Here is a 116,714-nt window from a genome sequence, read left to right as displayed (position 1 = left end):
TAGCTGTCAGAGTGGAAATTGAAATAATTGATGCCTTTATTGCTAGCTTGTCTCATGCTACTGAGTTCATTCCAGTCCTAAATAGTGGCAGACTTTTCTTCCACAATTGAAACTAGCTGTTTTTGTTGTTCTATCCAACTAGGATTCTATAGAAGCATTGAATGGTTATTTAAAATGGTTGTTTAAATAACCTTGCTAGGTTATTTAAAAGTCCCACATAGAATTAACTCAAATCCGCATAAACCTATTAATTATCGAATTTAAAGATTTTGGTCGGCCATGCTAGGCCCAGGCAAGAACACCCTCTGTGCTTGAATGGAACAGATATAAGCTGGAATCCCAATTCCGAATCTACCTTGTCATCAGAAGATGTTCTCAGAGATTTCATAATACTACAAATTATGGGCAATAGTTACACAGTAATAGTATAAACATACAGTAAAAGTGTCCAACTTACAACTGAGCATAGTGAGTAGTCTTCACTATAAGGATACTATTAGCTTACTTCAACACCCATGTAAAGTTTACTTAATTAATACTTTGTCCTCAGTAATTGACGTTTGAAAGTATGGAAAAATTTGCTACGTTAGCCTTATGAAGCTTTGGTTTTACGCATATATATATATTTTTACTATGAAACAGGTACAGGAACTCTTTATTTCAAGAAATATTGCTTCTAGACTTCACCGAAGTCAGAATTGTTCTATAAAAGTATTGCAGAATATATATATATATATATATTTTACAAGAACACAGTTTAAAGTCTAATAATGGACACTCTATATACAAACAGCATCATTCATGCCCATAAATACGTTTGTTCGGTCATTCCGCTCATGACATACACATGATTAAACACCTAGTTAATGTCAACAACTATACAGAGTCCATCACAAGTTTTTCCTGAAAATTATTTAAAAAGCCTACTGAGCACCGGGGACACGCAATTGTCAGTTTTAACCTGTGTTATTTAAAACAAATAGTTTTTAAACCCTATTTCCATTACCACACATAATGACATGTACTCTCCTATAGATCAAATAACCCAGAAATACCACTTTGCTCTATTTTATAATTCAAATGTTGTGGTTCAAAAGAACCTCTAAAAATGTTTGGCAAAATCAAGCAATGGACTTAAACTCAAGAGTTTGTCTGCAGTTACGTACCTTCCGCGTCTTCTAAATCTATGGTTACCAACTTTTTCATTCAACTGTTTTGTTCTAAAGCAGTCCAATCCATCTGCATGTACAAGCGTCACTATTCCCATTAAGTAATGAGGGTCGTATGGGAGGTGGTGCCTTTCCGTCTTTTTGAAGTCACTGGAGAAGCCCTTGTCTATTCCACATGCACCTTGGAGATTTCCTGTGTTTGAGAAGCCTCTGCATTAAGATGTATGGCTATAATCCAGCATTCATATGACTACATAGAGAGAAGGCCTCACAATTGTGTAGTCTCCCATTGGGATGAGTAAAAATCTGAATGACTCTCCACTATACCCTTCATAAAAAATGCTTACTGGACATGCTGGTATGAAACACTGCTAATGGCATATTTGTATAGGCACATACACCAGACCCCTTCTTTGGATGAGAGTTCAGTTACAAACAGAGGTAGCTTGACCCATGGCCCTCCAGATTCGGACATCCCCACACAACATCTCTGACCCTTGGCCATGTTGGCTGGGACTGATGAGAGTTGGAGTCCAGTAACATATGACAGACCACAGATTAGCCTCCCCTGTTCTAAACTCTAAAACTTATCTGAGTAGTTTCCGAGCACATCAAGGCTTGTCTTTGCCTAATGAAAATTAAGTTTCCTTTCAAGCAAAAGAAATCGAAAATTTGAAAACGGTAATTACTTATTAGTTTCCTTATACAGTGGAACCTCGGTTTATGAACACCTCGGTTTATGAATTTTCGGTTTATGAACGCCGCGGACCCATCTGGAACGGATTAATTCACTTTCCATTACTTTTAATGGGAAAGTTCGCTTCAGTTTATGAACGCTTCAGTTTATGAACAGACTTCCGGAACCAATTACACCCATGTTTCAGTTTATGAACGCTTCAGTTTAAGTACTTCGCGGACCCGTCTGGAACGGATTAATCCACTTTCCATTACTTTCAATGGAAAAGTTCGCTTCAGTTTATGAACGGTTACTCCGCGGACCGTATGGAACGGATTAATCCACTTTCCATTACTTTCAATGGGAAAGTTCGCTTCAGTTTATGAACGCTTCAGTTTATGAACAGACTTCCGGAACCAATTGTGTTCATAAACCGAGGTACCACTGTACATTGAAATCTGAAAATATAACACCTTCTCTATTACATCTTTTGTTAGCTGCATCTTTCTGAGAAAAATTACCATAAAATCAATTTGAGCATAGAGGCTTAAAAGCAAACATTGCTTTCTGCTCAATGTTCAGATAATTGGTTTTCATAATCCATGCTGCATATTGCTTTTGCTACCAGCCTACTTTATTTTGTTGCAATTACACACTATTTAGCAAAACTAAGAGCATGTACCAGATTAATAAAGGCTATGGCACACAGATTATAAAAGTGCAATATAATTTTACTCTTATCAGTATGAAATTTCAGTGGTTAATTTAAAAAAATGATTCAGGGAGCTTAAGTGGACAGAAACATTCATTTGTGGTGAGCCATTTGGGGAACAAGAAGACAAATGACTCAAAAGACTAATTTGCAGATGCCTTTATACTGCATAAAATCAGGGTATCACTGCAATGTGACTTTCTTTTTAACACTGGAACTCTGGCTCCTTCAGTTACACTTTTAAGAGTTCGTGTATGTGTATGCAGAGCACATATCATGGTTCATTTTGCTAAAAAAAGTTAACAGTAGCAAAATTTGGAATGTCAGTTATCATAACTACTACTATTTGCCAACTAATTAATAAAGAAGAAAGAATGTGTGGTTTACCACAATCTAATCTGAGGAGAGTGGAGATGAGGCACTGCCTTCTACACTTAGACGCTGTGCAGAATTTGGAAAATGTTCCCTTTTTTTCAACGCCCTCTCAGTTTTATGCTCCATGATGAACTGGTGGATTGCCCCTGCATTCATGGGAAGATAGATCTGCTCTTCAAAAATATCTTCTGCAGAGTCACTGTCTTGGGCTGAGTCTTTCTGAAGAATGTTACTGGGTTGTAAGGTGAAGCTATGGCTAGACTCAAGCTCTGTCAAGTCATTCCCACTGAAATCCATTTCAATACGAACTGGTTCTTTGGTCTCCAGCCACACGTTGGCTTGGTGACTATTCCAGTGTGGTAGGTTTGGACTCACGTTTGCAGGAATATCATTGCTTAATTCAGGTTTGCTCTCCTGGCTTAACATAATAGCGCTCAAAGGCAGTGCCCCCAAATCTGTTGGCATAATAGGCTGGGCCTCTTGGGCTGTCAACCAACTTGAACCTTCATCTGATTCAGCAGAGCTCATTTCTAGCAAGGCAAATGGTGTGGATGATTCATCCAAGTACCCACTGGCATAAGTAGCCTGAGTCTTTGCTCTTCCATTTTGCTCAGAGTAACTGTTCAGCAGTGCAAAGATTCTATCTACATCCTTCAAGTAATTTGTCCAGTCGTTAGGACTAAGTCTGTAGTCATTTCTGGCTTCATATAAACTTTCATTCACACTGTACAAATCTTCCAGTCCTTGCCAGTTGACATTTTCCATGAAGATTGGCAACTTAGCCTTCCCATCCATGCCATAACTGTCCTCTGCTAAAAGAGAAGAAATGAAACTGTTGTTAGACTAAAGTTCAGTATCGATTGTGTTTGCTACCACTGCCCTGTCTCAGTTCAGTAGCTCCTTTTTTTCATAATTGCAGCATGTCGATTGGTTATGGAAAAAGATAAAGATCACACATTTTTTTCTTTTAAAGGAAGTGTGGGGACACCCACAGTGAAATATCCCATTATTTACTTATAGATGGGGAAAAGGCACTTTGATCCAAGTAGCAATAACTGAGAAAAGGAGTCAGAAGCAGTCCACGATCAAAGCAGGAGTGGTATTCAGCTAAGTTCTATGGACAGCAGACTCACTGAAATTAATGAATTCAAGTTATGTTTACTATCTTCAGTGGGTCTACTCTGAGTAGGACCAGCATTGAATACCATCCAATGTGTGCATATGGGATCAGTGAACCTTGCTTGTTTTCCAAGTCTATCAATAATAATAATGAAAGCAATGAAGTAAAATACTTATGACGACATTGTGGTTCCAATAAGATGCTTCATGACCTACTACCGGTACTGTTACTAAACTGCTGTGCATAGCCAAGTTACTGTACATTTTCATCTTTAAAAAGGTAGCATCGATGTGGTATCAGAAAAGGGGGGGGGTGCTATAATGCAATATAAGAAAACACTGGTGCTTCTAGTATATCACAAGTAGAAATATTACTGAGAACACTTCATTGAGGATACCCAGGGAATCAACATAAACATAACAAAAGGGAAACAAATGTTTGTCCTATACAATAATGGCAAAGTCAACTACAGAATTATGAGGGCTATGCAGCCAATGAGAGGCTACTGAAGAACAAGAGTAAGGTATCCATGCACCAAAGGTCTCTTCTGTTGCCATCTTTTACTCTACCCCATACATATTAAGATGCACACTTTTGACCTGAACTACCTGCCCTTAATTCTAAACACATGGGGATTTGGTATATATAGCTACCTACTACATTATGAGAAAAAATGGTACAGGATTTGACCAAATGTGGTGTAATGGTTAAGAGTCAGGCCAGGGCTGGGGAGATCCAGGTTCAACAACCCCCCACTCAGCTCATTGGATGACTGTGGGCCAGTCACTACGGTATCTTGCACTCTAATTCAGAGTTGTCAGTAGGGTCGGGGTGGGGGCAATGTACACTACCAGAGGAAAAATGGGGTACAAGGTGGGAATTTGTTGTAGTCCAGCAACTTCTGCAGAGTCACAGGTTCCTAACCTCTGACTTTGATGCTCTGAGTGGCATTTAAGCTGTAGAAATTTAGACAAATTCTTGTACAAGTGGATCACTCCAAGTAGCACAGAAAATAATTGTTCAAGTTTACTGATTTGGTTCAAATGTAATAAGGCCCAATGTCTCCCTGAAGTTTTTCTAACAGTCTTGAGTATTCTCAAGGTTCCTCATCTCTGAAGATTCACTCAAGTACATATTGCCCAATAGGTCTTCTAGCCAGGCTCTGATCATGTCCAAATCTCCATGGCTTCAACAATGCTACGGTATGAGGTGCTTTCAGATTACATACGTGACAATGCAACTTGGGTTACAGATTCAGGAAATGCAAAAACACATTTTTCATGTCACTTGTGAAAATGCCCTAAGTGTCTGAACATCCTGATCGAGGTCCAAATCTTGAAAGCCAGTACCTACATACTCATAACTTTACAAAAGACCAATTCATATGGTGAGTTAAAAGTCAACAATTATGCAATTGTATGGGATATGACATGCAGAGCTAAGTATTTTTAATTGCCGTATCAGCTTCGTTGCTGCTGACGATAGCAAGAAGATAAGCGTATTTATAATGAAACATTCTGAAAAGACCAACCTATAACAGCAACAAAAATGCTTCCATCATTGAAAAAGGCATCAGAAATGGGAACCTCAAGAAAGAATGGCAAGTAGAAGCAAAAAGTAACGGGCATAATCGAAAGAGATAAAATATTGATCCAATGTATTTAGACCATATTGTCTTCATGGAAATTTAGAGAAGCAAAGATTCAACATTTAGATGTCCTTCTTCTTTTCTTACCCTATGATATCCAAAACTTGTTGGATCAACAAACATCGCTTTTGAATCCCACTTTGCTTTTTCTCTTCTACTTCCAGTTCAGTCATTATAAGCAATCAAGATTTGAATGGCATAGATAAAAAAGTGACAAAAGATTTGAATGAACTCCCCTTTGTATAAACTGAATGACTTGAGAGGGAGCAAGATTGCACCCACTGGCTGTGCCCTTGGTGTCCATGTGTTCAACATTCATGCACAAGGCTGATGACAGGTAGGAGGAAGGGCAAGGGGTCCTCTAGGCCAGGGCCCTTGAAATATTCTGGTGGTCACTGACCTCCATACCACCCTGGGGTGTCCTCCAGTAAGTGTGCCAGGCAGCAGAGAGGGGTTCCTTTTTATTTTATATATATATATATACTCAAGTGCCGTATTCTTGGGACAAAAGTGGTGAGTGGCTGTATGCAATTTGCTTAATGATGTAAAGTGACGCCAGCAACTTCTGCCATCGCTGGTGGCCCCAGCATTTACCTGACCATGCCAACTCTGGGCCTGACACTTATGCTTAGGTGAGACTCCCTTGTCCCAAGGTTCCTCATTGCACGAAGAAGCCTTCTGCACATACGGCTGTGCATGCATGAAATGCCTTCCATACATTTGCTGAACATGTAGATGTTGTGGGGCCAGTGGGTGCAGTCTCATTTCCCCCATGTGCATCAATGAACACAAGTGATGCTATTGTCACATGAAACAACATACAATACTTCCAGAGAACTATGCCTTGCCTTCCACTCCCCCCCATACAAGGATGATGAGTGAATTTCCTAAAGGAGGACTAATGTAAAATGTGCCGCATGAAGTCTCAATGTGAGCAAAGTTAAATGTAAAATGGAAGATGTAAAAACCAGTAGCCAGGTGCAGAACATCATTAGCGCTTGCATGCAGCAAAAGCTACGCAATGTGCAGGATACAGGCATTAGTCGGAATGGACCAGGTCATGCAATTATTTGGAAAGAAGCTGCTGAGGAGAATAATAAAGTGTGGATACCTGTGTGGATCATAGCTTCCTCCATCTTTATTTCCTGATATAGGAAAATACAAGAGTAACTTTTGTTAGTGTTTAGATTTGGTAAAAATCATTCATAATGTAGCTATCCATGCACAGCAACTACCTCCTAAAAAGAAATTTATAGTGTTATAATTAGGTAAAGCGACAGTCCAACAAAGATACCTGGTAAGGAGTGTACTAAATAAATCGAAAAAGTGATCAAATTGTAAGAAAAGGGAAATGTTACATATTATTAATTTATTAATTAAATTTTTATATCGTCATTCTTCTGAAGATAAAAGGGGGTTCACAAAAAAAAATACAAAATGAGAACACAAAATGCATAATAAAACAATAACAAAGCAATAACCCACTCCCACAAACACCTTTAAAAGGCCATAGAATGTTAATCAGCCAAAGGCCTGGTTATAGAGAAACATGTATCCTTGGGGAGAGCATTCCACAAATGGGAAGCCACCGAAGAAAACCCATTCTCATGTTGCCACCCTCCAGACCTCTTGTGGAGGAGGCACACAAAGAAGTGTCTCAGGTGATAATTGCAGAGTCTGGGTGGGTTCATATGGAGAGCGGTATTGCGATCCTGAGCCATTTAATGTTTTATTTGTTCAAAACCAATATTTTGAATTGGGCTTGGAAACTAATTGGCAGCCAGTGCAGTTAGGTCAGGATTGGTGCAATATGTTCATAGAATCATAGAGTTGGAAGAGACCACAAGGGCCATCCAGTCCAACCCCCTGCCAAGCAGGAAACACCATCAAAGCTTAAAGACCTCCAAAGAAGGAGACTCCACCACACTCCTTGGGAGCAAATTCCACTGTCAAGTTCAAACTATCTTGCCCCGGTGAGCAACGTAGCTGCTTAATTCTGTACCATCGGAAGTGTCTGAACTGTCTTCAGAAGCAACCCTGCATATAACGTAACCCAGAGGTTACCAGTGTATAGATGACATAAGCTATCCCTGTCCAGATAGGGGCACAGCTGAGCTGACGGAAGGCATTCTGTGCCACTGAGGCCACCTGAGCCTCAAAGTGACAGCAAAGGATCCAGGAGTATCCCCAAGCTACATACCTGCTCATTCAGAGGGAGTGTAACCCCATCAAGGGCAGGCAACCTCTCATCCACCCAGCCTAGAAAACTGCCCACTTAACTGTGCCTTAGTAACTGGATGAGCTTCAGTTTGTTGGCTCTCATCCAGCCCACTACTGAGGCAAGACAACGGTCCAGCACGTCCACTGCCTTACCTGCAGGTGTAAAGGAGAAGTAGAGCTGTGTGTCATTGGGATATTGCTGACAACATACTCCAAAACTCCAGATAACCGCACTCAGCTGTTTCATGTAGATGTTAAACAGCATAGAGGATTAAACTGAACCCCGAGGAACCGCATATTGGTAACAGGAATTATTATTATTATTGCAAAATTTTACAGGAAGATTTCCCTGGAACACGGCCCACAACCCCTAATCACTGTACAGGCTTCAGATTACAAAAGAGTAATCGAATTCCTTATTTTTCCAGGGAAATTGGAGAGCTAAACACAGGGGACACAGCTATGTACTTTCTCAGTGGGCTCAATCCCAGGACAAATTCTCATTTGTTCTATTGTCAACCCAATATATGTACTGGACAAATACATATAAAAGCAGATGCTGACCTCAGGCCTTCTCCCAGGCCCAAGGGAATACCTGGTGAAGAGAGGGCTGTAAGATTGGTTTCTACTAATATTTTGAGTGACAACAGAGAAGATGCATAAAATGAACACACACACACCCTTTAAGGACTCAAAACTTCATGTCCTAATAGAGCAGTTAGTTGGCACAGTGAAAAGAAGAATCTGAGCACAAGGCTGCATAGAATAAACCTTTCCAGAGGGAGTAAGTTTGCAATGTTTGCAATGTTCAAAGGCAATGCCTTTCTCATTATTGCTTCACATTTCCCAGGCGGACTCCTTGCATTGAGGGGGCAGGGGAGATGTCAGGCTAACAAAAAGAAGAAATCATATATACATGCAGCATGGTAAATAATGCAATTAACTCTGCCTGCTTTTGTACTTAATTATGCAGTTTTCCTGTAATATCTGTGTACAGTGAGGTGTCATATATTCTTCAGCTGCAAATCACGTCTAAGTGGCTAAACGCATTGTAAATACCCCATTCCGATTATGCTTAAAATCATTATTTCTCTAGATGTTTCACAGGCCACTTTAACCATTCCTTGTAGTCATTAAGGGTGCAGAGACAAAAACAACATTAACAACCCAGAGTTAAGCATCATTTGTTATTACCTGTGTCAAGCCCCTTAGGTCTTGGATTGCACTGCTTATAACCTTGACAGCTTCGTAGCTCCATTAGCTGTATGTGTAGCTGGTTCAAGGTGCCTCTTTCTACAGTGTGTACTGTATTTGTCAGCTAGACAAGGGGGGATAGAAATTGTATGAGTGTCTGCAACTGCAAAGGGTGCAATACTGAAATGACCGAAGTCTATACGCTTACATGTAAGCCAAGCTTTAGGGAACAACCATAGCTCAGTGATAAAAACATGCAGCTTTGCATGCAGCAGGTCCCAGGCTCAATCCCCAGCATCTCTAGGTAGGGCTGGGAGAGTTTCACTTTCCCATGAAACATCCCAAAGTAATTAACAATAAAAACAATTTTTTAATCCACTACAGATGGAAACTGGGAGAAGGATCTCCATTTAAAAGGCTTGTTGAAAATTGAAGGCCTTTAAAGAGGTGTCGAAAAGACAACAAAGATGGAGCTTAAATGAAGTGTAATGGGAAGGGCAGACATTAAACACAGATTTACCTGGTAGGGGTCTGTGTTCATGTCAAAATACTCCAGGAATCCTGTAGCAAACTCACAGAAGAGGAAGTTGTGTGTTTCATTTAGTGTTCGTAAGCACCAGTAGGTGTTATTGTTTGAGCTTGTACAAGCACAAAATGATCCCACTGTTGGGGAAAGAAAAAAAAACCTAATCAACATCAAGGAAGCACATATTCAATCCAGGAAAGGCAATTAGCAGTGACCAGAGGAGGAATGACTGCTGGGAGGAGCGCAGAGAGAAGAAAATGCCATGGTACGTCTGAAGCAACCCAACCAGACGCCTTTATCTGCCCCAGCTGCAACAAAACACATCTCTCCCGTATTGGTCTCTACAACCACAGCAGGCGCTGCAACCTTCCAACAGCTTGACTTCACCCCCAAAGGCGCACTCCTCCCATTTCTCCCGAGACAGATAGATGCCAACAACAAAATTATGCATAGTGCAAGGTGCATACCATCTCTCTGGATGCCGTCTCTCATGCGTTAAAGGAAAATGTTTTAGGAAACGAGTTGACTGCATCCAGCACCTGGAAGTGCACACATACAGTTCTGTATTTCAGCACCTCATTTGCCCTGGGTAGCCAATGGTAATTCCAGCAGCACTGCTCATCTGTGTGGGAGGCACAGATTCCAAGCATCTCCCACTTAACTTTTACACTTAACATACTAACCATCTGCTTCATAGGGAGCACTCTGCACTGCTGCTGCTGCTGCTGCACACAAGATCTCTGGTTCAGGACCATGAATTTAAAATTCATTTTCACCATTTTCTTTCAAAAAACAACAACTGCACCACACCACCATAAATGTAAGTTCTGAAGTTGAAGGTTTGAAGAAATGCTTTTTGCGCAAGAAAAAATATATGACAGAATGCCTCTGCAGTTTACAGACGACCCCACCCACATTAAGCATTTTTAAGGGCCACTGGTTTCAAGGAGAATGGGAGAAACACTTTGCTTAAATATCTCCCATTATAATCAAAGGGACTAAAAAGTGCTTCATTGGATCACATCTTTTAACCCTGAATAAAAAATTGCGGTTAGAAAATATCCCACATTTAAAGTAATTTTAAAAACTTTTCATGGATTATATCCTCTTTCATAAATATTCAGGATTCAGGAATAAATAAATCGCTTGTCTGGCATCCCCAAACTGCGGCCCTCCAGATGTTTTGGCCTACAACTCCCATGATCCCTAGCTAACAGGACCAGTGGTTGGGGAAGATGGGAATTGTAGTCCGAAACATCTGGAGGGCCGAAGTTTGGGGATGCCTGGCTTAAGTGATCCTGGCACTCCAATAAAAAGCTTATTTTAACAATAAGAAATGTTGGCTGTATGTAACATAGTGAACAACCCAGTTATACATGTGTTTACGGTTGATGGTGGGAAGGCAACATTGACACCGACACAAACATTAAATTGTATCCAATGAAGTCAACCTCTTAGTGCAAGGACCTATGCCTATGCAATGGGACTTTCTTTCCCCCAGAAGAGAGATGGGGCAGGACATGGTGATGTGTGGAGAGAGGAAGTCCCATCGCAGAGCAGGCGGAAGACTTGTGTTAACAGGATGTTTTTCAGTGGCTACAGCCCAAATTCTTACTCTTGAATATTTACAACCTCAAAGGCAATGCTTTCTTTAGAGGAAATTGCCACCATAATCTATTGCCCCTGTGGAAGATTTTAGATCAAAGCACACTGCATTTTATGCTTTCAGTTTAAGAATATGGTTTCCATTCTTCAACAGTTGGAGACTTCCCTTCTTCCCCCACACCCCCAACCTGGTGTTGCTTCTCCTTTTTAATACTGCTCTCTCTTTATCAATACATGTGTGGGAAGACCATGTACTTGAAGACTACGACTGCAATTCCATGCACAATTATTTGAGAACAAGCACCACTGTCCTCCGTGGGACATCTGAGTAAGTTAGCAGAGAATTGGTCTGGCTACACCTAGAACCATTCAGGAACGATTCTACTGGGCAGGTTCATAATGTGTGAACAGGTCAAATTACGGAACGCAAACAGGTAAGGTAAACAACTGAAAAGAGGAGTAAGCTATCACCCAGGTGGGCTCAATGAATGATTCAGATAAGACAGAAAGTGGTATCTATTCTCCAGGCCACCAGAATCCTATAATAACAACTATAGTGTTATCCCTGTTGTCCCATAACCTCATCAGAAATTTTAATGTGCCTGTATTCCAATTTCTATTTCATTTTTGGCATTAATTTTAGAAAAAAACCTTTAAAAAATATTAAACTCGTTAAAATCCAATTTTAAATACAATTTAAATACAATTCCAGTTGTATTTAAAATAAATAATTCAAAAAACACAAGAGTATATATAAATCTCCCAACTCTGCAAGAGCTCAAACCGACCCCAAACCCCAGAAACGAAAGTGGTTCTCACAGTTCCAGAATGGTGCAGTCTGCCAGTGGTTGTTATCATGCGTAAAACAAGTGAGTCCAGGAAGGCTGCATTCGTCTCCTTTTTTCTGTCGCTTTTTCCCTTTCCTTTCTTTCCTCCTCCTCCGGTTTTCTTTGAAGGGCTGAAGTTTACCATCTACTTCTTGGGCAGCTTCCCTAGTCAGATGCAAGAATATTTCATAAACCAAGGCTTAATCCTAATAAGCACCTACAATGGATTGGAGTTCTCATATAAGCAAATCAACATGCTTAGCAGCTGCAGGGAAAAAGTGGATTGTTACAGGACTGATTTTAAAGGTCACCTCCCACCTGTGCTTGCTGCTGAAATCCTCTTCCCTGAGCTGTGACTCATATGGCAGAGAGTAATGCTTAAAACTTTTTTGCTACATGCACTAATTTACAGGCAGATGGCACACACCAGAGTTATTTGTATCAGGGATGTGCAAAGTGGGAGTTCATATGCAATGTACTCAAGAAATTACATATCTGTACCACATGGCTAAAAATGACTTTGCACAGGCAATCTTATAGCCAAACAGCTATGTACACCAGGCATGTCCAACAGGTAGATCGTGATCTACTGGTAGATCACTGGATGTCTGCAGTACATCACTCATAGATCATTGAACAACTGTGGCTCCCCTAAAAAAAGCTCAACAATTTACCTCCTCTCTGAAAAAACTCAACAACTTTGACCTGAACCCCCAAAAGGGGGGTAGATCATTGCCACTTTTTAACTCTGTGAGTAGATCGCAGTCTCTTGGGAGTTGGCCACCCCTGATGTACACAAATATAAATAATATTAACAAACAAAAAAACATAGCTTCTTCGAAAGAAAGAGGGGCTTACTTGAATGGATGAAGATGACTTGTCTTAAGCTTTTCTTGACCTTTAACCCCCTTTTCTTTATTGTAATAGCTGTAAGGAAATATTATGGCAAAATTAGGTTTCGCGGAAAACCAGCACTTAAAAATGGGAGTTTGGCTATTCATTTCATTCCTTAAATATTTGTACAGAGATTACACCACTAGCTTGTAAATAAATATAACTGTTGGTAAAAATGTTCAAACTCTTTATATCTTTATATATAATGTAAAAGATTTCAGTGTATTCTTTACCCAAAGGCCATGAAACAATCTTAATCTTAACCAAACAAAATACTCAGATATGATATAGTCCAAAATTTTGCTCCAATAACTCCAGTAGGATCACTTATTTAAAATTTATTTCAGAAATGCAAATTACTGTTCTGTGTGGCACTCCATAGCAGCAGCATTTCAAGCAGAACCAGATGAAAACATACTTGAAGTTTTGCAAAAATGTATGACTGCTGTCTTTATGCTTTATCCCATTTTAACCAGAAAATCAAACCTTGGGAGTTATTTATCTGTTCCCCCATATACATTGATTTTCCACCTGGAATTATGCAGATGAGAAAAAGAAATGCCCTTACCTTTTTTTGCTACAGTCACAGTCCTCAGGTTTTCGTCTTTTTAGATGTCCTCTCACTTCTCTTAAATTCTTAATTTTATCTTGGAGAGCCTCAATCTGCAAAGTTAGTTGCAGGTTTAATAAGAATTTCATTCAATACTTATCAGTGCAGCAAAATATTGCTACTAACAGACACTGAGTATTGTCAATGGTCATTTTACTATTTTTTTATTCATCTTTTGATAAATCTCACACATTGCATCTACAATGATAGCCGCTTTTTACCACTTTACTACTTGGTGAACTGACACCAAGAAATAATTATTTGTTCAAGTCCACATAGTGATATTATTCAAGTATCATACTAAACTAGGGTTTAGTTTTCTGAGCCCAAGTCAACCTCACACACATTCCTCTCCCCATTCCCCTGAAGGAGTCACAAAGCTTGCTGCTGTGTGCAAACCTAGAATTAGAATCATAGAATCATAGAATCATAGAATCATAGAGTTGGAAGAGACCACAAGGGCCATCCAGTCCAACCCCCTGCCAAGCAGGAAACACCATCAAAGCATTCCTGACAGATGGCTGTCAAGCCTCTGCTTAAAGACCTCCAAAGAAGGAGACTCCACCACACTCCTTGGCAGCAAATTCCACTGCCGAACAGCTCTTACTGTCAGGAAGTTCTTCCTAATGTTTAGGTGGAATTTTCTTTCTTGTAGTTTGAATCCGTTGCTCCGTGTCCGCTTCTCTGAAGCAGCAGAAAACATTGTGGCTCATCTTAACTGTGGTTTAGAGACATGAGCCAGAATCATATACCATGGTTTAAAGATGGCTTGTTTCTCTAAACCAGGGGGAGTCAACATGCTACTTTCCATAATTTGTTGGCTCACTCCTCCCATCAGTCCCAGCCAGCATGGCTAATGGTCAGGGATGATGGGAGTTGTAATCCAACATCTGGAGGGCATCACACCAGCTATTTCTGCCTTAAAACCACAGGTGAGACTAACCACAGTTTGTCCAGGTTCACATTAACCATGGTTATTTGAAAACAGAAGCACTTGCTTCTGATTTTCTCATGGTTGCCGGCCATGGGGGCGAAGATTTCAGAAGAGCAAGGCTCATTCATGTAATGCTAAACTGTGGTTTAGCACTAAACTGTGGTTCAGCATTATATCCAAACACAGCCACCCCATGTTTATGGCCAAGCAGAGATTTGAACCTAAATCACCCAGTTCTGATTGTGATCCTTCACCCACTGATACGTTTTGTGAGATTTGTGTTTTGGTAAGATACCAGCACAGACGGTTAATGAAGGAAAATGACTTCAAACCTCTTTGTCAATGTAGGCTTTGTGGTCTTTCCAGGCTCTGGCTGATTGGTATAGTTCCCTCTCACAGTGAATAGAGTCATTCGGAAGAATAAAACACCTTTAAGTGGAAAAATGGATAAAAGAAAATAGGGGTGATGTTTGGGGGAGAGAGATCTTGGGTAAATGCAGCCTAAATCCTCTGAATCCACAGAGTAAAGAAAACACTATAAATTACTTTTACTACGGTAGTTCCAGCATCTCGTAAGAATCAAGGTGGGCAAGTACTTGCTCTGCTTCCTCTCTAGGGCAGAAGGACACAACTTGGTTGGAGCCTCCTCAATGGCTACAGGCACATTATGGAACAACTTCCCCTGTGAAGTGTAGCTGGCTCCTTCCTTCATGGCTTTGTTTGCCAGTTACTAAAGACCTTTTTCTTCCTGCAGGTTTTAATCCCGCCCCCCTCCTTGAGAGGTTTGGAGTGTGGCAACAGGTTTGGAGAATGGGCCTATTCTGTGTTGGCTCACTGTCTGAGGAATGCTCTCCTCAATGATCCTTGAATGAAGGGTAGTATAGGATTTAATAAATAATAATTAGACTAGTTTCCACATTAATCACAACTTCCTTGCCCTTACCTTTATAATGATGATGATGATGATTTATACCCCACCCATCTGGCTGGGTTTCCCCAGCCACTTTGGGCAGCTCCCAACAGAATATTAAAAACATGTTAAAACATCAAACATTAAAAACTTCCCTAAACAGGGCTGCCTTCAGATATCTTCTAAAAGTTTATTTCCTTGACATCTGATGGGAGGGCATTCCACAGTACAGGCGCCACTATCAAGAAGGCCCTCTGCCTGGTTCCCTGCAAACTCACTTCTCACAATGAGGGAACTGCCAGAAGGCCCTCGGAGCTGGACCTCAGTGTCTGGGCTGAATGCTGGGGGTGGAGACGCTCCTTCAGGTATACTGGACTGAGGCAGTTTAGGGCTTTAAAGGTCAGCACCAACACTTTGAATTGTGCTCAGAAAGGTACTGGGAGCCAATGTAGGTCTTTCAGGACCATTGTTATATGGTCTCAGCGGCCACTCCCAGTCACCAGTCTAGTGGCTGCTGCTAGCCTCACTACCCTTAATCCACTACCTCCCTTATCCATCCATCAATCCCAATGCGTATCTGCTCATCTACTTGGCTCCTCTGACTTCACCATAGTCAGCTGTGGCAAAAGCATTCTTACTTATGAGTCACTCGGACAGAGTCTGGCTGGCCGACTGCGTTGGTTCCATCGGCTAACATCGCTTTGTCTCCACCAGCGGTATCTTCTGATTGGCCCTCCTCCTCTTCACTGTAACCTCCATGCCGCTTAACGATGCTTTTGGGCTGGAGGATGTGCAGCTCCTCCTCCTCCAGGTTTATATCATATATTTCCCCTTCGAATTCCACAGACAGGGAACGAGTCTGGCGCGTGTGAACAAACCGCGGTTTGTATTCTACATTGGTAAAAGAACACAGAAGTGTCAATTAGATAACTACTCACGGTGCATTCTTTCTAAAGAGGGGAAGGAACCAGGACCCGGGGACTGATGCAGAGTAACTGGGGAGAGGGGAATAGTACATTCATGATGATTTTCACTACAAAGCTCTTTGGTCCAAACAATCAATGTAACAGACACGACCCTACCTAGCCCTGCACTGAACACTTCATTTCTTTAAATAAAATGGGACCTAACTTTCCAGGGCAAAACAAAAACAAAAACAAAAAAACACCAAAAAAAACCCCTCCCAAGGCAATTTTCAAAAATTCCTGTGCCCAGGCCTGCTCTACACAGTACAATGGACTGTGACAGTATTCTTGGAGAGATTTTAATTTCAATAGAGAAGCATTAGGGTGATGTTATTTTCTCTACCCAAAATCTGAACTGCTACAGCCTAATTTACATTCTCATTCTGTTCCATTTGTCAGAGTCAGACAAAAGAAATGCAAGTCCCTAGGAGCGGGGAGGATATGAAATGCAACTTTACTAGCATGATCTCGCACAAAAATTGTCCTTTTAAGACAGCGATGGGAAACCTGAAACCCCACCAGATGTTGCTGGACTCCAACTCCCATTAGCTGCAGCCAGCATGGCCAATGGTTAGGGATGATGGGAGGGGGGGGGCGGTAGAGCTCAACAACACTCAGAGGACAACAGGTTATCTTTCTCTGATTTATGAGACGTTCACAGGGATGTCACTAATTGTGAGCAAGGCCTGTGATGTTCTGGTCAGGTGAGGTTTTTATTTTACCACCCCTCTGCCGCTTCCTTGCCCGCCCCCCCCCAATCAAGTCTAGCTATGTTGCAAAATGCTCTACTCCACCTGGTAGGAAAATACAGGTTTTCTGGTTGGTTACATAGTGAATTGCCACTTTGTAGATTACTGGAAATAGTACCTTGTCCGTCTGTCTCCCTAATATAAGAAATGTGCACTTGATTCAATTTGATAAGTAGTTCACATTGGAGTCCACTGGAGGGCACTGCAGAAACATGTGTTGGAAACTAGCTAGCTGGGAATTTCGCTTTAACAGAAATCTGGATGCATTAAAGTGCAACAGGGACAAATAATTTGCGTACAGATGGCTGAACAATTTAAACTGCATTTAGGGCTGGGAAAAAGTGATGAGCTGAGTGATAATATTGCCATCGCCAGGTTGATCTAAATAGTTTGTTCTAGATGTTTTCTGCCCAGCAGAAAGCCATTCACAAGCATAGCTTTTTATCCTGTAAAAGTGTCAGACAGCAGGCAGTTTGCATTAAGGATGCATTCATTAAATAGATACATCTAGATGAGAAATAGCTGCTCAGTAGGACAAGAATACAGAAATCTACTTGGGTATACTTTACTAGATCATCTACCCTTTATAAAAATGTACAGTGGGGGGGGAAGTATTTGATCCCCTGCTAAATTTGCCCATTTGCCCTCTGACGAAGAAATGACCAGTCCATAATTTTAATGGTAGGTTTATGGTAGCTGTGAGAGACAGAATAACAACAGGAAAACCCCCAGAAACCCAGAAGACAAAAGTCAGAGATTGATGTGCATTATAATGAGTGAAATAAGTATTTGATCCCCTATCAACCAGCCAGATGTCAGGCTACCTGGTATCTTCACTGTATGTAATGAGCTGAGATTAGAAGCGCCTGCTGTAAGGGAGAGGTCTTGCTTGTAATCCCAGCTCGTTACAGTACCTGTACAAAAAAGACACCTGTCGACAGAAGCAATCAATCCAGCAGATTTCAAAGTAGCCACCATGACCAAGACCAAAGAACTGTCCAAGGATGTCAGGGACAAGATTGTAGACCTGCACAAGGCTGGACTGGGCTACAAGACTATTGCCAAGCAGCTTGGAGAGAAGGTGACAACAGTTGGTGCAATAATTCGCAAATGGAAGAAACACAAAACTGTCAACCTCCCTCGGTCTGGGGCTCCATGTAAGATCTCATCTTGTGGAGTTGCAATGAACAGGAGAACAGTGATGAAGCAGCCCAGAACTACATGGGGGGAACTTCAGGGCAGCTAGGACCATAGTCACCATGAAAACAGTTGGTGGCATATATTATTTTCAGTCCACAGTGAACTTGCAGGATTTGTTTCCCCAGGTGTGTGGTGCCTAAACCTGCAGCAAAGTAAAGTCTCTGACCTTTCTGAAAGCCTTCAATATAATGTCACCTACTTTGTATTCCGGGGTTTCTCATAAAAGCTCTTTTTCTTTGAGTCCTACTGCTTTGAGTCCTACTGCTCCGGTAATCAGCTTCTCCACAGTCGCAGTCATTTTCTTTGCTGCTGTATCCCCGGGAGTGAATGCTTCGCGTTCTCTTTCTGATAGCAAGGATGTCACTAGATGCTTTACATTTGTGAATGCGGAGTTTGCCAGACGCGTCTTCGATGCACTGCCACTTCTGCGGGGGGAAGACAAGGAACAGGCTGCTCAAATTTATCTCTCTGAACCTCCATTTTTATTATGAGAAGCACAACAGGCAATGCCTTCCTTGTGGTCCATAGTTTCTTTTTGCATTCTTGCAAACTATTACCTTACACTCTAGGTAAATCTGTGAAAATGCAAATGAATCACACCATTGCTGCAATGGGAAATATATAAACCATACAGATAAACTATACTAGGAATAGCTGGGCAAAAAAGCCGCCTCTGTTTCTCACTTGGATGGTGTGGTGACGGGGAAGAATGGGAGTCAATGGTGGTCACTGGTATGCCCCTGCAGCCTCAACCTCTCTGCTGCCCTACCCCACACCATCCCAATTAACTGATCCCACCATAGGATGGTGGCTCCATATACCACACCCCACCATGCTAGCTGTGTCCAAACTGTTCCATCCAGTGTCTCCCATTACACTCAACTCGTATTTCCACTCACTGCTGTTTAGTCATTTAGTCATGTCCGACTCTTCGTGACCCCATGGACCAGAGCACGCCAGGCACTCCTGTCTTCCACTCACTGACCACCCTCAATAACACAGCCAAGAAACCCTCAGAAGACTCCCTTTCAGAAACACACTGGTGCAGGGCAACAAGAAGTTGCACTAAGATTTCTCTCTGCAATCCCATGCACTGTGCAACCAATCGCAGCACATCCTTGCAACTTCTCCTCTAGTCAGAGTCTGCATAGCTTCTCAAGGGCAGGCACAAGCCCCTTCTTTTCTTTATTTATATGTTCTCTCTTTGCCTATTACTTACTGCACTATGTGGACAGGTTAAATGGAAATTGCATATGACTGAAGCCCTTAGAAAAACTGACCTTTGGGCTCACACTCTGCAAATTATTACTGCTTTTAATTTTTTATGAATGTGCAGGCTTTAAAACATCCCAGCTAATCTACCACAAACTACAAGTTTCCCAATGGGCTAATGAAGAGAGATAATGCAGTCCTCGAGAAGGAAGTTTTCCAAAAAGCCACAAAGAAGTAGTTAAGCTTGATCTGCTGTTGCATAAAACAGCACTTTTCATGCACTGAAAACAATGATTTGTGAGTGGAAATAGATCTGGAGCACTTCCATGTCTGCTGAAGTCCAGCTTTCCTTGCTAGATCACAGAATATCAAGAACAGCTGCTAATTGCTCCTAATGGAAGTTAAAAGCCCATTCAGGTGACCTGCAATATCAGGGTCCTCCATTTGATCCCATATGCAGCTGGAGCAAAGCCATACACACATCACATACAGACCTGGGGTGGTGACAGAGGAAGACAAGAAGAGTCCTAGGCATGCAATCTGTCGGATTGGCTACTGCTGGACAAGCATATGCTTGGTCTACAGAGATCAGTTAACTACAACAGACAGTTTGCTATGTTTAGAACTGACCACCTATCTATGTAGCCCAGCCAACTGCAGAGGGTTTCACTTAAACATGGGTGTGCTAGATGCCAAACAGATTAAACCGTGCAGTGCTTTCCATGTCTACTCAGACGTTATGTCCCTCTGCATCCCACAGGGTAGACTTTCAAATAAGGGAGTATAGGACTGCAGTCTAAATGGATATAACCAGAAACGGAAAATTACTAAAAGCAAGGGATGATATGGTTTACCCTAGACTCAAGGCAAAAGATTCCAGCACTAACAAGCACTAACGAGATCTGGTTAAAAACAAGGTACTGTGTGGCTGATCGCACACTTTATCATCATTGATGGGACAGGGCGGGATTTGTATTAGAGGGTAATGCCTAACCATGTCTCTTTGAGCCACCATTTTTTCTCAAGTTAGGAAGCTTCCCCAAATGATAGCCGCATCAGTCACCAGTGCTTCCTGCCGTCATTGCTGTGTGCTTCTCCTTTAGGTGATTCTACAGATCAGCTTCGCTTCCTGCCTTTACTGCTGTGGGTTATTTGATCACTAACCCTGATGGCTCTTCTTCACAGACACAGCTAGCCAGTCACCTGTTGCCCACTGGCAGCCAGCTGAGAGAAATCCTTGACCATCCTCATTTCTTTGACCCAGTCATAGCTTTCAGGATTATGAAAAAACCCTCCCACTTGTTTAACATCTGTTATGCCCTAAGCTTCAAAACACAGTCCTGAAGCAGGAAAAATGCTTGGAATGTTTTGGAAGGGAAATGTAATGATGTCCACCTAGGGAACCTTTGGCCCACCAGATGTTGCTGAACTACCATTCCAATAATCTCTGCCACTGGCCATGGGCTTGCTGGAGCTGATGGGAATTGTAAGTCAACAACATATGGAGGGCCACAAGTTCCCCACACCTGACCCAGGGAAACAGATTTCACCTGAGAAAATTGCCACTGATTTCTCTCCTGTTACCCAAAGGGGTGATGCAGATCTTTGGCCACAATTTAATTCCTTGATATTTATACAAGTCCACTCTTCTGCTCAGCACTGATGTGGTTGCACTTACTGGTGTAAAAAAAAATTCGCCCTCTGCCACAGTAATGTCCACATCCACCAGACAGCGATCCTAGCCTGACTGCACTGGCTGCCAATTAGTTTCCAGGCCCAATTCAAAGTGCTGGTTTTGAAGACTTAAATGGCCCAGGACCTGAAGGACTGCCTCACCCCATATAAACCGTCCTGGACACTGCGTTCATCATCTGAGGCACTTCTTTGTGAGGCCCGGAGGGAGATAACATGAGAATGGGCCTTCTCTGTAGTGGCTCCCCATTTGTGAGATGCTCTCCCCAGGGAGATTTGCCTGGCGCCTTCATTATATATTTCTGGGGCCAGGCAAAAAATGTTCCTCTTCAATCAGGCCTTGGGCTGATTTATATTCTGCTGCCTTTTAAATGTGTCTGTGGAAATGGGAGTTATTGTTTTGCTGTTTTGTTTTACTTATTTTCATGTTTCTATCCTCTATTTTACTCTGGGAACTGCCCTGAGATCTTATGATGAAGGGTGGTATATGAATCTAATAAACAACAACAACCAGTCCATGATAATAATCAATATATGCCTCACCCACAGGTAGGTAGGTTCACCTACTGCCTATTTGTTACAGAATACCAAATCTGCCTTGGCACATCCTGGGCCTGTTGCATATTAAGATAGCCCAATGGTTGTCATGGTGACTACAAAGCTCTGAGCTGTTTCCAAGTCTGAGACCGCTTCCATCAGCTCAGACAGGGATTGGCTAGGCAAAGGGATGATTGGTACTGAGGAAATCTCCGAAGTCTCTCCGTGGCCCAACACCAGGCAAAAGTATTTAATATATGTTGTCTGCCATACAAGCTACCTGCTGATAGAGACTGAATATAATTTAAGCTCCTTGGAGGATTTTCCAGTATCGATTATGAATCACAGCACAGTAACAGCTCAATCCAGCTTAATAAGTGTTGAGATGAGCTGAACGGAAAACTCTGGCATATCCAAAAGTAGCCCCTCTTACAGATTTGACATAGTCTTGGCAATGAAGTAAAAGGGCAAATACGTACACATTACTGGTGGTTTTCTAAAGGTTACAGTAGAAAGTACCCATTCACTGGTTTGGGTCTTATCCTCTGGGGCAGCATAAATAAAGCTTGCTCCATCTTCCATGTGACAACCCTTCAGATATTTGAAGACAGCAGTTCAAGAAATAGAATAGGAGACTAGCTCTAGTCACAGAGATTTGCATGACTGCAGTTTATTTTTATGGGGATGCACACACATTACCTTAGCACTTGTTGGACTGGATCTAGGGTAAACAATTGCAATCTCAGATTACTATTTTTTGCAGGCTAGCATTTTTTCTCTTACTTCAATTATTTTACTAATTTAGCATGAATTATTCTAGTGTTTTGTTCTTTTAAAAAAATACAAATAGCATCAGCTGGGTGTGTCAGATAATTATTAGGACTGTAGCACCAGTTAACACCTTTTATCCCCTGCAGTCCTGACAAAAAACCCCTCTCAGCATCCTGGTCATGTAGACCAATTTTTGCAACCATGATACAACCCAAGGTTTGTGCCACTAGAGCTATAGCAGCATATACATGACTCAGCCAGTAAAACCAAAGCAGCTTGTCATCAGGGAACATCAAAGCCTTTGATCCGAGATGACTCCACAACTGAAGGGATTAGAATAGTAGCCTTTGGAAACAAGACTTGATGCTGGGTACAGTTTCATCCTCAATGTATTCCTAACAGTGGAGCCAACATCACAGTCTTTCCTTTTCCTTCTGCAAACCGATCTAGTTCCCCACAATCCTCTAGGAAGGAATTTAAGCCAGGAGCCTCAGTTCCTGCTCTGCCTTACTCCTTACTGCTTTCATTGTGGAAAGTCCATTCCATGTGGGCAAATATAAGTCCCCAACTTGAAGTTCCTGGAGCAAGAAATTAAAAAGTCCCTGTCCCAGGTCCTTACTTCCATTTGCTGCCTCCTCCATTCATGCCTGAAAAGTTATTCCCACAAATCTAGTCACCTGAAAGGAATCTGGACAGTCTTTTCAAGGAACTGCCAAGAAAATTGGCAGTGATACACACCATTCTGGAAAGACTTTTCAATAAATCCCAAGAGGCAGATTATGGCGCCCTCCACTTATTGGTTTTATAAGTGTATTAATATAGATTTACATTCAACATTGTTAAAGTGCAATAAATGCCCCACTTAAGTATTTTAAATGAACACTGTTTACTTAATATGCTGTGACAGCTTTAGACAGCCATTAAAGCCTTTCATGTAATGAGGAAATTAATTACAGAGTCTACAAAAGATGCCTCAACGGTAGGCATGCTTAGAGGTTATGGAAACTCTGGCAGCTGACAATTTAGGCTTTAAGAATGTTGGAAAGGTTGATCACCAAGGCATTAAAAATACAGTCCAGAGTGAAGAACTCATTCATTGGATTTCAGGGGAAATTTAAGTTTGCAAAGCTTTGGCTTCATTGCACCCTAAGTCTTGAAAAACTAAGTTTTAGTGCCGCAATAGCTCAGAGACTATAAGCCAGGTTCCTTTGGCTTTCTGGTTGCTGTGAATGACAACTCTCATCAGCCCCAGCAAGCATGGCCAATGGCCAGGAAAGATGGGAGTTGTAGTTCAGCAACATCTGGAGGGTGAAATGTTCCTCACAGCTGTTATAAGTTTCTATCCAATTTTTGAGTGAATGGTGTGTGTGTGTGTGTGAGAGAAAGGAAATGGGAGATGCTATTCATATTGATCTTGATCAATGACAGCTTAGTACCGTGTTTCCCACATTTTAAGACATTTAAGACATTTTAAGACAGCGTTGCTGCTGCTGGGTCCCGGAGGCGGCCTGCTGGGTCGGCGCCCAACTGCGCCGGTGCTGGACACGGGAGAGAGCAGGAGACTGAGTACCTCCTCAATCCAGCGCCACGCTGCTGGGCGCTAACTCTGCAGATCGGCTCCTCGATCCAGCACTCTGCGCAGTGCTGAGCGGCGCCGACTCGGCAGGCCACCTCCTTGATCCGGCGCTCTGCAGGACACCTTTCTTTTGGGCAAGGAGTTTGCAAGCAGTTTAACGGCGCAGCCCTGTCCCTGTGCATTTGGAAGCGAGCCCTGGACCGCTCGGGGGGCCTTACTCCATCTCGCGTGAGGAGTAGGGGGCCCTAAGCACTGCCATTTCCGGCGGGCGGCGCGCAGGATCCGCGAGCGGGGGGGCACCTCCGCTCTGGCGTCTCTCCCCCGGGCCGTTTCCTTGGCAACGGGGATGGAAGCCGCATCTCCCCTGGGAGCGGGAGAAAGGGCGGCAAGGCGAGAGCTGCCCGCAAGCCCCAGCACCGCGAGCTCCTCAGTGGTTGCGAGTCTCTGGCAGCACGATGCCACAGTGGCTGCTCAGTCTCCTCTCTCCCATGCCCAGCGCCGGCGCTGCTGGGCGCCGACCCTGCAGGCATGGCTTATTTTCGAGGTATGTCTTATATTTTACAAAGGCTTTAAAATCCTGCCATGGCTTATATTATGACTTCGTCTTAAAAAATTACCTAACCCTAACCCTAACGCTACTAAGGAACCCAGTACAAAGGACATTCTGCATACAGATCACGGGGTGGGTGGGGTTGGAACAGAAGTGTAAATGGCCATTCATTAATTTACAGGGAGGGACAAACTTTCTTCAAGCTTGGGTATGAAACCTACTTTTTCTAAACATTCTTGAATGAGGTCTTATTGCTTTATATAGCTGGTTGTTGCTGTTTTGAGCAACAATATTCTTTCATTGTGTTTTTAATTATTGTTGCGAGCTGCCTTGATAACGGGGGTGGAGGTGGTTTAAAACAAGAACTGTGTGGTGGTTTAAAACAAGAACTGTAATAATAATAATAATAATAATAATAATAATAATAATAATAGGCAAATCAAATCTTAATTCGGCCTAGTGGAAATAAACAAAATGCAAAGATTTATCTGCTAAAGGAAGCATAAAGCTCAAGTTTAGCATCACCGATTTAGGTGCTCTTTTCAGAATTATAGCACATAATAGAAAGATGAAATGTAACAAACAATAAAGAAGCAAACCAGCTTCTAGCTTAATCACCAATTTACAATGAAGGGGTAAATAAAATATCTTGTGTGCAAAAATGGTCTGCAAATGCTACCACTGTAAAACATATCCTTGATTCAATGGCTACATTTAAAAATAATTTCCCTAACAATGGTTTGTTTTGTGTGTTCTTGCTTTGGGAAGCAATTTATTTTCACTGAATGTCCCCCAAATATCCCTAATGACCCCTGCAGAACACTGGACAAATGCCCAGATGGCATGGTTGAAAGAGTTTACCTTTAGCTAATTAAGTCACATTAAAGGTAACTGGAATGCATCAACTTACAAGGTAGTGTAAAATAACTGAGAACAAGGTAGAAGGCATAACATTTACATGCCAGTTTCCCCATTAAATTTTCTATTTCCTAGTCAATTGAGGGGGGGGGACACAGTTACAGGGAGGAAATTCTTCATAGAAACTGCTTGGGGCAAGTGTTATTCTGAACTCATTAATGGAGTATATATTCTTTCATATCTATAAGAGCTTTGGCTATCCTTGCCAGCATACTGTACTTATCAGTGCAAACATTATTGAAAATTTCAATGACATCTATAAGGAAAGTGTAGTTTCATGCTGAAAGACATTAATATTATTATCCATATACAGGCATACATAGTACTGCACATAACCACATACAAATATAATCTTAAATACACATTAAAATCTAATGGTGGAGGAAGGTGATGGTGGGGTAGATGCCAAACTGATTCTGCAGGATTGAAGCCACTCCTATTGAGAATAGGGCATGGTTGAGTCACATTGAAGATCAGTGTTTCAATAATTTTAAAAGCTGCCATAAAATGAGTCTGAAATACCCAGAACAAAGGGCCAGAAGAAGCAGAATAACTGCAGTCTGGCAAATGTGTTGCAATTTGAAAGCAAGCTCAGTTGGTTAGAGTGTGGTGCTGATAGTGCCAAGGTAGCATGTTTGATCCCCATATGGGACAGCTGCATATTTCTGAATTGCAGGGGCCTGGACTAAATGATCCACAGGGTCTGTTTCAACTCTAAAGTTCTATGATTCTAAGCAAGCAACAGACTCAAGTGTGCGCACACATAAAGTCTAATGTATACTGGACTAAAGATAACCCAAAGCCAACACCAATTTTGGATATGCACAACTCTTTGAACTGAATTTCAGCCTTGGTGAGGCAATTAAGGACAAATGGGTGACTGTCAAATTCCTCATTTTTCCAATCTTAATTCTCCACATTTTCACATCAGTTTGGAATTTTTTAAAAAGCTGAAAATGTGTTGGCATTTTTATGTGAATTTCTCCTACTATTCAGATTTCTGTATGCAATTTCTCCTAATAGACACAGTTTTGTAAAGCAATTTTAACTAACAGAATGCATCTTTATGTTATTTTTGTACACATCACTTGGATGGAGAACCACACTACAAAATTTGGAGAAGTGTGAATTTTGAAGAATGACTGTGTTTTGGTTCATATATTGTTTTGCGTAGTGCAAGTTAGATAATTTCACCTTTAAATGTGTTCTGAACTAAATTTCTTCCCAATCCCTAGGAGAAACCCAGTTGTTCCCCAAGGCTCAAAATGATGTGCAAGCACGAGAGGGTTTTTTTCACTCTTAAATTTGCCTCTCATTCTATGGACAACTTACCTGTGTCCTGTGAATGATAGTGGAAGAATCTGCTACCTTGTACCCAAACACTGTCCCTTACATTTACACACACACACACACACACACACACACACACTAGCTAGCTAGAGTCTGGGCTTTTGTTTGATGATCCTACTTAAACCAAAGTTTCTTGTGCACCATAAATGCTACAATAATGTCAGCAAAGTCATGTTTATACTCAGTGTCATAATATGAAACGCTTTTAGTGGATTCTTGGGACTGTCTGGCTAACCACTTGATACTTCAACCCAACTTTTACCTGCTGAAGTGTTTCAACTGTACTCTATTGCTACCCATAAAGATGACATTTACCAGTATATGAATGGATACTTATTTATTTTGGGAGCACAGAGATAACACCAAATGAGACGCTGCATTAAACGGCATCCTAAACTTCCTTTGAAGTATTAAATGCTCCTTGAGTAAAAGCAGCAATCTTTACAAAACTGTACAACTCATGGGTCTCTGAGCAACTTCTAGGACAAAGCAACAAAATAAGACATGAAATCTGTCATTAACATAAAAGCTGCTTTGAGAAACAGTAAATGCGTTAACAAAAGTGACATAAAAACTATTGCCAGCTTTTTCCAAAGCTAATGCCAAACATCTAGGGGGGAGGGGGAGCTGTTCTAAGGGTGGACTCAGGCAATCCTCCTCTTTAGACCACACAGTGATACTTTCCATAGCTTGGAATTCACATAAAACTGAAAAGGACTGGCATACATTTGATTTCTATAGCCTTCCTGTATTTAGCAATGACAGAGGAGAGAGAGAGGAGGCCTTGTCCAGTTGATTATAGAGAATGGAACCCATCTAATCTAACACCCTGTTTCCAGCATCAACTTACCAGGTATCTCCAAAACATTCACAAGCTGAGCCTAAAGGCAGCACCAGTGTTACATCTGGCAGGGCCCTTGACACCACCCCAAATTTCCCTTCCTTTCTCCCCATGGCAGCAGTTGGTCTTTTAACTATCAGCACCTCAGCAGCGGCAATGGCAGCAGAAAGGTGTAGCAGCAGCAAAAGCAGCAATCTAGACAGCCAATGCTACTGTTGGCAACTACCACTGAAAAGAAATCCTCCCACAATCCCTCCGAGGAGCTGATGTAGAGTTGTTCTGGGTGGATGCCAGCCAAGCCAAAAGCCAGCAAGTGTCTGGCACTGAGAGAAGCCTCAGGCCCAGGAAGCTTTAGGTAGCAGTCTGTTTGTTGACAGGCCCTCCTGAGGGCTTAGGCCATTGGCAACTGCCCACTGGTGCCAACTTCTGGTGCCAGATCTACATGAAGACACCAGTCCTCTCCCACTTGTTTTAACTGTTTGGCAGAGGAACGGACTACCTCAGAAAATGGTGGGCTCTCCTTCACTGGAGGTTTTTAAACAGAGGTTGGATGGCCATCTGTCAGGGATTCTAGCTGTGATTTCTAGATGACTCTATGAAGTCCCTACCAACTCTACAATATTTGCAATATGATTTGCTTCCCAGGAGCTAGTGTCTAAGAGGCCAGAACCTGGAAGTTTCATTTGGTTTGTATGGAAAAGAAGAACCATATGTGCACTACCTTGAGCTCTTTGGGAGAAAGGTAGGATATAAAAGTAATTTCAAAAAATTAATAAATTGAGTGCTCACCTAATCTCTCAAGAAGGCACACACAGTAGAGACATAATGAAAAACGGAAGGGTAGTCTCTTGCTTACCTGACCAGGCTGCTCACAAGCTGTTTGGTATCTTGCTTGCTGACACAACTCCTTTACTCTCTCATATTTGGGCAAGTGATTCGATTGCTGGGCATTTTTGCTCGCTTCTTCCTTCTTGCGCAGAAATTTACTTTTTTATAAAAAGAAAAGAAAAGAAGCAGCACTCTCAGGCATTTATAAGTAGCACACATGGATAAATTGCTTACAGGTATCCTGACGATCAAGCAATATAGAAAATGTCGTGAAATAAGGCAAGCTTTCCCTGCAGCAGTAGCAAATAGCAAGAAGACAAGAAAAAGCCAACATGGTAGCTTTCCAGATATTGTTGTACTGCAACTCCCACCAGCTCCACCCAGCATGGGAAATGTTCAGGGATGACGAGAATGGTAGTCCGATAACCATTGAGAACTATGTGAGCTATGTGCCTTGAGATGAACGATGTTCTTCGGGCCCAGGGTATCTTTGGGGATTTCTCTGTTTCAGCCAAAGTTATTCCCCCTCATAAGACCTTCTACTCTTAAGAAGACATGTGGAAGCCCCGGGCAAGCCCTTTCCAGATATAACACACCCCAAAAGAATGTAAGTAGGGAGGGCAGCAATGAAGATGTCACCCCTGAAATGATGCATGTTCATTAGAACACCTGAGCAGAGTCCCTACACAGACTGCCATGCACACCAGCCCTTTTCCTGTGAAAGATTCTGCGTCACGGGAGATGGGAGATACTTGCACAGTTGAAACTCCCTTCTTCAGACTCCTCCCCAACACCACACTCACTGTGGGAATGGGAGAGCAAAGGGGATACAAAGAGTTCAGGAAGCAGAACCACACTCTGGCCATGACACAACTAAGGGGAGGATGCCTGACCAGAGTTATGAAGGCACCTTCATGCATTCTAATAAATGTACATAGGTCAAGGGCTGCAGCCTATTGCTCCCATGTACGTATTAATGTCCAAAAAGGAACAATTTATGTGCGCGCACACACACACACACACTGCAGATGCTCTTCTCCCTACTCCCAAGAAGAGCAGGCTGCTTATGGCAACTCATCAGTGAGAGGGAGGTTCCCTGGATGAGCTCAGACGCACAACTGTCTTATTACTGCTTCATATTATTTTGGGGTTGACCTCAGGCATCAAAAATGCCAAGTCTCAACCTCCGACACATGAAACCATGAGTCAGAGGCTGTTGCTACAGGACTATGGATCTTGCAAAGACCTCTTGGCATTGGACAAACAGCTAAGAGCAGCAATTAACAGACAAGCTGAAGGAAAGAAAAACAATGGGATCTGGAAAATCGCTGGATGAAGCTGCTTTGAGGTAAGGAATGAGCTTCATAGATTGCAGTGTCAATGGCAGCAAACAAATGGGCCAAGCTACTAGAAAGAAGGAAGCTAGATCTGTGCGTTTGCACGTAACATTCATTGCTTTGCTGCCCATTAAAAAAAAGTGCAGTTGCCCACCAGGAAGATTTTCCCAGAACTCTCTCAGCCCCAATAATTACCCTCTTTCCACTAGGAATGTATCACGCCAAACTTTGGTTTTCTTGTTTGTTCGAAACCTGAAATCAAAATAATAATATTTACTGTTGGCCTCTATGACTATGTTTGTCTAGGCAATTAAAGGTGAACTATTTATTTTCCCTCCAAACCAACTAGCTGCCCACATGTTCCCACAGCTTTAGAGATGTGTTCTTTAAAATAGTTTTAAGCTGGGAAAGCAAGGGCCGACTCCACTAGTTTTACCACAGTTTGTTTTCTATCTGCTTATTGATTTACTCAGGCATTCACTACCAGACAGCCTTCAAGAAAGAGCTTTAACTCACCTGTTTCCTGCTTTTTCAAGGTCCAGCAGTTTTAGAATAGATTTGCCATCCATATCGGGAGGCGTGTCAAGTCCTGCAATATCCAAAACTGTTGGAGCAAGGTCAATATTCAGTACTAACTGAGATATTCTGCAAAATTACAAAAAAGGTCAGAGTTATATTAGGCACGTTGGAAGCAAACTTTCACATCCTTGTAGAATTTGAACGGCAATTACTTCCAGTGTAGTACTTTGATGTAAAACTGTTTATAATAGGAGTGAAATCTAAAAGTTCCCCTTCCAGAACTGTGCAGTTAGCAGGAACATGCTAATATCAAGACATTTTCTTCATATGAGTCTAAGTTAAACAGAAGTGATATGAAGCAGACATTCTTCTCGTGCTAGTAAGACTCATCACAAAATCTATATTTATGTAGCCTGCTATGCCACAATGAGTACAATATATCTTCACATGACCCTAATAACTCTTTAGCAGCAAGCCACAAAAGAAGAACTGCACAGGGCTATAAAGGGGAGGGGGTACGTTTGATCTTCATAGCCAATGCTTTGCAATAATCTTGATGAAATAAAAACCAGCCACTTAAGAATGACAATCAAATGTGCTTACAAATATTTTACATTAGGTACAACAGCTGTGCTGCAGACATAGGAGAACGTACACTGATCCCGGCTCTACACTTGGACCACGAATAAAGAAAGGGACGCGGATGTCAAAGTCATAGGGCATTGACTTCCCTTTGACCAGTCCAAACTGCCCAATATGGTAACCATGGTCAGCAGTGTAAATAATGTAGGTATTCTCCAGTTCTCCAGTCTCCACTAGCATGTGATATAACTGAAACAGAATAAATAGAAAAGTAAATATGGGGAAAAAATGCTAAGTCAAATCTATTACACACACAGCAGGCATATACAAGCAAATATATGCAAACGATCCTATATGGTTGCGTGTTGGTGTTGAACCAAAAACATCAAGTCAGCAAGTTTTCATATTGTAGTTTATGAGGGTTTTTGAGAGAGCTTGTGGGTTTCACACAATATATGTCCACTGCAAATATCCTGTACAGTGAGTGATCACTGTTGGTTGTAACAGTATCTGTCTCAATAGCAGAGGATGGATAAAGGCAGCTGTGATTCATTTGCTATTGAAAAGTCTTCCTCTCATGTGGTTCTGGAGCCATATGGATATGTATTAGACCATTATTCCTGATATGTCTTAGACCATTATTCCTTCTAAGAACACCCAGTATCCCCTACTCTAGATGAGAGGTAGCTCATCAAGGCCTCAAGTGAAGATATTTCCCAGACCTTCCATTAGGGATTTCCTATCCATGAAGATGCCAGGGAACCTTCTACCTGCCTACCATGTGCTATACTAAAGAGAGAGAGCAACATTATAGTGAGTGTTTCAAAGAAATGGTGCCTGCAGAATGAATCGCTCCAGAAGATTCAAGCCAGTGGGTTGGATTTGTGGACCCTTCTGCCAATAGATATACCAGTAGCTCCTCTGGATCCAAATGAATGAGCTCAGCCACTTGGTATATATCTTTATATTCTCTCCATTTGCTAAACCCAATTCAGTCTTTTCCTATCAAAAATGGAACTACTTTTTGCCACATTTAACAATAGAAAAGGATTTCTTATGGCAGTCGTGCATGATTATAGATGTGAAATTCAAATATTTGTCCAAGGAACTCTAAGGCAAGTAATATCTGTATCCAAAGCCGCCTTCTCACCATTCCGGAGGAGTAAATCTCCTTTTGAGAAAAGGTCATAGACAAGTTAAGAAAATAACCTACAGAACACAAATTAAAACGCAGTCTAACTCTGCCAAACTGCTGAATGATTTCCTGGATACAGTTGCTTCTTCAGAATTGCTTGTTAGTGTTATAAATAATACCACATCATTCTATGCCATTTCCCCTCGTACAAAGAGCTGCAGAATTCTGGGCAGACATCTCCTTTATGATAGGAAAGACCTATCTCTTCCTAACCCCCTTTGTTCCTCCCCCTTTCAACAGAGAAGTATGAACTGGTGAAAGGAAGAGGGGGAAGTGCCTCTTTGGGGTTAACACCAATGTGGGAAATACTGTATTCTGGGACAGAGATTCATTATCCTGCAAACTACTTCTTCTTCTTCTTCTTCTTCTTCTTCTTCTTCTTCTTCTTCTTCTTCTTCTTCTTCTTCTTCTTCTTCTTCTTCTTCTTCTTTTCTTTCTCCTTTGACGATCACTCGTAGCCAAGTAAGATTGCCTTCCATGAACACAATATTACTAAGGGGCTCATGACAGCAGCAGGATTAAAGCGAGTGGAAGGCTAAAAAAATTGCTTTCAGGATTTTCATTTGCTCACCCTTTCCATGGAGTCATCAACTGACAGCAAAGTTTGAAGTCGTTTGCGCTGCAAGGTATTTGTGAATTCCATGTGGATAGGAAGCATGGGACCTGTATATTGCATGATCCAATGTTTATCCATATTTGGTGCATAGTTGTAACTGGGAGTTCTAAAAAAATAGAGAGAGAGAGAGATGATAGTTTAGAAGCTTCCAAAAGTTCATTTCTCTTGTTAATACCTGCACCCTTTGCCCATAAGATGCCTGAATTGATATGATTTGCATGCTTAGCATAACAGGATCTCTGGAAAAAAATGTGATAAAATAATGAAATACATTTTCATAAATCAAGAGGTAAGATTAAGCAATAGCAACTAAAAAAATCCAGCTGTATACACTGCAGATCTGGGATCTGACCCAAAATCTCCCAGTTACAACTCCAGTATTCTATGCATTCACTCTGAGGTGTTTTCTGAAGCCCTTTATCACAATAAGTGGATGTCTCAGAAAGAATACCCAGAACACAGAAATTTTCATTTTCTTTTAACATGATTAGAAGATGGTGTCATATCCTATAACATACGTAATTGTGCTCCTCACATCTGTGCGACTATTGTTCCTGATTTTTTCCCCTTCTGTAGAGAAAAATGTACAGTCCAGTGCTGTACAGCACTGAATGTGTTTACATTCCAACATGACACAGTCCTTTTGAACAGAAAGGTTTTTGTTGTACACCACCATTTCCTTTACATAGATAGATTTCGTCAATTCTCTGTAGTATCTTTACCTGCTTTGCTGCTACAACATATTTATTTATTCATTTCTACATTAAATCTGAGGCAGGAGAGGCCCCAGGTTGAAATGATCTTGAATCTTGGAAAGACAGAGGCCTTAGGGGTGGATGGTTCTTGCGGTGGGAGACAGATCAACTGCCTATTCTGGATGTGATTGTACTCTCTGTGAAGGAGCTGCTACCCAGGGCCCAGGCTCTATCTGTGATCTAAGAAGAAGTGTTTGCACATGCAGGAAGAAAGCCAGATTCTTGACTACGACATTACTCTTATAATTGCTTTCCCAACCTTTAATAAACTCATCTGCTCCCTTCATTAAGCCTTCTATGTTTATAATCCAGAGAAATACTTTAGAGACATTGAAAGTTCTGCATAAAAAGAACGGAAGTTCTGCATGAGCTCAGCAGGACGCAGTTTGCCATGCAGCATGGGGAGGTTGAGGGAGACACTGTAGTTCAGACACCCACAAAGCTTAATGGGGCATCTGGAACTAGTAATGGATTTCAACACACCCCTCTAGAGACAAAATTGACCCAATCAGGATTTCATTGACCTGGGACTCATGCAGAGGATCGTACCCAGCATCAAGCTAAAAATCATTAGCACCACCAGAAAGGTCTGAAGCTGGTTTGCAAGTTATCTGTTCAGTGCAATCCTGTGCATTTCTACTTAGAAGCGAGTTCCACTGAGATCAGTCGGTAGTATAGGATTGAAGTCTAAACGAAGTGATTCTAAACTGGGATGCATTTCCCATAAGCAACCTACGAGGGCTAAAATGTACACTTGACTGTCCAAACATCACATTCCACTTTCTATTAGCAGCTTTGGGAAATGATTCATTCTAGATTAAGAAGCACTCCTAGCCTAGTGTCATGAGTGAAAACACCCTAAGAATAGTCTCATAGGATCAGAAACACAGCCAATGGTATGATTTCACAGCATTTCCAGAAACACCAAGGGAACAAAACTGAAAGTGATTAGTCCAAGAGGTTTCCATTACAGCAAGCACACATTTAAATATTCCACGAGAGGCAAAAGACACAATAAGTTCCTCTCCGTGATTAAGCCCTGTCAAATAAGGTTAAACTAGATGCTTCAGACCAAATAGCTTAACCAATACAGCACACCGGAATCGGCAGTGATTCTCCAGAGACACATATTCAGAGGCCTCTCTCAACACAAATACATGTTCAGTTTAAGAGGGAAACAGAATAATTAGCAAGTACCTGCTATATCGTGGATCTAAGGGTGATCCCCAAGGGGAGAAAGAGCAATAACAGTCACATTCCTTATTAGACTCACTCACTTGATTTAGGCACTTATGACACCATTACACACCCACACCCACACATCCCATTTCAAACAATTTCAGGGTTTATTTCCCTAGCCAATGGCAATTCTCAAAATAGACTGTAGGCCTTGATCTTGCCTTCTGCAGACAATTTAAGAATGGGATTCTATGCTGAAATCCACTTGTTCTGGCAGAGCCCCACTGACTTAATCAGAGCTGTGCCAACAAAAACTTCACTTAGGATTACAGCCAGAACATACATTACATTGAATAACAATTCTTTGGTGGTTTTTCCTATTGCTTTGCCTCATACTTGTTCTTACAGTTTGATGTATGTTGCATGCTTTCACTTGGTTGCCTTTGAAAAATCACCTGCACCTAACATAAGTAGATGTATTTGCACGTAATGCACACTGATAAAATCTTTGTGAAGCTTTTAATTTAGTCTAAATATACATAAAACTAAATATTTCTCATACTTAACATTCCTAACACGGCAACATGGAGAATGGACACAATTTTTTTGAATCTCCCTGTTGTTGTTGTTTAGTCATTTAGTCGTGTCCGGCTCTTCATGACCCCATGGACCATAGCACGCCAGGCACTCCTGTCTTCCACTGCCTCCCAGTTTGGTCAGACTCATGTTCATAGCTTCGAGAACACTGTGCAACCATCTCGTCCTCTGTCGTCCCCTTCTCCTAGTGCCCTCAATCATTCCCAACATCAGGGTCTTTTCCAGGGAGTCTTCTCTTCTCATGAGGTGGCCAAAGTATTGGAGCCTCAGCTTCACGATCTGTCCTTCCAGTGAGCACTCGGGGCTGATTTCCTTCAGAATGGATAGGTTTGATCCTCTTGCAGTCCATGGGACTCTCAAGAGTCTCCTCCAGCACCATAATTCAAAAGCATCAATTCTTCGGCGATCAGCCTTCTTTATGGTCCAGCTCTCACTTCCATACATCACTACTGGGGAAACCATAGCTTTAACTATAAGGACCTTTGTCGGCAAGGTGATGTCTCTGCTTTTTAAGATGCTGTCTAGGTTTGTCATTGTTTTTCTCCCAAGAAGCAAGATTCTTTTAATTTTGTGACTGCTGTCACCATCTGCACTGATCATGGAACCCAAGAAAGTAATATCTCTCACTGCCTCCATTTCTTCCCCTTTTTGCCAGGAGGTGATGGGACCAGTGGCCATGATCTTAGTTTTTTTGGTGTTGAGTTTCAGAACTATATTTTGCGCTGTCCTCTTTCACCCTCATTATAAGGTTCTTTAACTCCTCCTCACTTTCTGCCATCAAGGTTGTGTCATCAGCATATCTGAGGTTGTTGATATTTCTTCCGGATATTGAATCTCCCTACCCACCGTCAAAAAAGGAGACCTGTGTCACTTGAGGAGTTAAATTTTTCATTCAACCCGCACACCTAAATATGAGAAAGAGCAAGTCAAGCACCTTTCCTTCAGTGAGATCTTTAAAGGAGAAAATGACAGTCACTTCTTGAAAAAGAGAAACAAAAAGTGTTGTTGTTCTTGTTTACACTGCTGTGTCGATACCTGGTAGGTAGGTGTTTGTTTCCAAGAGAAATAATTTATGTTTGCTATGACTTGCAATACTGGCATGCCCTTAGGCAGGCATCCCCAAACTGCAGCCCTCCAGATGTTTTGGCCAACAACTCCCATGATCCCTAGCTAACAGGACCAGTGGTCGGGGAAGATGGGAATTGTAGTCCAAAACATCTGGAGGGCCGAAGTTTGGGGATACCTGCCCTTAGGCAACACCATAGCCCTGCTCTATGCTGGGAGCCTCCTAGCCCCTCACCGTTTTGACATTCCCATAATGTCCCAGCATCACAGAAGTTAAGCGCAAGTTTCTTTGCTTGAAGAAAAAGAGAGTCAAATTTGTCTCGACATTCAGGACAAAACAAGTTTCCAGAGTTGCCAGACACAAACCTCCTTAAAACACAAGGCTCAGTGGAAACCAAGTATATGTAACTCTGCTAAGCCTATGATCAGAAGTGTCCCTCTGGCAGCTCTTTCCACTCCCGTCTGTGTTATCCTGCTTTCTCCTGCTCAAATTCCTCTCTTCCTTTTGCAGCACTCAGGGTAGCTACAGTTATGTGTGTGCCATGTTTAATGTTCACAGTGTCTTGCTTCAGGTCACTGTAGGAAACTTCCTTCTAACCACAGGTTAAACTCTGGTTTGCATTCACCTCCAGGATAAATCTACACATGCAGTAAGATGAGGACGCAGAATTCTGAAGCAATAAAGTGGACTGTACCACTTCAAAGTACATGAGTGCGCAATTCTGAAAGCTTTTTTTTTTAAAGAAGTTTCCTACAAAGTGGGAAAACCCCTATAACATCAAAGAAAAAATATCAACCCGCTCTCCTGATGTGCCAGTTTCCATTGGCAGGGAGATTTTAAAATGTAATTAGCATTTTAAAAAGTGTTTCACAGCTACAACCTAAAATTATACAATTCATTCTTCCACCTCAGGTGGTACCACTATTGAATGCTAACGGCAAATCGGATGGTGCCCAGCAGCAAATGCTTGCTCATTCTTGCTAAAATCAGTCATCACATATTAAAATGTACAGTAGGATTAAATGTCAAAGGGTAACTTCTGTTGAACATCATACAGGAAGCTTAAAAGCCTTGGACATCACCCCCCTTACACACATGCAGAAAGTCCTATGTTCTTCATTCCCTGGCATCTCCAGTTAAAAGGCTCGGGTAGTAGTTGGTGGGAGATGTTTGCCTGAGACCCTGGATAGCAGCTTCTGCTAGTCAGATTAGACAGCCCTGGCCTAGATGGACAAATAAACAGCCCTGGTATAAAGGCAGCATCCTATGTCCCTAAGAAAGAACATACAATAATAATCAGATGCACAGGGAAGGGGGAGCCTTCTTGCTCTGCACCTGTGAGCTATCACTATGCCAAGGTCACAGAAACTTCTATCAGGCTGGGAAATGAACCTGGACACTAGTTTCCAGCCAGATGATGACATATTGGCCACTATCCTCTGAGCTGTAAAGCAATGCACAAACATGCAGACTTCCGGGAGCTGCAGCATGTGAAATGGGCGTCTGTACAATTGCATGGTGCTTTGCGGGCAGACTCACACTATCCATTTGAAGCATATTCAATGCACGCTGATAAAGCACATGACTTCCTCCACAGAATCCTGGGAACCATAGCCCCAGCACCCTTAACAAACTACAGTTCCCAGGAAACCATGAGTTTTAAGTATGCTTTAAATATATCCTGTGGATCTGCACGTGCATTTACCATAGAGACAAAAGGCACCCACCATTCATTTAAACATCTATAATCCTAAACAGTGGTACCTTGGTTCTTGAACTTGGTTTGAAAACCAAGGCGCGGCTACCGATTGGCTGCAGGAGCTTCCTGCACTTAATTGGAAGCTGCGTAAGCTACGTTGGACGTTTGGCTTCTGGAAAACGTTCACAAACCAGAACACTTACTTCCGGGTTTGTGGCGTTCAGAAGTCGATTTGTTCGACAACTAAGCTGTTTGGGAACCAAGGTACCACTGTACACATATTCTTAGAACTAATTATAATAGAGTGCAATGGTGCTTAGTCCAGGTAAGTGGGTGTAAGTTAGCAGCCCATCTATCTGACAGACCAGGGCAGAAAAATAGGAAGAGAACCTGCAAAATAGCGGAAACATTTGGTGCATATCACCTTACACAGAAGCCTCCAAGGTTCTCCTATAGTCACCAAAGAGGCAGATACCTCCAACAGACACAACCTCTGTAAAGAAAACCATGAGCTGTCATCCTGAGATCTAGCAGCATGATACACAATTAAGAAAAAGCCCCCATTTTTTAGTCTAAACAGCAATGTCATGTTTTATGCAGGGACATTTAAGCAGCAGTCAAATCATCAGCATAGTCATGGTGCAATGTTTAACTTACATGTGCTGGGAAGCGTTTGGATAGAGCTCGGAGAACTGTGGCGCAGAGTCTTCAGGGCCATGGGGGGCCGCGTGACTGATCACCATCATTATAGGTCTATGGGGATACATCCTCTTAGACGTTTTGAAATAATTAATGCTGTCATTAGTGATTAAATCTGTGAAATAGTCCTGAAACAAACATTCAACACAAAAACAAGAATTGCCAAGTGCATCGCTTATACCAGACCATTTCACAGTGCTTCATTCTGCTAGGGTGAGCTATGAAACAAATGCGATTTCTCTCAGGCTCCAGTTTCAAAAGCTGGGCTAAAGACGCAGACACAATTCCCAAAGACCAGAATTACAATTCCGTTCCAAAGTCAAGCCTGTGCCCAGATGAACAGCTGTGTTCTGGGAAGGATTAACAAACAGGATAGCAAGGGAGAACGGAGGCAAAAGGTGTCAAGGCAAAGCAAGAACAGAGGAAAGGGTGGCTTAAGACAGTAAATTCAGAGATGAGGAAGGAACTGAACACAGGTCTTTCTGACCCAATTACAATACAATGATTTGGTACTGCAATAATGCACAAATGGAATACACTTTGTCTATTTTATGTACAATTTTTTTAAGGTTATTACTTGCCCTTTTCAAAATGGCCTAGTTCAGATGTAGCCATAGTTTAGTGTGACAAGACCAAGTCACAGTGACTCATACACTCCCCCTTCCTTTGGTGCAGCAGAAAGGAGTTTCCCATTTACCATAGTTTAGTTTGTCCAAACTGACATACAGTGATTGTTAGACACAGTTGTTTAAACAAATGCTAGCCATACTCAGAGTAGACTCACTGAAGTAAAAGAATGTGACTAACTTAAGATTCACTTCATTCCAATGGACTTACTCTGAGTTGGACTAGCATTGGACACAACCCATAGCTAACAGTAAACAAGTTTGCTGATCTGCATAACAAGCTGTGTTTAATGGGAAAGAGAAAATGCCTCTTTCCAGCCAGAAACCCAGTCATAGGGGCAGTGTATTATTATTATTATTATTATTATTATTATTATTATTATTATTATTACAACTGCACCAAAACCACGCTATGGCAACATAATGAGATTACGAAAGAAGTGAGATCTGAACCAGGAATATCCACCTAGATCAGGCTTCCTCAAACTTGGCCCTCCAGATGTTTTGAGGCTACAATTCCCATCACCCCTGGTCCTGCTAGCTAGGGATCATGGGAGTTGTAGGCCAAAAACATCTGGAGGGCCGAGTTTGAGGAAGCCTGACCTACATCATAGCTCAGACTCACAGTCATGCTATCTGTGTTCTTGTTACAATAAGAATCATCCCGCTCATTTCTTAAGAGCTGTTGAGGTTCTCCTCCAATTGCCTTCTGTGGCAGAAGAGCATTATTCGGCCACAGGAGATGGCTTTTTCAGTGATGACACCTTGACTTTAGAATGCCCTCTTAGAGAGGCTCGCCTGGCACCCACATTACAATCATTTTGGTGCAAGGTTAAAACATTTTAATTCGTACTGCCATTTAACATTGTCTAAGCCATCTCCTGCCAACCTAGCAGTTTGAAAGCACGTCAAAATGCAAGTAGATAAATAGGAACCGCTATAGCGGGAAGGTAAACGGTGTTTCCATGTGCTGCTCTGGTTTGCCAGAAGTGGCTTTGTCATGCTGGCCACATGACCTGGAAGCTATACGCCGGCTCCCTCGGCCAATAATGCAAGATGAGCGCGCAACCCCAGAGTCGGTCACGACTGGACCTAATGGTCAGGGGCCCCTTTACCCTTTCCTAAGCCATCTCATACATAATGGTTTTAATTGCTTATGTGTTTACTTACTTACTTACTTACTTACACACACACACACACACACACACACACACAGTGTTTGCGTGCTGCCCTCGCATCAGAATCAGACGAATAGCAACTTATAAAATATTTAAAATAACTTTTTAAAATGTGCACGAACACATCTAAGTGAGTCTTTTTTAAAAAATTGCATAGTTTAGAGCAGCAGTGCAGCTGCTGTTGTCAACCCCCCCCCACCTCCCCAACCAACGACAACACCCCTAGCTTAATGGAGAGCCAAGGTAGTAATGTGAAAATCTGCAAGAAAGAGGAGGGAACAAAAAATGTAAAGATGAAAACTCAATAATTAAGCCACTTGCCAACTCTAAGCATTCCATTTTTGGCCCAACGAATGGGTGTGAGCTCCAGAGAAGAGTTCCAAGACAATGTGTGCAGCTTCAAACACTTCCAGGCATGACTAATCAATCAAACAATGTGGATACAAATTCCTGAACAGCTGCAAAAGCAAACACTGAAAGGAGGCCGAGTGCATTTTGCACAATACTGTTGGGGCAACCCGAACAGCTGTGATCAGTTTCACCCTATCGCGAAGAACCTACAAATTAACTGACCCCACGGAACTCCCCAAATAACTCCTCAAACTCCTATAAGTTCAAAATATGGTTGAGGAGTGACTATACAGTATTTAAAGGGGAAATTCACTGAAGGTATTCTACCCTGATTTCCAGCTAACTTCTTCTCGCACCTGAAGCTCAACCAGCTTTTTGAGTTCGAGGGAGTTTTAAAAATACAACAATAGCCTTAAAGTATTTAATAAACACGTGTACTTCTTTTCTATAGGAAAAAAACCTCTGAAGAGTATCAGAGAACACGAATCCTAATTAAATCACATTTAAGTTGAGGGGGGTGGCATCCATTACAAATTCACTGCAGCACTGAGTGGGCTTTTCCGTTCTGTGAACGCAGTTACATTCCAAAGGAGTTCTAACCCTACAGATCAGAACACAAGATTTAAGGCCATCGAGGGATGTTGAGCATAACATTAATTCTTCTAGCGTGAAGGAAAAAAAGGGAGTTTAACAGATAGCACATAATACTATGGAAACATGTCTGTGCAATACCTTTGCATAATCAAAGCCGTGCTTCTCTTTGAGGCCATTGCGACAAATAGTATAGTTGTAGAAACGAGAGTTCTTGATTAATCCAACCCACTCTCGCCAGCCAGGAGGGATGTAGCTGCCATTGTATTCATTGAGGTATTTCCCGAAAAAAGCTGTGAAAAGAGAAAGGGGAAATGTAGGTTTTGTTGCACTCCTGGGCGTAGAGATCCTTGGTCTGGTCACACCCAAAATTCATGGATGAACAGACATTTGTATTTATTTATTTATTTATTTTCCAAAGCAGTTTACAAACAGAAGTACAGTAGAAATACCATGAAGTGGAGAAGATTGTAAGAATATGTTGATTAATTTACAGCAAACAATTGCTTTTTCTTCAAAGCCCACAGTTTAGACACAGCTAGAAACCATATGTTTGAAGTATTATATCTTTAACTATACCTTTGTTAATTTAAGTAAGCAATAGGAAAGCTCAGGCCCAGGGACCAAGTGTGACCCTTCAGGCCTCTCTATTTTATATTTATTACATTTTTATACCACCTTTATCTCAAGGTGGTAAACATGGTTCTCTTCCCATTTCATCCTCACAACAACCCTGTGAGGTAGGTTAGGCTAAGGCAGGCATGTCCAAAGTCCATTTCGGGGGCCTAATCTGGCCTGCCGGTTGATTTAATCTGGCCCCCGTGGCAGTACAGTGGTACCTCGGTTTAAGTACACAATTGGTTCCGGAAGTCTGTACTTAACCTGAAGCGAACTTTCCCATTGAAAGTAATGGAAAGTGGGTTAATCCATTCCAGACGGTCCGTGGAGTACTCAACCTGAAGTGTACTTAACCCGAAGTATGAGTGTAATTGGTTCTGGAAGGTCATACTTAACCTGAAGCGTACTTAACCTGAAGTGAACTTTCCCATTGAAAGTAAATTAATCCGTTCCAGATGGGTCCGCGGAGTACTTAAACTGAAAGTACTCAAACTGAAGCGTACTTAAACCGAGGTATGACTGTAAATGTGCTGGGGTAAAATCCTAAAAAATGTTGAACAACTTTGGTCGGCCCTCACACACGTTCACTTCATCAAATCTGGCCCTCTTTGAAAAAAGTTTGGGCACCCCTGGGCTAAGAGATGGAGCCTGGCCCAAGGTCACCCAGTGAGCTTGATGGTGGAATGGGGATTTGAACCCACAACTCCCTGGTCCTAGTCCAACACTCTAACCATTATGCCACACTGGGTATCCACCTGGCACCCAAAACAATCCCCTGTCCGTAGGCCTCAATCCTTAGTAGCATAGCTGCTGAAAAATGTGGGATCAGCAGCGGCGCGGCACCGGAAGTTGCTTCTACGCATGTCCGGACATGCGTAGAAGCAACTTCCGGTGCCGCTCTGCCCGATTTCCGGTGCCCAGGCATGGGCAGAGCGGCACCCGAAATGGAGCCTCCCTGGCAGGTAGGAAATCCGGGGGATTTCTGGGATTTTTTTTTCTATTTGGGATAACAGCAGGAAATGGATTAAAATCCGGGGGTTTCCCGCGAAAAACGGGAGACTTGGCAGCTATGCTTTGCAGCCCTACTTTGCACCTTCCTTGTGTGCCTGGCTGGATTATATCATTGAATTCTGACAATGCTTCTCGATTGCCTGGATGGAGGATAGAAATGATTACATGAGTGCTTGTAGAAACTAGCCCACTGTACAAAGGTAAAAATAATGTTCATTGCTCCGCCCACTTTTGCCTCTGGCCCTGCCCACCTCCGCTTGTGGCCTTCAGTAGATTGCCCAGAAGGAAATATGGCCTTCCGGCTGAAAAAGTTTATCCACTCTCGGTATAAGTGCCTATTAACATAATTCATTGTCACACAGGTCAGTGAGCAGGTGGCCTCAAAACTTAATATTTAGGTGACACGGTCCAGACCTATTACGGGCACTTTTATAGAGCTAACTGGAACTTTCCAAGTTTACTGCTACAGGTTTCCCAGCTCAGAAGTGTTTAAGAGCAGAAAGAGAGCTCAGCTACTACAAGAGTATTGAGACAGGAATTCCTCATAGCGCTGCTCTTCTAAATGACTTTCCATGCGCAGACACAGTGATTCTCAGATTTCACCCACTTCCTGATTTACCTAAGTGGCTGTAGCTTTAATTACCATATGGAGGGGAATGAAATAAAACCACCTCGTCTTTTCAAGCTGCCATTAATCTGGTGTTAATTCAATGAACCATATTATTCCAGAGCTAAGCAAACATGGGGGCATTCTCCTTCCAAATAGCACATACCAGATTAGCCTGGGGAAATCCAGGTTCAAAGCTATAAGATCATAAGAAGAGGCTGCTAGATCAGGCCAATGGCCCATCTAGTCCAGCATCCTGTTCTCACAGTGGCCAGCCAGATGCCTGTGGGAAAACAGTGAGCCGAACATGAACACAAGAGTATTCACCCTTCCCATGGTTTCCATCAGAAGCATGGCTGTCTCCAACTGTGGAAATAGTGCATAGCCTTCATGGCTAGCAGCCATTGATGGTCGTCTCCTCCATCCCTACAAAAATCTCCCTTAAAGCTGAAGATAAAGGAGTGGACCGCGTTCACTGCCCTGATGGGACAAAAATAAGTAATACATGCTCCCTTCAGGAAGAGGCTGGATTTGTTGTTGACTGAAATCAGGACTTCTTGTCAAGACGAGTGGAGAAAAACTGACCCTAGCATCAAAACAAAATCATCATCATGATGTGATGGGGTTACCAATAAAAATAATTTTTTGAACTAAAACAAAATGCCAAGTACTTAATTGTCAGGACAAAACACCTTTGTTCTTTAAATTCCCGATTATTTCTCTGGCCCTTTTGTACTGCACAAACCACTTTGATTTCTTTCTTTAGTCTCATCATATCCAGTCCAGTAAGAATCCCTTATTCCTACTATACTGCAAGAGTGGCCAGCACTGTGGAGGCCATGCAGCCGCCCTCCCAGCACAGGCATTGGTGCCACATATTGAAACATGGCTGGAGTGGGAGAAAGTGGCAGCCAGGTTGGGGCAGTGTGGAACTGATCCATCCATAAGAAGGTGATCTGTATATATTTTCATAAATAAATGCTGTATACCAAATCAATGATGGTGTAAAGACAGCCACCCTTTCACTTAAATGAAAAAGAAAGTCATTTTCCCACTAGACACCTTAAAAACAGGTAATAATGCGCAGGACACTGTACAAGTGCCTTGTGAGCAATAGGCCTATCCAGCATCCTGCATTGGGCTTTGAAATTTTCCACATTTGTAGCATTCTCTGTTGTTTTCTTCTTCTTTTACACTTGGCTCATTGAAACAAACAAAACCCTATCTGCATGCTCCAACCGGTTGCAACTGTGAAGCTTTTTTCCTTGCTCATGTCTGAAATCTATTCATGATAGCCACAGGCAACATACATATTTAGAAACAGAAGCAATGAGAATTAGGAAGCCATTTCTGTTTGTATAATTAATAAAATACGAAGTACAGCTGAGTGAATAAAATGTCTCATTAAAAAGTAATACCATTTCAGGGAACATCTTTTCATTATTGTATCTAATGGTGCCCACAGGGATAATAGCAAAGATAAATGTAGATTTTTGCATTTTAATGAGACAGATTTTATCTGCAATACTGGCAGTTTTGCTAACTGTTCCCAGGACACAGTGCCATTGTTTAAGCACATGTAACATACTTTGCCAGCTCAGAATAATGGCACTCTCTTTGACTATGCCTAATTGAGCTTGTGTAAACAGCAATCCTTCGCAAGGTGAACAATTATTATACTTGATACCCAGACAATTAAGAAGCATTTGGTGACAAATGAGGAATTGGTCAAGGAAGAATTACACTGTGCTTCCTTAAACTTGTTTTCCTAAGCAGCTGATTGAGAAGTCTCAAAGGAAAGCAGAAAATAAAATGGCATAGCTCAGTAATATCCTATGTTTAGCCGGGCTGTCCCTATCGTTAGGAAGGTACATCAGGTGACAGGGGCCGAGTGGTGATAACTGGTGGTGACGTGTTTGAGGATAGAGCTGTGTGCCGTCCAGCCTACACTGTGCCCCCCAAGCTAGCCTGATGTCATGCTGTGCGGTGGACGACACTGTCCCGGCACCAATGCTGAAAGACTGAACTGCAAGTTTGGGCAATGTGTGTATCTTGAAGTAGGTGGAGGCAGGGTCTATTCTGAGTGGAACTTAGTTGGCTACAATCCTAAAGTTTTTAGACCTTTTTTGGTTTGTTTTAGCCGCTAATGGGCCGTGGTTGCTTTTCCATGTAGTATGTTTCAAACGAAAGCTGACTTTCCAATGTCATTCCAGCGTCTGCACACAGAAGCCGCCTGTGATAATGTGTCTGATTCCCCAGGGGACCCTTTAATTGCAACACTCCTAAACACTGGCTTGCAGTTCTCATAATTGCTTCAATCACAGGCATACTCCTTTGAAACAAGTGCTCGTGTGTTTCTTTTTTTAAAGTGACTTGTAGAAGCCACTCCATGCCCAAAACACTCCCCAAGTTTGGCTTGCTCCAGCTATTTGTGGGGGCGTGACGCAGGGGGATTCCTCTCCCCAGGGATTGCCCAACTAATTTCAATGGAGTTCTTGACGTAAAACCAAAGAACACAAAGGGCTCTGGATCCAAACATGCCCTTGGGGTCCTGCTTGTGGGTTTCCCACAGGATCTGGTTGGCCACCGGGAGAACAGGATGCTGGAGTAGGTGAGCCATTGGCCTGATCCAGCTGGGTTCTTCTTACATTCACAGCAGTGCTCTCCCCTCTTGTGATTCCCGCAACCAGGTAACGGAGAAAACAGAGCATACCAACAGAACAGAACAAACGCCAACGTCCTTCAAGGAAGAGGCATTCACTACTTGAGAGGCTATTTATGCCAAGTGGAGTTTATATAGCATAGCAACTGAATGAAGCTGTTGAGTGTATGTTAAGTTGAATAATGTAAGTTGGGACGGAAAGAGCACCATAGAGGAAGATATGCAGGAGGCCTGGGCAGTGGAGAGGAGTTGGCGTTCACAGAATATCGGCTAAGAGACTAAGCTACAAGTCTCTGGTTTGAATCTCACTTCTGCCATGAATTCAGTAGCTGCCATGAATTCAGTAGGCAAGTCACTCTATCTCAGTTGCCCACCTGCAACTTACACAGTTGTGTAACAACATAAGGTTTGCTAAGCATTTTGAACTCTTTTAAGTACTACTGTATATGATGCTTCAGTAGACTACTGCAGCTTTGTTCAATACAAGCTATTTTAGGGTTTCAGTTAAGTAAAAGCAATTATCCATGATCATCTGTGTATATACAGTTGTATGCCTGGTTGAGAGGTAGCCAATGGCTGCCCTCCACATGCTGGCAGTGCCATTGGCTGTGCTGGCTGGGGCTGATAGGAACACCTATGTCCAGCTACAACTTTCTGGTAAGCTATGGCCATTCCTGGACCAAGATAGCCCTACTACAGTGTTCTATGCCCTAGTAATCTTACATCTTGATTACTGTAATAGTACTCTGTGTGGAGGATGCATGGAGCATGCAGTTTTGCCAGTTATGAGCCTTTGATGTTGTTTTACACAGTCCCTTGAGACCTCTAATCTATTGGACAGCAGATAAGCTGTATTATGTCACTTCTGTTTGGAGCTGATAACCTAGTTCCTGAGATTTTAATAGCATTGCTCTTTATGTAAACAGCTCTGTGACTTTTTCAAAAAAATGTAGAACAGCTTAATAATGAAATAACAAATAAAGTGGTCCAACACTATTTGGAAGCCACAGCTCCACCACCTGTGCTTTTAAGTATACAAATATTTTCTCAAAAAAAGTTATGGCAGTGAGGACAAAACCAATCTATAATCTAATAGTGTTCTAGTAAATAGTTCCCTGCATAAGTTGGTCTGCTTCATATGTTACAATGGGAACAATCTGCTATATTAATATGTAGTATGTTTGTTTTATAATGGCAACAATCTGCTATATTAATAAGTGTTTTTCCACACAGGACATCATTTGAAGATCCCATAACACTCAGGCCAGTTTAACTCATACAAGCAAAATGTCTTTCAGCCAAAATAAGACTTTTGCTAATGTGTTTACAATTGGCTTGAGCCACATTGGAGCCAATTTGCAAAGGGCTTCCCACATAGAAGGCATCTGTATGGTATTTCCCCCCTCAGCGACAGCCATGTAGGCAGCATAATGCATGAAACAGATCTCCAGTACAAAGTGAAGTTATAAAACAAAAAAGGCTCCATGCAGATCTGCATTGGAAAAGTATTAAACTCCTTGTTGCAGGAAGAAGAAGAAGAAGAAGAAGAGGAGGAGGAGGAGGAGGAGGGGGGGGGGAGTGTGGACAGCTTCATCCCCACCCCCGGCTCAACAATTCACAGAAATTCCACTGACAAAGTCAGTACGTACAGGAGAACACTTCTTAAACTTTCAAGTTATTTTGGTCATGATAAAAAACACATAAGGTAGTTACAGTGTGGTTGAGACTTAAACAAGATAATTTCAGAAAGGGAATCAGACACTGCCATCCAAAGAAATCTGTTCTGCCTGACCTCTTCACGTCTTTCCACTGTTGTTTGTTACTGCCTTAAGAACATAAGAGGTACCTTAAAAGATCTGACCAAAAGGTTAATATAGACTAGTAGTTCATTTCCAACAGTGACCAGCCATTTGCTTTTAAAAGCTTCCAGCAATCCATAAACGCAGCAGTCCTCAGAGGTAACCTGCTTCTGAACACAAACTTTTATCTACCTACCATGACAGGCTGATAGCAGGGATGAGGAACCTGTGGCCCTCTAGATTTAGTTGGACTTCAACTCCCATAATCCACAGTCAGCATGGCCAATAGTCAAGGAGATGGGAGGTGTAGTTCAACAACATGTGAAGAGCCATATGTTCCACATCCCTGGTTTAGGTCTCTCTCAAACACTGCCATCTTCATATATTGAAAGGGCTGTCGCATGCAAGATGGAGCAAGCTTGCTTTCTCCTGCTCTCAAGGGTAGGACCTGAACCAATGGATTCAAGTTACAAGAAAGAAGATTCCGATTTAACATCAGGAATAACTTTCTGGCGGTAAGAACTGTTTGACCATGAAACGGACTACTTGGAAAGTGGCGGAGAGTCTCCCGCATCAGAGTCCCCTGTGACTCTGCAATTCTATGATTCTATTATTTTAGCTCAAAATGCTATGCATAGGTTCTCTCTGGTTTCCCATTTAGGCAGCAAAAAGACCCAGCTCTTGTTTCAGCAGGGTTGCTGTGACACACACATGCCTTCCAACAATAACCCTGATGGCATTTTAAAGAACATCAATAAAAAGCAAGGTTATTTTTTAATCAAAGGTTTTAAAGGGGTGTTGGTGTTGGAATCTTACCAGTCCTATACCCAGTGTTGTTCAGATACACTGCAAAGGTACGTGGTTCATGCGTTGCTTGCCAGGAAGGAGAAGAACAATTTTCATTGTTGGTATAAACATTGTGGTTGTGAACATATTTTCCCGTCAACATCGAGGAACGAGATGGGCAGCACATTGGGGTCGTTACAAACGCATTGACAAAAGTGGCACCTCCATTTTCCATTATCTTCCTGGTTTTATTCATCACTTGCAAAGAACCTAAAAAACAAAAGAGAGCTGTATCAGGAGCTATAGCTTATATCAACAAACCCAGCTAGTACTCCAGCAGTGGGTTCACGCATGTGGCATTACCTTCAAGAGCCATACAGCCATGTGGATCATTCGTCTATAAATTTGCCAAGTAAGATTTTAGACTCCCAGAAGATACAAAGAATTGGTTCACGCATTGTGGAAAGCCCTTGTTAAAAATAAGCTATGGCTTACTGTGAACAAGCAGCTTATTAATACGTACAGTTCTTCTCAATCATGCCCTCTTTGCTCCTCCCTTTCCCCAGCTGGAAAAGAACAAACATCAGGATTGGCTTAGCTTTGTGAGCAAATCAACACACATGGTTTGCTTGGCAAAGAGGGAAGCCATGACTGCTGGTTTGAACTAAAAGTTGAGTCAATGTCGTGGTTTGTTTCCTACCCTTGGAGGAAACTGTAGGAGTAGGGTGGCCCCCAGCTCCTCACGACATTGAGACATCCCATGTGTGATGTCACCCTCTCCATCACCCTCACAAGCTGGCACCTCTGACAGTCAGACATCCCTATGCCAGCACGGGCTATACCTACTGGGGTGCAAGGAAATTCTTGCTAATATTGCATCCTTTATGAGAACCGTAACCTCCTCCCATCACCCTCGCAAGCTGGTGCCTCTGATCCTAGGACTTCTTCTTCTTTGGCAATCACTCGTAGCCAGGTAAGGTTGTCTTCCATGAACACAGTCTTAACAGTGAGTCCGTAAGTGACTGTGGAGGCCAGTTCTGGATCCACACGTCCTTCCACAGTGGGGACAGAGGTTTCCAGGCGGGAGTTGATCAAGGTGAGGGTTTGCCAAATGTGCCTTGCTCTTAGCACGTTTCCCCCTTTCATCCTGAGTTTGAGCATCTTCAAAATCCATGACACCATTGTTAAAGGCTGTTCTCCAATTGGAGCGCTCGCAGGCCAGTGTTTCCCAATTGTCTGTGTTTATCCTACATTTTTAAAAGAATTGCCTTGAGAGTGTTTGCCCCACGTAAGTACAACCTATTCTCCAGAATACTGTAGAAATAAAGTAGCATGCAACTGCATTCTTGAAAGATCTTTTGTTGCAGCAATGATACGTAATAGGCATAAAAAGTCAACTTCAGTAATAGCCTGTATAATATCATTGTCCAGCTTATTATAAAGATGTGCGCAAATTGTATGAAATTAGCAGTGTAAAAGTAACAGAATGTTGAATACACACTATGAATGGAGAAAGCTAGAGAGTTCCAGAAAAACGTCTACTTCTGCTTCATTGACTATGCAAAAGCCTTTGACTGTGTCGACCACAGCAAACTATGGCAAGTTCTTAAAGAAAGGGGAGTGCCTGATCACCTCATCTGTCTCCTGAGAAATCTCTATGTGGGACAAGAAGCTAGAGTTAGAACTGGACATGGAACAACTGACTGGTTCAAAATTGGGAAAGGAGTATGACAAGGTTGTATATTGTCTCCCTGCTTATTTAACTTATATGCAGAATTAATCATGCGAAAGGCTGGACTAGATGAATCCCAAGCCGGAATTAAGATTGCCGGAAGAAATATCAACAACCTCAGATGTGCAGATGACACAACCTTGATGTCAGAAAGTGAGGAGGAATTAAAGAACCTTTTAATGAGGGTGAAAGAGGAGAGCGCAAAATATGGTCTGAAGCTCAACACCAAAAAAACTAAGATCATAGCCACTGGTCCCATAACCTCCTGGCAAATAGAAGGGGAAGAAATAGAGGCAGTGAGAGATTTTACTTTCCTGGGCTCCTTGATCGCTGCAGATGGTGACAGCAGTCATGAAATTAAAAGACGCCTGCTTCTAGCAGAGACATCACCTTGCCAACAAAGGTCCATATAGTTAAAGCTATGGTTTTCCCAGTAGTGATGTATGGAAGTGAGAGCTGGACCATAAAGAAGGCTGATCGCCGAAGAATCGATGATTTTGAATTTTGGTGATGGAGGAGACTCTTGAGAGTCCCATGGACTGCAAGAAGATCAAACCTATCCATTCTGAAGGAAATCAGCCCCGAGTGCTCTCTGGAAGGACAAATCCTGAAGCTGAGGCTGCAATATTTTGGCCACCTCATGAGAAGAGAAGACTCCCTGGAAAAGACCCTGATGTTGGGAAAGATGGAAGGCACAAGGAGAAGGGGACAACAGAGGACGAGATGGCTGGACAGTGTTCTTGAAGCTACAAACATGAGTTTGACTAAACTGCGGGAGGCAGGAGTGCCTGGCAAATTATGGTCCATGGGGTCACGAAGAGTCGGACACGACTAAACGACTAAACAACAACAACAACATGGATATTGTGCATTATATAGTTTATTCACTAGGTGCCACTTGATATAATCATATTTGGGTGGAATCAGGGGTTGGTTTCCTATGGTTGTTCTCATTGGAGAAAGTCAGTAACAGTTCTTGTCTAATTTCCTAAGTGGCTTCTCCTCCATGCTTCCATGATACAGTACTTCAAATGCTTAAATGCTATGGGAAAATGGACCGTTATTAGCAAAATTAGCTGCTGTTGACAGGCAGCTTCCTTCTTTTCCAAACATGACTTGCTGCACACAATAATAGAAAGTGTTTCATTTAATCAGAGGTTGCTGAGTATTAACATATATTGATTCTGCAATGTACCTCTCAACAAAATGGGAATCAATTATCAAATGCAGTGAGAAAATTGATTCCCACCCCCTTGGAGCAGGATTTACAAATCTGTCAAGTAAGTATAATAATGTTCAGGAAAGGCAAATATGTTAAGGATCATTTACAGAGCAGAAAGTGATCTTTAAAAAAAAACAACCAAAGACGACTGAGTTAAATTATGCAGTAAATTTTAACAGACTTACCGAGCTCCACGTCTTGGTCATCTGTGAGTACAAGGATAATGTTTGGCCTGATATTTTTCCGCTCCTGCTGTACACGTCCTCTGAACCTTGGGGATTTGACAGTAGTACAGTGGCTCCTTAACAGTTCAGTGCCAAGCACAGTCCATATAAATACAATGCAATAATGATTCATTGTATCTGTCCAATACTGCAGTTAAACCCTCCTGCAAATGCTTCTGTTCCTTAATTTTCAAGCTCTGGAGAATGAAAGGGGATAAAAGGGGGGTAGGGAGAGGAACAAATGAGAGAGAGAAACAAACAAACCTAGCTTAAAGCTCAGCTTGCATTCGATTAAATATACATAAGACAGAACAGAAAACTGTTCTTATAGCTGGATGTTGCTTTTTGAACATGATACCGTACTGATATTTTTCAACTGCAGTGCTCTTGGTTTTCCCTCTCCAACATTTAGTGCTAGCTGTATATTATGGTTTGCTTCACAGCCATCTTCCAGAGATGCTTCTGTTTTCTTTACTGCTCATTATTTTCTATTATTATTATTATTATTATTATTATTATTATTATTATTATTATTATTCCACTTTATCTTGCTCAGGGTAACCCAAAGTGACTTGGGTTAGACTAGATGATGCTCGTGGTCCCTTCCAACTCTACAAATTTATTATTCTACGACTTACAACCAAACAACTGATCCAGTAAAAAGCATTTTGAGCCTCCTTAGAAGAAGCCCTCTAAAAGTGGTGTTCAAATCCATAACCTCTTAATTCCCTGTTCAACAGCATGTCTCTCATGTAGCATGGCAGATATCCTTTCCTGGGAGCATGGAATGAGAGAAGCCACTCTCCTTATATACTGGGTTTCGGTGAGTACATGCCCTAATGGTTGGAAAGGCCCAGGTCTTCTTCAGAAAATCAGCAAAGGCTTGCCTTCTTCTCTTCAATAAACATTACTACATTTCTTTCATCTCTTTTCCGTTCAAGAGGTCCTGTCCCAAGGCACATGCAGAACAGCAGGCCTGTTTTAGTCCAACTCACCTGCACTTCTGAAGCAGAGATAAAGACATGGCTATCGGCCGTAATCTCTAACATTATCTGATGCTGCTCTGTTTCTGTTTGCAACTTAACAGAGAGCTCGTATTAAGTGACAGTCCAGATGATCTTACCCAGCACCATGAAAGCCCATATCCCTGTCCCTCATCAATCAGCAGTGGGACTGAGCACATCATCTATAATGCACGACAACTCTAAGCAAGCGTTTGCCCCCAATTCTCCATTTCCAGATTCGGCTCACTGAGCCTATCAGAACCCCTTTCTCAATGGCTGTCAGTCAAGCAGCCCCACTATTGTATGCCCTAATGCAACCCCAGGAGGGGTCTCCTTGCTGTGACAGACTTAAACCCACAACAGAAAATGATTGATGGGCCTTGTGACTAAAAAGGTTAGTCACCTATACTCCGGCATTCTCTGCTCCATTGGCAGAGGCTCCACCAAGCGATGGAAACTTGCGATAATACTAACTTTATGTGAAACTTAATTGGCCATATATAAAATACAGACAGGGCTTGAAGGCAGACGAAGTGAAAGGAGGCATGCTCCATGGGAAAGTCTGCTTGGAAAAGAGGTGACACCAGCCTTAATGAGAATGGAACACAACTCATCAGACAACCAGTCCTCCCACACCTGAGACTTCATATTTAGGCATGCAACATTAACTAGGAGGGGATAAATCAGCAGAACTAATTAAATGGAAGCATAGCATAGCAGAGAAGGCAAAGGGGGGTGGGGGTGGTCCCATCACTCATTTCGAAACACAAAGGAGGGATGCAATTCCTTAGGGAGAAATTTGACACAGACCACCAGGAATAAACATATATCTTTTAAATGCTGGATTTTCCTTTCTTTTCACACCCACTTATTACTTGAAACTTCACAACATATCCTATAAACAGTGTCATGCATCTCACTCCTCGGGAGATAATTGCACCAGGAGAGTGTGAAGGTTTTTTTTTAAAAAAAACGAAACAAAGATACCCTTCAAGCATCTGTAAGCAAAGAAATCCGGGCTCCATTGTCTATGCATAAACATTCCAGTCTCTGATTGACATCACAGCATAAAGGCAGTATGCTGGAGGATTCTGCATGCTCAGTTAAATGCTATCGCCCTGACTACATAACATTCAGATAAGTAGACTGGAAGTCAGTAATTAGTCTGAGCATGCTCTCTTTCTCTCTCTCTCCTTAAAAATATTTTTGTTTCCAAACATTTGCTCCAACTAGAGTACAGGATTATTGACCAATAAAGTATTTTCTCTGCCTGATAACAGCAATGCCACTTACACATGGTGCAAAAGCTAAACAGAAATTTCTCCTGGGGGTCCTCTTTAAAGTGCATAAAGTCAAAAGAGGTGCATGTGGGAGTAGAAAAGAGAAAATGTGTAGCATTTCCTGGATCAGATGCACTGCCTGGATAATTTTTCCAAATAGTGTTGTACCCAAACAGACCTAGGTGTTTTTTACAGCCCGGGGCAAGGTGTGCTCTGGCGAGTTCCCTTGTCAATCAGCGAAGTTCGCCAGGATTTATTTGACGGTTGCAGCAAGCTGGATCTAGCCTGCCTTTTAATTTTCCACAATGCCTCCACAAAACAGCATTGCTCTGAAGCATTGTGTGCAATTTAGATGGCAGCTGCCCAGCACCACATGGACTGCTGGGTTGAAAAATAAATAAATATAGGGCCCCCCAAGTGTGGCATCAGCCAGTATAGAGGAGGGGTTAGAGTGCTGGAGTAGGACTTGGGAAACCTGGCAACACTTAGGTTACAAAACCAATTCCTACCATTAAACTCATTGGGTGACCCAATCCCTATACTCTATACCAATTTGCGTTAACACTGTTACGGGAATAAAATGGGATAAGCAAGGTGGCAATCAAGCCACCTTTATTTCTCTGCAGAAAAGATGGGGAAGAACAGCAGCTCAGTGGAAGAGCATCCACCTTGCATTTATAAAGTCCCAGGTGCAAACCCTAGCATCTCCAGGTAGAGGTGAGAATGTCCCCTAACTGACACCTTGGAAAGCCACTGCCGGTGTGAACAGTACTGAGCTAGATGGACCTTTGGCTTTATTTAAGTTAAGGCAGCCTCCTATGTTAATATGATATAAATGTAATACATGTGTGTGAGGGGGGGAAGAATCATGGTGGCTGGCTGATCCCTGCTCTAAATATATTCTACATGACTAGACACCTCTTGTGTAACCAGGGAACCTGAATAGGTACGGCTCCTGATGATGCATAGAAACGCCCAGGTATCATATATCATGTGCACTTCCCTATGCTCTTGTGCATTCATTCCCCTATTAGTTATCTGAAAAAGGCTTGGAGGGCTCAACAATCCCAACTACTCACTACATGGATTACCAGGTCCCACTTGCACGAGCACTTATTTATTCAAAGGCAACCTTTTTAAAAGCTGCCATCCTCTCACTGCCCGGCTTCTAGCTCCTGAAGGAAATGAAGCAACGAAACACCCCTGAAAAATATAGGGCTTCAGTGGAGATACAAGAACGTACTGTAGTGTTTGTGTTGGCTACTTTGCCCTAGTCTACAAGTGTCCTCAGAGACACTGCAATTTGTCTTTGAGAAACAGTCAAAAGCAAGAAAAATTAAAGAGAGGCCTTGTTCTTCACACATGGCAAGTGAACGTATGGCATTGTGCAGTGTCCAAGGATCAAGAAGAGACTACAAGTTGCCTTTCTTCCATAAGGTAAATGAAAGCATATTGACTGCAAGTGAAAAATAAGCTACTTGGAGAAAGTATAAATATATTTTTGTACAGGCAGGCATGTAATCAGGTCTCCTAGGTGGAATGAGCAGGGATGCATTTTGAATGTACCCTTTTCCCATATATAGTCTGATCCTACAAGAAATCAACTTTACAGCAAAAGTTACACTGAGCGAACTATAAAACTGCGAAAAGGAAAACTGCACCAAGAGATTGCTCAGCCTGCTTGACATCCTGTGATCCATTACAGTGTGTATCATGTTTCCAGTGTTTCCAGTTTTTACACCACATGCAAAATATTGCACTTCATTCAATATGTACACATTGTGGGCATGATTGGTTTAGGCCAGTGATGACCAAAGTCTTTAGCCTGGGTGTCACACCTCTCTCCCCAAATAACATCATTACAACCTCCCTTCATGTACAGCTTTTGGATCTGGACACACTACTCCCTGAAGCACTTTATTTTGGAAGCAGCATTGCCTGCGGCTTTTGGACTGCTTTCATTCCACTAGGGAAGCACACAGGGAAATTTGTGCTCTAGTACAATCCATTGACAATGCAACAACTCTAAGGACCAATGCAGACATGGCCATGGCATTAGATGCATATGAACAATTGATGCGTATGTTCTTCCAAAATGAAAATAGCCACTAAGCAGCATCAAGATGTCAGCGGGTGGACGGAAATAACACGTTCTCCACCACAATCTTGTCAAAAATCCCCGCCTCAAGCTGGGCTGAAAGCCCACGGGAGTTTCCCTTCCAATACAAATAGAAGCTTTTGGCATAAGTGATTAAAAAACAAAAATCTGGAACACACTAAGAAAAAGACACTTTACTTCTTGCACCACAGTTCTGACCCTTCCAATTAATCGCTCACGTGGAATTAAAATGCTGTGGTTATTTAGTCCGAAGTGTCCTGCCTCCCACCCAAAACATGACAGCAGGTGCACTGACCAGGGGCGTCTTAAGGTTATCTGGCGCCATGGTGCAGGGATCCCTCAGGCGCCCCCCCCACCCCCACGCTTCACTGTGGGCAGGCAGCACCTCTTCCTCGGGTCCCTCTGCAGCCCACCTCGCTACCCCCCCACGCCGCCATGGCGTGCCTTCTGCTTCTTGCCTGCCGCGGGCAGGACCGACGACGACGATGCCGGATCTGCGCTCTGCCGGGCAGGGCCAGGCATAACAGGCAGCCGGAGGGGGCGGCCCGATGGACGGGGACGCTGCCAGCTGTGCTCTGCCTCTGCCTGCTCGGCAGAAGCGGCTGCGCAGCGCTGCCGTCCAGGGAGCCCCGACTGCCACGCCGACAGGAGGCTCGCGGCTGGCTTCCCCACTGCCAGCGGGGCTTGAGGAGGCTCCGTGCGTGGCGCGGCATGGTGGAGGCGCCCTCCAGCGCCCTCCAGAACTTGCCGCCGTGGCGCCTTGCACCAGTAGCCTCTATGGCTAAGACGCCCCTGGCACTGACTTATACCGTGTTTCCCCCTTTTTAAGACGTAGCCATAATATAAGACATAGCAGGATTTCTAAGCAGTTGCGCGATATAAGCCATAACCCGAAAATAAGACATAGTGATAGACCCTTCCCCCCTCCCGCCAGCCAACTCCCCCCCATAAAAATCTCTCCCCATTTTACTGTCGCTCCAAAGACACGTATTTCTTTTAAAAGCTTGTAAAAATGCACCGTAGAGCCGTAGCTGCAGCCTCGTGATTTCCCCTCCCGTTTCTGTAAGCGTTTTTTAAAATACCTGTAAAAGGATTCCAAAATATTTTTTTTAGCTAGGCTGTGTGAGCTCTACTTGGTGAAGAGGAGAAAAGTGGCATTTGCGGTGGAGAGAAGATGAAAGCACGAGGGAAAACAGAGGGGCGATTGAAGACGCTGCCTTCCCCTTTAGGGAGAGACTCTGTGTGCGCGTCTCTCTCTACCCCCCCCCCCCGCCTCTCTCTCTCTCTCTCTCTCTCACACACACACACACACACAAACAGCCCACCTCTCGCTTCCCCCCACCTTTCCCCCTTTTAATAGCCTTTTAAAAAGTGAGGATTCTTTTTTCTTTCTATTGCTTGTCTGTAGAGCTTCCCCTTTAAGGATTTGTACCGGTACCGGGATCGCTGCTGGTGGCGCAGTCCTTGCCTTGGGGATTAAGGACTTTCCCCTTCTCGCTGTTTAGGAGCTGCTAAACACTGCCCTACACCCTACACAAAAGTTAACATTTTGTGGGTAAGAGAAACACGGATGGGTTGTTAGGACCAGCAGATTATCTCACCCCGCTTTCCTGCTGGCTCAATTGCTACTTAATTGCTACCATTTACCATCTTAATTGCTGCTCAGCTGGCTTCTTTGTTTTCTACAGTATCTCAGCTGGTAGCCTCTTTGCTATCAGTGCTACAAAGTGCTACGTTGTTGGAACTTTCGCTCTTAAGTCTTGGGCAGTTGGCTGGCTGGTAGAGATCCTTATTTGCTTTAGTATAGGCTACTGCTACGACTGCATCACACAGATAGATTCCATTATACTGTACTGGTTTAAATTTAAGAAGCTCCAGTGTAGCAGATTGCTATGAAGTGAGTCCCCACCTGGGAGGAGAGAGAGAGAGAGCAGCCCTTCGGAGGAGCTCCCTCCCTCCCTCCCTCACGAACATCCCAGGGCCGGGGAGAGAGGGCTGGGCCAGCGATGCACACACCTCCCTTCCCTCAGACTCCCTCTCATGGAGCTTGGTGGTGGCTGTTGCCCGTCATTTTCTTTCAGTCAAGAGTCAGGGAGCAAGAGGGGCACTGCTCCTGATGTAATAAAAATACCGGTAAGACATTCCCTGAAAATAAGCCACCCAGTGTTTTTTTGAGGAAAAAAAGTTATAAGACGGTGTCTTAAAATGTGGGAAAGACGGTAAGTGACGAAGTGACGAAGCAGATTAACTGTACAGACATGGAAAGAGACAAATACAGTACAAATACAGTACGGGTATAGGGCGGTATATAAATTCAGTAAATAAATAAATACAGTAAATAAATTTTCTATTTGAAATTGCAGTGATCATTTCTAAACACGCATATATGCATATACATTAGCATTTGCACATTGTTATTACTAAATCTGCATCCTGCTTTATCATCTTTTTTGTGGTCACCCTAGAATCATAGAGCTGGAAGGGATCCCAAGGAACATCTAGTCCAACTGCCTGCAATGCAGGAATATCCAGCTGTATTATCAGCACCACGCTCTAACCAATGGAGCTATCCAGGATGACCCTAGTAAGATATACAATAAGAAGTCACAAGAAATATACTGTAGAATTTTGGTCAAAAAAAATTTAAAAGTTAAGGTGACTTTTCTTCTAAAAGCATATGACAGTTGAAAAATACTAGTTTTCGCACATACACAATTTCAGGGTTTTATTAGAGTCCCTTAAAAAAGGGATTTAAAAGTAAGCAACAATACTTTTCAAACACTGCACTTATATTGCAGGAAAACAAGCATAACAATCATTTCAGAAAATCAGGGATAGCAGTCCAGTTTCCTATGGGAAAGCAAGCCTCTCAGCATGGAAAATGCATTTACAGTACAGCAGGTCGAGAACAGCACGATCTACTGCCTCCTCTTAAAGGTTAATCCATTAATCTTAGTTGTAAAGCACTGGATTTATACTGAATACTAAGAATACCATTAAATATCTAGGCCTTGTATTTATCTGTCTGATCTACAACATATTTATCAGTCAATCAGAATTATTTTCTCACCTCTGAATATAATCTGCCTGCAATTATGATGTTTAACCCATGCTGGGGGATAAATTATCATACCCACCAGCTATAATTTAGTCTAACTGCAGGCACAGGGATTTGTAACCTCATAAAAAGTATGTTGTAATTTAACAAAGAAAGTACAATCAGGGGATTTCTGCATAAACTTTTATGCAAGTATACATTTCTGCATAGGCACAAAAATGTAACACACGTTTTAATCCACCATAACCATAGTGTGTATGCTAAGCAGCAACTTAAAACTAGTCAAAAACTGCCAACTGTTTTAAAACTGAAGGAAACTTGTTCATTTCATTGGGCTGGTTTTGCCCATGTCTTCATTCCCAACCAGCTCCTGGGAAATATTCTTTCTCACAAATTTAGGCTTGGATCCAAAGAACCATGAATGGTAGGAGAAAATGAATTCGTGTTGTTCCATGGGCCCAGCAACTACAAGGCAGTAGGGGCTGCATTACAGTTGAGTATAGGAAACCGAATAAGGAAACTGCAGCCTGCCATGTGTAACTTATTGGACTTGAAAATAAGCTCTTACAATGTCTTACAAAGGACTTTGCACAAACAGGGAGCTTCCTCTAGATCTGGAATGCTTTTCCTCACACAACATCTTCCACTTGGAAACAGTCCTTCCATGAATAAGAGAGCCTTTCAGAAGGGTACGTACCTTCAGATTAAATCCACAGAATGTGAAGGTGGCAGCCACAGTTTAAGCAAGGCGTAATTTCCATGACGACAGAAATTCTTTTGCCGATCACTGTGATAATGGGAATTGATGCAAGCATTCTCCTCCTCGCGTGGTGTCGTGAACCAGGGCTCCAACTCCTCACTCTCATGAGAAGAGGCCAAAAATACAGAGGACTTAATGGACTGGGAGATAGATTGGCCCTCAGAATCTGCCATCAATGCCCCATTGTCTCTCTAGCCTGAAGACTTCCAGAGAAAGTGGCCCCTTTAAGAGCAGAGGCTCCACTCCTCAGAGGCAGGGCAGAAGCAGAGGCTCAGTCTACGTTTGCTGGTTGCTGCAGCAGCATGTAAGCCTGTCTTGTCTTCCAGGCTACACTCTACTCAGAGCTATTCAGGGTGTTGCCCACTTTGCTTATTTGCCTTGCTGGACCCTGCATTGCCTGACTATGCTTATCTGGACCTCCAATCTGCTTTGTTTGAGTGAGCTCACTTGAGGTGACCCCTGCTTTGCCTGCCCCTGCTAATCACCTCAGCTTGTTTGACTTTGCCCTGCTGGAACTTGATCTGACTATGTTTACTGCATCCTGAATGGAACCAGGCCAATTGGCCTTCCTGGATCCTCCTCTGAAGATCTCGCAAGCACCCCTCCCTGCGAGTGGCAGTAAAAACACAACAATAATAAATTATATGACCAACCATTTGCTGCCCTTTCATGGCACTCAAAGTGCCCAAAGTGCCCACTTCACTCTGACAAATGGCGGCAATGTAGATTTCCTAAAGAATAAAATAGGAATATTTCCTGAATTTTTCCCCTGGGAAAATTGCAATAATTTTTAGTTTGCATCAGTCCCCCCCCCATGACATACAAAGTGTTCCAATTCAGCATGTTTATTTGCATTTAGTGAACAAAGCTACAAATTTAAAACAGCCAAGCTTGCATAATATCATATTTGCAGTTTGGCCTTCATGCATTGTTACTAATGACCTTACAAAATGGGGGAGGGGAAAATATTTGGGGGAAATTGCCCCACACATCACTTCCCAAGAGTAGGTATGACTGGAGCTGGTGATAATCAAAAGAGGGTTTCTGTTTTTTTTAAAAAAGTGTTTAAGTGTTGTTGAATTATTGCACCTGATCTCCAAAAGATCAAGAAATACATAATTTTCAACCATTACAACTAAAATTACACTGATACATCAAATCTGGACTGTACCTTCTTTCGGCATGAGAAGCAAAGAAATATTTAAAGTGGCTGGATTAAGACCATTCTTCTGTGCCAGTTAGTTTATAGGCCTCATCAAGAGTTAAAGTGTGCCAAGCTTTAGGTTTATATTAACCATATGTGACATGAAACAATCCAAGAGAAAGTTCTAATACGTCTTTCAGCAAAAAGGAGAGCTTTTACAAACAACTCTGATGTGAGCTTTTAACACACTTTTCCTAACTTTGTTTTCTCGCTGTCCAATTTGCTTTGTTTCAGAGGTTCATATTTCAACTCGCTGAGAATTGCACTTGCCACACAAAAGGATGTTGATATAATTAAGCCAGATGACGTGCCCCACAAGTAAAATCAGCCATTCATGAAAGCTGGCCACCAGAGGCCATTTCAAACAATGCATATTTCAGGGTAATCTAAAGTAATCCCTTCTCTCTGCTGATTTGGTTTCCAGGCAGTCTTAAGCACATGTGTGCTTGCAAACAGGAGGCTTATTAAAACCTGATGTTATATTGGAGATTATTAAGGCAGTGTGCTCGTGATTGAATTCAGTGTCTATTGTCCTTCAGAGCTAAAATATCAGTTATGGATATGCTTATTAAAATGGAGATGTGTCATGATACATCCAGTGAGTTCTTGTTAACTCATTAGGAAAAGTAACCCAGGATTTTAACTTTCAACTTTTTGAAAAAGAAAAAAAAAGTTAGTCTTGGCCCAATTTTAGCAGCTACCCGGAAATACATGACAAAACTCTTCAGATCTTTCCCAGCCATAAACAATTACCTTTGTGTTTACGGGAATTTAGGCTATTTTCACATCCTCTTTATAAACGGCATAGTTTTGCTGGGCCTCTGCTCAGCTGTGTAATACATCATTTAAAAATGGACTGTAAAAATTACCTATCTAGAATTCACTGAATCAGGAAAGAGTCTCAAGTCAGGATTATCAAAGCTTCAAGAAACATAGACATCATTTTTATATTTCAACCAGAATCTTAGACATTATAAATTGTTGTCATCCCATTTTTTGTTTTTGTTTTTTGTTATCCATTTGTCCCCAGAATAGTTCATAAGTCTCCAAACAACAGTCCCATTTTCCATACCTCTATATATTATTTTAAAATTCTCCTGGATCTTTGACGGACTCTAATGGTCCATCAAATTCTTGGAAGAACATTTTTGTGACCTGTAATTGACCTGGTACAACGAACCCAAGAATGCGGCCTCCACAATGCTCATGATCCACTGCCAGGAGAAATAGCAGCATTCCAGAATCTGCATACCAGAATAATCAGACCAGGTGAAAAAACATAATGTTAGTCATTTAAAATGCTTCCAAGAGATACGGCTTATAAATACAGGTGCAGTTTAACTTACATTTGGGTCTGATCCTGCAAGAACTTAGACAAACAACCACCTAAGGTCATTAGCCTGCCCAAAGAGATCACAGCTGCACACCTGTTTCAATTTAAGCAGTTTGTCAGAGCATGTAAGTGCTTGATCCTAAGGGGGGCTGGAAATAAATGAATAGGATGGAAACCATGCCCTTCCAGCTTCAATGGATTACGCCAGCGTTGCCAGCACAAATAGTTGGGATCAGAGTGCCAATCTATAATCTTCAAGCATTAAAAATTATTACATGCACAAACTATATATTTCAAATATAGGTGTGTGTGTGTGTGTGTGTGTGTGTGTGTACACGCCTTATCCTAATTATAACATTTTCAACTCTGCCGAATTTTAGGTAGAAGTCTTTCCCATCCCAGTCGTCGGAGATCCATTTTGAAAGGTGGTGACAAGGACCTTCGGCAAGCAAAGTAGAGACGCTTTACCACTGAACGAGGCTAATGGTTACATTTTATTAATTTACATTTCTAAAATGTCTGTCTACCCCTTCAACCTTCAAGCAAGAAAGTGCTCAGGGTGGCTTACTCATAAATATTTTATAAACCAAAACAGAATAAAAACAAAACACTTAAACAAACCCAATAGTTTTTGTTCTCTACCATATACATCTAGTGAAGTTCAGACTGTTAAGGGTTCTGTACGATATTAACTCCCAGGCCCAATTTTTCTATAATATGGACTGGAAAACTGTTTTAGCACTGGGTGTGGGGGATTGGAAACTTTAATTTGTTTTATTCTGGATTGTTTTATTTGATGTTTTAATGTGTTGTAAACTGCTTGGAGCTTCCCCCCCCCTTTAAAATAGAAGGCGGTATAGAACTGAAATTATTTTTAATAAGTAATAATAATTCCACCACAAAAAAATGCCTAGACATTCCGTTGTGGCAACTGCAACCTAGGCTTAAGGTGCAATTTAGCAATTAAGTTATATATCTGAGTTTCTAACACTGCTCAAAGCCGATGGCCAATTGAGATAGCCAGCACTGGGTTGCTCAGATCACCAGTCTAAGCATTAGACAGCTTCTTATTTATGTTTACCTGCTACAATGACATTAAAGATTCAGCACATTAGACTTCCTGCTAGCCTTTTATGTTAAGACTTAGTGCACTATCATAGCAGCAGATGTATTCCCTACCACTGCTGCCTCCACAATGAACATCACACCCACAGCACGCACTGAAAGTTCTCAAATCCCAACACCCCAAATGCTCTTGGCTTCCTGCCATATTTCGAACCCATTTGCTTTGTTCCTAATTCAACACATGAACTGGCTTATGCACTTCAAAAATGTTTTGTTTATGTAGTCACATTTGCCATTATCGCATGCTTTTAAACGCACATACTTCACGTAATGACCATAGACTTAAGATCTGACTTCTTTTAAGTTAGATGGAAGGGAAACGAAACATCTTGCCCATCTGACAAGCGATGGTATTTATTATTATGCTCTATGAAGTATTTTAATATGAGTGACTACAGAAGCAATGTGGTCTATCGCACAGTACACTGCTTGCTAATTATGCATGACATCAATTTTTTCAAGTATTACACACTGACCTCTGAAAGACTGAATTAATTTTACAATCAGGCTTGGATATCAGATTGCTGAAACGGAATTTAGCTTTTATTACTGCCCTGGCTCTTTATTCTCGGTCTCTCTGAAAGGAAAACAAATTCTCATGGAAAAAGACTCTTCGTCACTCCAAAACAACAGGACTCGGTTGGCATGTAAACGCTCCACCATCATTTTCCACCTGTTAGTCACTGATATAGAACAGATACAGGCCAAGCCAAAAGATGCTGTCTGACAAGAAGAGTTTCGATGGCTGCTTTCAAGAGTGATGCATGCATTTTGTCTAACAACCTTTTTAAAGGGGTTTTTGAATATGCCACAGACGATAATGAGAAGCAGCCATTTTCATTCAAAACGATACCCCCACCATTTGAATGCAATTAGAATGACTTGGTTGGCATGCATTTTACTGTGCCATGTTACATTGGCAGTCTGGAAAATAAGCATTATCAGCACTTGTTGCCTTTTTGCTGTTACAGAGTGATGTAGCACCTGAGCCACTGGAATCACGTCAGTGCAACACTTCCACGAATGTGAGACCATGAACATTTTAAACTATATAACGCAAGCAAGCATGACGCCACATTAAATACACATCGACACAGTCAGTGTTCAAGCATCATTCCACTGTACCAGGTACAAACTTATTAACACAGAGCCTCTTCCCTTTCGAAATTGCTTCACATAGATATCTTCCAGACATGATCTACATTTTAGCCTCACTTGCATCCCTCATAGTAATGGGCTCGCCATATCTCCTTGGATTTTTCAGCTTTGGTAAAGTGGGTGACATCATGTGTGCTGTCAGTGAAAGGATTTGCACTTGAACAACTGAACCTCCCCCCTCTCCCATGTGCCCCACACTTCCCCCAAACCTTCTCTGGAGGGTCGGGGAAACACCTATAACTGGTTTTTTGGGGGGGAGGGATGCCAGGGGAGAGAGAGAAGAAACTGTCATTGCACAAGTGTCAATTCTTGCGCTGGTGTAAAGCATCTATGGGATATTGCCCTGTGCTTCCTTGTCACTATTGGGGTAATTAAAATAGCTCATTTGTGGTAGTCCTACAACAGTGACCTCATTTTCTTAAAAAGGCAAAAGCCATTGCATTTCCATCTTGGCTGGTCTTCCAGGAGGCCTATTCTGGAGCAGAGGGCCAGTCTGTATGAAAGAAAAGAGGCAAAAACTGTCAGAGTTTATTTCGCTTTTGACTGTAAATGGCTGGTGGTAGTGGGTTCTCAAATCAGGGAGTGGGAGTGAGACTAAAGCACCACTGCTATTGTTTGCCAGAAGAGGAAGTCTGCTGCACTTGGGCACCACCAATTCAGCTGGTTGAAAAAGGTACTGCACTTGCTGAGCTAGTGACACAAGAGGTCAAATTCTATAGACTCTGGCATCATTGTGATTCATTTATTTTATGCTTTTGGCCCAAAGAAGAGATTTGATATCCCGCTTTATCACTTCCCGAAGGAGTCTCAAAGTGGCTAACATTCTCCTTTCCCTTCCATCCCCCACAACAAACACTCTGTGAGGTGAGTGGGGCTGAGAGACTTCAGAGAAGTGTGACTAGCCCAAGGTCACCCAGCAGCTGCATGTGGAGGAGCGGAGACATAAACCCGGTTCCCCAGATTACGAGTCTACCACTCTTAACCACTACACCACATTGGCACCACTACTGTGCCAAAGGCACAGTAATAGGCAAACGGCATATTAAAAACAAAATATACAGTACAGTAAAATAGATGGGTCATTGGCCTGGTCCAGCAGGTTCTTGTCATGTTCTTTAAACACTTCTAGACACATGTTCCTTAAAAGGACAAGCTCTTTGCCTCCCTCCTCTTCTCAACCTCAAATCCCAACTACAAACCAGAAAATAGGTAAGGCTATCACCAGTTAAGATAAGCTGAAACCCCTATAATTAATCAATTAAATCTGCATTTAAGAAAAAAATACAGCAGTAATTTTAATTTTAAAAATACACCTGGTATCACAGCAATAATTGTACCACCTGCAGTTTCTATAAAAATTATATTAGAAGTTAAAAAATTTACTGTTGCCTTATGAACGGAGGCCACTTTTGCAGACAGTCAAACAAAATGCTGTTAATTCATTAGATCAATCAAGTAAACACTGCCGCCCTAAAGGTAACAATGAACTTATTCATGGGGTTGCTGTGAAAACAAACATGATCAGGACTAAAAAATTCATTGTGCATTTAAATGATTGCACTATACAAAATATCAGCATCTTGCGTCTATGGCAGAGGGTGTGTGTGTGAATGAATGAATGAATGAATGAATGAATGAATGAAATAGAAGCATATGTCTCACCAATGATGCAGTTGGGTAATTTCAGACTTAAGAACAGACAAAGAGCCTGCTGGATCAGGTCCATCTGGTCTAGCATTCTGTTGTCACAGTGCCCAACTAGATGCCTATCAGAAGCCTGACAGTGGCATTCTCCCTACTTGTGACTTAATGCTCTTATGAAGGGTGGGGGTATAAAGGTTTTTTTATTCCACTTACTGCATATTGTAGCCAGTATTGAGTTAGCTCTGCTGCTGGGCTTGGGGAACCTGTTCATTCTGCTGACTGGAAGCCTGGGTATCTGTCCCAAAGTCCTGCCCATATGACAATAGTGTGTGGAAGCACTAGCATTCCAACTATACAAGGTGTGCAGGTGTGTGTGTGCTATGAGAGGGAGAAATAGACCATCTCCACTTACCTATTGGTGGTTCTCTGAAATATTGTTTTTAGAGGGCTAATGGAATGCATGACTTGACCCTAAAGGTGGAGGGAGAGGTAGGAATGGACTTCTTCAGTTCATTAATTTGGCAGTGTGTGCCGAGATATTTATAAAAGCACCATAGAGACCATACCCATAGGCTTACAAATCACATTCCCTCTCTCTTTATCTCACACACACTCTAAAAACCATGATGTCCCTTTCCTTGACTCTTCCTGCCTATTTATCAGCTTTTGTAAGCTTTCACAACATAACCATTTCTTGAAACTTCTCTGAATCCCTCTCAGTGTCTCACCCAATTGTATGTCAATGGATACCTCTTCTAATCACTACCCATTCATTTTGGCTCCAGAATTGATCTTTTACCGAGGACTTTGACAGCTAATTATATTTATAAATAGTCCAGTTTGTGCTTTCATAATGAGCTCAAGGCATTTTAATGCATGGTACTCAGAGCAATTAAACATTTCATACCACCCTGCTTCCTTCTTTCAACAAGAGGACATTACAGTACACCAGGAGCTCAAATCCTTCTGCAATAACAGCACTTTTAACAACTGAATGTCCCTTGCAGCCTACTCTGCTTATGATCTCTACTGCCAAGGCAATAAGGCCAGCTTCCTATATGTGAAATTGCTTTCCTTTGTCCCTCACTGCTGATGTAGTAAAAATAATTGCAGGATTAGGAAGGAAGCAATCTAGTTGTCCAGTGGTTCTCGGTCTTCACTTAATGTCTTTGATGTTTAACCTCCTGCTATAAGTAGGTGTCTTTCAGAGAGACAATTAGTCACGTTCTGGCTCTGATAAAGCCAGCCACAGAAATCCCCTATACACCAAGATTTTATTTCTAAGAATGATTTAGCTACGCTAACTGTGTGCTACAAGTTCAGGTGTCAAGCACTTCATATCCCCAGTATCACTTGGGGAAATCAAGCATTTCTAGTTGCTGTAAGCAAAAATAGGAAATTGTCCTCTGAGATACTGTCTTCGGTAAGGAGACTAAAACATTGTACAAAACATTATCTAAAGCATAATAGCTAATCCATGAAAAGTTGGGTTTCATTTTTAACCCAGAACAATCAAGGACTCTACATAGTGAAAGCATTTTTAGAATGCTGTAGTACTTTAAAAGTGCTTGAGAGGAATGCAAATTTAGTCTTAATGATTAACATTCAAACTAATGTTTTTATCCTGTAGATAGATGGCACAGTGGTACACAGAGTGTATTCTGCTACTCTGCAGTAACTATTTTTGTCTTGACAACAAATTTAGTTTCCATTTTGCTACACTAGCTACCATTTGCTACAACATTCTAGCACTTTTCTGACATATTAGGTGGTGCTCAAAATACCTTTAGGAAGCTGCAAAGATGATAGTCATCTTAGTGTGCATTTTACCGTCTTCCTTTTCTGCCAAATTCTATACTATGCAACAGGTTAGCATGAAATAGTTGGCGTCAACAGACACAGCTGAACAACACCCGTCAATAGTGGTTGTAGCCGACACAGTAGCAAGGTGAACTGAGGCTCCATTGACACAACACTGTAGTGCACGTGAAACACTAGTACAACACTTCTTCTCATCCATCATGACACCTTTTAAAAACCATAAGCCAGATCTTAGCACTATTCCATTGTTTTTACACACATTTTGAGGCTGCACAAAGTAGCCATGACTCTGATGTCAGGTTTGCCAACCAGCTCCTCCTCCTGTCCTGTGTACAATGCAAGTATCTGCAAGGATGGGACTTTTGCACACACAGCTTTGTGTGTGAAAGCTTCCATGCAATCTGGGACCCCCTATTGTTCAGGGTTCCAGATCAGGTAGAGGCCTTTACATATACAGCCGGACATGCAAACATCACCTCCCTGCAGTCATTCCAGCTGTGGTTGCAGGCACCAACCAGCATGCACAACCAAAGGGGCTTCGCTACTTGCATAGCTGCCAAGTTTTCCCTTTTCTCACGAGGAAGCCTATTCAGCATAAGGGAAAATCCCTTAAAAAAAAGGGATAACTTGGCAGCTATGTACTTGACATTGCCCTGCTTACCACTCATGTATTGGTCTGACACTATGAGTAAAAGCTTATGAATAAGGACTGTGTATGCTTCTCTTCTGATAGCAAGCCTGCAGTGAAGATACTGCAAGTAACCGAACTACATTTTTTATTAGATGCAAGGGGAAACCTTATACCCTTGCCAGCTTTCATGGTATTACTGTAAGTACCTTGCAGCCAAAAAGATTGAGCATGCTGATATAAAACTGTAGAAATGATTAATTAAGTACTGTGGGGGAGAAGGTGATCTCCACATTATTGGAGCTTGGAACTATTATTTGTCAGAAACAGTGTTTAGCTCAGAATGCAAAATTGCTATTTTTATGGCGAATGACTGATGCAATAATTGTAATGTTTAAACCTGTTTTTATACCTATATATTCTACTGCTGCAGGATAAAGGATGGGTAAGAAATATTATAAAATAAGCAAAAAACATTTAGGAGCTGGCATCCCTGTGTCCTATTCAGTAGCAAGGAATTCACTGTGGACATCCCTGCCTCCAGGCTTCCCATAAAAAAGGTCCTGATTCAGGTTTGTTTTGTAGAGCATAACCCTGTTAAATAGGTCTGTTTAGAAACCACCCCTTTGCATAACTTGAATGGTTTAATTTTTACAGACAAAACCACCCCAAATTTTAGGAGAACAGAGACAGTCCCATGATGGCACAGAGCCGAAATAGAGCTAAGTGTATACCATGATGTAAATGAATCGACATCTAACTTTATTTAGGGGGGAGGGGAGTATATAGTTTCTATATGAGCAAACAATAACATATTAATTCTTTCGTAGAGAGTTGTACACATAACCAGCCATACATATGGAAAACAGTTAACATATCCATTGAAACATAAAAAAGGTGAAACACCAGCTTAGGGGGAAAAAGCAAGGGAACACAGCACATGATTCTTTCTCCAAAACAAGAGGAAATTGGAGTAGTTGGTGCCTCTAAATATCAATATGCAATGCATTTCAGTATTGTGATACAAGCAGGTTATATTGCACTAGAATAAATGAATATATACGTATTTCTCCCCCTCCTCCTGAATGCCATGCCCTTTTGTGTGTAAACCTCTCTTTCAGAATCCTGGGAAAAAGAAATCAGCAATTATCCTCTCAAAGGTCACTTGGCAACTCAAACACCAAACCTTAGCCCGGTATTGGCTGCTTCAAACTCTGTGCAAGTCAGGCCACAACCATTTTCTTCCCTTCCTGTGACTTGTGTTGGTTTTATTTAATCAGCTTATGAGACCTCCCCGAGTTTTCCTGTGATGCACTATGCTAAACATCAAAAAGGTTTCTCCACCGCTGTTTTGTTTATAAAGGGAAAATAAAAGAATAGCCGTTTAATCATGCTGTGCAACAGCTCCAGTCTGAGCATTTTAAGACCCATAATCCCTTTCCCCCTCAACCCGCCCAGAAGAAAGTGTTAAATTATAAACACATGAGCCCCATTCTGCCCCCATTGAAAAACAGCAGGAAACTCCCGGTTCTTTTCAACAGGAACCTTAAAAGAATTACTGTAATCATGGAATATACAACAAGCCTTGGATTTTTATGATTCAGAAATAACACTTTGGAAGAATGGGAGAGTTTGCTTATGGGACTAGAAGGAGCATTTCCTTAAAACCACCTCGACTACAGGTAGGATTTGGATCACATGACTAACGACGCTTACGCATCTTTGTGAATCAAGAAATGCAAAACTGCAAGGTTATTTTTTGAAACAGAGAGCTACATTAACTATGTATGCAAGTAGACCGCAGCCCTAACATTTTCAGGAAGGGAGTTTGAACAACTGAGACAAAACGTAATGATGAGAGATGAACTCTAAGGCCTCATCAACAAATTAAAAATGAACAAATTGCCAGGTGATCCCAAGAATTCTTGAACAACTCAAATGTGAAGTGTTGATCTTCATAACAAAAATGTGTAACTTGCCCCTAAAATCAGCTTCCATACCCGATGGCTGGAAAGCTGCCAATGAAACAACAATTTTTAAAGAAGAAATCCAAGTGGTGTTGCAGGAAATTACAGGTGAGTTAGTTTAAAGTTTTTTTCAGTTAAAGTTGGTCAAAGGCAACATTAAAGATAAATAACCAAGCATATATTCTTCTATAATCTATATTATAGAAGGAGTCTCTACTTAGTCAACATCATGGTTTTGCAAAGCAAGTCCTGTCACACTAAACTTTTTGAGTGTTAATAGGCATGTGGATGGGGTGATCTGGTAGATGTTGGATACTTGGGTGTTTCAAAAAGCTTTTGACAGTTTTCCACACCAAACTATGCTGGAATGGGGTAAGAGGACGGGATAAGCTAGAGATCTTTGAAAAAGAATATACTGTAGGCTGCAGTCTAAGGAGCATTTATCTAAGGAGCAAGCCTACTGAACTCAATGGGATTTTACTGCCAGCTGTAGGATTGTGCTGCTTATTTTGCTATCTTAATTGCTTACTGAATTAAGACCATCCCGCTAATTTTACAGAAAATTCAGAATTTTACTGAAGAGTTCACTCTTCTGCACAGACACAAAATCACCTCTCTTTACATTTTATGACCAATAAGGAGCAGACTACTTAGGCAGTTAAAATAAGTTCAATATTCCAGACTGTCTAGTAAAAGGTACATGAATTCCTTGGGGGGGGGTGTCCCAGCTCAATGAAGCTATAGATTGCACTCTAGTAGAGGTTTCATAATTCCCTCAGCTGCAAACCTAAGAGGCACACAGCCTCTCTTCTCAGGCAGACACTGCAGCATGCCAGCTTCACTGAATGCATGCTAAAGAGGACCCTCACCCACTCAGACATAGAAGCAGCCTGTCCTTACTTGCACCTTCTAATACCTGAAAACATGTAACCTTTGCTGCCGTTGAATAGTGGTCTAGCCCAGAGGCACGTTAAATGAGCTTCCTTCAGATGTATTTTGACACTGCCATTAATCTATAGCTTGTGAATTTAGCAGAACCACATAACCTTTTCGTTGTAACTCCAGACGGTTCATAGAAGACACATTTTATTATTATTTAATAGTATTTTAAGAGAAAGAGAAGAAACTGCAAATTGTTTAAGGCTTTTACTGTATATAATTCAGTAATTACACCTTGACCTACCATGTAAACCTGTGTTCTTTTTTTATGATGATGATGTTGATGATGATGATGCAGAAGTGATACTCCACCTTTGGAAGGGGACTGCACTTTGAGCGTGGGGACGGGACGACAATTCTCAGAGAAAAGGTTCTGTCTTGGGTTTCCACCAACCAAAACTTTTAGTGGTGGTACCTTGTGTTACAAACGCCTCAGGTTACAAACTCCGCTAGCCTGGAAGAGTTACCTCGAGTTGAGAACTTTGCCCCAGGATGAGAACAGAAATCGTGTGCCAGCGGCGTAGTGGCAGCAAGAGGCCCCATTAGCGAAAGCATGCTTCTAGTTAAGGACAGTTTCAGGTTAAGAATGGACCTCCAGAACGAATTAAATTCATAACTGGAGGTACCACTGTATTTATTTAATGATGTTGATATCTTCTGGGCAGATTCATAAGGAAGCAGGTGGCCTTTTCAGGTACCATTTATAGGTAAGCATCAGCCTCCAGAATTGAGTTTGGAAATAAATAGGAAGACAGTGCAATTGATGTTAGACTGGATAAATGAGGTCTAAAAAGTATGTGCTGGACAGCAACCTGTCTGCTGTATTTGCACTGTTGCAGTTTCCAGATAGTTTAAAGATTAAAGTAATGCAATATTTGTGTAGCTATCTAATCTAATTTGCCATTGGGGAGCATGTGCTTAGCATCATACTCTTCAACATGCCACAGAAGAAAATTGGGGTTCTTGTATTTTGGGGCCATGCTCCCATGTGAGTAACATGAGAACCTGGAGCCCTGGGTGTATTTCAGAGCTGTGTTCTTGCGGGAGCCACGTGAGTCGTATGAGAGCATGCCCCCCCCCAAAACAGGCATATTTTGGGGCAGCACTCTTGTGGGAGCCAAAATAGGACATCCAATCAGAAGCCGGGATGGCTTCTGTGATGTTCCGGAACAGTTGAGGATTATGGTATTACCAACTCTGCTTCTAGCCATCAAATACCAACAAATAAATTCTGCTCTCTTGTATATAAAAAATGGTGTTTCCCTGCAACTTCATGGTGGCAAATAAAATGTGGAAACAGCACCTACTGAAGCAAAGTGGGCTGCACAGAATACATACAGTCAGAGGTGGGCCCTCTGGCTGTTCCTTCTTCGAGCAGAGAGACTCTTTTCAGTAGCCCTACACACCTCTTGCCCTCCTTTCTCCAATGCATTATGGATGCCTTCCTCTCCACTAAACACACAATCGGTGCCCAAAATTCAAAAACCAAAATGCTGCAGATGGGATCCAGTAGGAAAATTTAAGGACACTTCCAGTCATTTTGTTCCATTATCCTTACACATCAGGGCAATGAACTTGTTGCAGAATTTGAGTGTGAAAATAATAAAATAAAATAAAAATTTATTATTTCTACCCCGCTCATCTGGCTGGGTTTTCCCAGCCACTCTGGGCGGCTTTCAACAGAACATTAAAAACAGAATAAAACTTCAAACATTAAAAATGTCAGATGTCTTCTAAAATGCTCGGGATGCTTCAAACTTGCAATTATAATAAAAATGCAGGCAAATTAATCTATTTAGAAAGGCACTTTTAATCACCAATGGGAGTGAGACACAAAGTACTAAGTCTTTATCTGCTTGATTATGCAGCAGCCTGAAATAGAGCCGCATTCCTTCAAATGTACTCTGTGCAGAAACTTTATGCAGAAACTTTAGCATGTGAACATTTAATCCTCTACATCCACTTTGCAATAATCAACATTATTTGCATTCTGGACTTTTAAGTTCCAAGCATCACCAAGTTGCCAGTGTAGGCCTGCATTGTTAGGTTTGATACCGATGTGGATGATTAGTTTCATTCTGGGTTTGAGCCAGGAAAGGGATTTCATTCTCAGGATTTTTTCCATGTCCCAAATACAAGGCTGTAATCCTAATGATACTATAGGGTTCGCTTCATATTAGACAGCTTGAAATACAACAGTCCACGTTGAGATCACGTTACTGGCAGGAGAAGCATGCAGCTGACTGAAAATACATTCTTCTTGATCACAGATTCAAATATTCAGGGAGGAAAAACAACCTGACCACCTTGCAAAATAAGTTTTAAAACGAGCATTCTGGGGAAAAAACATTGTTTGAAACGTCTGGGTATCTAACTGTTAGGTAACCACAGCAATTCACCATTAAAGCACAATAAGACAACTGATATAGGCCGAACAGAAAGGGATTCTGGTAATATGGAACCAGCAACCTAAATACTAGAAGAGGTTTTCAGAATGCTTCCAAGAATCTTATACAGTCATACCTTGGTTTAAGTACGCTTCGGTTTGAGTACTTTCAGTTTAAGTACTCTGCGGACCCATCTGGAACGGATTAATCCACTTTCCATTCCTTTCAATGGGAAAGTTTGCTTCTGGTTAACTACGCTTCAGTTTAAGTACTCCGTGGACCGTCTGGAACAGATTAGTCCACTTTCCATTACTTTCAATGGGAAAGTTCGCTTCAGGTTAAGTACCGTATATTCCGGCGTGTAAGACGACTGGGCGTATAAGACGACCCCCAACTTTTCCAGTTAAAATATAGAGTTTGGGATATACTCGCCGTATAAGAAATACGACCCGATGTGTATGACGACCCGTGACTTTTGAGAAGATTTTCCTGGGTTAAAAAGTAGTCTTATACGCAGGAATATACTGTACGCTTCACGGACTTCCAGAACCAATTACACTCATACTGTACTTCGGGTTAAGTACGCTTCAGGTTGAGTACTCCGCGGACCCATCTGGAACAGATTAATCCACTTTCCATTCCTTTCAATGGGAAAGTTTGCTTCAGGTTAAGTACGCTTCAGGTTAAGTGCAGACTTCCGGAACCAATTGTGTACTTAAACCGAGGTACCACTCTACTTAGATTTACTTGCCAAGAGGCAATCCGGGTATCATTTATAGGTACTTCTTCATTATGGCTAGGTTTCACCAAATCAGTGTACTTTCAGGTCACATAAGAGCAAAGATCCATCTACTCCAGTATTTTGTTCATACAGTGGCCAAGCAGATGCCTAAGGGAAGCCTACGAGAAAGAGGTGAGAACAGCAGCACTCTTCCCATTTGCGATTCTCAACACCTGGCGTTCAAATACATACAGGCAATCCTCGTTTTGTGCGGGGGATATGTTCCAGACCCCGACGCACATCAGCAGAGCCCATGTAAATACTCTGTCCCCATCCCGCCCTTTTAGTGAAGTTTTACGGTCACTTCACTTCACTACGCACGCATGCGCAATCCTGCATCAATCGGACAAGCGTAAAGTGATTGTTGGCTGTATTGGCTCCAATAGCGGATGTAGAACATAGCCTACAAGGCTATGCCATCAAGGCTAGTAAGCCCTCCCTATTCTCCATGAATTTGTCTAAATATCTAAATTCAGCTTGGTTTCGCTTTTAATACTTAATTTGCACTTCGCAGAAAAATACTGAAACTAACATTTGTCAGAATTTTGCAATGCAGTTTCCCAACCATATAATGTGTATATGTAATGTGCATAAAACAACATTGTAACATTATAGGGCAGGGGGAAGCATTAAGATGCATTCTATTTGAAAACAAAATCTTTCAAAAATGTGTATAATTAGTAGAAATCCACATTGAAATAACAATGAATTTTCATGAGCCTTAAAAAAAAAACCTTTGCAAACTGATGAGGAAATGTGGAGAAGTAGATAGGAAAAAATGAGTAACTGGGAGAAATCAAAATCGACTTGTTTGCTCATCCTACTTCAAAGAAAGAGTGAAGTGTTTTGCCAGCTTGCTCACTAGACCTCTAAACACTTAAAATGTATTTCATTAAACAGCTGTACATGGACTATCTGCTGTCTTGGTGATTTAAGATATGCTCCTTTCAGATAAGACTGGGTGAGGCTTTTGCAGGATGCAGCAGATGCCTGCACCCTGCAAAACAAGAGGACTTTATTCTCATTACCCAGAAGATTGTCAGAAAGCATATACAAGGCATGGGGAAGCTTCAGCTCTCCAGATATTGCTGAACCACAACTCCAATCAGCCTCAGCAAGCATGGCCAAGGATGGTGAGAGCTGCAGTCCAGCAACATACGGAGGGTCAAAAGTTCCCCACACCTGACATGTACCTTTGGTTTTCTAGAAATAAGTACCAGAGGCATTAGTTGAAGAGAAACTAGACAGCAGATTAAAAGAGAGGTTCAACCACGTCACCAATGTTTAGGTTCATGCTATAAGATGACCTGCTGATTCAAAGAAGCATGGGATGGCATGCTCATTTTTATTAAGTTTCTCATTTATGTGATTTACATATTTGGATTCATGTTTCTTTCGGGGATTTAGGTATCTGAGTGTATAAACACATCACACCAAACACTTTTCATTAAACCACAAATCTTAATCTCTTTAATAGAGTCATCCTTTCCACAACTTCTTTAGTATTGTATTTGGGACCGCACTTCATCCTGCCTGTGTGGATCCCTGCAGGTCTAACCCTGCAGAAAGACGGTTTGGCCACAACCCAACACAGGAGTTTAGTATGTGCCAAGTTTGGGGAAATCATTTAGCTAGTTTAGATGTTTATATTCCCATTTACTGATTCACTACAGTACACTGATTCCTTAGTTGAAGAAGAAGCACTTAATGTTTGACAGGATGGAAATAGACTCGAGAAGATTTACTATTGTTTAATTATTAACTGTCAGGTGATGCAGATCATGCCAATTGTGTTCCCCCCCTTTTTTTGGTCTAATTAATTAACCTGTGTAATGATTATTTTTGTGCCCTTTGACGATTTGCTGCAGCCAACATGTCTGCAAATTTTCACAGCATTGAAATAAAGTCAGTTATGTGCTATAATCAGCAAAAGGGAGACAGGAAGATTTTCTACTGTATGGCAATTTATACACCATAGATCAACCTTCGCCAGCCTAGTTTCTTTCTTTTTTTTAAGACAATTTATTAAATTTTCAAATAAACCACATTAAACAATAACAAAACATTAAACAAACAAACACAACAGTGCACAATAAACATAAAATTTCCTCTTTTTTAACATCTATTCAACTATTTTACTTCACTTTGCTCTGCCGAGCTTTGACTTCCCTCCTTCCCCTCATTCGGTTTTCGAACCCACTCTTATCTCGCAGTTCCTTTATCCCATCTACTTAAAGCCAATTCGTAGGATTTATTTCAGTCCTGCAAGTGTCTTTAAACTTCTACAGTTCCTTTCTATATAGTCGCCAGCCTAGTTTCTACCAGATGCTTTAGACTACATCTCTCATAAACCCCATCCAGCATGGGCAATAGTCAGGGACCATGGAAGCTGTAGTCCAAAAATCTGGAAGGCAGCCGTTTGAGAGATGGTGCCACATAGTTCCACCACAGTTCTCATTGCAGTGATGTGCGAAAATGGCTTATATACATACATGCACCAGAATGTGGGACACATTTTATGTGTATTTACTATGGGTATACAACATCTACTTCCGGGTGTTTATTCCAATGCATATCCAATTTACTCCTGAAGTTCCTAATCCAGCAATCATATGTATATAGAAGCTTGCTTGGGTCTATGCACGTCCTTTGCTGAAATCAGGGTGCTTTAAATATTTACAGTATACAACCAACATTATAAAAACCAACCCTTTCCCTATTGACAATTTCATGTCATCACTCAATCCAGATTAACAGTGCAATCCTATGCATGTCTGAGATTAAGTCTCACTGAGTTCAATGGGCTTCTTCCCAGATAAGTATGGGATTGTAGCCTATAACAAATAAGAAGAGATAACTCAGTTACTGAAGTTATTATTCTGATATAGAGAGTAAGAAATTTTGGCTTTTTAATTTTTATGCTTGTTCCAAACCAGTGGTTCTCCTTCCAGAAGCATATTAAAATGCCCACTGTAAAATAGTCATGTGGCACACAGTGGAACCCTGCTGTTGCAAAAAATTGCTCATAGTGATTATATATTTAAAAAAATTGTATCCAATCAAACTCTGCTGGGAGTTCATATTTTTCCGCCACTGTACTACTGCCAAGCACACTGCAGCTTATAAATTTTGGATCAACTTTGTGTAAGAACAAATAACTATTTGCATCATTTTATTAACACAGCATTAACCATTCCCCCCCCCTAAACACTAGAGCAGCTCCAAAAGATGGAAAATTATACCTGAATCCTTTCCAACACAGACCATTTCATATGTATGAGCAAATTTTATAGGAGGCAAAGGCGAACAAATAAAATTTTCCTTAGAAAAAGATCTGTTTAACATTAAGACATAGCACAAGCTATTAGTAGTTCTAGAAATAACGGCCAGTAATTTGGCCTAGGCCCTAGATCAAGTAGCGCTTCCCATCTTTTTCATGTAAAAAGTCTTCACATCTTGTTTCCTTTAATAACAACTGATAAAGATGAGGCTCTTGTCCCTTGCCAATACGTTCTACATGTTCTAAAAACCTTTTTTTTAAGTAACCCAATCACTTGCAAATATTTCCCCTCATAATTCCCTTTTGTTCCATATGTTCCAGTGATGAAAATCTAAACATCTTGAAGCCCTTTGCTGTAGAATGTCCAGAGCAAATTAAGACAGCATTCATCTGAAAACCCTATAAGGCCCACTTTTATTGAGGAAAAAAGCTGTCCTTGATATAAAATTTATTTTAGGAAACAATAAGTGCATTGGAAACCAGGCTAATGGAGATGTTCCAGAACTTTCTACCAAGTGCCTCAAATCTCAAGATGGAGTTCATAATCAGATGTCTATGAAAGTATAGCTCTCTTTGCGGTTTTAGCCATACATGACTACTCATAATGTGACTTACTCTCACATAAGCATGTATAGGATTGCAGTCTTAGAAATCCACAAGACATCTTTGAGTGGCATGGGGAGTATTTCTTGCCATTCAGATTTTAGCCCACACTGGTGTCATGACACAAATGGTGTTGAAATTTCAGCAGCATTGCTATTTCTCCTGCCACCAATGTCATACTAAAAGCCTGAGCATGTAAGAACCAACACTACAGCTTTTCCTCATGCCAGCTCTGCTCCAGGCTCAGCAGCCCCCCCAGAACGGGCTCTTCACATAGGGTATAAGGCCATAGGAAAGAACAAAGTAAGGAGGTAGCATCAGTGACAATGGAAATTAAGAATTATGGCTAAGCTGCCTGAGAGTTCTTTTAAACAGGATCTGAGTTTTGCAAGTATCTATTAACATAAACCATAATTTACAAAGATACCAAAATATATATTGAACCTAGCAGTGGGGTGGGGGTGGGGGGTGGATCTCATCAATAAGAATGAATTTTCAATGGGATTCTGGTGTTCCCAAGATGGAGAAGAATCCATGTTTATACCCACCTTTAAGCAGCAAAGAAAAATTTAATTTTGATTAACTGCAGCATAAACAAATATGGGATGCAGCAGTCTCCATCCTTGCCCTAATCTCCTCTTCCTCATCATCATTATTTTTTCAGATTTATAAACTGGTTCACAGCATAGAGCCGTCAAAGCAGTGTACACAATAAAAACAGAAGAAAACACACAAATGCAATCTCTAAACAACAAAACCAGTTCAACGAACTAAAAACGAGTAAACCATCCATAAAAACAAAAGCTGTTCATCAGATATGAAGCAACAGCTGGGTTATGCTTCAGGGAAAATTTTAAACAAAAATCCTCTAAAGGATAAATTTCACAAATTTGCCCGCTTATTCTGTACTTCACATATCGGCAGTATCCATGGATTGACCCTTTACCGAACTCACGTCATGCCGACTTCATGTATGTATATTCTCATCTTCCATCAGAACATTTCAGAAGTTCAAGACTTTGGAGATTTTAGCAAAATGTATTAAAAAGCCTATGAAGTATAACGGAAACGTTACTTAAAGTCTGAGACTAGTAAAAAGAAAGCTCAGCCACTCCAGTAAGTGGTGAGTCAGCAGTCCCAGGAGATATACAGAATGAAGCCAGAGATAGCTGGAAGTCAGCTGTCTTGAAATATATATTATTTTTTGGCTATAATGGATTGCCAAAAGCATGCATTTCATTATCAGCAGCTCTACTGAAGAACAAGACCACAGATTTCCTGAAGCTACACATCTGGGGTAGACACACACCAACATTTATATGAGGAGTGAATAAACTTTTTCAGACAGAAGGAAGTGTTCCCTCGGGAACAACCTTTTAGAGGCCACATGCTGGTGCTGGACAGGGCGAGGGGCAAAAGTAGTCAGAGTAATGGATGTGAACCCTTCCATTATACACATATTTCAGGCACAGAAAAGCCAGGATTTTCTCCAGCCTTGCCACCCCACATCTTTTCATCCTTTATCCAGACAAACAAGAAGAATGAGCACAGCTCAATGACACTTCCCAGTGAAGCAAAAGCAGAGAGTGAAGAGCGGGGCTAGGAAGGGTTGTTTCCTTGGGAGAAAGTGTGGCCTGGAGAGTCAAGGGCAAATGGAGAGACTTGGAGAAGAAGTGCATAGAGTGTAACCCCGCTGCAGCTTGAAATTGTGAGTGCCCTACATGAAAATAATGCACAAAACAGGGTTTGCAGCTCTGCTTCCTAGAGCATGGACTCTGACCCCACTACTATCTATGCCTCATAGGCTTAGTGGCTGTCCAGTTAGTAGGATTTTGTGCTTCAGAAGTTGACAGCTCTAGATCTCTAGTTCACTCTCAGTTCAGGCATTCTGACCTCCCCAAGTTCTACTTAAGGCTCTCTTGCAAGGTACAGTAAGGCTAATTCATGACGGAGTATGGTACCACCTAGGAGAAAGTCGAGAAGATAAAACTTGTCTGTGAGGACACAACAGATCCCATGTGAATCAGCTCATAAATTATTATAAAAACTAGTGTAGCTGAAATATACCTGCAGTATATAACCTCTCTCCCCACAAAAAGGTTACAACAGTCAAGACACTTAACTCTGTACTGCTGATCCAAATAGAAATCATTTCCTGCATAATTTCCATTGTGCAATGTTACATTTTTGGAGATGTGTGTGCTGTATTATGTGTGTACATTGGGGCGGGGGGTACAGCTAGCATTTAAAAAACCATTTGCTCAATACTGTAGATCTCTCCCTTCATTAACTTTATGAAAACAACATGCAAAACTGAGACACCCAGGAAAGAAGTGGTGTCACTTTTTCAGTATGATCTGATGGAGGGTAATGAGCTCAAAATTGCATCTTCCTCTGAACCAGAGTATCAGTATTTCTCTCAGTCACTGCCTTGCATTTCTGGCAAATTAGTTGTTTTCTCCACCAAGCAGTCAAGTACAGTGGTGCCTCGCTAGACAAATTTAATTCGTTCCACGGGTCTTTTCTTATAACGAAAAATTCGTCTAGCGAATCCCATAGGAATGCATTGAAATTTTTTTTTAAAAAAATTGCCCATAGGAACGCATTAATTGAATTTCAATGCATTCCTATGGGAAACCGTGATTCGCTAGATGAATTTTTCATAAAATGAATTCGTCTAGCGAGGCAACCTCCGCTTGAAAAATCCTTTCGTTAAGCGGAAATTTTGTTAAGCAGGGCATTCGTTAAGCGAGGCACCACTGTATGGTCTCGGGGTTAGAAAAGGATGCTAACTAATGATGGTTTAAGTTTATGGCTAAACATACTTGAAACCTGCATTATCAAATCGTCCCAGAAGCACGCATACACACAAAGCAACTTGCAAACTGGCAACTTCATAGTCACCACCTGCACTCTAAACATAGAATCTTAACTCATAGCCAGATAAAAAATAGTATTTTCAAAAAGCAGGATAAGGAACAACTCAACAAGAAAACTGCTGTCCAAAAAGCTAGTCCATATGAGCAGCAGGTGGAGTGGAGTGGCTAAGAATGAAGTACAAATCGTGAAGCTCCTGGTTTTCCCATGAACTCACTACGTGTTCTTAGGCTTTCTGACTTTGGAAACAATGGAGAAGTTCGCCTTTGGGGATGAGGTTGGAAAGTTGCAGTGCCTGCTGTGGCTGTGGAGACCGCTACGGGAGAGACATGTTTTGTTACAGCTGGGGCAGATGAAGGCATCCAGTTGTGCTGCTGTAGACACACTTTCTCCCAGAAGTCATTTCTCCTCTGGTCACTGCTATGGATATACAACTTGACCGCCTGCCTCCAGGCACTGTGGTCATCTGCAAGGGATTCCCACATAAGGGATTCCCACATGGTGGGGTTGATGTTGTTGGCCTTTGTGTCATGTTTGCAGACAAATTTGTAACACACAGCTGGTTTGTGGTGCCAGAAGCCAGCTCCCCGTAGAGCAGGTCCTTGGGGATCCTGCCATCTTCCATTCTGTGGATGTGACCAAACCAGCGCAGATGTCGCTGAGGCAGGAGTGTGAACATGCTGGGAATGTGGGCTTGGGAGAGCACATCTTTGTTTGGAATTCTGTCCTGCGCCCCAAATCCTCCTGTACCCCAAATCTTCCTGATGCAGTGCATGTGGAAGGCATTGATGAGTCGTTCCTGGCAGTTTTAAGTTGCCCGTGATTCTTTTTACTAGTCTCAGACTTGCATTAAGTAACATTTGTGTTATACTTCATAGGCTTTTTAATGCATTTTGCTAAAATCTCCAAGGTTTAGAACAGGCACCCCCAAACTTCGGCCCTCCAGATGTTTTGGACTACATTTCCCATCATCCCTGACCACTGGTCCTGTTAGCTAGGGATCATGGGAGTTGTAGGCCAAAACATCTGGAGGGCCGCAGTTTGGGGGTGCCTGGTTTAGAACCTTTGAAATGTCTTGAAGAGCACCACATTGGCTACCAAGAGCACTGAAACACACTGTGCTTCGGGAATGCTAAACAACTTGTTTTGGATTGCATTTTAAAATAAATAAATAAATATGTAGATGATCTTTTATTTTTCCAATGAGGCTTTAAACTTTCTTCCAAAATTGAAAACACGCTTCCTTCAGTTTGTATTCATTTATATTAATTAAGACTGCAGCTTTTATGTTAGTGCAATAACAGTGGAACATTTGCAATGTATTTCTAAACAGTTAGATACAAATTAATGCAATGGTGGTGGTAGCCTTAAGCAAATTTCTTAATACACAGTTGCTATTTAGTGCTGAATAAGTGGCTTAAGAGGGTAATTAGAGACATGTTTAGGAGCCTTAATTTAATGAATTGCACCACAAATACTTCTCGGAGCATAAGCATAGGCTTTTTTCCAAGCATTGTTTAAACTCTTACAGATACTGAAGCGAAATAAAAAGAAATACAATACAAAAGTATTCCAAGTTGGGACTAATCCATTTTACTTACACTATAACATTCCATTAGCATCCCACAATTATCGGTTGCCACTGTTTTATTGTGGAATGTTTTACCTAACAGGAAGAAATGGATTACTTTAAAAAAAAAACCACAACACATACCCTGAGTGGCATCTTAGGCCACCCAAGACTGAGGATATTTAAAGACATTGTGTTATTTCCCTTATTCTTCAAAGATGGACAAAGCAGTTTGCAGACTAGTAGCAGTCTTCCCCCCCCCCAAAAAAAGACCACTCAGCTATGTTGTTCTAATTATTCTTGATAATTACACAAATTCCTAAGAAATGTAGAACCTATTGCCATTTCTTAGTTTCACATGCAACAATACTGTAAGCATACTTGAGGAATTCAGTCTTTGGAAACACCAAAGGATGGCAAACCTGTGGCCCTCGAGATGTTAATGAACTACAACTCCCATAATCTCTGACAACCAACAATTCTGACTGGGGCTTATGGGAGTTGGAGTCCATCAACACCTAAAAGGCAACTCAGGTTCCCCTGTTACCATATGCTTTTCACAGGTAAGTTCTCACTCCAGCAGCTAAGCAAACTTTGAGTTACAAAACCTGTGAGATTACCTTACACCCATAAGGAACATAGGGTTGTACCCAGTGCTAGTCATACACAGAGCAAACATAGCTAACTTTGGTCCATTAATTTAAGTGGGTCTACTCTGAGTAAAAGTTAGTGGGATGGGATGCAACTGAAAACCTGACAAGTATCATGTGGATAATAGGTAAAGGTAAATGGGTCCCTGACCATCATGTCCAGTCGTGTCCAACTCTGGGGTTGTGGCGCTCATCTCGCTCTATAGGCCGAGGGAGCCGGCGTTTGTCCGCAGACAGCTTCCGGGTCATGTGGCCAGCATGACAAAGCTTCTTCTGGCGAACCAGAGCAGCGCACGGAAACGCTGTTTACCTTCCTGCCGGAGCGGTCCCTATTTATCTACTTGCACTTTGATGTGCTTTCAAACTGCTAGGTGGGCAGGAGCTGGGACCGAGCAACGGGAGCTCACCCCGTTGCAGGGATTCGAACCGCCGACCTTCTGATCAGCAAGTCCTAGACTCTGTGGTTTAACCCACAGTGCCACCTGGGTGGATAATAGGAATCTTAATTATTTGAGAGAAAGTTCATTTTAAAAAAACTTACATTGCAATACTAGCCTTGTCTACTCAGAAACAAGTCCTATTGAATTCAGTTTATGTCCAGTGGGATTAGGATTTCAGCCTTGGTTTACTTTTAAAATACCAAGCAATATTTATATAACAAGATATGCTATGAGAGCACAGAACATATGCAAAAAACTCTGTACTGAGAGTTGCAATAAGCAAAACCACATTTTCAAAGCTATCTAAGGATTCTTAAAGAGCTATCCCTTCTTATCAAAATGATTTCTCTATGTCCCAAAAGGAAGGGAACAAGCATTGATAAGGGGTCAATGTATTAAAGGCCTCCTTATTTTTTTCTGAATTACGGTAGCTCTAAATATTTATACTCATACAAGTCAATTTATACTCATTTTTTTAAACAATAGCTTGGATCATCACTCTTAAATAATGAGCTATCCCAGCTCTAGTTTCATCATCTACATGTCAGTATTTCATAAACAATAAGTTTCCACTAAGGCTCAATACAAAACAATGGATTTTAGGTCAGGTTTGAATTCCCTACCTATGACCCCTGATAGTATAACTGCTTTGAAGCTGCCAAAATGTTTTCACTACATGTTCATCTTCTCATGTTAGCCAACAAAGTTAACCATACTAGCTTAACCAAAGTTCCTCCCCGTTAAAAAGACTCTTCTGGAGACAGACAGCAATAAAGCAACTAAAATGCAGATGAGCCAGTAAGTAAAATAATAATTAGAAAACACTGAGCTAAGAGGAAACAGCTAGCAGAAAAAAAGGGGGGGAGATAAAACTTAAAATCAGAGGGAATATAGCAATCCAATTATAAAGCAAATATTACCAGCCAGGCTATATAAGCAACATGAATATGCAAAGATTATTTTAAACTAAGTGAAATTATGTTTGAATCACTAGAGCAGAGACATCGGAGATCAGAGCTAATCTATTTTTCTCTAATATCCATGACTCCCTCCCTCTTGTTCTATACAAAAGGACTTGATCCCCATCTCTAATACGAAGATCAGAACTTAGCTATCCATGAGATTTTGCATTTTGTCGAGTATTGCACCATGGTTCTTGGAAGTTTGTGTATGTGTGTGTGTGTGTGTGTGTGTGTGTGTGTGTGTGTGTTATTTAAATGTGTATTTTGGTAGAAAAGGGCTTTCCCATCCTTCAAAATGTTATTGTCTCTGGTTAAGCCACAAGACTCCTGTCCCCAGTTCTTGTGTACACACATTCTGTGGTATATACTGTTATCTTTGTATATTTTTACACTTACCAAGGCTGTGATCCTAAGTCTGCTTATCTGAAAGTCCCATGGAATTCAATAGACATCCTTCTGAGTAGGTGTGGTTAGGGTCAGATCCTTCCGGCGCCCCCTGCCCCGTTTCCCAGCGCGTCAGGTGGGCGGGTGCAACACATAGCGCGGCTGTCGCAGGCGCTACTGCGTGTTGGGCAGGCAGGCTCAGCACGCAGCACGGCTGCCAATGGTGTGGCAGAGCGGCGGGTGGGCGCAGCTGCATGCCCCCCCCAGCGGGCCGGCGCCGTGGCGCCCTGCGCCACCCAGCCTAGCCGTAGGGCCGGCCCTGGTTAGGGTTGCATGTTAGAAGTATACACACATACATCACACTCGCACACACCCCTCTCTAGTTGTGTAGAAGTAAAAACCTGAATGTAGAATCTGTGTCCTTGCATACGTCCCATTTTCGAGGAAGACTTCATCACCCCCACTTTAGGTTGCTGCCTGCTCCCCAGGTCATGATGCACTTCAAAAATGATGGCATCGTGGAACCTAAGGAGGACGCTGATTCTCAACTTGTTGCTTTCCCTCTATTTAGTTTGCATCAGAATCCAAATTGTCTCTGGTTAGTCCCTTGAAAAAATTGATTCGCTTACCTTGTCTGCAGTTTGAAAGAAAGGAACTGTAAAACACGAGTCCTGATGTGAATGCCCAGCTGTTGGGAGAAGCAAAGTTAACAGTGAGTAAATATGTGTTCTTTAAAAAATGTTTTTAACTCCACTTTTTAAAAGCATTGTAGGACAGCTTTATTTATTTAAACATTAAATTATTTAAACATAAAAGGGTATGTAAACATTTGCAGTACAAGACAGAGAGATTGCTGGGATGTGAACACTGGAAGTCAGGGTTAATGCCTGCCTTATGCATGAACTCATTAGAATTCTACAGGCCATTTATTTTAAAGCAATCATAAACCACTTAATATATACATTAAAATATATGGGTGCATTTCCCAGTCCTACCCGGAGATGTCATGATCCGAACCTGACTCCTCCTGCTCGTAAAACAGTTGCTCAGTCGCAGTGCTGCCGAAACTGCAACCCTGCACCAGATCTTGACCATCATCACAAAGTACGTGCCAAGCTACATAAATAACGGCATCTGCATAATACTTACTACAAAATTATAGTACCAGTAGCGACATGCTGACCAAATCAGAGTACATATTCCTTCTTTTAAAAACCCAATAGGACAGTCATGGCATTTAGCCCTCACAAGCTGTCATGGACAGTATTTGTTAAGGCACAAGGCTTGCAGATTGGCAGAAATGATGTCATTCACTCCAAATGAAAAAGAATAAGGGAATTGAAATCTTGCATTTGCAACAAAGCCCATTCACAAAATATTCTCAATTTGACCTTTTTACTCCAATATTGGACATCAAAGCTGGAAGCACATAGATAACATTAACATATTTGCTATGAGGTGTTTTTAACTATGGAGCAGGACTAGAGATTTATAGAAAAATTATGAAATATTTGGCCATAAAATTAATCCAGACTGCAGAAATGTGAGGCTGGTCGGAATTTGAGTGGCTCCTATTTAGGCTAAATAGGCAGGTTAAGTAAAATGATGATAAATGTCTAGATATTATGCAGAAGCCTTATCACATATTGTTTCATTGTAAGTATCTGGTATGCTTAGAAATCTTTCAGAGAAAGTTTCTAGGAAATGAGCCAAGTATAACTTAGCATGGAGCATAACAAGAAGGGGAGTTTGGGAGTGCCTTGAGATAAGATCTTTATAACAGAGAGTCAAAGCTTTTAAGGGAATAAATTATTTAATGACTTTGAATTCGGTATAAAAGTTTGACTGAGAGCCTATTGGATGAAGAGACTTTATTCCACAGGTCAGAATAATGCAAGAGGACCACACAGCACAAGAGTTCTGGTTTTTTTTACATCTACCAAAGAAAACAACAACAAAACTTTCCAAGCCCTTTTAACCTTTGCTTGATTTTTTAAATTTATTTAAAATAATTTCTATCTCACTTTTTGCCCTGAAAGGCTGGTTCCAGATGAAAAAAACACTAGAATACAATTAAAATATTGAGATAAAAGAAATACAGTATCTCAATCAGTATTCAGTAGGGCTGTTAGGGTCAGGTGGTTGTTGTTGTTTCTTTCTTCTTTCTTTTTTTTAAAAAAACCTCTTCACAACAGGAGTTGAAGGCAGATTAAAAGAACATTTATGCCATCCAAAGAAGTGGGGGAAATAAAACCTCTTTTGCAAAGGAGCTAGACAATCTGGTGCTGCTGCCAAAACGAGCTGTTCTAATGTCCCCCAACCAAGCACATCAGTGAAGATGGTGGAACACGGAACAGATCTTCAGATACTTAATGCAGTGAATACACTTAATTCGTTCCGGAGGTCCGTTCTTAACCTGAAACTGGTCTTGACCTGAGGTACCACTTTAGCTAATGGGGCCTCCTGCTGCCGCCGCGCCACCAGAGCACGATTTCTGTTCTCATCATGATGCAAAGTTCTTAATTCCAGGTACTATTTCTGGATTAGCGGAGTCTGTAACCTGAAGCGTCTGTAACCCAAGGTACCACTGTATGCAGATCCATGTGGGAAGAGAGGGTATTTCAGAAAGCCTAGCCCCAAAGCCATTTAGGACTCTCTAGGTAGCAAACACCACTTTGAATTGTGATCTGAAATTAATAGGAACCAGAGCTAATGAAAATATATAATATATGCATCCTAAGCAGTGAACACCAAAACTACAATAGATGCTGCATTTTTAATAGCTCTTTGTAATACTCTTCAAGGACAGCCCCAAACAGAGTGCATTGCAGTAGTCCAACCTAGATCTAACCAGGAGTGATACAACAGCCAGAACTACATGACCCAGACCTACTATTCAAAAAGCACTTGAGTCTTGCATGGATTAAACTTCAGTTTATTAGCTCACATTCAGTCCCTTGAGCCCAGACAACAGTTCAGGATCACCACAGCAATAGAGATAGATGATTGATTGATGATAGATAGATGATAGATAGATAGATAGATAGATAGATAGATAGATAGATATAGATAGATATGGGTATCACCTATATATTGATGACACCCAACTTCCAATCACCAGATGACTCTTCCATCAGTGGTTTCATGCAGGCAATAAAAAAGTTTGGGGACAAAACAGAACCCCATGGAACCACATAAGTGAAAGAACTAATGTCCATGATATTTGGACTCTTTGCCCTGTGGTCACTTCAACATGACCATACTGAAGCTTAGTTCCCTACAAGCTAGCACAGAGATTTATTCACATTACTGATATGGCAATGGAACTGCTCTCATTTCTAAGCAGAATGAATTACTTGGACTGTTGATAGGGAAAGACTGTCAACCATCCCATAAGAGATGCATGACTGCACACTCATGTGGTACACAAAGGAATAGAGCTAACAGTTGCGAAAAGAACATGAGGGCACAGGCTCTGCCCACAGACACCAGCTGCAATAGATAATTCACAAGGCTTTAATCCACACACCTTTTTTGTAGCAGGAAACAAGGACTCCTCACCTCGCCACTTCATGATGGCTCTTCCTGGTTCAGACCAAGTACCTATCTAACCCAACATTCTGCTTCCTCTAGTAGTCAAGCAAACACTTCCAGGACTGCAACAAGTAGAACTTGTAGGTGGGTCCACCATCCCTTTCAGAGATGTACAGAGATCTGTGAATATGGAAACCTCACTGGCATAAGCATGGTTTATGGAGGGTTGGGCTAATTCATTTTTAGAAAGGGTGTAGGAGACAGTGGTCTTCACTGTCTTGTGGATGTACTAACTGCTTCAGAGTGGTACAGAGCGGAGACCATGCCAGGGTCAGCATACCTCAGTGCAACAACAAAATGTCAGAGTGTGCCTTGAACTACAGAGGTATTGAAAGTGCTGTAATAAAGCCAGTGCAGACTCTGTGCATTACTACTGCTTTTCCAGTCCCATCAAGAAGCAAATCTTATCAGTTGCAGCCTTAAACAGCCTTTGCTATAAAAAAGCAAGTTGTCTTTCTATAAGGACCGAGACTACAGAAGCAGGACTTCACCTGTGACAGCAAGACCCTGAAATAGTGCACATTGTCACTGCCATTGAAAACTGAACCAGAACCATAATCTTAATTCTTCCACAGACTCTGCACTGTAATAGCTTCCATTAAGTACAAGCAATTATCAGAACTAGCCATAGTTTTTTTACGTTGAGGAATCATGAGCAAAGATGTCAGTTGCAATCCTAAATACACTTACCTACCGGTAAGAGTGCCACTGAACTCAATGGGATTTATTCTTGAATAGAGCGGCATAGGTGCTTTCTTGAAAAACCTGCGTAGATGTCCTTCCAACTACGCGATCTTGCTTAGACCATCTACTTCAGCCTTCCCCAACCAGGTGCCTGCCAGATGTTTTGGACTACAAACCCCATCAGTCCTAGCCAGCACAGTTGTAGGAGTGAGAACACTGTTTTCATAATGTACATTTAGTACTTTTAAAAATTCACCATGCAGTATCTAAAACAGGCATAGGCAAACTCGGCCCGCCACATGTTTTGGGACTACAATTCCCATCATCCCTGACCACTGGTCCTGTTAGCTAGGGATCATGGGAGTTGTAGGCCAAAAACATCTGGGAGGGCAGAGTTTGCCTATGCCTGATCTAAAACAACCAATTGCAGAACTATGATGACCAATGACAATAAGGGAGGGCAATAGCCCCAGAGTAATAAAGGTTCTAGGAAGGCACACGTTAGATTTATGGACCCAATGAAGTATCCATTTTAGTTTCTTCAGGGTTGGGGGGGGGAATGTAATAAATGTAGCTACACAAAAAACCATAATACCCAATGAATGTTATGTGTGCATTAAAAGCCATTTAACCAAATAATCTCCCTCTGAAGAAAGGCTTCAAAGCCCAAGTTTTGCTGGGACATTGAACCAATTAAGTAAATCTTGTGTGCTCTGTGCAACTTTGGCGACACATGGCATCATCTGGAAGTCACTGTCCCCTTCTCATTTCTGAAAAATGGCTGGGAATCATCACACATATATGCTGGCAGCACGGCTACTGTTTGATTTACAAGCCTTGTGGGAACCTCCCTCCAGTGTTACGTGCTTGGATGATTGGTGCTGGGATGGTTCTGTCACGTTAAAGCTGCCCCCTTTCATTTGAAGGGTTTGTCTTTGGCATTGTTATAACCGACCCGAACCACTTGAGCAGCCACCATACAAGCAACTAAACACACAGATGGAGACAAGCAGTGCAAGATTTGTTGGGTGTGGTTTCCTCCACCCTCTGTTTTTCCATTCCTGCTCCCACCCTGAGTGGCCTGGACGGGAATTGCAACAACACACATGATTTTTAGAAACTGGAGGGCATGGATGGAGAATCTGCAGCCCACCATACATTGCTGAACTCCAACTCCCATCAGCTCCAGCCACCACAGCCAAAGGTCAGGGATAATAGGATCTGTAGTCCACCAACATCTGGAGGACTACAGGTTTCCTTCCCTGTAAGAGAGGCTCAAGCCTTTTTCATACATTATGAAGAAGGCTCCACATGATTAAAGGGAATGTCTGAAGAAGGAAAGTCTATGCATGTAGGCTTCCTCACTTCATGCATGGTTAAGGTTGGGGTGAGGCACTGGGAGTTCCTAATGTTAGGAGCTGGGCTTGTGGTACAATCCCGTTTCCTCTTCATTCTGTGAAGGTTCCTTCACATGCTCAGCCAGCAGAGCATGAGACTCTTAATCTCAGGGTCATGGGTTTGAGCCCCACATTGGGCAAAAGATTCCTGCATTTGCAGGGGATTAGTCTACATGGCCTTTGTGGTCTCTTCCAGCTCTACAATTCTATGATTCTATGAAAACGTGAAGATGGCTTTATTGTAACAGCATACTAAAGACAGAAATCCTCAACTGGAAAAAATCTAAAATAGATTTACTGTATTAAAATCTTCCAACAATTCTGTGCCTTGTTATACCTGAATAAATTCCACTGAAATCTTGATGATTACTTCATCTTAACAATTTGCTTTTCATGGCCATTGGAAGCAGAAATCTCCATTTCTCTTTTTTGTGACATCACTATCCTCCAGTTTGGGACTGACTTGTCTCCAAGTTCTCTAGTCAACTAGCAGAGGTGACAATGATAGAAGAGGAGCTAATTGTGTTTTGGACAGTTGGACTTCTATCTTGATCAATATCCCAGGCTTTAATTCCACTCTAATATCAGGCATTCCTCATTTATTTTTAATTTGGGGTGAAGGAACCCCACAGGGTGATCACACATTAAGGTTAAAATCCTATACACATGTATTTGGGAGTTATAATCTTGCTGAACTCACTAGGGATTACTTCCAAGTAAACATAAAATATGTAAAGGACAGTTCACTTTGTGCTTACTGTATTTTGCACTTAATGACTCCATGGAGGCCAAACATGTAAGCCAAGCTTATACAGCCTTGATTTCCATGACTAGGTTAAAAAAAAAGTATGATTGACAGTTATGAATTAGTCATCTCTTAAATAGTTCCAATAATACATGATCCCATACAAAAACGCTGAAGATAAGAAAAGAGTAAATATCCAGCCCTATAAAGAACAGAGATTTGAAGCAACCTGCAGATATACTTTTGGGAAACAAAGTCATTTCCTGCCTGCAGAGCAGCAGCTAACATTGGTGTAAATAAAAAATAGCTCCTGGATGCAAGTGGATGTCAAACAAGCTGTGGAACAGGCATCCCCAAACTGCGGCCCTCCAGATGTTTTGGCCTACAACTCCCATGATCCTTAGCTAACAGGACCAGTGGTTGGGGAAGATGGGAATTGTAGTCCAAAACATCTGGAGGAGAGCAAGTTTGAGGATGCCTGCTGTGGAAGAATGAGCAAAGACTCTTAAAAAAACCCAAAAAGACTGGCTTTACCTTACCTAATCTTCCTTATATTTTCAAACTCACAACCAGAACTCTAACTTCATATGGTTGTAATAAGCCGTACCTATACACATAAACACTATCATTTTTTTAAATTTAAAAAAACCTTGATACGCCTAGGCAGCTCTATGATTCTGTATTATCAAGGCTCAAAGCCTTGATAATAAACCATCCAAAATCCTTTGCAATAGATGACCTAGCCAGAAGAGTATTTGAAAATCATTCAAAAATCATTCTTTCCATAGATGCCTAACTTCCTGTAAGAGTGGTGGTTTATAATGCCTTCCATATTTGGAAATGCTGTCCCGCACCATCTCAGCATGTTTCACAATCTGTTTTCATTAGTCCTTGCCCAGAATGAAAACCCACGAAGTTCTTTAACTGGGATCCTGATATCTGCTACTATTTCAAGTGGGATCCCGATATCTGCTACTACGGTATTTCTCTCAAGTTTTCCCAGGATGAGCATGGCAACAAGCAGAATAAGAAAATACAATATTCTGCGACAATCACAAAATCTGCTCCTTCCCCCCCCATCCTATTTATCTATTCAGATATATTCCATGCTCTTTTGAAAGATGCACAGTTATACATTGTTAGCAAGATTTACATAAACCAGCCACAGCTCAAATCAAAATGCTGCAGAGCTGAGCAGGCTCACCTTACCTGGACTATGAAGTGCCAGAAAGAGTAACCCCCTGCCAAGTAATAAACTAACACACAATTAAGCCAATCTACATCAAAGCATGTTCAGCCTCTAGCAAGTCACTGCATTCCTTGCCAGTTGCCTGACAAGAAAATCGTAAAATAAAAATGAACTGGGTTAAAGCAAATAATGTTGCACAGTTCAGTGAAATTACATTTCTGTCTCTTGAGTGCAGGTGAGAAAGGCATCCCAGGCACACAAGTAAAACCCAACCTTTGATCCTTCAGTTCTGCTCTTTCTGACCACAATGGTGATGCCTGCCACCATCAGACATTTATATCCCAACCCTTTCTCTTAAGGCATTTGTCCCAGCAACCTTTACGGGAAGGGCCGTAGCTCAGAGGTCGAGCCTTGCAGGCAGCAGCTCTTGGGTTCAACCCCTGCCCGAAGCCCTGCAAAAATGCTGCCAGCCAGTTTAGACATCACTGAGCTAGATGGGAGCAACTGTCTGACTGTGTTCAAGGCAGCTTCCTGTGTTCCAGAGGTTAATGTTGAGCTACAGGAACTCAACAGGAAAGTCTCCAAGGACAGTTCATAGCCGCACTCACAAGGAGAGTCCAAAAATGCAGGCAGCTGTGTTGATTCACAGGGAACAACTGACAACCCAGATGAGCCATGCAGCATGACAGCACTCTTGTGCACTGTTACGCAGGAGTAAACTCCCTTGAACTCAGAGGAGGTTACCAAGTGCATAGGTTTGAGTTGCAAAACACAGAGCTTTAACAAAAGATCTTTCACCAGATGAAATGCAGCATTTAACTTTCCGTTAGTAACATAAACAATCTTAAAAAGAAGCATTACTATTTAAACTGTTTACGTGAACTGCCAAGAGAAAGAAGCATAAGGCCTCTGCTTGAATATTTTCTTCATTCCCCGTGTAATTAGTATTATTGTGAAAACTATTAGCCACTCTTTGTTGTAAAAAAAGGGAGGAGGATATCAGAGGACACCTTTACACAACATCATCACATTACAATAACTTATAAAGCAGGCAGGGCAAAGATGTCAACAGCCATAAAGTAAGCAGGCTTAGAAGGAAAGGAATGGACTGGGGCACCACCACCCTTCCCTCTATATGCTAATCTGTGACCAACTAAAACTTGAAAGCCTTATTATCACCTCATCCACATGCCAGACCAAGATGGTGGCATTTTGCTCCGCCTCTGAAATCATCCCAGAAGCTACACTTACCTGCTCTCCTGTTCCAGCTCCACTACACCACTTCTCACAACCTTGCGAGGCATCTCCAGGTAAGGTTGGGAAAGACCCTGTCTGAACCCCTGGAAAGCTGCTTTCACTCAGGACTGAGCCAGAGCAACCAAACTTTCTGACTCGGTGCAAGGCAGGCTGCTATAAACTGTAATTCTAGGTTAGCTTGACAAGTAACAACTTGGCCAGAGCTACTTAGTGGTCTTCATAGCTGAACAATGAGTCCTGTTCCAAGTCTAACACTCTACCCACTACACCAGGTTGGCTTGTGACTTGTCTGGTATGTTCTGCATTCCATAAAGAAAAGACACACACACACACACACACACACAGAGAGAGAGAGAGAGAGAGAGAGAGAGAGAGAGAGAGAGAGAGAGAGAGGATGGAGGCAAAAATGCCTATTCCACCCAAACTGGAAGATTGTCCTGCATAGCGGCAGACCGAGACCTGTCAGCCGCAGGGCTTCGCCACCCCACCCCCCGAACTTTTTTTCCTCCCCCTTGTTCTTCAGATAATCTCCCTGTGCAACATCCTAAACTCTGAACAGTTTTACAGCTGTCGAGTCGCTAATGGGAACTTCATCTGTGTGTACCCAGCACAAGTGCTGTCAGGAAGAAACCAAATGTCAACCTGAGGTATGCAGCAGTAGCCATAAATATTCCTTTGAACATTTACCATCTGGAACAGTAGATTCTGCTTCGACAGAGAGCTTGGACTAGCTGGAGGGCATTGTCTTTTCTTTTTAAAGATAGTCCCCCTGTCAGGTCAATTGATGCGAGAGCAGAATTTAGATCCCTGCTTAGTTTCTCTCCCTCCACCTCTTGGCACCCAGAAGTTTTCAAGGACATTAATGTCACTAAGCTTTCGATCCTTCCTCACAAATTCTATCCAACTCAGCGGGACCTACTTCTGGAGTAAATATACACAGAATCGGGTGGTAGGTCAGTTACCAAAAATACAGCTCCACAGCAGGAAGCAATTAGACTGACACCACTCAGCGTGTTTATATTCTTGACACCACACCGCTGCACCTTGCCTTGGACCATATTGTATATCTTTGCGGAGACAAAGTGGCTTGCAGAACAAGCCTCACCAGCCACATTTCCCCAGATATGAAAGGACAGCTGGAGCTGTTCAGCCCATGGAAGTTTTAACTCTCATTTGCAAGCGTTCTCTTTTTCTGCCTTTAAAAATATCTGGGAAAGTTTCCACCTCTCCTTAGGAGCTTTGTGTGGAAGGGGGTGGAGAGAGAGAATCAAAACACTCCCATTTTAGTCATTTCATTTAACTAATTAGCAGTTTGCCAATACCCTTATCTGATACTGCTGGAGGGGTTATTTAGGAAAAATGATGCTTTCTTGGAGAGAGAGGGTGTATAACCTGTAAGCCAGCCAAACAGAGGGGGGGGGGAATGTTAAATGTATGCATTTAACTTGAAACGTTTTAGGGGTGGTGTTATCCGAAGCACGCATCCTCCATCATAACCCCCCCCCCTACATTCCTCAGATCTTACTCCAGAAAGGATTAGGCACAGTATCACTTAGAGAATCTTTCACCTGTAAAGGTTGAGGGCACTGCAAAACTCCCCCCCACACACACACACACCCATGAGAGAGAATAACCTCTCGCAATTCTTACATTCCAAGAAGGGATGCAAGAGTTATTGCCTATGTGTATTTATTTATTTTAAGGCTAACATTGTTATTTGGTCACAGATTAACACAAACAACCAAAACAAAACCGGATGCCTCGAAATATATAAGAAACAGAGAGCCAATCATATCTAACCATATCTAACCAACAAACCGCACATTCTACTTATGTTGGCAAGTAACTTGCACCATTGGAGTCTGGAGAGGAGTTACCTCCATTTACCAAGGAAATCTCATTGAGTTCAAGGGGTTTACTCCCAAAGCAAGGGGCATAACATTGCGCTTTAAAGCCGGGAATCCTTCTAAGCAGCAATCCACACATGTGGCGGTAGGAAGCATGTTGGCAAAATCAATTTCGAGGGGTAGCCCTGAAAGTCGTCGCATTAAACACAGATTAAGGACCATTTATTTGCCCAAGTCTCTGCATCTTGTTCCTTCCCTGCAGATTTGTTTAAAAAAGAAAAAAAGAAAAGCCCCTTTCAATTTAATTAACACTTCGGAGCGCCTGTTTAGAATCTATAAATAAATACAGCTAGACTTTAATGATCCGTTATGGTGATGCTACTTAGTTTTCAGCGAGTCGTAAAACTTTCACAAACAGACCTGCAAATGAATTACATCCATCTGCTCCGCGCAGCTGCGAGGGCAGCTTCTCATCTCCACAGTGCTGGGCTGTTGCTCTCAGCTTGCTGCTGCTGCTCGCTCTCCTCCCACCATCACCACCCTGGAAATCCAGGAGGCAGCTTTGCCAAGTCATAGACATACCCCAACCCAGCCCAGCCCTGCATTTGCCAAAAAAGAGCCCGCCCGGCCCGGGAAAAACAAAACAAAAAACCCCCAACTACACCGGAGACCTCTCCAGAAGAAGAACCTGACTTGCCTCTCTGAACCGGCCAAAGCACAAATTCCGCCCCGCTCTTTCATGGCACCCGTTTCACGAAGATAGCAGAATTGCGTGCGGGCGGTTTCCAAGGAGAACACGGCCAAACTTTTTTGTTTCGCTTTTTTATTTTAGATACTTGAATGATCTACTACTACTGGCAGTGGTGGTGGGAAGAGATGTAAGACCATGGCATCGCTCTAGGGCGCAACTAAAACTTCTTTAGCATCAGAAATCTCGGGAGGGGAGGGGAGATGGGATCGAAAGCCTGCACGTGGGTGTGTAAAAGACACTCCCCCGCCGCGGTCCACCCCGTCCCCCACCCCACCTTCCCTGCCGACCAGAGACTGCTGCTGCTGCTGCACCTTCTCGAGCGTGACCTCAAAGTGCATCCAGAGTGTCAGGTCTGCGAGGGCAGGCAGGCATCAAGCTCTGCCCACTGTTATCTGTCAGCCATACAATAGGAGCATTGATAAGACGGCCGCCACCGGCTTGGACCAAGTGCGCCAGGCTAGCATTCCATTCAAAAGCAGAGAGAGAGAGAGAGAGAGAGAGAGAGAGAGAGAGAGAGAGAGAGAGAGAGAGAGAGAGAGAGAGAGAGAAGGGTGGCTGGGAAGAGAAAGGGGCAGCACGGAGGGAATCCTCCGGTGACTTTTGTCCCTTTTACCTGGACGATCTGCCGCTCTCTGCGTAAAAAGGGACCCTCTTCCGCGCTCCGCCGCTCGCCCGCCCGCCCGCCCCCCGAGGAAAGAGCGCACTCTTTGGCTGCTGCTTCCTTTGGGCAGCCGAGGAGACCACCCCGCTTCGCCTGGGCCGCCCTCGGCTCGCCTAATCCCCACTCGAACGCGATGACACACACTAACCCCAACCATCTGTTGAAACACGTCCTCAAGCCCTCGGCGCGCCGCTGTGTCAAGACCGCGGGGCTGCCCGAGCCAATCGCCAGCGCGGGGTGGCTCCAGAGGAAGCGCCGGCGACGAAGACGGCAACTACGCGAGGCTCCAGGTCGGAGCGCGCACTTAAGCCCGGTAACCTGAGAGTTGCCGACAGAAAAAGGGCGGCTATTAAGAAATCAAGCAGCCGCAGGAGCAGGAGGCGAGGGGCGGGGTCAGCGGGGAAGGTAGAGGGGAGGCCTCTTCGCCTCCGCCCCCTATTCTGGCTGGGGGGGGGGAAGAGGGTGGCTTTGCAGGGGGGGGCGGTCTTTAGCGTGCCTCCCAACTCCTTGCATTCCCAAAGGACCCTCAGCTGTGAGCGAGACGCAAGGGAAAGAAATGCGGGGGGGGGGCACCAAAGCAAAGCACATGGCAAGGCTGTTGGGAATCTCCAAAAAAAAAAAAAAGGCTTCCTACTCAGCTAGGAACAGATCAAAAGCTCCCGCTGGAGAACCTGAGCAAGTGCTAATGTGCGACCCGAAACGGAGCAATTCGCATCTTGAAATTCTAACGCCGCCTTCTCGGGATGGTCTGGAGAGGGGCGAGAGAAGGAAGAGACTGCGAGAAGAGCCGGGCTCTTTCTCATGCTAAGGGAGGCTTTGTCCTCTTTACGCGGGTGTAGATCCGCTGAGCTGCAGGCATTTCTCCAGCGCGGATCTCTGCATGTCTGGGTCCGCTGCCTGTGCAAACAAGTGGATTGTCTTTCAAGCCAAGGCGTAGCAGTGACCGAGGGGTAAAGCCAACTGAAGGGTTCTTATCAGAGCCACGCATCTGGGTAGATGCCCACATTCCTAGGGGGCATTTTATGCCCAGGAAGCCCCAGCCCACTGAGCTCGATGGAACCGAGAGTGCAATCCGATGCAGAACCAGCCTATTCGGAAGCCCCACTGAATTCAATAGGATTTAACACTCCCGTAAAAGTGTGCAAAGTTATTCACAAGTAAACATGCAAGAGTTCATGCTTCACTTAAGCAAGCTATCTCATTTAAACAACAATAACACACAACTGGCCAAATAAGGTTTAGGATTATCTTGTATGATTCTCCTCGCTCTTGATCAAGTCAGAAAATCCCTCTGAATTAGAGAGATGATTTAGCAGAGGTAATTTTCCATTTAGGAGTGGCTTCTATCAACACAGATTTTACATCTGTCTGAGCTCTCCTACCTCTGTGACATCTGTCTTGTTTGTAAAGTGGACCTAATCATTAGGAGGGTGATACGAAGGCAAAGGAAATACATTCTGCAACTAATAAAAAACCAAAATCCTTATTTGCATGTTCTGTCAAATAAGCAAGTGTGGAAAGAAGAAGGGAGAGAAGTCTTTTGAGTCTTTAAAGATTCATTCTAAAGTGTCTGACTTGACACTTCGTTAAATCTGCATTTCACATGAGGACAGATGTTGGATTTCTTTGAACTGGGAAAGGAAATTCTAAAAAGAGAACTGTCATTAAAAGTGCAAAGCTCTAAACTGTAGAAAGATTTGCAAATATGATCTGTTTTAAGTGATGAGTTAAGAGAAAATGATCTGAAAGCCCAGAAACACTTATTTGGTTTACTTCGCTTTTGAAATCAATACATGTTAATGGAAGGTATGTTAGACCCGCATTTCATAATAAAACATTAATTAAGAGAGGTATATTTTTGTGCCCAGTTGGTAAATGGGGAAAATAAATACTGGTAGTTCCTCATTTCATTTGCTTCAAGTTCTTCCTAGAAGTGATTATATGGTGTCTGTTTCAGCCTATTAAACTGCAACCGCTTTCACAGATGCTGGTATTCACCACAATATAATTCCCTAATCTTCTCAATCCAGGTAAACAAGCAGGACAATATTTTCAATGATGGTAAGTGGCAAGGCCAGTTAAACCTATTGTCCCTTGGGTATCATAAGAATTTAAATAGTGCCAATTAATGTTACAGGGCAAACTTTGTTTTTGTTTTCTCCCTCACCCTCTTTCTTTCCCTACCAGACTGTGGTCTTGAAAGTCTCTGGATAACCTTGTCCATTTGGAAAACCCTGGAGGCATTCTGAGAGCTAGTTTGTTTTACATTCTATTCAACTGTTCTCTGAGTATGAAGTAAAACCTAAGAAGCTGCAAAAGGACAGCCATAACAGTTTCACCCCTACCGTTTAAGTAACACCACATCAGAAGTGCATACTATTTGGAGACATGGGAAATCCAAAATATTGCAAACAGCTGTTAGAAAAGATAGCCAGTACTGAATTAAGCAACAGAGACAGAACAGGTGAAAAAAGTTTACTGTTGGTTTGCATACTGAAGCACTTCAAATATGTTTTTTACAAACAGATGGTCAGCAGTTTGAGGACAGAGAAATGAAATTGTTGTGAGTTGTCTGCAGCCAAGGGATAGGGTCATAGCTGCCAAGTTATCCCTTTTTTAAAGGGATTTTCCCTTATGCTGAATAGGCTTCCTCGCGAGAAAAGGGAAAACTTGGCAGCTATGGATAGGGTGTGATATAAACAGTGATGATGTAAATACAATTAAGTGGTAATATTAGTAAAGTGGAAATATTGCTTCTAAATTTGCTATGGCATGCACACACTGACTATGTTTAAGTCCTCTCGCCCTCCATGATGCTGATTTTCCCTTGATAGACCTAAGGAGACCCTATTTTTGTTAGTTTTTAATGGCAATATAAATTCAAACGTGTCCATGCAAGCATTAATGAAATTCTGTACTAGCAAGCTGACCGTCGAAGGGTAGTAGTGTATATGGGTATGAGCTTTAGGAATTAGTAGGGTAGTAGTGTATATGGGTATGAGCTTTAGGAATTAGGAATGAATGAGTCTGTGCATAATAAGTGGTTTTATTCTTCACCACCATGTTTCCTGCCTGTGGCCCTCAATATTGGTCAAGGTGATTATTTTACGCTGCACTGCATTGGATACAGCATTTTTTCTTCATACACTGCCCTCATCCTCCATACTAGTCCCCTAACTAGTCTCCCAAGTCTCCCCAATATTTTCAGCAGAATCTATTCATATGCAAGTCCTAACTGGGAAAGGGAAGAGAAAACACATTTCCAGGGAGTTCAAGGGACCTCCATGAAGGTCGGAGCAGCAGGAAGACATCTACCAGCATGATGGAACTTCTCTTTGTACATAAGAGAGATTTTAGAAGATATGGGTGCATATTACTAGATCATTGATAGATAACCCTCAAGTCCCAGTGATCTAAATTAATCACATGTCATCTATGTTCAGCATTCTCTTATATTCTCTATTTATTCAAATAGAGTGGTACCTCGGGTTACAGACACTTCAGGTTACAGAGTCTGCTAACCCAGCACTAGTACCTTGGGTTAAGAATTTTACCTCAGGATGAGAACAGAAATTGCGCAGTGACGGTGTGGTGGCAGCAGGAGGCCCCATTAGCTAAAGTGGTACCTCAGGTTAAGAACAGTTTCAGGTTAAGAACGGAACTCCAGAACGAATTAAGTTCTTAACCAGAGGTACCACTGTATCTTATTTATAACACCCCCCTGAAGGCACTTCAGTAAACAAGGTCCTATATTATATAGATGGGAAAGAAGAAGAAGAAGAAGAAGAAGAAGAAGAAGAAGAAGAAGAAGAAGAAGAAGAAGAAGAAGAAGAAGAAGAAGAAGAAGAAGAAGAAGAGGAGGAGGAGGAGGAGGAGGAGGAGGAGGAGGAGGAGGAGGTGGAGGAGGAGGAGGAGGAGGAGTTTGGATTTGATATCCCGCTTTATCACTACTCTAAGGAGTCTCAAACCCCAAGGTCACCTGCATGTGGATCAGCTACATGTGGAGGAGCGGAGATGCGAACCTGGTTCCCCAGATCAGTGTTTCTCAACCGTTTTTTGGGCCACGGCACACTTGTTCTGTGAAAAAAATCACGAGGCACACCACCATTAAAAAAGTTAAAAAATTTAACTCTGTGCCACCCTATATTATAATTATGACTGTAAGAAACACTTGCCAAATATTGCTTTCCGGCGGGTCAGTGTTGTGTATTGGCGGCCGCCAGGCTCGTTTGCACTGAGCTTTGGGAAAGAGGAGGAGAAATATTGCTTTCCGGCGGGTCAGTGCTGATTATTGGCGGCTGCCAGACACGTGACAATGCAAATCGCCCTTCTCGTCGCCGCACGTCGCGGCACACCAGCCAGCGTCTCACGGCACACTAGTGTGCCGCGGAACAGCGGTTGAGAAACGCTGCCCCAGATTACGAGTCTACCGCTCTTAACCACTACACCACACTGACTCTCTGATATAAAGCTGATATACACACAATTTTGTAAATCTGTTTGGTTTTTTTTAAAGAAATAATGTTATTTTCTTAAGAATTACATTAGATACATTCAGTTCCACAAAGGAAAGGCTTCCTGTAACATTTAAGCTGTTCTAATGAATGCCATTTTGGGAGAATTTAGGAGAATTTCAATTTCCCAGATGCTGTTGTACATTTTAAAAAAAACCTACTCATCTCTTATAATCTGTAATATCCCCATCCCACTCACTATTTGCTGACTTCTTGCCCATTCCTCTCATGCTTGAGTTCAGTAATCAACTAAAGCATGAGAGAAAGTCTCAGTACCCCTTAAATTTAGGAAGTCATAGATCCATTAAAAAATTTAAATCAATTTAAACGAAATCCTTCCATTGTCGATTGTGTGCGAGTACTGCATCTTCGCATGTTCTTGCATTTGCTATGGAACCAGGATTGGCCCTACCATTAGACAGAGTAAAGTAGTTGCCTCAGGTGGGAAAAGCTGCAAGGTGATGATTGGTGGTGGTGAGAATTTAGAGCACAGAGTTCACCTAAGGTAGCACAAAGTGTTAGGACAGTGGTTCTCAAAGGGTGTGACATGCCACACTGGTGTGTCAGGAGATTTCAAGACCATTCAAGGAAATATTAAACATTTCAGTGTCGTATAGTATTAATATTTTTTTTTGCAGAATATGGATATCTATCTTTTCAAAATCTTTTCTGTTTGTTTTCCAATGCATTTCTTATCAATAAAAAGTTTGGTGTGGTGTAAGCAAATTTTTATTCTGAAAATATGGCCGAGAGAAAAAAAGTTTGAGAACCATTGTCTTAGGGCGACCCTGTATGGAACATGACTCAGCTTTCCAGGCCTGAAAAAGAGCTCTGAGAATCTTGAAAGTTTGATCTCTCAACACATATTTGCACATTATATCCGAACGTTGGGTTTTTCTTCCGAACGTTGGGTTTTTCTCCTGTGAAGCTCATATGTGGAATTGTTTTAGCAGTCTGCTCTGCTCAAACTACCCACCATAAATGCTAAAAGGAAAATGGAAATCCTAGCTAGGTCAGAATGACCTTGTTGAGATAAGATTTAGAACCAAATAAATAATGTGCTGGTGAAAAGAAAATCAGACATGCAAGATTCATTGTTGGCAAATTCAGTGTTGTAAAATGCTCACTTTTATTCTCATTCCCACAGTTAACTTCTTACAGTAACCAACAGGTCTTTGTAAGGAAGTGTATTAAGCGTCCCTCATATTGGTTCACTTCCAGATCTGTATTCCGATTACCGGTAGTTTGCACAAAGTTTGCAGGGAGGCTATACTGAATCCACTGTTTACTGAGCATTCACTCTGATTTGTTTAAAAGGTAAAGGACCCTTGACAGTTAAGTCCAGTTGCAAACGACTCTGGGGTTGCGGCGCTCATCTCGCTTCACTGGCCGAGAAAGCTGACATTTTCCCCCAGACAGGTTTTCCAAGTCATGTGGCCAACATGACTAAGCCACTTCTGGTGAACCAGAGCAGCACACAGAAACGCCGTTTACCTTCCCACCGGAGCGGTACCTATTTATCTACTTGCACTTTGATGTGCTTTCGAACTGCTAGGTTGGCAGGAGCAGGAACCAAGCAACGGAAGCTCACCCCGTTTACTGGGACATTATAGGAGTCACATAAAGTTGGTTTGTTGCAGAAGAGCACCAAGATTGATTTTAACTGTGCAACCTGAATTTGCTAAAACAAAATAAAAAAATTCCTTCCAGCAGCACCTTAGAGACCAACTAAGTTTGTTATTGGTATGAGCTTTTGTTTGTATGCACACAAAAGCTCATACCAATAACAAACTTAGTTGGTCTCTAAGGTGCTACTGAAAGGATTTTTTAAATTTTGTTTCAACTATGGCAGACCAACACAGCTACCTACCTGTAACTGAATTTGCCAGTATACCATAGAATCCTAACCACAAAATACCAACTCTCTGGATGTGCCCTTGATCTAAAATGAATTTCCTACTTTCCCCTCCCCTTCCTTGCACCAGTGTAGGAACAACTATGCAGAAGCGGTTTCAAATCTATCTATTTAGCTATTCTTCCTTTAGTTTTCCTTATTAATAAATATGTCCTATGACCCACAGCTGCAAATGGTGCTGAGGTCTACAATGTTGAATCAAGTCTCAGAATGAAAACAAGTGAGGAGGTCAACAGGTCATAATAAATGGCATTGACTACAAGCCTTTAAATATCACTGTTTCCAGCTGCATACAGCCTGGCGAGAAGGTTAAAGGGGAACTGCAATGGTTGTCAATCCTATTTTTGTCTTTTGCCTTAAGCATCATCTTCAAGCTTTCTGTCTTGCATGGGGAATTGCTTGTAGTGGTTCAGGGCCCAGGGCAAGGCCTGCAGGCACAGGACACAGCAACTAAGCAGGTGTAAGCCACAGCACTGTCTGGATCAGACACACCATTTGGCAACTCTTTGTACACTGCTTTGAGGTCCTCGAAGTAAACGGTTGGATATGAATATAGCAAATAAATTGGTTTCTTAGTATGCCTATGCAATCCAAAATGAACAGGAATTTTGTCTACCGCTCCCAAGAGAAAGTGCTGAAGTGTCAGGTAAGAATATGAAATGTCAAATAACAAACTTGTTTGGTACATGTCTACTCAGAAGTAAGCACCACTGCATTCATTGGGGCTTACTCCCACATTGATGTATACAGGATTAGAGCCTTCCAGAGCATAGTGCTATACATGTTTACTCAGAGGTAAGTCCCACTGTATGCCATGGGGCTTAGTGCTCTGGGCTGCAATCCTAATAAAGTCGACTCAGAAGTAAGTCCTACTATGGAATTCAGAGTGGGGCTTTCTCTTACGTTTGGATTTTTCCTTGGGGCTTACTCCCCATGCCTTTCTCATGAATGCATGGCCGCAAGGCAGCCAAGATTTAGGGTGGGAATTCTCATAGATGGGCTACTTTCCTTACAGTGTACAGGTACTGTGAAACAGGCAGAACAGCTAGAACACAAGTAAATGTAGTGTTCCATGAAAAATGCGTAAGAGCAAATTATTAGGCCTACTTTGTGGCAGTGAAGATGACAAGGCTACCCCATTTCTCTGCTGCCATTGTGTCCCCCGGTAACCCCCCAGCAAAGCTAAAGGGCTACTTAAATCGGACACAAAGGCTGGAGGTGATAGAATACTGATAGAAGACCTTTGCAGCGTGTTTTACCAGTAAAGTGGTTCATATTTGTTCTGTACTTGACTGTGCTGTTAATACAGTTTCTGTGAAGGTGTCCAGGGCACTCTCTAGTCATACTGCTTGGGATAAATTTCAGTGAGGATGTGGGGATATACATTGGAAGGGTTTCAGTCAACCACCTGTATGCTTGACCCTTGACCAATATGACTCCACGCCATGTAAGCATGGAGCCCTAAAGCACTTGAGGCCCAAATACTTGACTGAAGGAGGGCTTTCCCTACTGTGTATCAAGCGCCACTAGACTTAGGCTGCAATCCTAGGCACACATACCTTTAAGTATTTATTACATTTATGTCCCACCTTTCCTCCAAGGAACTCATACAAGTGGACTACAGGCTTTTCTGCGTTCTCCATTTTATCCTCACAACGACCTTGTGAGGTAGGTCAGGCTAAGAGATAGTGACTGACCTAAAGTCACTCTGTGGGCTTCATGGCTAAGTGAGGATTTGAACCCTCGTTGACCAGTCCTAGGCCAAACTACTACACCACACTGGAACATGCCCCAATGAATAAAATTGTGGTTTATTTCTGAGTAAACATTGTGCTCTTATAATAATGTATTTTCTCCTTAGTGACCAAGTTTCAGATTCTCCAGGATCCCCTGCCTGCCCGCTTTCTTGTTTCTAAGTATGACGTTAACTTTATTCAAGCTAAAAATCTGGGAGTAAGCCATACAAAACATGGCAAAACATAGAACAGTCATTTTAAGAGTGTTAAATGCGAACAAACTAAAAACAACTGATCAGAATTAAATCGCTTCCTTTAGCCAGATCTCGCCATCTTCATTCCTTCCCAGCTCAGCCTGACACAAACCTGGCTCTGAACTGGAACAGAGAGATATGAGAAATCCACAAACCTCCACATAAATTTCTCTTATCAACATTCAGCTTCAGCATTTTTCCCTTGAGCTCGTTTCTATTATTACACGGAGCTGAGGTACCACTTTCCTAAGAAAACAGTAACAAGGGCAACATGTCTCTGGGCAGAGAGCGTGGGAATGCATAGAGTTTAATATACAGTACCAGCTCATTTCCCTCTTCATCCAATAGCAGCGAGAGGAAATGAGCACTATTCATGATGACGACTGATCGCTTAAAAATCCTGCAACAGTTTAGGAAGGTGAGGCAAGTAATGCAATCCTTTGCATGTTGACTCAGAAGCAAGTCCAGTTTACGGCCACAGAGCTTCCTCCCAAGTAAGTGTGCCTAGAATCGCAGCCACAGGACCCAACTAGGCATGCACTAAAATGTTGTGCATCTTGTTTATCCTTAACTAATTATAAGGGTGGAGCAGCAGAGTTCTCACTGTTAAGGCAACCTGCAACGGAGGCTTATCTCTTTACTCCCCAAGCAAGATTGGAATGGAAATCAGTCTTTTCCACCCACCTATCATAACTAGGTGCCTTAGGGGGGAAAGTCCCCATTGGCACCAGTAAGGGACTTCCCAACCTACCCAAGGGCTAAGTCAGGCAGGGGTCCCCAATCTCAATTCCAAATCTTGGTGCAGGAATGAAGAGATAAGCCTCTCCTTCCGGCATGCTGCCTTGAGTGAAAAATGGGCTCTCCCGCCCCTGTAATTAGTTAAGGAAAAACAAGGCACAGCAGCTGCTTGCTACACAATCAAGTGCATATCTTGCTTAGCTCTCCAAGTGCCATCTGTGATAACCCATCATATGGGGCATAATGGTCAACTGGAAATCTATACCCTGTGCAGAAGTGTCTGGATATCCCAGGTTTGCTTGTTTTAATCAACTGACAGCCCGAGGGGCAGCAGCTTTGCATACTGGGAAAGTGGTGCTTTGGAAGAAGGCTTTAAATAATGTCCTCCTTTGCTCTGATTTAAACTACTGTACTGTATCTGTGTGGCTTCAGGAGGGAGGGAGAAATGTGATTCAAACCAGGGAAAGGGAGGGACAGATTAAACATCCTCTCCCAATCTGCCATTTCCCTGGTCTTCAAGCAACCCCATAGGTCTGCTCCCTTGTTTCTGTTTTAAATGGGAGATTGCAATCATGGTGTTCCTTTTTTTTTAAGGGGATGAAAATGTACATGGTGGGTGGTTGTGTGCTTGTTGCCTTCCTCACTCCCCTCCCCCACCTTGTGCATGGATGTAGCCAGGATTTATTTTGGGAGAGGCAAGCTTTATGTTGGGGGGGTCAGAACTGAGTTATCTGCGACGCAATTGGTCAGTTAAGTATTTCTATTTATTTACATGATTTTTTTGGGGGGGCAGCTGTCCCCATCCCCCCTGGGTAAGCCCATGACCTTGTGCAAAAATTGATATAAAGCAAGGAAAGAGAACCTCACATATAAGCAAGAGATGATGTGTGATCAACAGCATTCTTTTATGCATGTCTCCTCTGGAATAAAACTATAAAAGAACTTGCTTCCAGGAAGGAGCTAACTTGGAACCAAGCCCCGCTGGACACAGTAGGACTTACTTCTGAGTAGCCATTATGCAGCATTGTGCGCTGCAATGTTGTAATCCTTACATGCATTTACTTGGGAAGAAGCCCTACTGATGCATAGTAACACCAGTAGTGTAGCTTTTCTGATTCTGCCAGTGCACTAACTAAAAACATTAGAGGTATGAACTTTCCAATTTGTCTGTGAAGACAGGGTAAGGGAACGTAAGAAAAGTCTGCTGCCTCAGATCAAACTGCCAGTGGCCAGTGAGGCAGCTGTGAATAGCTGACAGTCGGGCAGGAAGGCAAGGTCACCTGCTGAGCTTCATGGCTGAGTGAGGACTGAACCCAAGTCTCCCAGCTCATCGTCCAACAATCTAACCACTACACAACTCTGGGTTTAGTCTCATTGAGGCCTGATTCTGCTCATGCTAAACCTCTGAAATCAATGGAATTTATTCCCATATATACGGTAGGATTGTAGCCTTGGATAGGGCTGTTTTTCTTCTTTTGGCAACATATTATTATTATTATTATTATTATTATTATTATTATTATTATTATCCTGTTTTTTGACTGTGTCAAAGGCATTAAGCTTGACATAATTCTTACAGACAATGAGTTCTTGTAATGAATTGTTTCCTGTCTCCCAGATACATATGAAACCTATATTTCATACAGAGATTTTTAATCAGCAATGCCTTCTCACAAGACATGATCACGTATCAGGCTGCTATTCAAGCATTCTTAGTCATTGCTTAAAAGATAGAAGGATGCAGTGGATTTACACAATGGCTTTTCCATCACTACATAATAGGGTTGCTATCTTTCCCCAGTACCATAAGAGCAGCTAGGGAGAGAAATTTAGTGGACATTTTTCGCCATTGAAAGCAAAAATCCCATACATGTCTATTCAGAGGTAAACCTCGTTGAATTCAATGCTACATACTCCCAAGGTAACTGTGGGATTGTAGCCTACATTTCTACACAACCATCTGCCAATATAAGCAAAAAGGAAGCTTTAATTGTGGTTTCAAAGTCTACAACAGGGTGGATTTTTAAAGTCACCTAACAGTGAAATCCACACAGAGGGGTTTTGCCCAGATTTCTGGGCCAAATAGAACTATCAAGGTAAGAAAGAAAAAACCTGTATCAGATATAGAGTAATTTTGCACCTCTTGATTATCTTAGCCTGAGACGCAAAACACTGCAAACAGTTTTCCCAAAGCGTTTTCTGAAATCTAGGCCCTGCTAGGGGCAAACGTGCTAAGGCTGACCCTTTGAACTGTCCATTCTTTGTGGGCAAAAGTAGCACAATGCCACTACTACGCACGGCTCTATTGCAATGCATCTCTAAATGAAAGATCTGCGAGAAGCAGATGGGAAGCAGCCGCATGAATGCACTCACTGATCCAGTAACTCTGTTAAAACAATGTTAAATATGCTTTCTTAATAAAATGATTGGGGGGTGGGGCGTTCTTTTAAGTATACAGAAGACTTCTGATGAGCGTGGAAATTTTATATATCTATATATATTTTAAAAATGTTGGCAAGTGTAACTTCAGTGAACTGAAGAAAGAATTTTGACAAGCCAAAGACTTTTCTTTAAAAAATGAAAACAAACTCACTGCCAGCATTATTTCTCCAGTGGCTGGAGGCTGGGATACCCTCACTTCCCCCACTTAAAGTGTAGAAATTTATAGTGATTTTATGCAGGTTCCACAGGCTCCAATGCATGCTGGGTGGATATGGTGGGTGGATATTCTGGTGGTTATAGTCCCAAGCATCTGGAAGGAGCCTGGTTGGCAAAGGCTAGCATAGAGCCAGTTCCGGAGTGGGGCCCCAAGTGCCTTTGCCAAGTGTGAAAGTCCTCACGGGTCCTAGAAAGAAGTAGCCACACTCACAATATCATGTTGCATGATATTCATGGAAAGAGCCCAAACGTTGGCTTTCCTCCCATCAAATTGCTGCCGTGATTGGTGGTGGTGCAGCAGGCAGAAGTAATTTTTAAGGTGAAAAAGTTAAATTCAAAAGGGATCCCCCACTGCACTGAAAAGGCACAATTCATGGAGATCTTGAAGCTCAGATTTCAGGACTAAGTTTCTTCTTTACTCTCTACCTTGCCTCACTCAGCCCCTCCCTCCACTGCCAACTTCTGGTCCCAGTGCCCAGTACCCAGAAGACACTGTAGTGTCCAGTTGCTGGGACCTACAACTGCTCCCCCTCCTCTTTAGTCATTTGCCTTGACTACAACAGCAGCCTTTTGCCACCTCCGCTGCCTCCTCCATTTTATTTCTATAGTCAACATAACACTGTTATTTAATGTGTTTAAAATGTGAAAATGCACGTGTTCAAACTGAGTATTTACTTTTTATCAAGATTGACAAACAATCTTGCTCTATTACACAAAGAATGTAGAAGCAATTTTAAAGTATGGAGTGGTGGGGAGAAAGGAAATATGATAAATGTTAATTGTATGCTCAACATGGCCATCTCAAGATCCATTCCTTCCCTAAGACCATTAAGTCCAAGGTCTAAAACAACCTGGCTGCACCAATTTATTTGAGGATCCAGCATTTCCTAGGCAGGTGGGTAGGGTGTTATTGTTCTGGGGGTGGTGTATCTTTTTGTCCAGACTTTCCTTGACCCATAAACTTAAATCTTGTTGTTGTTTGTTGTTGTTGTTTTAAATAATTGCTTTACTCATTTTATGATGCCTCTTTATTCTTATGCAACTGTTTTATGACTTTTGTGGTGCATTTTTTAATATATATACTGCTTAGAGATTTTCAAATACTAAGCAGCTTAGAAATGTTTTTCAATAAATATAAACAAACATTTCTGCCTTCCCTGCTCTACTGCACCACATCTATCTTATTCAAAATAAAGAAGCCAGTTTTATAATGTATTGATTCAGGCTGGAAAATTCAAAAAATGTTACCTATGGGGAACTCTACCAAAGTTTTGTATCTTTTCTTCTCTCGCTCTTTTTTGAAGTTAAATCATCATTTATTAGGCAGACAACACAAATTATCACTTTGATTTCTGACTCTGCACTTGTGCCTTCAGCACCTTGACAACAATAATCTGTTCCCCAATAAGGAATGTTTGTTTGATTCTGTCACGAACGCATTTAGCACACATGGAACCACCATAGGCTCGGCTAACATGCTTCTTTGTTTTTGACAACCTCTTAAGAACTTTAGGGCGAACAGCACGAAGTCTTCCTGCACACATGCCGCATGCAGACTTTGGTGGCTTGCCAACTTTCTTGGTGTACAATCCTGTTACCTGGTGTTTGGGATAGTCTGGTCTTGTTAGAGGCTGTGTTGTAGGGCCATCATGTCCCCATGCCCCACTCCAGCACCCATTGCTATGGATGGAAACTATATTTTCCAGAACACAACCTTTCAATTTAATTCATTTAATCCTGGTGGCACTTTCTGGTGACAAGTGTTTTGTCACATTGTGTGACAAAAACACCTTACAAAGTCCCTACCCACCACATGGGAAATTATAATATTCTGTGAACAAGAATGCTAATAAATGCCTTAGCAGCAGTGGCAGTAAGGCTAGTGAGCAATTTAGCCATCCCACATCAACCATTATATCATCGTAAGGCATTTAGTGGTCCTGTATCAACAGCTCTTCAAACCTTCTGCTAGCAATGGGCCGTGTAATCCTATACATTTCTACTCAGAGGTTAATTCCATTGAACTCCATGAGCTTTACTCCCAAGAAGGTGGACATAAGATTGTACAAGTGCTCAATCCTGTCCTTGACACAGACTATGCGGAGAGGGGAGTTATGCCTAAATTGTGTGTGCCATACACTGGGCCCAGGATTCAACTAGGCCTAGGTTCAAATGCCATGCAGCCATCTTGTACCAACCACAGGATTAAACTGTATATTGAAAAAGGAAGGCAACTGGGCTACTTAGCTATCCCAGGTGGCTCATAAAGGAAGACAAACTTACCTGAATTTGGGCCAAACTCTACATTATAATAAATAATAATTTTGACAGAAGTTTATTGAGGAGTTAGGCAAGGATGTGTCCTCGCCCCTACCCTATTTAACCTATTTTTTATCTGATTTACCAATCTTTCTTCAGAATGTAACTTCTCATATTCCTTATTTAAATAATATTCCAGTTTTTCTATTGCTATATGCAGATGATACAGTAATTATTTCACTTTCTTCGTTGGGTTTAAAAAAATTGCTCCTCTAATAGTCTAAAAATCAATTACGAGAAGACCAAAATTATGCAGTTTAAAAAGAGAGGAAACACAAAAATCTATATAATTAGCGGACATCTAATACAGGAAGTGAAGCAGATTAATTATCTGGGGATTCTATTTAAAAATAACATGAACTGGAATGCATATATCTCTGTGGCAATAGCCAAGGCCAAAGGGACAGCCCACCATATCAAATCTAATTTTTTCTCCCCTGAAGGAAATAGATATATTCCAGCGGCACTGCAAGTAATTGACATGAAACTCTGCCCACAACTTTTATATGGCGCCCCACTATGGATTTCAGGTGACCTCAAGAAGCTGGACAAATTCCATGCATCCCTCTTGAGGTCATTATTTGGACTTACAAACTCTGTAAAATACGAGCCAATATGCTGCGAGCTAGGAATACTACCTTTATCAATAAGAGCATGGCTGAGGACTTTGAAATACTGGATCTTCCTTCATAATAGAGCCCTATCCCCTAACTTTCTCCTTTACGACCTTCTAAGTGATAATACAGACAATAACCCATCACTGACTTGTAGGAGAAAGTTGAACTCAATAGGACTAAAGATAGCTGATTTTGAAAACACTGACCCCAAAGACGCCTGGAAAATTATTAGAAAGACTCTTATAGGGAAAAGCACTCTCTACTTACTTGAGGTGGCGGGGCGCAGCACCTGCTCCCCTTTATACCTGAACCTCCCTATGTGTAGAGACTTTAAAGGGGGATATATGGCAAACCTGAATAGTCAGGAAGGGTGCAGGCTCTTCATGCTGGCTAGATTCAACGTGTTCATCTCTATGGAGATAGAAGGAAGATATCTAGCTCTCCCAAAAGCCGAACGTTTATGTAAATGCGGGAAGAATGATCCAGATACATTAGACCACATTTTCTTTTCCTGCAATTATGGTATTAATGCGAGAAGGCGATTGCTGGGTGCTTTGCAGGTGGATGCATCGATCGCGGCATTGCCAACTATTCAGGGGTTACTGTCGGATAATAATGGTGGAGTTACTTTAGTGGCGGCTGAGTTTTTGTGCTCAGTTTATGCAGAGATTGGGCCACTGTGGAGAGGACCAGGGGATGCTAATTAAAAATTGATATATCCTTCTAAAATATTAATTTAATTAAAATGTATTTTATTTCATGAAGTCTATAACGTGAATGTTTTATCCATTATATTGTTCTGAAACTTCAGAACTTGTCATGCCTAATAAAGGTTATTGATTGATTGATTGAAATAATAATAATAATAATAATAATAATAATAATAATAATATATTTATACCTCGCCCATCTGGCTGGGTTTCCCCAGCCACTCTGGGCGGCTTCCAACAGAAAAATAAAATAAAATCTATTAAACATTAAAAGCCTCCCTAAACAGGGCTGCCTTCAGATGTCTTCTAAAAATCTGGTAGCTGTTTTTCTCTTTGACATCTGATGGGAGGGCGTCTCTTATAAAAGATTTGGAGCTGATGCCATTCCATGGGTGATATCCAGTCATAGTTCCTTTTGAGCCCTGAGGGTTGCGTTCCCTAATAGGAACTGCATAACAGTGAAGGGTGTGTCCACATGTAAATGGACAAGGCAAGTGGGTATGACTCTTACCTTTCTACAATAGATTACATTCCAGCCATGTAAAAGTCAGAGGTTTCCTCACACACACTTCTAGGTAAGCATTCCTCCCAGGCAAAAGTAATCAAGGCGGCTTGGCCTGAGAAGACTCCCAGGGGCTGTAGGCCTGCTAAACCCCATAGTCAGAGTGGAGTCATTGAAATCAATGGACTTACATTAGTCACAATCACCTTCTCTATTTATTTCAATGCACCTTCTCTGCCCATGATTTAGTGGGGTGCCACCTCATGCCTCTTTCCTTGTTTCCCTCATAATGTCAAATACAAAAATGTATAATTCGATGCTTGAATTGTCCATCTGTCCCTGGAAAGATGCATCCCACATTATTTGCATTAGAGACTGTTGCAGGGTTGATAATGTAGAGGGCACTGCCTCTTATAATACCCGCCCTTATTATGGTGTGTCTCTTACAACATCTACTTTTACCCTTAGGGATATTTATTAGTATATCCCTAAATTAAAAGTGTGAACCTCTGTTTGAAGCATTAAAAAAAATCAACAAAATATCCATCTATTAAATGTTGTTAGTTGGTGCTGTTTGCAAAGAAAGGGCTGTAGATGCTTCCAGACTCAGACCCTCTTTTGGAAAGCACAGCCTAAAGTGGCTAGAAGAAACTCTTTCTTATGCTAAAGAGTCCTTGTTAGTTTAAGGGAACAAAAGCTTTGATTATAAGAGTAAATACACATGAAAATACAGAGTCAGTGGCTTGTTCTGAATAACTTGCATCAGTGCAGGTTTCCAAATAAAGATTTAATTGCATCCACTTGCAGCAATTATAATATCAAAGCCAGGGACTTTAAACACACACACACACACACACACACACACACACACACACACACACACACCAGAGGGTTCTCATACTCAATGACTGTTTTGCAGTGAGTTTTGAAAACAGCCTAAATGCAGTTATAATGAGCAAGCTCTTCAAAGCAGTTTAAAGAAGAGTAACACAGCAGTCTGTGGTTTGAGAAATCAAACTTGAAACAAAGTCATAGCCTTCTTATCATCTGCATTTTGCTCATGTGAATATCTGGGCGAGGGGGAATGGAATGCCTCAGATAAACATGTGCCTTCAAATGTGGGCAAAAAGAGTTTTTCACATTGAGATCCAAGCCTCGGGTGCTTAAAAATGACTGGATAGCAGGAGTAAACGGCGTTAAATTTAATCCATTTCAAAAAAGATTATAAATTAATGAGGAAGGGTAAGATTTGCATCAAAACAAAACAAAGCAATAGTCACTATTCTCTCACCGTTTATTCCCCTCCCCCTCCCATAAATCTTTGTAAGTGAATTGTGGCAAAAAATATATATCTAAAAATCATAACTCACATTGAGTTTTGCTATTGTCAAAGCAATCTGTTTGACCAAACATGAGGCAAGGTGCGGCGGCTGCCTTGGGTGGTAGGATCCACATGGGCAGCAACAACTGCGGTGTGCTCCTTAGAAGCTGGATTACACCAAGGCTACCTCTACATTGGCCTCTTGGTGAATAGGAGGCATTGCTGCTCATCTTCCCCCCTTGTTCCTCAATGTTCATTCACCCCTTCTTCCCAGGCAGGGTAGGTGGGATGGTGCCATTTTGTGGTTCTCCTCAGCTGCCAAAATGTCTTGTTTGTAAAACCATATAGGAAGACACAGTACTGAATGGTACACACCTATATGTGTAGCCAAGTGTTTAGAGCTAGTGCTTTTCCTGATTTGCCTCACAAAAGATTGTTCCTGAGAAGGGGCAGGAAATGTGTCCCAAATAGATAACCTTCTGTCAAAATTCAGTTTTATCTTTAAATATCAAAAAGCACCTGCCATTCTCAGCTTTGCTTGTTAATCTCTGCCTCTCATAACTGAACTCTGGGGATAGCGTAAAATTGTTTATTTGAGGAGGATAATATCGTTTAATCACCCTCTTATGATGAGTATTTGGTGATATATATTCATTGTGTAATCAGTGCTCCAATTAAAATCCTCCAGTAATGACAGCTAATTTAATACACACACATGAAGGACTCAGGGAAATTGGGGAATTAGAAAACAGAGACCAAAAAGGTAGTAGTCAAGGGGGACACGAGAGCATAAAACACCATGATTCTAAAGCAGAATTTGCTGTTAGTGTTTTGATATGGGTGGTTTTTATTTTATCGGGTATTTTTATATTGAAATGAAAGGTGGGATGGAAGCACTCTGAATGAATACATTTTCCCCATTCTGGGGGGAATGTTGAAAACATATATTCTTATTAATATCAGGTCTGGCCTAGGACATTTTGCTGCATGAGGTAAAGAACAATGTGGCATCCTTCTCTATTCCATGTACAAAAGTCAACTGGACTATCGGTTGAATCTTATGTCACTACT

The 116,714-nt window shown here is 42.0% G+C and overlaps 1 protein-coding gene across 9 annotated transcripts; it reads right to left on the bottom strand.

Moving 5' to 3' along the window:
* Positions 1 to 638: 638 nt before the first annotated feature.
* Positions 639 to 98,739, bottom strand: SULF1 (sulfatase 1). Of its 9 annotated transcripts, none has more exons than XM_060277762.2 (21): positions 98,508 to 98,739; positions 86,864 to 86,922; positions 52,222 to 52,457; positions 49,113 to 49,352; positions 41,741 to 41,892; positions 38,812 to 38,981; positions 32,814 to 32,964; positions 31,121 to 31,296; positions 30,463 to 30,591; positions 30,142 to 30,198; positions 28,638 to 28,767; positions 18,534 to 18,759; positions 16,059 to 16,311; positions 14,843 to 14,939; positions 13,535 to 13,629; positions 12,931 to 12,999; positions 12,065 to 12,237; positions 9,635 to 9,777; positions 9,115 to 9,238; positions 6,812 to 6,845; positions 2,702 to 3,741 (listed from the first exon to the last, which is right to left on the bottom strand). In XM_060277762.2, the coding sequence occupies exons 3-21, from the start codon at positions 52,391 to 52,393 to the stop codon at positions 3,711 to 3,713; spliced, it is 2,622 nt and encodes an 873-aa protein (XP_060133745.1). In that variant the 5' UTR covers positions 52,394 to 52,457; positions 86,864 to 86,922; positions 98,508 to 98,739; the 3' UTR covers positions 2,702 to 3,710. The 9 variants fall into 9 exon arrangements, with proteins under 9 accessions (XP_060133739.1, XP_060133740.1, XP_060133741.1 ...); XM_088675592.1 differs by lacking the exon at positions 98,508 to 98,739 and adding an exon at positions 95,095 to 95,361; XM_060277756.2 differs by lacking the exon at positions 6,812 to 6,845 and having other exon boundaries at positions 639 to 3,744.
* Positions 98,740 to 116,714: the final 17,975 nt, after the last annotated feature.

This window comes from Zootoca vivipara, chromosome 8 (assembly GCF_965207765.1).
Source record: "Zootoca vivipara chromosome 8, rZooViv2.hap1.1, whole genome shotgun sequence".
NCBI classification, from domain to species: Eukaryota; Metazoa; Chordata; class Lepidosauria; order Squamata; family Lacertidae; genus Zootoca; species Zootoca vivipara.
This window is presented reverse-complemented; position numbering and strand designations above follow the sequence as displayed.

Bases quoted from the DNA above. Each gene is read 5' to 3' on its own strand.
- SULF1 (XM_060277756.2), bottom strand. From the start codon at position 52,393: ATGAATCATTATTGCATTGTATTTATATGGACTGTGCTTGGCACTGAA. The intron at 16,312-18,533 runs GTAGGTGACATT...TTACCAATGTAG, and splicing joins GAGAAACCCCGGAATACAAA to AATACAAACCGCGGTTTGTT. The intron at 9,239-9,634 runs GTAAATCTGTGT...CCCCTTGTCTAG, and splicing joins TGAACACAGACCCCTACCAG to CTGACAAATACAGTACACAC.